This window comes from Lissotriton vulgaris, unplaced genomic scaffold, assembly GCF_964263255.1.
Source record: "Lissotriton vulgaris unplaced genomic scaffold, aLisVul1.2 SCAFFOLD_776, whole genome shotgun sequence".
Lineage (NCBI taxonomy): Eukaryota > Metazoa > Chordata > Amphibia > Caudata > Salamandridae > Lissotriton > Lissotriton vulgaris.
The window spans coordinates 589,732-733,910 of NW_028244253.1; the positions used below are offsets into that span (position 1 = coordinate 589,732).

A 144,179-nucleotide genomic window follows, 5' to 3' on the forward strand; every position below is an offset into this window, starting at 1 on the left:
TGAAGAGGGAATAACTCTAATTTCACTCATTATCATTACCTACTCGGTCTTAGTTTCCTTTCTCAATCCTCTCCACCCATGTATGTGACTTCTATTTCAACCACTATTCCATGCAGAAATGTCAGATCTCCTGAACAGTCTATCACTACAATAGACTAAAATGAGTATATATATTACCTACTGGCGGTTGGCAGTCGGTAGTTATAGTTAGGACCTAGTTTCCATAGGAAAAGCATTTTTCTTTTCACAATAACTTTGGCGCCGGTTGACGAAACTTCGTGACCTGCTCCGGTTAGCTCCTGACTTCTATGTTTCGGTGTGATTCGTCGAGCGGGAGCCGAGAAAAAAGGGTTCCCAAACGTGTTTTCCCCATGTTATTTTCCATAGGAAACTTTAGACATAGCTACAGGCCGAGCTGCTGAATGGAATTGCACCAATGTTGCAAAAAGGTAGGTCTTGGTTCAGAAAGAGCCCTTTTTGTTAAATGGTGTAAATCCGTTCAGTAGTTCCTGAGAAATTAGAAAAAGAAAAAGTTTCGATATCTGGGGCAGCGTTGGGTTCGAACCCTCCCGATCACGAGCTTCATTTTAATTTGCTGGTTAATTAGAAAAGGGTTCTGTCGGGTAACAAGACAAATAATTTACAACTGCTATTCAATACAATCAAAGAAAACAACAGACCCCTCTGAAGAACACAAAACCAGGCCCTTACACTAAATGAAAAGAAGACCTGTGCGTGATTCGTTGTACTTTGTATTTATCTGAATTAAATTCATTCAAATTGATTTTTCAAACAATAAATACAATGACTGTCAAAATAATATTTAAAGTGCAAAGTGTGACAATAGTGAATAGTGATAACGTGATAAAAAGATATGTACAGTGATGATACATTCCAATACAATCGATATATACAAATATATACAAGTGTTTTATTTTCTGAAGGCCATATGCTGATATGATTTTCCAGAATCCTACTTATTTCTTTCAGTTTGATAGAATACTAGAATTGCTGGGCCTGTGAAGAATGTCGACGTTTCGAACCTTCGACGCCCATGTTTAGGGTCGCGGCGGGTCTTTCTCAAGACGGATGTGCAAGGTACGACAGTCCTAGGGTCCAGGTCGGTCTGAATCGCCTGAATAGGGAGGGCACAGAGGCCTCAAATCCGGATCTGTGAACGGATCGCGCTGCTAGTCTGAGGCACGGCTACTCATCAGACGGCTGCAGGCAGTCAGCTTACCGCCGGTCCACAGCAATGGAGCTCCTTTCCTGGGACTGTCATGAGTGATGTCACTGACCATGTCATGAGTGATGTAATATGTGACGTCATCAGCAGTGCATTGCGGGCACGTGAATTATAGTTAGCTGAACTAACTATAAAGGGGGAATTTCAATGGTTTTGTATGAGTGAAATGTCCAGCTAACTATAACATTTGTTAAACCTATGGTTTTTTCAGTGAATTTCTAAGGTTTTTTAAATGCTAATTCCCAACTATAACGTGGCTGAAAGCTATGGTTTTTTCAGTGAATTTCAAAGGTTTTGTAAATGATAATTTTTAAATGTATTAATTGTTATTTTTTTTACTGATTTACTACATTGTTTTAAACTATTTATTTTTAGATATTTAATTTTTTTAATTACATTACATATTTTTAATATAAATTGAAAACAAATGTTTTTAAAAATATTGAACTTGCAATATTTTTTATTTTATCTTTTTTTAACCCCTTCCATGCTGGTGACGAACCCCAGCCGTCATGCACTACGGTGCTCGTGTGCTGATGACGGCTGGGGTTCGTCATGGCCCGCCCGTGTTCGGCCGGCGGCCGCACACGGGAAAAAAAGCGGCCGCATCGAAGGGGTTAAATGTATATGTATTTTATATAGCAGGCAATGAAATCCTATGGAAGGAAATTCAAGTTACTGTAAGTATGGTTAGAATTACTTTTCAGGCTCAGTAGTGGTCTGAAAGATGCAGCACTGAGGTCTCTCCTGATAACAGGTGAGTAAATCGAAATTCGTAGTTCGACTGATTTTAGAGGAATTTTTTAAAGTTCCAAAAATCCACACTTAGAAGAATTTCCATGTGAAACCAGTCAATGTTAGCCTATGGAAGGAAATTCAAGTTACTGTAAGTATGGTTAGAATTTCTTTTCAGGATCAGTAGTGGGCTGAAAGATGCAGCACTGAGGACTCTCCTGATAACAGGTGAGTAAATCAGAATTCATAGTTGGCTGATTTTAGAGGAATTTTTTTAAGTTCCTAAACTCCACACTTAGGAAGAATTTCCAAGTGAAACCAGACAATGGATTCCTATGGAAGGAAATTCAAGTTACTGTAAATACGGTTAGAATTACTTTTCAGGATCAGTAGTGGGCTGAAAGATGCAGCACTGAGGTCTCTCCTGATAACAGGTGAGTAAATTGGAATTCGTAGTTCCGCTGATTTTAGAGGAATTTTTTTAAGTCCAAAACTCCATACTTAGAAGAATTTCCCAGTGAAACCAATCAATGTTAGCCTATGGAAGGAAATTCAAGTTACTGTAAGTATGGTTAGAATTACTTTTCAGGATCAGTAGTGGGCTGAAAGATGCAGCACTGAGGACTCTCCTGATAACAGGTGAGTAAATCAGAATTCATAGTTGGCTGATTTTAGAGGAATTTTTTTAAGTTCCTAAACTCCACACTTAGGAAGAATTTCCAAGTGAAACCAGACAATGGATTCCTATGGAAGGAAATTCAAGTTACTGTAAATACGGTTAGAATTACTTTTCAGGATCAGTAGTGGGCTGAAAGATGCAGCACTGAGGTCTCTCCTGATAACAGGTGAGTAAATCGGAATTCGTAGTTCGGCTGATTTTAGAGGGATTTTTTAAAGTTCCAAAACTCCACACTTAGAAGAATTTCCAATTGAAACCAGTCAATGTTAGCATTTCCAAGTGAAACCAGTCAATGTTAGCCTATGGAAGGAAATTCAAGTTACTGTACGTATGGTTAGAATTACTTTTCAGGATCAGTAGTGGGCTGAAAGATGCAGCACTGAGGTCTCTCCTGATAACAGGTGAGTAAATTGGAATTCGTAGTTCGGCTAATTTTAGAGGAATTTTTTAAAGTTCCAAAACTCCACACTTTGAAGAATTTCCAAGTAAAACCCCTCAATGTTACCCTTTGGAAGGAAATTCACTTAGCAGGTAAGTACTGTTATCATTACTTTTTCTTACTCAGTGGTGGATCCTGGATCCAGCACTGGTGCATCTCCTGTAAACAGTTGAAAGACTGTGTTCAAGTCATACTGGCGATATTTACGGAATATTTTCAGTTTGTGAAAATAGACTGAAACTTTTCTGGTGACAGTGGATTCCTATGGAAGGAAATACAAGTTACTGGTAAGTATGGTTAGAATTACTTTTCAGGGTCAGTGCTGGGCTAAAAGATGCTATGCACCAGGCGGCTGCGTTGCAGAGAGGTGTAAAAAGGGGTGGGGCCTTATTACACCCCTCTGCAACGCAGTCCCCTGGTGCATACTGGAGGTTCCTGGTGGGCTGTATATAATTTTTTCATAGAGCAAACATGACCCTTGCGGGTATCAGAGCGCTTTACAAGAGCGCCGAGCAATAATCACAGTAATATCGTATTCAAAAAAAATACTGGATAAAGTAGTACCCTTATAGGAAGGGTATGCTTGACAATGTTCAGAGAGCAGAGTGTATATAAACCAATAAAAACAAAAATATCATAGTCAAGAAAACTGCAGAATCATGCAGTGTCAAGAAAAGGGAGGGTAGTTTCAGGGCTAAGAAGTCGAAAGCACAAAGTAGTCGGTATGCAGTATTCATGAGGAAAATTGAGGAATCAGGATGGCTATCTTAGGATCTAGGGAGGAAAATTGTTCATAAGGAGTACTTTGACTTCTTTCTTGAAGGATACAGTTGAGGGATTTATTCTGATTTCAGGGGGCAAGGTGTTGCAAATTCTCTGAGCCATCCAGAGAACCAGAGAAGATCGGTTGAAAGGTTTTGTGTATATATATATATATATCCATCAATCGCAGGTAAGCCCCAAAGGATTCAACCACCAGAAGACAAATCGTTCCAACTTTTTATTCGAAGACTTGCAAACAGGCTTTTAAACAGGATACCAGCACAGAGTCATAAAGTGCCATACGCGTTCCAGGAATCCCAAATGTTCCTTTAATCAGTGGCAAGCACGGCAGCATAGAGCAAAGTTCATCGTGCACCTCATATATCACTCACACCTGCTCCAGTGGGCGTGGCTTATTACAAAGCCTTCTGGTGTTTGTAGTGCGTCAAAGTTTTTCCCGAGTGGGCTATGCTCTGTTGCTTCGTGTAAATAAAGTTCAGATAAATGTCCAAGTGGGTTTGAGCTTAATCCGGTGAAAACTCCTGCCCCGCTTTGGAGAATTCAAATGGGAACACCAGCTGGCACCGACCCTGCATCGGTGCCAGATACTTCTCTCCGTTTGCTGCAGCACCCAATGGCGCCACAAGGACCTGCAGAGGCAGTGGGTTGAAATCCATGGCTGGGCAACAGCCGTATATATCCATCAATCGCAGGTAAGCCCCAAAGGATTCAACCACCAGAAGACAAATCGTTCCAACTTTTTATTCGAAGACTTGCAAGCAGGCTTTTAAACAGGATACCAGCACAGAGTCATAAAATGCCATACGCGTTTCAGGAATACCAAATGTTCCTTTCATCAGTGGCAAGCACGGCAGCATAGAGCAAAGTTCATCGCGCACCTTATATATCACTCACACCTGCTCCGGTGGGCGTGGCTTATATGTATGTATATATATATGAATGCTCCAAAAGCACCAAACAACGAGTCACTCAAGCAGCGGGTGCTGTTTTTCGCGGTGGTGCCCCACGATATTCAACGATTGCTCAGCATTCCCAAAGTAATCCCAGCCGGGTTTGGAAAATAATACAGCACTCTCGGGGTTCCTGTTTCTCAGCAACAAGGATTTATTTGTCCAAACAAACGCGTTTCGGGAGAAACTCCCTTCGTCAGTGTTTACATGAAAACGCGCAAAGCGGCAACATTATATCGCATCTTTGTGGGTGACAGACATAAACATAGGACTACCGTAGGTATTTTTACCAGCGCCATCTTGTAGTATGTTATTGTGTCACATATACCAGTGTGGATGTTAAAATACAACCGCCTTCATAACCATACAGTGGTCGGGCTACCATTTGCCGTGATGAAAAATAGTCACATTTGTGTGGTGAGCATGGACATGGTGCATCTGGTACTCCACAATTTTATATGTAGGATAATACCTTCAATTTAGGCACAAAAAAATTGTGCGTTTCAACGTTAAGACCAAACGGTCCTTTCGTCGTAATCTTGCCGTGGATCGGCGATTGCAGCCAATTAGGTTGCTTTTAGTTTCCAGAAAATACATCATATCCTTTAACCTCCACATAATCACACTGTTAAGGCTAGCTCCAAACACCCATCCAGACAATTTCAAATCCTCTTATCCAATGTATTAGTACTCTATTCTATTCCCGATTCAGTTAAACAAAATTCAATTTAGCAAAAACCAAAAACCAAAAACACAAAGGTCATGCAAGTACAGTTTTAAGGAGACAGACAAGGTTCAGCCCAGGTGAGATGATAATTCTTCCCCCATGTTCAGCCCTCCCGGGGCCTTGGTCTCTAAGTCTATAATATATCGGGATTCTAATCTCCTGAGCATCTGTAACTTGTTGCCCCCTCGTGGATTTTCGGATATGCAGTCCACACAGAAAAACCTCAACAGATCCCTGTTGATGTTGTGCTTTATGGCAAAATGCCGAGCAACCGGATAAGAGAAATCTCTGTTTGCGATCGCTCGCATATGCTCAAGCACTCTTAGTTTCACCGGATTGATTGTGCTGCCAATATATCTCATTTGGCAAGGACATATCAAACAGTAAATCGCATAGTCTGTGTGGCATGACATAAATTTGTTTATCCTCTTTCCTCCCTTGCAGCCTCTCACCTCGAATGATAATGTTCGTTTGCTGGATGCGCAGGCCTTACACTTCCCACAGGGGAAGAAGCCCTTTGCATCATTCAATGTTCCCTGACTCTTGCGTGTAGGGTTTAAATGGCTCTGGACCATATAATCACGCAAGCTTCTGGCCTTCCTGAAGGTAATTAATGGAACAATTGGCATATCTGGGCCTACAATATGGTCAGTCTTTAGAATATGCCAATATTTTTTCATTATAGATCTCAATCTCGATGAGTTGGCCGAATAGGGGGTAATCATGCGAAATTGACCATTGGTGTTTTGGCGTGGCTTTCTCTCAAAGAGAGAATGTCTCGGAAGTTTTCTCACTCTTTTGAGGGCATTATTCAGGAGGTTACGTTTGTATCCTCTCTCGGAGAATCTGTCCATACTTTCCCTAGCTGCCTGTTCAAAATCTTTCTCCAAAGTACAGTTGCGTCTTAACCTGAGTAGTTCTCCGTATATATATATGGGGGCCTGTTTCTCTCCCAGTTATGCCTGTCTCCATATGGGCTACTGGGAGAGACAGGTCCTCTTTGGCGAACACTCCGACGTTGCTAGGCGGTCTATTACACGATGGTATCGTTATATAGACGATGTGTTCCTGGTCTGGAAGGGCACTCGTCTAGAAGCTGAGCAATTTGTTGATATGTTAAACTGTAATGATTACAACTTGAAGTTTACCTCAACAATCAGTAGAGACCAGGTACATTTTCTAGACATGACAGTCTCACCAGGAGGAGACAAACTTGAAACCAGGTTGTACCGAAAGCCAACGGCTGGAAATACAATACTCCATGCCAGCAGTCATCACCCTGCTCACCTTATACGTAGTATCCCGTATGGCGAGATGCTGCGCATTAGACGATTGAGCAGTACTGAAGCTCAATGCCATCTAGCTCAGCAAGCCAGTAGGTCTAGATTTTTGGCAAGAGGGTACAAGGCTGCAGTGGTTGATAAGGCTATAACTAAGGCAAATGCCCTGTCACGCAGTGAAGCCTTGCAACGCAAAGTCACGAATGCGCCTACTACTTCCCAGGATCAAAAAGTAAGATTGATCTGGGCTTACAATAGACAGCATGGAGCACTTGGCAAAATCATCTCTAAGCATTGGGGTTTGATTAAATGTGATCCCGTTATAGGTGACAAAATTCCAACCACGCCTTCTATCACCTATAGGAGAGCATACTCTATGCAAAATGCCTTAGTTAAATCTAGCCCAGAAGTTTCTATACGTAAGAATTGGCTAGACAAGAGTAAGGGCTTCAGGAAGTGCTCTTCCTGCAAGGCATGCCAGCATGGGCTAAATAAAACTGAATATACTGTACCATTCACCCCCAGTGCGCGCAAGATCAAAAAACAACTGACTTGCAAGAGTGAATATGTGGTTTATGTGCTGGAGTGTCCGTGTGCCCTGCGGTATGTAGGGAGTACCAAGCTGCAGGTGCACAAGAGGATACTCCAGCACATAAGGGCCATTAACACCAACGATCCGGCTTACCCGGTGGCCCGCCACTTTAAAGAGCACCACAACAATGATAGCTCCCTTCTACGATACTATGCTGTAGACTGTGTGGGCCCTCTTAGAAGAGGAGGTGACAGGGATGGTGCCCTTAGGAAATTGGAGACCAGGTACATACTGGAAATGGATAGCCGAGCCCCGGGAGGATTAAATTCCACAGAAGATTTTTACACTTGTCTCTGAATTACCAACATAAGTGTAACCTGAGGTTCTGCCCTATCCAACAGTTAGTGGTTAGTTGATCATTTTCTTCATTGACCAGTACATGTCTAGTTCTGCGGATGGTTTCAGTGTGCAGTGCAGCCTAGGCTTAGGCTGCATAAGGATGTATCATATGCGTAGCACAACATCGATTAAGATAAACCATGATTGAATAGAAAACAAGAAGATTCATAGATAAAAAACTTTATAAAAACCTAAAAAAAATGCACATGATAAATTCTTTCTTCACTTTTCACTCTTATGTTTATTACTGGTTTGGTGTTGTTTAATCTATGGTCACCTGTCTTAGCATGGAGGCATGAGAGGTGAGGCTGCGATGTTCTCCAAACCTAGCGGTGGGTTAACATCTCCTCTCCTCCCAACCCTCCAGCTTAACATAGACACATAATAGGCTAGTGCGTACAATACAATTAGGATGCTGCGATCTCGGTGGAAAGGCTTAATATGCATTTATGCAGCCATGTTTCAAGTTCACCTGAGGTCTCATCCTGTGTAAATAGTATATGTCTGGTGTATATATATTTATTTGGAATATGCTTGTACATTCATGTTCTTATACTTATATTCATATATGAATAATTTATTTTTCTACACCTGATTTTAACATGATATAGTAAATCAAGTATATTGCGATTATTTATAGCGATGACAAATTGTTTACAAGACACTATTTGCACTTTAACAACGTGTTGCACCTTGCCTAGTTTGCACTGCAAATTGATTTTTCATATGGATTATCCAGTGATTTTTTAAGTGTTTTGCTCACAATGACAATATGGCATTTGCACTTTATTTACTGTTATTTGCACATTGAGATATAGGCTGAATTCAGGGATTATCCCGTGATGAGCTTTGCATATAAATGTTGTCTATGTCTATGATACTCATCATTTTACATGTGACCATGTTCCACCAATGATTTTACACTAAAACCAGCATTAGCACTTTAAAAGTTGCCTCCTCCCTAGCATGCGTCATGTGATCAAGGCCTCTGTGAAGGCCGAAACGTCATGCTGAGGTGTGCCGTCTCCCCGACGAAATAAAGTACACTGCTCACCTGCACTTGGGTCTCCTCTCTTCTTCTGCGCTGCGGTATCCAGGATTGGGCTCCAGGCGAGAGTAAGCAGGGATTGTCATATATATATATATTTTCTGATGCGATTGGTAACCCATTGAGAGTCGCACACGAAGTGGGATGAAAGGTTACCAGCCTTTATTTAAAGGTATAGACCAGTTCAATCAGCCAGTGGTTAAAAACAGCCTTGTTACAGCCTGATGCATTTCGAATCAATCTTCTTCAGAGGCTTTGTGCAAGGTGCGTGCTCCAGCGAACCTTCTCCTCCATTCATATGCATCTTGACACGCCCACAATGGGGACGCTCGAATGAGTCTGTGTGAGGCATTGTGGGAGTCGAAGTGTTAGTTTTCTGTTACCATATTGCGGCGCACTTTGTTTTCTGTTTGTTATGAGCTCAGAATGAGCCCCAGCACCTGAACGGGTCCTCATCCTCATCCCAAATCCACGTCGAGGGTTAGTGACTTCTCCCTCGTAGCCCCCTTCGATTAAGAGGTGGTGCGGTGCGATGCCTTGCACGATCTACAACATCTAAAGCCAAGTATGTCAGTGGGTTTAATGGTACTCGTCACTGAATTTATATATTTATATATTTATATATATATATATATATCCTCAGCTATATATTACCCATAGTAAGGACCTAGTTACTATAGGAAATTCCGAACATTCTATTGGGAATAACTTTGGCGCCGATTGAGGGATCTGCCTGTAATTTCCTTTAAATTTGCCTCGCTGAGCTCCGCTCCTTCCCAGAAAGTTTCGGGGGGATTCGTCAAGTGGGGGCCAAGAAAAAAGGGAGGTCCCAAAACGTGTTTTCCCCATGTTCATTTTCATAGGGACATTCTGACAGGCTACAGCTCGAATGGCTGAACGGAATTACACCAGATTTGGCAAAATGGTAGGGACTGGTATGCAGCAGTGCCTTTTGTATGTTTGGTGAAAATCCCTCCAGTAGTTCTTGAGAAAATTGAATTTGAAATGTTTCAAATGGCATTTTCTTTGGGACCTTTAGACACGGCTACAGCCCGAACGGCTGAATGGAATTGCACCAAACTTGGCAAAATGGTAGGGACAGGTATGCAGTAATGCCTTTTCTTTATTTGGTGAAAATCCCTCCAGTAGTTGTTGAGAAAATTGAATTTAGCAATTGATATATCTATAAGCGCTCAACATTCTATTTGGAATAACTTTGGCGCCGATTGAGGAATCTGCGTGCAATTTTCCAGAATTTTGGCCAGCTCCGCTCCGCTCCTTCCCTGAAAGTTTCGGGGGGATTCGTCAAGCGGGGGTCGAAAGGGGGGTCCCAAAACGTCTCGAACGGCTGAATGAAATTACACCAAACTTGGCAAAATGGTAGGGCCTGGTATTCACATGTGCCTTTGCTATGTTTGGTGAAAATCCCTCCAGTAGTTCTTGAGAAAATTTTATCTGAAATTTTTCAAATGGCATTTTCTATGGGACCTTTAGACACGGCTACAGCCCGAACAACTGAACGGAATTACACCAAACTTGGCAAAATGGTAGGGACAGGTATGCAGTCGTGCCTGTTCTATATTTGGTGAAAATCCCTCCAGTAGTTGTTGAGAAAATTGAATTTGAGCAAATTATATATCTATATGCGCTCACCGTACGTGCACCGTACGCGTACCGTACGTGCACCGTACGCGTACGGTACGCGTACCATACGCAGACGTGCGCGTACCCTTACGTGCGCGAGCGAGCTTTTGAATGGCTGGCAGTCGACTGTCAACATTCCAAACTGTCCAAATCAGGAAGCGTTGGCCACATCTTGTTTTTCAGGTGAACTGAGGCACAAGAGAGCCCAAAACAAGAGTGGAAAACACGAAAAGGGGGCAGGGTAGAGACCCCCCAACCCTCTAGCCCTTCTCAGGGGGTCCCAGAAGGACCCCCAAGGGCAAAAAATAAAAAATAAATCGAAAAAATCGAGGGGTACGCACACCGTCACTCTTGTTTTGTGCTCTCTTGTGCCTCACTTCTCCTGAGAAACAAGATGGCTGCTCAGGTGGTCCCAGAAGGATAATAACATATATAAACGTTATCCGCTAATAGAATTAGCATTTACAAAACCTTTGAAAATTATTGAAAAAAAATATAGGTTTCACAGCTGATATAGTTAGGAATTAGCATTTAAAAAACCTTGCAAATTCATTGAAAAAACCATAGGTTTTCCGGCCTTATATAGTTAGGAATTAGCATTTAAAAAATCTTATAAATTCACTTAAAAACAATAGGTTTCAGGCCTTATATAGTATTATAGTTAGGAATTGGGACCTCGGTATTCAGGGCACCGCCCATGCCTGGCTGACATCCTTCCTTGAGTCACGGGTCCAGAGGGTGCAATTGGCTAACCTGGTATCGGAGGCAGCAGGCATCACATGCGGAGTCCCTCAGGGCTCGGCATTATCACCTTTATTGTTCAATGCCTACCTGCAACCCCTCATCTCAACATTAAATCAGATGGACTGCAGTATATACAATTATGCCGATGACACGCAGATTATTATTCAAATTGACAATTGCCCAAGGGCATACCAGAGAATGCAGAATATCCTAAAATTCACTTTGAACTGGATGACGACTAACTCATTAAAAATAAATCCCGATAAAACCGAGGTGTTGGCGATCACAACGGCATCCAGCCCCTGGAACGATCTCCTCTGGCCGACCGAATTAGGGCCATCCCCAATACCAGCTGAAGCAGTGAAAAGCCTGGGCCTGATCATTGATGCCAACCTCACCATGTCTTCCGCAGGTCTCAGCCGTAGTTGGTACATGTGTTGGGATAATGAGACAACTACGCAAACTATCGCCTATCCTGACGGTAGACACGCTCAGAAGAGCAGTATCAGCACTGATTCTGGCACGTCTGGATTATAGCAACGTTTTGTATGACAGTATTCCTCAAAAGTTGCTGAGCAGACTTCAGATAGTCATGAACGACGCCGCCAGACTGATCTTCAACAAACCTAGAAGGACTCAGGCTACCCCCCTCCTCCATAAACTCCATTGGCTGCCGGTGAAACAGCGGGCCAAATTCAAGGGCCTATGCATTACGCACAAAGCCCTGTACGGACAAGCTCCAAAATATATCAAGAAACATTTAGTTCCATACGCCCCAAGCAGGAATTTACGATCAGCAGATGCTGCTCTGCTGACTTGTCCGCGTTTTAAACTTTCCTCTTTTGAAGGACGCACTTTCTCTCATACAATTCCCAGTGCATGGAACAAACTGCCAGAGAGCCTGCGCAAAGAAACAAATCTCCTACCTTTTAGAAAAAAGCTAAAAACGGTGCTGTTTCAGGAGGCTTGGGGTAATGTCTACTCTCTCCCCTCTAGCATTGTGCTCACTCTCTGCCAAGCCCTTAGAGACCCCTGGGTGATATAGCGCTCTACAAATCCAATATACAATACAATACAATTAGCATTTAAAAAACCTTGCAAATTCACTTTAAAAACCATAGGTTTCAGGCCTTATATAGTTAGGAATTAGCATTTTAAAAAGCTTGCAAATTCACTTAAAAAACCATAGGTTTCAGGCCTTATATAGTTAGGAATTAGCATTTAAAAAAACATTGCCCTGCCATCATATATATATATACATATACACACACAGCATATATATGTATATATATTCACTTAAAAAACCATAGGTTTCAGTCCTTATATAGTTAGGAATTAGCATTTAAAAAACCATTGAAATTGATCCTATATAGTTAGTTGTACTAACTGTATTTCGCGCACCCCCAATCCACTGCTGATGATGTCACATATTACATCATTCATGACATGGTCAGTGACATCACTGATGACATCACTGATGACATCTCAAATTACATCACTGATCACATCACTGATTATATCATTCATGTGATAATACGATGCACCTCCTCACACTCTAATCTAACCTTTGATACACCCAGTGTTAAATACAGACTACCATTCTTGAAACCATTGACACACCAATACCAGTTACGACATACGCACTCACTGATTCCTAGGTCTACACACACATTCACTCATTCACCCATAGAATCACTCATACATACAGTCACTCATCAATACAACACTATCATATGCACTCATACACCTGTATAGACACTCACACACTGCCACTCATCCATGGAGTTACCCACACACTTAGTCAGTCATGCAAAGAATCAATCACACTTCCATTTCCTCAACTATACAGTTATACACACAACACCTTACTTATTCAAACATATACTAACACATACTTACTCTCTTATACAATCACTGATACAAGTACACAATGATCCATACAGCCACTCGCACATTCACTGGCTCTCATGTATAGTCATTTATATATGCCAACTCTCACATGCACTGTGTTTTACATATATACTTACTTGGACATGTAGCACTGAGATATCCATTCACTCACCAACACACCTATGCACACAGTCAACCGCCCATATAGCTGTTTCCACATGCACTCTTGAACTCATACACCTAGTGAATCAACTGCTCACACATCTATGCACAGAGTCACACACCTCCCAGCCACCCACACACACTCAGTATCCCATTCAAATACTTGGGCAACCAATCAATAACCCATATAGCCACTCATATAGCTACTGATCTACACATGCAGCAGCTTACACAACAACAGACATACTGATGCACACATTCAGACAGTTTAGTCACTAACCCATGCATTTAGTAAGACACATTTAATCACTCACTCATACAGTCAGTCATGCACCTACTAAATCCTTCATCCAGACACTTATACATCCACTCATTCTTCAATATGTAAAACATATTTAAACTTTACAGAAACACACAGTCACTGGATGATGTCATCAGTGATGTCAAATGAGATGTCATCAGTGATGTCACTGACCATGTTATGAATGATGTAATATGTGACATCATCAGCAGTGGATTGCAGGTGAACGAAATATAGTTAGTACAACTAACTATATAGGATCAATTTCAATGGTTTTTTAAATGCTAATTCCTAACTATATAAGGACTGAAACCTATGGTTTTTTAAGTGAATATATATACATATATATGCTGTGTGTGTATATGTATATATATATATATATATGATGGCAGGGCAAGCTTCACTGAATAAAAACTAAATTGCTCACTGCAACCTTGGGTCGGATATATATATATATATATATATATATATATATATATATATATATATATATATATATATATATCTCTCGCTCGCTGGGGATGTACTGCCGAACTTTGTGCCTGACCTGGACATTGCTTCCGAGCATAGTTCAGTGCAGAGGCTCGCGAGCAAAGGCAGAGGCTGGAAAGCTCGCTTGTGCATCAGAGCACTTCATCTCTTGAACCATTTCTGCAATTACCGGTTCACAACTCAGGGCTTGTGCAGGGAAGTATGTGACAAGAAAAGTTTAAACTCTTTAGAAATGCTTCCTTACATTGCATCATTTTTACAAACGTTAGCCAAGAAGTGCTGCGAATTCCCAATGTTCAAAACGTTTTTATAGGTTTTGTTGGCAGAAGAAACCAAACCTCTCTTTTTAAAAACTGATTCTGGTAAATGTCTCCTTTCCGGGTGGAAGTGATTTGTAAGACTTTTAACAAATGCAACTGCGTCCGTGTAATCAGCTTACTTTAAAGGAGATCCCCAAAACCTTAGGGCATTCTGAAGAATCTTATTTGTAAGACAGAGCTCACAAGTGCTTTAAAATGCAGCATGGTGCTCTTATGCTGTTAACTCATTGTGGGGTAAACTTTCAAACGTTCAAACATCCCCTACATTTTTTTCTCTAAAATGTATTTCTTTTGGTCAGTTTTAGAGCCCAAGATGTTTTTAAACACTATACTCTTTAATTTTCTGGAAACAAGAATCTGCCCTAAAACTAACCCCAGTAGCCTAAAATGAAGGAGTAATGTCTCCTTTTAGGAAAGGTTCTTAGCAATGTCAACTTTTTTTCTCTCTTTAAAAAAAATATATATTTTTTCACTGTCAATATTTCACTTACCCATTTCATGGTTACGTTACAAGGACGATCCTTTAGGAGTGTCCACAGATTATCCAATGCGTGTAAAAAATATATGTTTTCACGCAGATATAAGTTTCAGGTCGGTGGGAAAATGGAGCCAGCCTAAAGCATGTGTTCTTTAGTATTCTGTATTAAAGTAAAAACTACAAAATGAACATCCAAAAGAGTATACACCATAAGCAATTCTACATCCGGAGAAAAATCATGCTAACATATTTAAATCTCTTCGTCATTATATGATATTTACATATCCAGTGTTCTATTTGTTAAATGCTTCATATTGTGGGAGCCTCTGGAGCAAAAATCAATAGACACAAAAAACCACTTCCAAGATGAAATAAGTGATAGCTGCAAATCTCTATACAGAGATTTATTATTCATCAAATACATCATCTGGGGCCAACTGGATGCTGTGGACGCCGTTTGTAACTGGTCAACTGGAATTTTCACCAGAGTGTGTGCATGTAATCCGGTGTCTGTCCTCAATCATAAGAAATCATGTAAAAAATGTGGGGTACTCAAGAAAAGAAAGACCTCTCAGGTATTACTCGCAGTGTCACATCCCTGGCAGAGCATTGCTGTTATAATGTGAGCTTGAACCTGCAAGGACCTAGAAGCTGTGTTTCAGCCCCTCAGTCTCAGAAGGAAAGAGGTGGAGTCGAAAATGCTGTCAAGTTTGAAGGTTTTTTTCCCCAGATGTTTGCATGGGCTGTGCTTGGGGAAACCCCGGGATATGTACAGCTATGTCTCTAATCAAATACAAGTCTAATAATAACTGCACTTTATTTGCGCGGTCATGCTCAAAGGGGGTCTGCGCATGAGGAGTGAGAGAGACCTGAGGAAGGCCTACAGAGCAAAGGAGGTGAGTTTCGCAGATCTGGGTGTTTTCTTTTTAATGGGGGAGAGAAAGAGACCTGATGAAGGCCCACAAAGCAAAGCAGGTGAGTTTCGCAGATCTGGGTTTTATTTTTTTACGGGGGGGGGGGGTTACAAAGAGACCTGACAAAAGCCTACAGATCATATAGAAAGGGAGTTTCATAGATCTGGGTGTTTTCTGTTCATTTGAGAAACATGGAGCTGCCTGGAGTGGTCTATTCACCAGGTTACCCGCCCTTTAAACCTGCTTTATATGAAACCATGTCCTGTCAGGACCATATTTTCAGACTTGGCACCAAGACATGTACCAGTGGCGACGCCTGAGCCTAGTGGGACACCATACATCCAGGTGGGGACATATCCTCTGGTGGAATTACCCAGGCTTCTGAGGACAAAGCCTAATATATATGGGCATTTTTAGGTATCTGTGGGAATTTAGAAGCCGTGATTTGTGACCAAGGGTACCACCCAGAGCCTCGTGCCGGCAGGAGCCTCAAGATAGTGGAGTCCCTGGTGGTTAACAGCTCATGTGAGGCAAGATTACGTCTGCATTCATGCTTGTGCTTCCTCTGCACAATGGTGGAGGGCAAAGAAAGGAATGGGCTAGAGGTTCAGTCAATCAGTCAATCAAAGGACCCTCCCCCTGATATCCCTGCTATGTACATTGTCACATTCCTAGAACTGAAAGAGCCAGAAATCTAGTATCTGAGCTCTGGGAAAGGAAAAATGCCTGGATTGCGAAAAAAATTAGGTAACTCGAGAATAAAAACAAGCCATCTGCCAATGTTCGCGTTGGGTTTCATTTGTAACTGGCTTCTTGAGAAGTATATTCTGCTGCAGCTTTTTAAGCAATCTACACTTTTTGGCAGTTTCATACATTTCTCTGTGTTTGAAATGTATGCCGTTTGAGGGTTATAAAGGGCTGAATAGTGAACAGGTGCGCTGCTGCAGAGATATGCGTTTGCTTTTAAGACATTGCACTGTCTCAAGTAGATTTACATATTTCTGAAATTCTACGGGTTAGTGCATGCGCTGCAGGCAGCACAACAAGGAAAGAGGGAAGGGCAACCACTGTCACTTAAACATATGTGAGATGGCGGTATTTGAATTTGTCAGCGGCATTGCCCTTACCATGTAAATGGATTTGTGGTTCTGGTATTTGAATTTGTCAGCGGCATTGCCCTTACCATGTAAATAGATTTGCAATGGCGGTATTTGAATTTGTCAGCGGCATTGCTCTTACCATGTAAATGGATTTGCGATGGCGGTATTTGAATTTGTCAGTGGCATTGCTTTACCATGTATATGGATTTGTGGTTCCGGTATTTGAATTTGTCAGCGGCATTGCCCTTACCATGTAAATAGATTTGTGGTTCCGGTATTTGAATTTGTCAGCGGCATTGCCCTTACCATGTAAATAGATTTGTGGTTCTGGTATTTGAATTTGTCAGCGGCATTGCCCTTACCATGTAAATAGATTTGCAATGGCGGTATTTGAATTTGTCAGCGGCATTGCTCTTACCATGTAAATGGATTTGCGATGGCGGTATTTGAATTTGTCAGTGGCATTGCTTTACCATGTAAATGGATTTGTGGTTCCGGTATTTGAATTTGTCAGCGGCATTGCCCTTACCATGTAAATAGATTTGTGGTTCCGGTATTTGAATTTGTCAGCGGCATTGCCCTTACCATGTAAATAGATTTGCGATGGCTGTATTTGAATTTGTCAGCGGCATTGCCCTTACGATGTAAATAGATTTGTGGTTCCGGTATTTGAATTTGTCAGCGGCATTGCCCTTACCATGTAAATAGATTTGTGGTTCCGGTATTTGAATTTGTCAGTGGCATTGCCCTTACCATGTAAATAGATTTGCGATGGCGGTATTTGAATTTGTCAGCGGCATTGCCCTTACCATGGAAATAGATTTGTGGTTCCGGTATTTGAATTTGTCAGCAGCATTGCCCTTACCATGTAAATAGATTTGCGATGGCTGTATTTGAATTTGTCAGCGGCATTGCTCTTACCATGTAAATGGATTTGTGGTTCCGGTATTTGAATTTGTCAGCGGCATTGCCCTTACCATGTAAATAGATTTGTGGTTCCGGTATTTGAATTTGTCAGCGGCATTGCCCTTACCATGCAAATAGATTTACAATGGCGGTATTTGAATTTATCAGTGGCATTGCCCTTACCATGTAAAGAAATTTGTGGTTCCGGTATTTGAATTTGTCAGCGGCATTGCCATTACCATATAAATAGATTAGTGATGGGAGTATTTGAATTTGTCAGCGGCATTGACCTTACCATGAAAATAGATATGTGATGGCGGTACTTGAATTTGTCAGCGGCATGGACCTTACCATGTAAACACATTTTTGATGACGGTATTTGAATTTGTCAGCGGCATTGGTCTTACCATGTAAACAAATTTTTGTCAGTAGCATTTGATTTTGTCATTGGTTTTACCACATCATTTAAACAAATTTATGTCAGTCTTAAAAGCTGTCAGTAGTATTTTTATTTGTTACATTTTTTGTTAATTTCAATATCATAGGCAACAATGGAACTTATGTTGCAATATGGTGTTAACATCAAGTATTGTGCAATTTGCTGCTAACAAATTCACATTCTAAAGGCACACATTTATTTATCTGATATGTCTTAGAGCGTTGACAAAATCAAATACCATTGACGCAAATCTCTGTATGATACGGTCCCTTTGTTTTTTTTTTATAAAACCGAATCCGAGTAGGTCACAAGCGTTGTGTTTCTATGCTCCTAACTGTGGAAATAAGAGGGTGGCGCACCCCCTACACTATATTCTGTTCTGTTATTGTTGCTCATTGTTAGTTTCCTTTGTGTTAACTGAGTACGACCCTGAATATTTAAATGATCCACTTGCTATTTATTTTCCATTATTTTGCACTGAAAAAACATTCACTCATATTGATAGAGTGAATTGATAATTTAATATCTTAACTTACCAATTGCAATGACTTATGCTGAGCAAACATTTTAAGTCTGACCTACATTTAAGGTTCTGCGGTTGCTTGCCAGAAAAATGGAGACTCCAATGAGGAGATGACATTTCACCTTAGTCAAAGTCAATTTTATTTGTTGATCATTAGCAAGACATTGATAGGTTAAATCCTGGTTCATCTAATGCTGAAGTATATAATCTTGCTTCTTTTAAATAGTTCCTGTAGTGGGCAATTTGTCAAAGTAAATATTTTTTTTATAATCAAGTATGCCTTTATTCAAATGGTGCAGAGCTGGTTGTGTTCCCAAAAGGCTAATGTCATTGTCTCCCAGAAAATAATTGTTAGTGTCTGAACCTGCAAAGTTCATTTTGCTTACATCCAAATCGATACCTTTGCAGAAATAGGGGGTTTTTGTGATTTTTAAGTTTGAGGTTACATACTGCTCTGCTGGTAGCAGAGGCTGCTGGTAACTTGCAGAAGTAGTGTGGTAGGCATACATGCATGCACTCACTTCTGCCCATCCACAAGCACATACACTCACACACATTCATTCAAAAGCACAAATGCGCACACATACTCACACCCGTCTGTTCACAAGTGGACATATGTGCATATACTCATGCCCTTCCATTCAGAAGCACATGTGCACACGCATTGCCACCCATTCACAAGCACATACACCCGCACACTTGCACTCACCCATTCACAGAACACATGCGCAAATACACATGCATTCATATATACACACATGCACCCTAACATTCAATAAGGCACTTACTGGGATGCGGCGGTGATGACAGAACCAGCAGGTGGTGGGAAGCAGAAACACGACAGACCATGAGCAGCTGGAGGCTTTGGGATGAAAAATAGGAAAAAGAAAATCCTGCCACCTCTTTTCATTGGTTAACCTTGTCAAGGGTTAGCCAATGAGAGGAACATCTCTCCTAAGTCGTCACAAAGTGAGATGGGGTCTATGAGACTTGCTGATTACACCCTGCTCAGTGACGAGTTAGGGAAGTGTGATGTGAGGTGTCACTGAGTTCGTCAGGACTTAAAAAACCTGAAGCGCCCCAGGGCTGACTCTATCAGTGACGTTCCCCCTCGTCATGCGGGGGAGTATCCTTTCAGGACTTTGCTGGGCTGATGATGTCACTGCCCTTGGGGCTGTGAGATTTTCAACCTGGCAAAACTTGGCTCAGGTTGGCAGGCGTCGGCGCATTAGCACATGTAAAACACCGGGCTGCCTTACCCTGGCATGGTATCTGTCAAACTGACAAGGGGATCGGGTGGAAAGACTTAGCCCTGACGTTCGCAATGACGGATCACCTCTGGCTTGTGAGATGATTTGGTCTCCACCACACAGCTTTTCTTTTACATATTAAAACATTGAAACATTGGTATAGGCCTGCTGCTGACAACATTGCAATGTGTTAATATGTTATACTCTACTAAGGCTGTTTGCACACTACCAAAATTCTGCCCTCTGATTAGCTCCTAAGTGGTCAAGATCCACCCAGGAGATTCATAGCTAGATCTGACTACAGTTCTTATTTAATCATAACCCACATGTTGCTGTGAAAATCACACATCTCTAATCAAGAACTAGAGTGTTGACTTGTAGTTATATTTCAAACTGCCCCATGTAACCAAGGAATCTGGTTAATGCAATAGCAACAGGTTCCTAGGAATTCATTAATTGGTTACTTCAAATCTCCAATAGAAACAGTCCATTGAGCATTGATCCAATAGGTGTATACATATTTATCCATAACTTGAATGAAAAACTGGGTAACCATGCTAGTAAAAAGACATATTGACTTAATTATAAATCAAGTGACATACATTTCACACCACAAAGTAAAGAGTGTAGATGGTGCAGTGCTCTGAGACAGGAGGAAACTAAAAACTGGGTAAAGAAGAGAAATTTCAAAAGCTTTTTTCAAATGACATTACACCCAAGAGGTATAAGGCAATATAAATCTTGAAATTCCCTTGTTTCCTAAATTGGATCTACAGTCTTTCTATTGAGTATATGTATGGGTCTCGTCGGACGGGAGATATCCATCTGACCGTGTCATCTGTAGCAGCATAGGAATTCATGAAGAGTCAAACATCCATAGTCTTTTGAATGATCACAAATGAGTGCTCTGTCTTTTGGCAAATCCTCTACGCCGTGGCCCACATGTGTCTAAAACTAGATGCGTACTAGTCCAACCCGTGTCTCTTGTAAAGCCGTTCCTGTAGGATTCTTCAGATTAGGACTAAACATTTGCATAAAAACGGTTATCATTTGAGCTGCTAGGAAGAAAAGAGTCCCAAAAGACATTCTTTATGTTTGCTTGGGGTTGCCTTTTACATTTAAAATGCTCCCAATCTATGGAAATGTTTTAAACGGTGTAAACCTTGACATATTTTATTGTGCTTTAAAATTGCTTCTGACAGCCCCCGCGTACGAAGAGCTAGATGGGGCGGCAGGGCCTTCTCCACTCTAGCCCCTAAATGGTGGAATGATCTTCCCCTGGACCTGAGATCCCTTCCGTCTTTACAGAACTTCCGCACTGCCCTAAAAACTCTCCTCTTTCGGCAAGCCTATATGTAAGGACGTCTGTTTCAACTTTTGATCATATTGTTAGGCGCCTTGATTATAAATTTTCTTCATCATCATCATCATCATCATCTTTAAAAATATTTGCTTCATTGTTTAGATAAGCACGAATGGAATGTGATTGCAATGTTAAGAAAGGGATTAGTTATACTTTATTTTATAAGATAGTTTGTTCTTTTACTGGTTTAAACATTCTACAAATTGGAAAATGATAGCATACTACAGGTATTTGTAATGCTTTAAAATTTGAGCCAACTTTAGTATTTAACAACTAGAAAAAGCTTAATATTGATTCTTTATGTATGCATAATATACATAGTAAGCACAGTAGGGTGAAACACAAACCCGTATCACCTCAGAAGCTAAAATACAATTTATTACAAAGAACATTTCAACATGTACAGGATCCCATAAAATACCAACAGAAAGGAAGGGGGACTATTCTTTTGGCTTACAAACTAATAGAATTATTTTTTGTATGCATTGTAGCTGGATTTCTACACTCCAATTTTTTGGTTGTGGTTGAGCAATCCAGCAAATTGTATTGCTGCATGATTGAAGATCCCTATTTCACCAAACTCTTTACATATTTTAAAATAAGTTGTCATTGATTAACATTGAATGTAGCTGTCTTCAAATCATAAATAGATGTTTACATAGATAATAATTTTATTTATTTTTATAATTTCCTTACACTTTACTCATAATAAAATTATTTTAAACAAGTTCACCTTCATGCAGAGAGGTGCAAAAGAAAGGTACTATAAAGAAAATAGGAGAAGTAAAAAAAAAAAAAAATGGCCAAATAGAAACCAGTTTGAGAACGAAAGTATTAATTTCTGACCCTCTTTATATGTAAATGGATGCCTGACTAAAACCCCCCTTCCTTGTCTACTAGAATGCTTCTATTGAAAATTTAGGGATGAGGTATTATGTGGCAGAGAGGAAGTATAGTCTGAGGAAACAGAAGTGGAAAAGGTTTGGTGGGGATAGGTAGTAAGCTCTCTCATTAACTATTTTTAATCCTTTAAAAATATATTATGCCATAAATGTCTATAAACCCATGCTTTCCTTCACATTAAAAAAACATTGGTTTCATATCTGCATCAACAATAAATCAGTAAATTAAGTTATTATTCCATCTCATTTAATGCAGCCTTTGCCTTATGGAATGCTTTAAAATTCATTAGCTCGGATTCCAGCTTTAGGGTGTTCAAGTGTGCCATAATAATAAAAATAATAACGATGATGATAATAACATTAATGCATTTAAAAAAAAGCCAATTTTACTATTAGGTCAACATATCTGCAGTTGAGGGGGCAGAAGCAGTTTGTGATTTACAAGGTAAGTGAGGTTGAACATTTCCTAGATGCCTGCCACAAAACCTTTTAGAAGCATCTGCCCCTTTTTATATGGTTAAGCCTAGGGAATTGGGATTCAAATGTGGCCAGCAGAAAGTTTGATGGTGTCACATGGTGGGCCTTACTAACCCAGTTTATGATAACACAATTAACTTGCATCTTGGTTCACACAAGGTAGGCTAACTAAAAGGTTACCCCTGTGTTTGGAGATATTTTCAGACTTTCTTGGATATCCCAAAGTTTTCCTTTAGGCGAGTAGTTCTGTGACACTCATACATTTATTTGATTGCTCAAATGCGTAAATATATCTGCATACAAAATTGAAACCGGTGTACACATTTCCATGCAGAAAGTTGGCAAAGAAGTGCATTTGCCTTTTCCCCACGTGAATAATGTTTTTAAAAACAGAGAAATTCCTTGTCTTGCACCCTCATTAATATAGAGGGGGGTTCTTCAACGTTTCTACCCATGAAATTCAGCCTAGAAATATACTTTGAGTATTAGAACAGGCAAACTCATGAGGACTAAGTAGACGAAAACCAGTCTAGGCCTGCTTGTGTTTCTGTTTGGAGGGAGCCTTGCCTGGGAGTTTGGGCTGGTCTGGTCCTATTGTAGAAGGAGCAAGACAGATTTGCATATGACTGGTCTCTGTATTGAATAGTGGGTGAAAAATGATCATCTGGCTGCAGCCCAAGTGAGCAGTGGCTGAGATGAAGTTGTGCATTCCTTCCATCACGGTTGTTTGTTCAGTAGATGTTGTAAGGGTGGTGCGTATGCCCCGACGTAGGTTCCATGCTCAGGGTGTCACAGGACTCAAACTGTATCTCAAGATAAGACTTAAGTAGATCAAAACTGGTCTGTGGTGACTTGTGTTCCCATGTGGAGGGGACCTGGCCTGGCTTTCGGGCTGGATTATTTATATTGCCCCTTTTGCGATAAGTGTGAAGAGTCTTACGCTCATGTTCTCTTTGTGTGCCCATCATACACAGCTCCGCACAAAGCGGGGTTGGCTCCATTATGCAGATTGCTGTCTACCAGAATATGTAGCAGTGCAAGGAGGGTATTGCGAAATGATACTCTCCCATGTATTGCAACAGCTGTAGACGAGTATTTGAGCTGGATTTGGGCTATAAGATCAAAATCTCTTTAAACCAATTGATTAATCGATGTCTGGCATTTATGTCTGCAGCTTATCCTTTTTAATCATTGTGTATACTTAATTACCTATTGTAATTTTAATTAGGACATTCCAATGTTTTATCTAATGCTTTATTCTAGATGTTTAATACGATTTTTAATGAAGTGTAAGATTGATGTGTATTTATTAATCTTTTTATTGTATTTTAAAATTATTTGCACTGAAACTTTTTGTAACAAAAATTAGTTTTATTAGATGTATTTTGCTTTTATGGCATTTATTTGTCGAATAAAGCTTTTTGGATTGGATTGGAGTAGGATTAGACTGATTTGTATATGGCTGGTCTCTGTTTAGTGTAGCCTAGTGGGTGAAAACCTATTGTATGTAAGGCAGCCCTGAGTGATCACCATTGGTTGATGGGCAAACAGGTGCTTACAACTGCAGGAAACCCAGATTTGTAATTGTACCGAGCCATGGGAGATTGCAAGTTATACCACGTCTGCTTGAATTCTACAAATATCTGGAAAAACATCTCCATTTCATATGTTCACATTTGAACCAAGACGATAAAACCTCTTCAAATCAGGGAGGCATTAACTGCATGTCTAATAAACAAACATTAAATGCATAGTCGGATTCTAAGGGGTATTTCGCAGTACTCCAGGTGCAGGTTTGTGAGAACCCCAGATCAGTGCCAACTGGTTTCAGCGTGCGGCTCTGAAACTCAACAGTGGACCCAGTATATTTGTACAGCACATCTGTGAGACACAGCTGGAGTCTTAACTTAGGCTGTATACAGTTTTGAGGTTTCAGTGTGAACCGCTTCCTATTGGAGACCTACACTAAAAGGGCAATTTTCTTTCCTGAGCAGGACACAATGTTGATCAGTGAAACAAAATCAGGTCTCTGGAGAGTACTATGGCTACATTAATTAAATTCTAACTTCCCTCAAGTAGTAGTGCCTATGACCTCCCTAGCGACATCACAGATGACATAGATGCCATCAATGACATTGTGGATTGCACCACTCATGACATAATGTAGATTTCTTGAAACTATAGTTTCCTCTTCCCTGAGAATGTCTATCTTTTCCAAATATTCCCTAAAGGCCACATTGTAATCTTCAATATCCTCTAAGCCCACATCATTTAGTAGACACATGTGCAAAGCAGAAATAGTAACTAGGTGTAAATATATTATCTAAAGTTATATTATGGTATGGTATCTTATGTTATGTAATCTTATGTTAGGGCATGTTATATGCTGTGTTACCAGACCTTTTGCTGATTGCTTGCTACCTGCAACAGAATGGGTCCTCCTCGGTGAGTAGTAGACACGCCAAAATTCATAACCTTTTGCAGGGGTACTTCAAAATGTTACAACTTTGGGTGCTATATCTGAAATGAGTGCACCAAGTACTGCTGCTAACATACGTGCTACTCTATAAACTATTACTATGCCTTATCATATTGACATTACTACTACTTGTATTACTAAAACTAGTAAAACTACTAGTACTAACATGACTACAACTCCTATTTCTATTGTTGCTGACACTATAAGTACTTACAGTGCTACGAGAAACTCTGAAAACACTACCACTATTACTACTACTATGACACATCCTTCTACTACTTCTACAACTGATCATATTAGTAGTGCCGCTATTACTGATACCATTAAGTACTTCCCGAGACCTGCTAAAAGTACTACTATTAACACTATTACCACATATACTTTCTCTAGTGCTACAAGAACTGGTAATATTTTTGGAAGTCTAGCACAAGTCCATCTTTTTCAGAGTGGAAGAATAAGATAAAGAGAATAGTTAAGGAGGAATTTTGGTATCATACACCAATTATTATAACACTAACTTATTACAAAATGTGAGGTCGCTCAGTCTATGGTGATAACCCTCAAGAAGATTATGGTTTACAGAATCTTTAAAACATTTCCTGGTTTATGCTAAAATTATCAATTTTTGCTATTGCAGTGTGAGAGCACAGCCACTCTAGCCATTACAGTCTCCTTATTTAAATGAACTTGTGGAATGGTTATTTTAATCTGGTATGAGAGTGACACAAAAAGAATATGATTGTTTTCTAAATTTTTGAATATTTAGAAACGTATTGACTACATGAAAAATTTGGAAACATGGGTCCTGAGTAAATGTCTTTCTTTAAATAAAGCTCAAGCCATAGCCTCAGTATATATGTAAAGGGCTAAGATCTATGTAATTATGTACGAGTTGGAAGTTCTGTTTTATTTACATTTGTCTGAAACAGTGCTTAATTTGTTAAAAAGTAAGCACCAGGGCTCTTTTCACGAGGCCACTGCAGCTTGCACCACACATTGAACTGCCAATGATAGTAACAACACAACTACTAACCATCACTCTCCTACAAGTGTGGCAATTCGGCCTATTTCAGGCCCCAAGCCATAAGAATGGCTTGGGTGGCAGGTAATATTCATTTTAATGTATATTCAATCAATATTTTACTTGTTATGGTCATCTCTAATTTAGCCAAACAGTGCCACCTTGTGGCAGACTATCACAAAGCTCAGGTTTTGACAATTCAGTGCGGGTGTCGAGTACTGGAAACCACCGGCTCAAATTCAGCACTGGTCTGAAATATGTGATAATTCAACATTTAAGTATTTTGGTAAAAAGAAGTATCCTAAACAATAAAACAAATAAAAAAACAGCTGATAGTATTAATAGAGCTACTACAACTGATGCCACTACTAGTTTTTGTACAGCTGCCATGGCTTCACCTGGTGCTGTAAAAACTGCTGACACCATTAATAATATTATTAATGCCACTACTACTGATTCCATTACTACTAGTTATAATAAAACTACAGCTACTTTGCAACAGGAGACACCCCAGTTTCCCCATCTTTCATTGTGTTGTCTTATTTTAATTAATTATTGTTCGCAAAATGTATGGAAAGTGTACTTGTATAAAACTTTTACTTTATGTATAGCTTAGTGTATGAAATAAAGCCAACGTAAAAAGAGGTCAATTTCTTTGTACTTGAAGGGAGTTTACTAACGTCTGGTTTACTGGGTGTTTTAGACAGTAGGTAAGTGAGTGGATAGGTAAGTAGAAGCACGAGACGGCCACAAACGGACTTAGGATGAATAAGTGAAGGAATTGCCCAAATAAATTCCACCTTACTCCCAAATGTCCTTTCATTTATCCAGAATGTTAAGTATACACAAATGATTTCCCATCATATGTGAAAAAGTGTCCTCTTATGCCACGTATTTGGTGTCATTTGGGCAATGCTCATTTGGGATGTCATGTGTGAGATCACGAGTAGCACCCAGTGGTGGCTCCTCCGCTAAGGCGGAGGCGCGTCGCCCCACTGCTTTGCAGCAGTGAAAGAAAGGAAAAATAAAATGATAATAAGTCGAGGTTATTATCATTTGATTTCTTCCTGCTGTCGGCAGCATTGCGGGCGGGGCGAGGCTGCTCCGATGACAGAGGAGCAGGGAAGGAGGGGTTTGCCCACTCCAAGTGCACACTTTGCTTGTTCTCCATGTTTTCCATAAAGGCTGCATTACAGCCTCCATGGAGAATATGCCTAAGCCCCCAGCCCGTGTCTGAGCGCCAAACCATGTCGCTCAGACCAATCACAAGCCTGCATTGCAGCCTTGTTATTGGCTATGGGGAAGACCGGCCAGAATTGAAGATGGCGGGACGACTGCCGAGAGGCACGACAAGGGGGAGTTATTTTTTTATTTTTTCACTCCCACTTAGCCCCGCTCCGTCACCCCCGATCCGTTCCAGCCGCTCCTGGTAGCACATGGCAGAAAAGCTAAGGTTTCATTGGCATTTTAATTAGCAAATTTCAGGTTTTTTTAAAGCTTTGGTTCATAACCTTAAGACATCTTCAACCAAGATTTTATTTCACTGTTTTATACTGCTGAATAGATGTGTTTAATAGACCCTTTCTCCGCCTTGACTTAGGGTTTTTCAGTCAATGTCATGAGTTTCTGATGATATCCCTTGGTGATGCCTCATTAATATGTCTACTGCCCTAGGTGGCGGGGCTTGTGGAGTTTATGTGAGTGGTATGTACAACACATAACTAGCAACTATCTTCTATGTGATCCACACAAATGACAATATATATTTAGTTAAGGTTATTTTATAGTGCTTCTGTATTTGCAGGCTGTCAGAGTGCTTTACTTGTTATATCTGAGCAGTCGCAGGTGCACAAATGATGCCAGTAAAATTATTAATTCGAACAATATTATAATATGAAACAATATTTAATTTTAATATAATACATATTAATATTATAATGCTATTAAAAATATAATGACAGTAGCATTATTGTTCATCCACACAAACCTTATTAGGTGCATTAAACATAGGCTACGGTCTTCACGCTTTGCATGGCATGCGCTGTGCAGTTTCCCTCTTTTGCATGTGGTCTGTATGCAGTACACACAGGGCAGAGCCTGCGTCCATGCCCAGTATATACTGTGCATGCCAGTTCAAGCCTTATGTCAGTATAGACTTGAATCCTAAGGTTTAGCCTAATATGCTTGTGCCACCTCATCAATCTCATATATAGCCTCATATTCCCTGTACCGTATCATTAATCACATATATAGCCTAATGTTCCGCGGGCCACCTCATCAATCAGATATATAGCCTCATAAGGCCAGTGCCACCTCATCCATCACTTATCTAGCCTCATGTGCCCCGTGCGGCCTCATCAATCACATATATAGCCTCATATGGCCTGTGCCGCCTCATCAATCACATATGTAGCCTCAAATGCCCGCTGCCGCCTCATCAATCACATATATAGCCTTATATGGCCGGTGCCACCTAATCAATCACATTTGTATCCTCATATGGCTGGTGCAGCCACATCAATCACACATTTACCCTCATATGGCCGGTGCCACTTCATGAATCACATATATAGCCTCATTTAGCCCATTCCACCTCGTCAATCACATGCAATAGCTTCATATGGCCCGTGCCACCATATCCATCACATACATGGCCTCAAATTCCTCGTGCAGCCTCATCAATCACATATATAGCCTCATATTCCCCGTACCGTATAATTAATCACATATATAGCCTAATGTTCCGCGGGCCACCTCATCAATCAGATATATAGCCTCATAAGGCCAGTGCCACCTCATCCATCACATATCTAGCCTCATGTGTCCCATGTTGCCTCATCAATCACATATATAGCCTCATATGGCCCGTGCCACCATATCCATCACATACATGGCCTCAAATTCCTCGTGCAGCCTCATCAATCACATATATAGCATCATATGGCCGGTGCCGTCTCATCAATCACATATATATAGCCTCATATGGCTCTGTGCGACCTTATTCATCACAATTCTAGCCTCATTTACTCTGTGTTGCCTCTTCAATAACATATATATTACCTCATATGGCCATGCCGCCTCGTCCATCACATATATAGTCTCATATGCACCGTACCACTTCATCTATCACATATATAGCTTTATATGGCCCGTGCAGCCTCATCAATTATCCTCATATGCCCCGTGCTTCCTCATAAGCATAGGTAGAGCTTCATATCCCCAGGTACAGGCTCATACGCTCAGGGCAGCTTTTTTTGGGAATCTAAGGATAATGTGCCCAGAGCAGCCTCATTACCTACAGGTGTATAGACTCATATGCTGAGATTTAACCCTATTCGTCTATGTAGCTTCACAACTCATAGATATAGTTTCATATGACCAGTTATAGCCCATGTAACAATGCTTTGTCTTCTGTGCGCTGGTGTTTCTTCACATGACCAAGTACAGCCCTGTATGCTCAGCTTTAACCCTTTGATGCTCAGCTCTAGCATATGATTAATTAAAACCTAATATGCTTTACATTCACATAGAGCCCTATCTGCTGTCAGGCACAGCCTAGACCTGCAGATATAGACTCACATGTGCAGGCATTAAACGATTTGCCAGGTGCAGCCTCCTTTTTTTACACAGAAACTATTCTTTTGGAGAAGACCATTTCTATTTTAGGACAGTGTTTACTGTACATTAAAAAGGAAGAAACAAAACCCATGCTTTAAGATAATGAAAGAGTCTCAAACTCAAACATGTATGTTGGTAATGCAAATACAGGTGCACCCGCATGTCTGCACTCATGTTAACACTCACGCAAGCCCAAGAATCCCGCTGATAGCGTTTCTTCTGGTAAAAGCAATATGATCTGAGTGCAAGTCCTGGTATGGACAGGGCTGGCAGTAAAAAGAAGTGCTAGGGAAAGCCAGTGTCTACAAAGAGCATTTAGCCCCGCCTCTCCCTTTGCACAATTCACAAGAAGCCTATAGCTGCTCATTACCATAGGCACGAAAGGGTAGTGACTGGTTTTGGGACTTACCCTAAGGAAGTCCCAGAGCAGCAAATAGTGTGTGCATCTGCGGGTGTGTGTCCTGGACAGGCCAAAATTGCAAGGGGCATGTTTTTTGTTTTTTTTTACCATACCCTGCTTCAGTGGCAGCTGGCATCAACAGGGAGAAGGGGCGAGTGTGCAAGCTCAAATAAAATTAAAAACTATAAAAATAAACGGGAGTGCATATAGAAATATCAAATATATTAAAAGTAAATTTACCTTACGACAGGACCTCCTGCTCCGGACCTCTCACGACTGCAGGGTGGCCACCAGGAAACTCCCTTGACCAATCCTGGTGCTGCTCTCATGCTGTTAGAGCAGCGCCCTGATTGGAGGCATGTTTAAAACAAACGTGGGGAGACCCAATATACCCTTGGAGGCTTGGGCAAAAGCAATATTATCTAGTGAAGTTGCCTACAAGGGATTTTGTTTAAATAGAACAGTTCCTATTTTCAAAAGTTCAAAGATTCAATATCAATAAATTCTCTGGAACAATGTGTAATAATCACAGGTATTGGGCACTGGATGCATAGATGATTAAATCAAGAAACAACAAACACAGGGATATTGTAGTAATTGCATGTTTCTTTAAATAGAATCCTTCCTATGTATTGTAGAATGTTTTGTTATGAATGTTCATTCCTATGTGTGCAATGAAAATACTGTTGGGATTCATTCTTTGGATGAACCCGCTTCCAGCTGCATCTATCTTTTCTTTCTCAAGAACAAATTCTACTCAACTCAATATTTGGATTCTTCTTCTTTACTTCACTTTGATACTACAATTTTGGCGACTGAGGATGGTTTTGAAACAAGAAGAACCGAATTTTTAACAAAGACCCAATGACTGCCTTTTGTTAAATTTAACTTTTCATTGCATGCAAAATTTCTCATCTGCTTGTAAGTACTCTACTTCATGTTTTCCCTTATGCCCGCTTACCAGGAGTAATTTTCATCTAACCTTAAGCGTTATTGATATTTCGGCAAGGGTGTGAAAGCGCAGAAAGCGTGGAAAGAAAGCATGAGTAAAGACATGAGAATCGCATAAAAAAAATTCCGCTTGTTTAGCGATGTTTTGGGATTTTCTGTGATAAACATTTGGTTTACCTTCAAAAGCCATCTCTTAACGGATTCATACCGACAGCGTCCTGTTGAACGTAGTCGCGAGGAAGCCCTCCATACCGACAGCGTCCTGTCGAACGTAGTTGCGAGGAAGCCCTCCATCGAACTTCTCTTCACAATCTTGTGTGTGGACGTCAGCATCATCACGCATCACGCATCACACAGCGTGATAGCGTCATCACGTCAGGACGGCCATTTTGGATTTCTTAGTTTCGGGTTTCCTTGACAACCAGTCGCGTTGGAGAAACTCCGAACACTTTTCGAAACAGGCAGCAATTGGACGTAATTATAGCGGTATTTCTTTGGAAGTTTTCTGGAAGTTCTTATTTTTCTGCAAGCATAAGACTGTTGGTAGTCCAAAGTATTGCTGGAGGACACATTCACGAAGCAGTTATTTCTCGAAGTGGTTATTTTCAGTTATATTTCATTAACCCATTGTTTCTTTTGTACTTATTATTTAAAGTTGTCCACGATGACAACAGAATCTGATGCATCACAGAGTACCACACTTGTAAATGCTTCTAAGATGCATTTAACTTCTAATCTACAAATTAACTCTCCAAAGGAATTTTTATCTGTTCCTGGTGAACCTGTAGTTGCTTAGTTAGATTGGAAATCTTATTTCTTGAATTATATAGCAAATTTAGAGGATGTTAATGGGGCATTCTCTCCTGAAAGAAAGAAAAGAATGCTTTTGTATTCCCTAGGGCCTGAAGGTTTGCGTATTTTTGAGGAAATGCACAATCATCATAGAGCAGAAGGAGATGTTGATGTTTTTAAGACTGCTTTATTAGATTTGGATGATCATTTTTCTCCTTCAGTTTGCATTGCTGTAACCAGACACGCTTTCTTCCACAGGAAACAAGGCAAAAACGAATCTGTAGAAGAGTTTGTTTCAGCCTTAAAGAAACTAGCCAGGAAGTGCGAATTTGCCCAATTGCACGATGATTTAATCCGTGATCAAGTTGTTATGTACACTAAAAACAAAACTTTACAGGATAAGTTATGGGTTGAAGGGGACAAATGTCTCAAAGATATTATCACTCTGGTTAAGAAAGCAGAATTGTCTGACCGTTGTGCCAAGGCTACTTTATCTCATGACAGCAAGGGTCCAGAAGAAATTGTGGGGAAAGTAGTTGAAAAGAAATTGGGTTTTAAAAATGTGAAAAATGAAAAATATGTGAAAGGGAAAAATGACTTTCGTGATAAAGATCAGAGAAAAATTGATGGTAGTGAACAAAAAAAATTCAGTAATGTTATTTGCTATAGATGTGGTAGTTATTCCCATTCTGCTACTTTTGAGAAGTGTCCTGCTAAACAAGCTAAATGTTTGGAGTGTGGTCTAATAGGGTATTTTTCAAGAGTGTGTAAAAGAAGAGGCAAGAAGGGAGTACAAAAGAAAGTCACATATGTTCAGTGTGAGGAGGTTACTTCTGATTCTGAATCTGATAATAGCGATGTTCAGGTAAATATGATTCAAAAGAAAAAAATTGTTCTGAACATCAAAGGGGATCTGTCTTCTAAACCTTTGTGTCTCATTTCTATGGGTGGCATCACAATTCAAGTGGCTGCTGATTCAGGTTCCCCATTTACAATCATTAATCAGAAAATGTGGAGAAACCATTTTGTAGACAAAATAGGTGAATGGTTGGAACCTAATGATATATCTGCTGAGAGCTACACTGGAAATGATATCAGTTTTTTAGGTTTCAGAACACTCATTTTTCGATTTAAAGAAAGGCAGGCCACTGGGAAAGTATATGTTGCCAGTGATGGTCCACCAGTTCTTGGGTGGAAGGATCAAAAGATGTTAGATATCATTCTCAACCCGAATAGTAAAGAGCAAGTCTTGGTCTCCTGTGAGAGTGTGGACACTAAGAAATGGGTCCTAGAAGAATTTCCAGAGGTGTTTGAGAGTCGTATGGGGAAATTGAAAGGTTTCACCCATAGGATTCTTTTGAAGGAAGGCGCAATTCCCAAGATTCATAAAGCTAGGAACATTCCATTTATCATCAGGGATGAGGTTAAACAAGAATTAGACAAAATGTTGGCTAATAATGTCATTGAGCCTATTGAGGCTGCTGAATGGGTTTCGCCTTTGGTCGTAGCCCGCAAGTCCAATGGCCGAGCCCGTTTGTGTGTGGATTTGAGGCATCTCAATAATAACATCATTGTGGACCAATTTCCCTTACCTAGAATTGATGAAATGCTTTCTTTAACACGAGATGCGAAGTGGTTTTCCACTTTGGATCTTTCTTCCGCTTACCACCAGGTTGTGTTAGATAAGCAAAGCAGACATTTGACATCTTTTTGCACTCCTTTTGGGTGTTACAGATTCATTCGAATGCCATTTGGATTGGCATCAGCCGCTGCAGTATTTCAGAGACTAATGACAAACCTATTCAATCACATACCTGAAGTGGTAGTATTTCAAGATGATATTCTCATCATGGGGAAAAGTAAATCTCATCATGACATTTGTTTGAGGGAGGTTCTATCTATCCTCAGGACAAATGGTTTCATTGCTGAAGGCAACAAGTGTAAATTTTCTGGAAAACATGTCACATATCTAGGGCATGAAATTGATGGTTCAGGTATTAAGCCAAAAAGTTCATTGGTTGAAGCTATTCTGAAGGCTACGTCTCCCAAATCAAAGGATGAATTGAGGTCCTTTTTAGGTTTAGCGGAGTTTTATGCTAAATTTGTGAACAATTTTTCACAGAAAACATACAACATGCGTACCTTGATGAAAAATAAAGTTCCTTTTTGTTGGACTGATGACTGTCAGAAGTCATTTGACGTTATAAAGGAATCAGTTGCACGAGCCCCTGCATTACAGGGATTTGATCCAAAAGCAGAATCCATCATAACTACTGACGCTAGTGGCACAGGTTTGGGGGGTGTTTTGTCACAGGTGAATAGGGATGGCAAAGAAGTGGTAGTCGCTTTTGCTTCTCGTGCATTGTCCCCTGCGGAAGTGAAGTACTCCGTCATAGAGAGAGAAACACTGTCTTGTGTGTGGGCTATGGAGTATTTTAGGAAGTTCATTTGGGGGAAGAAGTTTCTTTTAAGGTCAGATCACAAACCATTGACGAAACTGTTGACTACTGAAGGTCTTTCTAGAGCTTCAGCCAGAATTGCAAGGATGTCGATGAGAATCCAGGATTTTGTGTATGAGGTGCAGTACGTGCCTGGAGCCAAGAATGTCATAGCGGATTTTCTCAGTAGGCATTCTTTGCCTCTTAAAGAGATAGCACCAGACCCTTGGAATGATTGGTGTGTTGCTGCTGTGTTTGACAGCACTCCTACGCTTTCGAAGAGCACATGGCAGGAGGAACACCAAAAAGATGTTGTCTTGCAATCTGTCTCTGATAAACGTATTCAGGGATGGGGTAAATTGAACAAACTGGATCAAAAGTTAAGACCTTTCTGTGAGGTTAGGGACGAATTAAGTCAGGATGGGGAGTTTCTTTGCAGATCTGAGAAGATCATACCTCCTATGGGTATGAGAGACAGGATACTTGAATTAGGACATGAAGGTCATCCAGGAATCACTAGAACAAAGAGAGGTATTAAAACTAAGCATGGGCGAATTTTGCGAATCTCGCGTTCGCGAATTTTGTGGATTTGCGAACTCGCAATCCGCAAAATCCGCAAATTCTCGCGAATTTGCGGATTTTTTTTTTTGTGTTCGCGCGGGTTTCTGCCAGTTCGCAAGGGTTTTGTACAATTTCGCAAAACGCGAACTTACCTGTCGGGTCGCAAGTTTCGCGAACTTATTGTTTCTACGTGTCCAGCCTGTTTGGGACACTCTTCTTCATCACTGCCACTCTCTGTCACCACTGCCACTCTCTGACTACTCATGCCACCCTCTGGCCCACCCATGCCACCCTCAGTTTCATCACAGCACCCTCTGGTTGTCCAGTCAGTGTACATTATTGTGGCAACGCAAGCACACCTTCCCTGCCTCAAGTGACCTGAATTAATTTGGGGCTGATTAATGTGTCACAGAATATTTTTTTAGCTGGCACCTGCTTCCTTAGTGCTTCCTGATTAGTGATCTTTTGCACTTGCTAAGTGCTTTCATTGTTGCAAAATTAGTTACAACACCTGCCCTGCCCCAACTGACATTAATGAATTAGGGGCTGATTAATGGATTTGAACTTCCAGCCTGGCTCCTGCTTGTCTCCCTTAGCTGTAATTCAGGACCTTTGTGGCATATGTGTAACTATTCTGAGGTTCAGAGCAGGGTCACATAATAGTTGCAACTGGCAACTGAACTCTGGAGGGGCCCCTCAGGAAGCACTACAGGAAATGGCTACTAATGATGAGCCTGAACTTTTGAACCTGGTAAGTAGTTTCAGTTTTGCTAAAATCGTATTTCTGCAATTTAGCGCTTATTCCCGGGGCGCGAAGTTGTACTGGGAAGCCGCGAACTCACGCGAACAGTGCGAGCAAAATCTGCTGCTCGCGGATTTGCGGATTTTGCGGGAGATTCGCGAATCTCGCGGATTGCGAATTTACCGAAAATCCGCAAAATCCGCGAGCGAAACGGATTTTCCGCCCATGCTTAATTAAAACGTTATATTGGTGGCCTGGAATTGATGTGAGCATAGAGCGATTTGTCCGCAATTGCATTCAATGTGAGATTTCTGACAAGGCACAGAAAACGTTAAATCCACCTTTGTCATCTTTGGAATGTCCCACTTTACCTTGGCAGAGTGTAGCATTGGACATCATGGGAACTGTTGTTTGGCAAGATAATGCAATCAGGTATATTTTAGTTTTAGTTGATTTGTTTTCAAGATGGCTCGAGGTGGAAGTTGTTTCTAGGGTAGACACTCAAAGTGTTATAAAATTTTTGGAAATGTGTTTTCTGAGAGAAGGTTTTCCTGCATGTATTCTGATGGACAATGGTGTTCAATTTAAATCAGACTTAATGAAAAGTTTTTAACCAGGACTGGAATTGAGCAAAAGTTTACCGCACTTTACCATCCTAGAGGTAACTCTGTAGTTGAAAGGGCAAACAGGATGCTTAAAGGTGTTTTACAATTGGCAAAAAAGAGTAATAAGTATTGGGATGATGAATTATTTAGATTAATCTGGTCCCATAGAGTTACAGTTCATGACACCGTTGGTGAAAGTCCTTTTTGTCTAATGAGAGGGAGATTTCCGCATTCAAAAATCAATCCAGGATGGATTGGTAGGAGTAAAAGAGTGGATTGAGATGCTGACAAGGTTCAACAATCTATTTTGAGGTCACAGGACAGGAACAACAATTATTATGACAGGAAACATGGCACTAAGGAGGTTAAAATCAATGTTGGGCAACTGGTACGTGTTAAGTCTGCAAGGAAGGTTGGGAAATTACACTCAAAATTTTCTGAACCCAAAACTGTTGTAAGAGTCATGAGGAATACAGTTCAATTGGATGATGGCACAATTCATCATATGAGTCGTATTGCTTTGGCTGGCAAATCTAGTTTAGAAGGGAATATCTGTGGGGATTTGGAAAGACATTATTGGTGGTTGGATGTTTTTTCTCAATTTGAAAGGGAGGATGGTGTTGTGAGTGAAGATTCAGGAATCCAGCGTTCACAGGCTCCTGAAGTCCAGGGTTCACAGACTCCTGACATTCAGGTTTCACAGATTCCTGCACAGGTTCCTGATTCTTTAGAATCTCCAAGTGAAACACCACCACAGTCTAGTCCTCAACCTTTTGGTCAACTTACCAGTGTACCTTCTTTTGACAGTTCTAATCCACAAGGTAGTGTTACTTTGGAGGGAAGGCCTTTGCCTGTCAAATGTACCAGAACTGGGAGAGAGATTGTAGCTCCCAAGAAATTTGATGATTTTGTTTGCTCTTGATTTATTTGTTTTTTTTTGTGTTCAATCTTTACTTTTGTTTTTTTATTTTTAGGAGGGGGATGTGTAGTAATTGTATGTTTCTTTAAATAGAATCCTTCCTATGTATTGTAGAATGTTTTGTTATGAATGTACATTCCTATGTGTGCAATGAAAATACTGTTGGGATTCATTCTTTGGATGAACCCGCTTCCAGCTGCATCTATCTTTTCTTGCTCAAGAATAAATTCTACTCAACTCAATATTTGGATTCTTCTTCTTTACTTCACTTTGATACTACAGATATCTTTAGAAAAGTGTATTATGTTTGTATTTTTCAAAAATTAGTAGGGTACATTCAACACGTTGAAAACAAATACATGCAGATGAAAAAGGTACAACTTAATTTATCCTCAGTTTCATAAGTAAAAATCCTCTCCTAGCATAATCATAGAAATGACCAGTATTTTCACTGAATAACCTAGTCACTTGATGTGTATTAATACACGAGGAGTCCGCATTATCCAACTCCTCGTGTATTAATATTTTACATTAAATCCCACACTGGGATCAGTGTGGGTTTAATGTGCTGAGAAGTTTGATATCAAACTTGCCTGTCTGTTTTCAGTGTAGCCATTTTAGTGCTGTGGAGTTCGTAATGACACCCTCCCAGCACCATATACTCTTAATGCGCCCTGATCCTGCTAGATCTATCTGCGGCATTCGACACGGTCAATCCTGACCTACTCCTGTCGCAGATCTCTGACCTAGGGATCCAGGGCAAGGCGCTAGCATGGCTCACGTCTTTTCTGAATGGCCGCTCCCAGAGAGCACAGCTGACTGACGCTGTGTCCAGACCAGGCACACTTCGCTGCGGGGTCCCACAGGGGTCGGCACTGTCACCCCTCCTGTTCAATGCCTATCTCCAACCCTTGATAGCTGCATTGAATCAGATGGAGTGCCATATTTGTAACTATACCGACGATACCCAAATTATCATTCAGATTGATAATTCTCCAACTGCCCATGCAAGAGTTCAGAACATCCTTAAATTTACAGTCAACTGGATGACGGCCAACTCCCTCAAAGTCAACCCAGAGAAGACAGAGGTGCTGGCCATCACCACGGATGCCAACCCTTGGAGCAATCTCTTTTGGCCACAAGAGCTAGGCAAATACCCAGAGCCAGCTTTGGCTGTAAAAAGCCTGGGTATTAAAATCGATGCCAAGCTGTCCATGACTCAACAGGTGTCGGCAATAGTGGGCACATGCATAGGCTTGCTGAGACAGCTACGTAAACTGGCCCCCTTCTCACTTTTGACACTCTTAGACTAGTCGTATCAGCCTTAATTATATCAAGATTAGATTATGGCAACTCCCTCTACCTTGGCCTCCCGGGAACGCTACTGGCAAGATTACAGATAGTAATGAACATGAACAATGCTGCCAGACTGATCTTTAGAATGCCCAGACAAACGCATGCCACACCGCTCCTACGCCAGTTACATTTTCTCCCAATCAGGCAGAGGACAAAGTTCAAAGGCCTCTGCATCGCACATAAAGTCATCTATGGCCAAGTTCAGAGATATATTAAAGACAGTCTAGCCAAATACAACCCAAGTAGAAAGCTACGGTCATCGGAGGTCCGTCTGCTGGTCTGCCTCCGCTCTTGCCTGTCCTCCATTGGAGGAAGAGCGTTTTCCACTTGCATCCCTCACATCTGGAACAAGTTGCCTGAGAATGTACGAAAGGAACACTCTCTGCTCCCATTCAGGAAAAAGCTCAAGACAATACTCTTTCAGGAGGCATGGGGCACACAGTAATTTACTCCACTCCCACCCGGGTTTAGGCAGCACCCTCTGACATCGCTTAGAGACCGTATGGTGATAACGCGCTGTACAAATAAAAATTACAGATTACAAATGAATGGGCATCACTGCACTTACAGTGCCCAGCAATGGCCCCGGGTACTGTAGGGGCACAGGGCTCATGCACCTGTGCCCAACCCACTGGCATAGGGCAACCATCTGGAGGGTTGACTGATGTATGCCAGGGCAGTGAGTTTGTGGGCATGGTACACAGGGATGTGTGCCATGTCAACTCTCTGTTTAGTTCTGCACTAGGACACTCAGTCTGCAAAGGCAGTGTGCGTGTCAGGGTGCAGGGCCCCTAAGGGTGGCACAATAAGTGCTACAGCCCTTAGGGGTATTCTCTGGTCAAAATACCCTGGGTACCTAGGGTACCATTTACCAGGGGCTCACATGTGCCCAGAGATGCCATTTGGGTTTCAGCTTCAATACAGTTTTTAGGGAAGGAACACAGGCCCTGGGCACCTGATTGGCACTCTCAGTCAAAGCACATCAGCAATTCAGCAAAATGTGGGGACATACCATGCAAGAAAGATGGCACTTTCTCACACTATACACCTGAGATATTTCTAAGCCTTCCTAAACATTAAAAGATTGGTTACCAGATACATAGTTTGGCTCTGCTTCCTTGCTTACTCTGTTGCTTCTTTCACAAGTGCTCATCCTTGACTAACCTGATGTTTTTGTTGTTATTTTGCACATATTTTTGCCTCCTCTTCTTGAGGAAAACCTTTAGTAGTCCGCTATGGGATAATCGTTGGCAATTGTGCTTATATGTTTCATGTTCTGTCCTGCTCAGTGTCTCTGAGTTTTGGGAACTGTACTAATATTCACTGATATCTGTCAAAAATAAAGAAAATTGGTGGTCCCCACCCCCCTCACCCCTCCCTCCGGTTTTTACCACAATCGTTGATGGCTGAGAAATCCCTGACCTCTGAGCCATTGTTCTGCACCAACTGATTCCTCCCTTGCTCTGAACTGGTACTTGGGTTTTTAACCATTAGAGCCTTCAAACTCAGCACAGCAGTTCAAGTTTAAACTCCACTGAAGAGCTTTAATTTAAGCATAAAACAAAATGTAAAGAGTTTGCCACAATGAAAATGTAGCTGTACTAACTGCTTAAATTAAAGGAGGTTTACTCATTAAAAATTGATCAGTGCAAGCTAATGTAGAAAATGTAAGGGCTACATCTAACCCAGTCCTAAGAGATCTGATTGAATTCACACACTTGTGATAAGTTCAGTGCTACGTTAACTGAGTGCTGCCACAACTTGTGCTGAAACCATGGTAGCCGGGCTTGTTTCTTAGGTGGGCAAGTCACCCAATAAATGTCCAACCTAAATGAGGTTGGCGTGGTGACAATATCTTTAATATTATTCCACTCTGAGTGGGCAAGGAGGAATCAAATGAGGTCTGTAGTATATTGTTGTGTTTTCTAAATGAGTGCAATTACTCGTTATACCCAAAGAGAGTATTACAACTATGGTCACTGTGGTCATTTGAGTTAAAGTAGTAAGCAGCACTGCCACTCTATAAGCATATGATCTGCATTTCCCATCATCCAGCAGTTACAGACATTATTCTCCAGCTATTCTTGTCTCATGAGAGTCACGCAGTCTTGAGAAAGGAATTAGTCATCTGCTGTAAACCACCACTACTAAGTCATGATTGTAACTACTTAGGGGCACATGCATCAATATTGCATTTTGCGATTCCTTAATTGCGAAAAATAAGGAATCGCAATTAAGGAATTGCAAAATGCAATGCATCAAGAAATTGCTAAAAAAAATAGCGATTTCTTAATATTCCTTAATTGCGACTAAACTGATCGAAGTGTACAAACCAACACGTGCGCTTAGATCCACAGGGGGCGGCCTACTGAAGATTCCAAGAATTAAGAAGGCCCGCATGGGAGGCAGGTCCTTCAGATGCCTAGCGGCTACTAACTGGAATAAACTGCCAGCGGACTTGCGCCTGGAACCAGAGGAGGCTAGCTTCCGAGCGAAACTAAAAACATTTCTTTATACTAAATAACGGCCCGCGCAGTTTTCTTGTGTCCCCTGCTTTCTGCCTCTCCCACTTTCAGCGCGTGGACACGCCGGTGTGCGTAATCGCAGCGCTCTACAAATGTCCCAATAATAATAATAATAATAATAATAAATTGCGAATCGCAATTAAGGAATACCTCCCCATTCATTCCTATGGGCCTAGAGGCCCATTGGAATGAATGGGAAGACATTCTCAATTTGCGATTCGCAATTAGCGAATCGCAAATTGAGAATGCGATTTCAAGGGTGCAGGGGTGTCCAAGGGACACCCTGTTGCACCCCTGAAATCAATCTGTGCACATATGGGCATGTGTGTGCACAACATGAAACTTTGAAAAATGCACAAAAGTGCATTTTTCAAAGTTTTCGCAAATTACCATGAGGTTCAACCTCATGGTAATTTGCTCCCCCTCATTGCAAAATCGCAATTTTTTAAAGTTTCATGCATTGCATTTAAGGAATCGCAAAATGTGATTCCTTAAATGCAATTGCAATTTGAGAATTCGCAAATATTTGCGAATTCTCAAATTGCGAGGGCCTTCACCCTTCATGCATTCCAAAAGCAGATTTTGCGATCGCAAACGGCCGATTTTTGCGATTCGCGCCGTTTGCGATCGCAAAATCCTTTGACGCATGTGCCTGTTGGTCTTTTGAAACGTTAGAAGGCTTCCATACAGTGCATTAATAAAATTGCCTCACTCTAATTCACACTAGTACTGCTTGGGAGCATCACCCCTCTCACCTCTACCTTCCACACAAGAACCACAATGGTTTGGACAGCGTTGTGGACCAGTTTGCACACCAAGAGGGAGGAGTTGCTGGACTGCATTATTGATGATAAGACCAGTGGGTATCTGGAATGTTGTCCTGCCCTTTTGTTTAAACATTTTTAGCACATTGGATCTCAATGACATTATGGAAGTAAACAGATACCATTGTTTGGCTTGGTCTCCTATATTTGTCTGGTACAACTATGAAATAAACTTACTTTATTAATTAAACAGGAACATTATGTATTGCAAATTTACATACAGGCTTCATATTTGATTGAGAGGATAGAGGGAGAAGGGGAAACACCCCAAGTCTTTGTGCCAGGGGTTGAGGGGTTTTTCTAGAGTTCCATTAAACATCAGGCTGGAGATAGTTTTAATTCCTCTGTCTTAGAAACTTATAAAAAGGTTTCTTTTTACAACCCTCACAGATAAAGAACCAATCTGAACTATGATCCATTTATCGTTACTTTTGCCAATTCTATTTCACTTTAGGCTTCATTACCTGTATTATTACAATTGTCAATTCATGATACATACTCTAATATTCACCCCCAGATCAATATCTACCAAGTCACTTTTGTACTTTGTCTTATGAGAAACAATGCTCAATTCAGGTCTCACCATCTTCGGTGGTTATCATACTTCTTATTGTATATACAATATTATCCAAACTAGTTTGAAATGTTTTATTTTTTACTAACACATTTACTGAGTGCTCCAGTACATTTCCTTTAATTAGATATGCAATTTTATCTGTAATTGAAGTCAAGTTTACTGGAAAGTTATTTCCAGGATCACTCATTTCTCCCATTTTTAAAATAAATCCCCATTTGCCCTTTTACTGCGATTTGGCACTTCGCCTTCCATTTTCCCAAAAAACCTCTGCTATTGGATTTAATAACATCCAACCCATTTGCCAAAAAACCCTAGTCTGGGTTAGCCTTAGCTTGCAACTTCAGGGTTGCACCTCTGGATTGCAAATATTGGAGGCTCGGGTCTCACTCTGCAGAGGTATCACTCAAGTAACACAGAATTATGGGTAGTGAGTTGAAACAATTCTTCTGACTGTTTGCACACAGAAGGTAGACTTTTATTCGCAAAATGACATCTTGACAGGAGTCTTGAATTGAATTTGATATCTGATATCCCAAAAACTATTATGAATGTGGTCAACAGAATGTTAAAACAAAATAATTATTTTCCTTTCTACTGCAGTCCTTGTATTGCTCTAGGACTTATCTGAGATTCTTTCAGTATCATGAGATAGTTTCTTTATTGTGAGATAGGCTGGATATCCTTGGTTCATATAATGAAGATTTATGCGTTCTCGCTTAAAGTAGGCCCCTGGCTACTCTTAGTTAATGTTTTTCTGATTCTGTTGGTTGTCGATTTAGGCCCAGGAAAGCTTTGAAGTTTTATAGGAAATATTACTGCATAACTGAAAACTACAAAGAAGACAGAGGAATGGCTTGTGGGAGATGTCACAATCGCCCGCATTGGAAAGAGTAACATTCCATGCTTGAGACTGACCTCCCATGTTTGTTGGTACACCTCTGGAACATCTCGAGGCTTAGTTACAAGCCCCTTGCACCACTTTTTGGGACGCACCTCTGGCGCAACCTTCTGCCCCATATTTACAAGGACCCGTAAAGCCACCCTGCGTGGCTTTCCTGTCCTTGTAAATATGGCCCCTTGTCAATCAACACTTTGTGTGAAGGGGGCGTGAAAGGGGCGTTACCACGCAATACCCATGTATTCTGCTGCATTTCCAGATTTATGAGATTTCGTAAACCTGGAAATGCGTCCGAATGCTGCGCCACACCAGGGGTGGTTTAGCGAGGTGCAACAAGGAGAAATGTTTACATTTTTCATTGTTTTTTCCTCTTTCGAAGGGTGCTGCATTCTGCATTCTGCAGCACACATAGGAAGAGGAAATCACCTCTACATTATATTTCACATACAGAGCAGGTATCCGCCCATCTTATGTATTATAGCCTTGTAATACAGCAGATTGGACATCCGTGACATTTATGATGTTATGTTAGAGAAATTTGTAAGCACAACGGTTACCCTAGGGTGTCCTGGCGCTAGCTACAGTCCTCCCAGTGATACATAACTTGCAAGATAGATGTATTACATGATGTTATATCCCGACTGCCAAACTCGAACTAAGGCCCTTGAGCTCAAATTCTTTAAATTATATGGTGTTGACTTTTCCACGTAAATTCTCTAATCCTCCATTGGGTGTTTCTATAATCCATGTAACTTTCCTACTAAAATTGATCCAGATGTTTGTACTATCTTGGTGATGCCTATGCCTGATTTTAGAATTACTGTTCGCCAACTGCCGTAGAGTAGGGTGACCAACCGTTCGTAAGTGTCACGGACCGTCCGTTATTTTAGTATGATGTCACAAGGCGTCCGTAATTTGAGGTCCCCAAATTACGGACGCCTTACAGACATCATACTAAAATCGAAATGGGAAATTTCAGTAAGATATGCTGTTTCCCTACGAGAGGCCACCTATCTTTCAAACTGTAGAGGCTGCCTGCAGCGGCCCCTCCTGGACCTCGCGCAGACTGTGTAGTGGCGCATTGTCATTCTGAGAGTGCAGCTGATTAGCACTTATAGAATGACAATGGCCCCAATTGTAGGGACAGCATGTGCCTAATAATTTGCAGGTGAAGATGGCTGACGACAAGGGTTCTACAGAAAACGCTGAAAGATCTGGCTTTTCTGAAAGATAAGTTGGAAGGATCGCAGCGTTGGGTGGAGGAGGAGGTGCAAGCTGGCGTGACCCAGGAAGGCTCATTGCTAAGTTCTCCATTTCTAAAGGACATCCTTGCGGGGTATGAGGTGGCCTAGCTCCGAGCCTCAGCTGTCCCACGTTTTGCAATTTGTGCCTGGTGCTATGCAGCTGAGAACTATACGGGCGGCCAGACGAGCAAAACACCCCAGATATTGCAGCTCTCATGCTGCTAACCTTAAACAATTTGCAAAATGAAATATGTGCACACCTTCTTAATGAGAGAATTGTATGCTGTTTCATTGTTGACTCGGAAAGGTGTTTGACAACTCAGCCGGTCTGCTCACACACTACAAATTAGGAGACTTAGGGGGTCATTAGGATGACGGGCGGACTTAGTCCGCCGCCATCCTTTCGGATTACAGGACCGCTCGCCATAAGGGCGGGGGTCCCGTGGGGGGTATTAGGATGCGCCCGCCACAGTGGCGGGTGCAACCTGCATTTTTAACATTGTGGCGGGCGGTGCTCTCAGCACCGCCCACAACAATGCTAAAAATGCATGTAATACATTTGCATACACAAAGCGGCTGGCACCGCGTGGTGCCTGCCGCATTCTGCATGCAAATGCAGGGGGGTACCACAGGTACCCCCCATGTGCACCCACCACCTCGCCTTCACCATGGGGGCCCGCAGGGGGCCCCCAAATTGAAGACCGCCTACTTTTCTGTGGCGGCATTGCCACCACGGAAAGGCATCTCCCAAAGCCCATATGAATATGGATGGCGGTGTCTGATAGACACTGCCACCATATTAAACCTTTTCCGCCCGCGGAAAAGCGGCGGCCGGTGTTTCCATCTGCCGCAGTCCCCCCCCCGCCATAGTAATATGGCGGGGGTAAATGGGTGGCGGGCGGATCGCCACCAACCGCATGGCGGTGGCGATCCGCCCGACATCCTAACGGGCCCCTTAGTTTGGGGGTCTATACTAGAACTAAGGAGCCTTTTCATTTCCTTTTCTGACCTGAAGACTCTTAAGATATAGTTGTACTATTTTAATAGTTGATGTATAAATAAAAAGTTGTCTTTATTTCTGTAGAAATCTCTCATAATGGAAAGTGTACATTACTTCAGCTGGTTTCCAAAGGTCAAGTTGTTGATGATGCTTTTTCTTAAATTCTAAAGTATCTCTGAATTACAAAGCAGATGAATGTGGGTCTGCTTCAGCCAGGTTTGTACTCTGCTTCTCAATGCTACGAGGTCTCTGCTGCAGTGGTTTCATTTGGGAACATAACTTCTGTTGCCTAGTTTCTTGAGAATATGGTTCTGTAAGAGGCTGAAAATAAGATACCTTCCTGCTCTATATTCGGCAAGTGGTTTGGCGCCTTTACTTTATTGTGGTACAAAAGGGGGTGGTGATGGAGGGAGCATCTGAATCAATCAAACACTCACACCCAGTCAAAAGATCTGGGTTTAATCCATCACCGTTCTTTAGCCCACTCTGCCACCCCAGTTCAGACATGGCTATATGCAAATCAGTCTGACCCTGTACCTCATGGGAACAGTCCAGCCCGAACTGCCAAGCCATGTCTTCCCTGGACCGGAAACAAGCTTCCGAGGACCGGTTTCTGGCATTCCAGCCGTCTTCAGCCCAGCTTGTTTGAATCCAGTGGCAAAGTGAGCAAGGGACTCACGTCTGAGCATTCCCTGCCACACTTATGGCGGCCAAAAGCGGTACAAAAGGGGGTGGTGATGGAGGGAGCATCTGAATCAATCAAACACTCACACCCAGTCAAAAGATCTGGATTTAATCCATCACTGTTCTTTAGCCCACTCTGCCACCCCAGTTCAGACATGGCTATATGCCAATCAGTCTGACCCTGTGCCTCATGGGAACAGTCCAGCCCAAACTGCCAAGCCATGTCTTCCCTGGACCGGAAGCAAGCTTCCGAGGACCGGTTTCTGGCATTCCAGCAGTCTTCAGCCCGGCTTGCTTGAATCCAGTGGCAAAGTGAGCAAGGGACTCACGTCTGAGCATACCCTGCCACACTTATGGCGGCCAAAAGCGGTACAAAAGGGAGTGGTGATGGAGGGAGCATCTGAATCAATCAAACACTCACACCCAGTCAAAAGATCTGGGTTTAATCCATCACCTTTCTTTAGCCCACTCTGCCACCCCAGTTCAGACATGGCTATATGCCAATCAGTCTGACCCTGTGCCTCATGGGAACTTTGCCACTGGATTCAAGCAAGCCGGGCTGAAGACGACTGAAATGCCAGAAACCAGTCTTCAGAAGCTTGTTTCCGGTCCAGGGAAGACATGGCTTGGCAGTTCGGGCTGGACTGTTCCCATGAGGCACAGGGTCAGACTGATTTGCATATACCCATGTCTGAACTGGGGTGGCAGAGTGGGCTAAAGAACGGTGATGGATTAAACCCAGATCTTTTGACTGGGTGTGAGTGTTTGATTGATTCAGATGTTCCGTCCATCACCACCCCCTTTTGTACCGTTTACTTTATTGTAGTATTGAAGTTTTGGGTTGAATTTCAAGGTCTTCAGTTTTAAGTCTTTAAGATTTAGGACGGACTTTATTAAGTTTGGCCCAGAATTATCACAACTATCTGCATGCTTACCAAACAAAGTGTATTGTTCCACAGGTCTGAATTTGCTGTAAAATGTGCTGTTACTTTCTTGATCTGCTTAATAAATTATGTAGAGAACTTGCTAGTGACAGCATGTGGTGTGCCTTCTCTTGCATCGGATTAAGGCAAGGCATTCCGCTTTTGTCTTGGCATCATGCTGGAGAAAATAAAATAACTAACAGCGTTTTCACTGTACAGTTAAAAGTCAGATTTCAACATAGAAATAATTAAATAATATTTAATGTTTATTGTTACATTAGCACAAATCTTGATAGCAGAAAGGGCCTAATGTCGCTTTGCAAAGCTGCGCGCATTCTGAAAAACTGTGGAGTCCACGATTGTCTCAACCTTATATAAACTTATTTTTACTTGTATTTATTTTGGTTGTATATGTACTTACTTACATAATATTGTGCCACCTCCTCTGATATGTCTGTAAAACGTATGTTTTCCCCCAAATTTTTGTCCTGAATTGTGACCTTCTGTCCTGAATTTTTGTCCTGAATTTTGACCCTTTGTCCTGAATTTGCACCCATGCCAGTTGGTCACCCTAGCGTAGAGTGGTTAATGTTTGTGCATTTGATTGCAAGGTACATCTTTCAATACATTTTGTTATGGAAAAAAAAGGAGATTGCGGCCACTCTGGCTTTACATGCCCCCCCCCCCCCCCCCCCCCCCCTGCCCACTTTTAAATCTGTCAGGCGTCTGCTCTGCTGACATTCGCTCACCCGTGACTGCAGAACGGGTGTTTCCAACACATTTAACCACGTTGCTGTTTTTGGTACTGTTCAGTTTAGATGTGAGCCCTGAACGTTGTGAGAAAACCCCTAACCTGTGAGGGGGCAATGCCAGGTCTTTTCCAGTAAGGGATGGGTTTCCTGGAGGGTGAGGTGACGAACAAAACCACCTTTTTGGCCTTTTACTGATTCCATGTTCTGCCCATTACGGCTGAACGGCAGTTTCTTCTCAGCACTCGAGTGGAACCGAGCGGTACTGGTAGGCGCCATTTTTTGCCAATGTCCTCTTAAGGCGTTTTTTTTCTCATCCTTTCAGCCTCCGTGTTTGGTTCGAACAGTCAGTTCCCAGAACATTTCAAATCGCCGTCCTCGCTAAAGCATATCCTCCGCCTCGGGAGGTCATATTTGCAAAGTCATGGTTTGCTTCAGGTTTCATTTCAAATTAAAATCTGTTTCTTTCAGTGGGCATAGGTTCCTGTGTTTCCAGAACAACAGATCAGTGGGGCCCCCAGGGGCCACGAGGCCTAATGCAATAAAGGAAATGGGTCCCTGAACCCGGTGGTGGTAGTTCCAAAAATATCCATAATCAGGGTGCAGCGGGTCCCCTAGATAGAGCCCTTGGGGGCGGGGCCAAGGCACCTGCTGCACCATTGATGGCCACGCCCAGGGAATAGATCATCCATGGAATTGCCAAATCACAAAACAGGGCGGGAAAAAAAGTCTTGAATTGCTTACAGGGCACGTAGCAGAGGCTATAAATGTTAACTTGTTTCTTATACATAGCTTCAAAGAGCCGTTTTAACTTTACCCACTTTTATGGTGCTCGATTTACCAATGTCAGAAGGATGAAAGGCTGAGTTGGCCCTGCAAGAACTCAAATCCATAAACTACTGGTTAAAACAGATGGCAGTGCCAAGCGTTTAATTCACTCTGACATTTTGCTAGCTATGATCCTGATTATAAACCGGGCCAGTAAATACGGTGGCAGGGTATGAAGCGGTAATACCATTACAGAAAACTGTTTCCAGCACATTCAGGTCTGGGGTTCAGGGCCGGCTCTAGGCATGTGCAAGCTGTGCACCTGCACAGGGCCACCAAACCCCAGGGGCCACCACGCCAATATATATCCTTAATATATTGATCCTCTGAGGATGGATACATATTTGCGTGGTGGCCCCTGGCAGGGATTTGGCGGCCTCTGGCTCTGTTCCACTTCTAAACTCCCTGACCCCCTCCCCTCTTTACTGGCCTGCGCGCTCCGCCCCGCCCGGACCCCCTCATCCGGGCCCCCTACCTACGCTTCCTGCCCAGGGCCACCATGAGCCTAGAGCCGGCCCTGTGGGGTTGGCAGGAAGCTGGCGATGACATCTCTGAACATTTCTGGAAGATGCAGTGGTATAACTGGGTCATATTCCGATATTACCTTTTCACCTCCCTGTAATAACAAATATGATCCATAATGGAGCGGGATGAAAACAACATCTGGAAAACCAATTACCTGAGCCACACTGGAGAAGTGGGGCTCACTGGTTAGAGGAGGCAGACCCGGACACTGAGATCAGACCCGGGACCAGGGTTCAATTCCCGACGCGGCAGGCTCTTGAGCCCAAAATGTCTACGGACTCAGTAATTCTCGCTTCGGTGCCTACTCGAATCACAGGTTCACACTCTGCAACTCTGGGCAATAGCTTGCTTAATCTCCACTACGGCCCCCCGCGGCGGGATGCCTGGCTTTCACCTTGGGGCTATCTCACAGGGAAAAACCAGGACGGGTTCCCAATGCAAAGCGCTTTGAGACCTGGCGGTGATATTGCGCTATATAAAAAACCTATCCATCCATCCATTGCTGCTGCACACATTTACTTGTAGGAGAAACAGGAGTGTGACCCATAAACCAATCGGGATTAGGGTTCAAAGGTATAAAGATAATACAATATCCCAAAAGGAATGATTCAAAAGACAATTTATGTTGCATGCACAAGGCATTACACAGGTCAGAAAAAGGAGACACTTATTCAGATGATTTAAAGTCAAAGTTAATTTCAGTATTTTTGATATTCAAACAGGGAAGGGGAAATACATGTTAGAACAGTTCTGTACAGCACAAAGTTAGATGATTCAAATGACAACCGATAGGACTTGGTGCTCAATATGTACAAGTGATATGTGGCAACGCAAGTGTGAGAGTGAACAGCGATAAACGGCGCAAGGTGAGCAAAGTGAAGTATTTACAGTGAGTAGCTCAACATGTGACACAGAGTCAGTGACTTTTTTACAATTCGCGATTTCAATGGAGCCACAACAAAAAGATGCGCCTATGATTGCGCTGTGGAGTCACATTTACTGGCAGGCTGGTAATCAGTTCCCAGCTGTGATATACCCAGGGTGGACAAGAATATCTTTCTTGTAGCCCAACGTGCTCATGGATTGGCTAATGGATGTTCTCCTTCTAATGACAGAAAACATGGCTTATTAACTTGGATCACAAAGCCTTACAAATCAGACCACTCATTCGTTTCGACCCACCATGGACGTTGCCTTACATGACCCTGGGTGTTCCTAGAGCTTGGTTGCCCTGCTTGTGAAGCAACTTCTTAATCTTCAACCGCCAGTCCAAGAAGTTGGACTCCAGTGACAGGACCAGCCCAACAGTCGGTGCTCTCTATTTTGCAAGAAGATTGTTGTGGGACTTTTACACAGCCAGGAAGTGTATTTTCATATTTAGGGGTACATTTACTAAGATTTTGCGATGTCTTTACGTCACAAAAGTAAAGAAAACCAATTAATTTTTACAAATTTACTTTCCAGCTCAAAACTTGTTTTGCACTGGACAATCACTTGAAAATAATGCAAAGCAACGCATATCGAGAGTAAAAACTGGTGGGATATCTGTTACATTGCTAGTGTGTACCACATTCTACATAAACCAAAAGGAAATTGAGGGCATCTCCTTTTTCCAGAACAGGGCAATGAGTTGTTTGGCTGTTCCAGACATTTGGTGCGCTAAATTCGAGACAGCGCACGCCATACCTTCCAGTGACGTTAGTTGTAACCCCAAGACCAGGGCCTTCTTAACAGTATTACACCCTGAGCAGATCAGTGCACTGGGCCCTGAAAACACAACCGCTCACAGGAATAAAAATGTTTAACAGAAAATTAGTGTTAAATTCTGGTGTGTGCATGGGGCCCCTAAGCTTGTGGGCCCCCGGGCAACTGCCCAGCTTGCCCATATGCAGGGCTTTAAGCGGGCCGGGTCTCACCGGTGTTGAGCACTAGAAGTTTTTAAAGGGGTCCTCAAAACAGGTCTCTATCGGGCTCTGCTTTGTGTCCTGGCACAGGCGGTCCCTTTTTTCCGGACTCCAGCGACAGCGGGGACATCGATGTGCTCACACTGCTCACTTCTCAGTAGTGGACATGTTACTGCATGACTTCATGTCATGTGAGTATTGTAGGGTAAGGGAAATCCTTTAAAGAGAGTCATTTTCTCTCTGGATTTCCCTTCTCTGTTTGAAACTCAGGAGGAGCAACATTGTCGTGGTGTCACCAGGGCTTTAAGTGGAAGCTTTTGCAATATTATATACTAGCCATAGTTGCTGCTCATTTATCTTATGCAACTAAAAACCATTGACAAAGCCAATAGACCTGACTTCTTGTAGGTATGTTGTTACTTGCTGTATCATATACCTGGATGCATTGACAGAAACAGCAAAATACCAGTCAGGCAGCACATTATACTTAGCACAGATTGTTAGCTTATGTGTTTTTAAGCCACACCCTTAATTACATTGGCCACACCCCTTTGAGAGACCACCCAGATTTTCCCTTCCCCAAAATACACCAGTGATCCCTTTTATGTATGATCTGGGGCTAAAACGCGTTGAGCACAGGGCAGTATGGATGACATTGTCATACTGGATTAGGATATGGACTATTGATGAACTTCGTATTTATAGGCAGGCACTGGGTGAATTACTTGTACTAGATACTGATGGAGCAAGGTAAAGAACAAAATTTTGTTCAAACTTGTGAAGTCAATCTCTCGTAACAAAGTAATCTGATTAATAAACTTGTGGTGAAATTATTAATCAATTTAGTTTAAAAGTACATTCATCATTATATGTGGGATAACTAATGTGCTTCATGTTGCAAACGCAAAGAAAATAATAAACTAACCTTGTCTATTGTCTTTGTCAGTATTAAATGCGGCAGTTAAATTAATGGCATGTGCTTATTTTATGTGCTTATGTTATGTCTTTTCGTGATAAAAGCTCATGGAGTTCCTGCCATTTGAAAAGGAGAAGTAAATATAATGCTGCCTACATGTGCTTTGCTAGGTAACATAATTAACAGGATTAATTAGTAAAGGGGGAGGGTAACAGAGTGGTTTCAATTCTCTAATTAATTGATGTTTTGTGTTTGTTTAATAATACTTTCCAAAGTGAGGCCTAAAAGTTGGTTCAGAAAACATGGCTGACAGAGAGGCAGACGCGAAACCTTGTCCAGAGTAAATTCTCCACACATGCGCAGCTGTGAAGATTTTTGCTGCATTCTTATTGTGAATTGAAAACAGTCGCGTTGAACGTGTTCACGGAAAGATGACCCAAGGACAGTAACTGGTTATGTCTGCCAAGGTTAGGAAGTTAGCTCGAGCCTCGAGAAGAAAAGTAACATTCTTGAGGAAGTAGAGTGAAACGTGGAAATAAAAGACAATAGGGCTTATATGAAGCCTGGACGGTCAAGAGTCGGATGATTTAATAATTTTATTGTGGTCTGACACAGGACAGCCAATGAAAAGCTTGAATTCACTGAAAAGAATGTAAAATGTAGAAAGTTTAGCTAGAGAGAAAGGTATAAAGTGTGACACTATGAGCAAGGAAAGAACTCTTACTTTCCGATTCCTGAGTGTCGTGTTATGCTGATGGACCTTTGGCGCATGTAAGGACAGCAGACTTTAATTGATTTTTCCCTTTAGGTGAAGTGAGAAATAGTCAGGGAAATAGACTTAGGGAATGGAAACAGTTATTTTATTAATATTTCATGTATCTAAGCTTGCTTTAAAATGTCAGTTTTTAATTTATTTCCTTATTAAAATGCTGCTTTTTTAATTGCTTATGAAATACAGATTCTAAAACGTTAAATGCTTTTCCTTTATGAAAAATAAAGCTAATAAAATAAGATTTGAAGAAGACAAGCTGGTCTTGTTTATTCATGGTCTAGTTTCCATCAGTTGATCCAATCGCCATAAGTGATTTGATTTTAGGTAATGAATGATTTTTAAACCATGGTAATGATAATAAACTGCAGTTGTATATATTATGTAAACATTAGGTGAATAGTTTATTAATCAAATCACCTGATTCAGTTGCTCAAAAATTGTCTCATTAGTGTTATGGGCCTGTATATGTGTTTAATGATTAATGGTGAGTATTGAGGTGATAGGTAGCGTTTTTGAGACAGTTTTTCAATCAGAGCGCTGGATCAATACCCATGTCCCTTTCCCCTGGTTGGCCAACATTCATAAATGGCTTTTGGAGTTGGGCCTGAGTAGATTCTGGGTACATCCTAATATGTTGACTGCAAAATCAAAAAGGGAAATTAAAAATACCTTCTGGAATTTTATTACGCACAAAGTCACTTTAAATGGTGGATCTGGTTCAATTACAACTCAATTTTTGATGTTTAAGATAACTCCCTGTTTTGAATAATTTCTAGATGAAATTGATCCCCAACTTGCGAAGATATTATATCTGAAATTCATTGAAATGTTGCGTATCCTAAAAACGGATTATTCGAAGCTCTTTGTATTTGGCGTCAGTAGATTTCTATTGGCTATTAATTTTATGAGAATGAGGAAAGGGCTGAAGTTTTAACTGTTCAATTGCATTGATGGCACTAAAGCACTTTACTATTTGAATTGTGTACTGTGTGATGGCCTGGACGAAAATGCTCTTTGTACTTTGCACTTTTTTTTAAATATATTTCTTTTTATTGAGAAAACAAGCAAGGCATATACAAAACATAGGAAAGCAAAGGCTTTACAGGAGTATAGAATCATATCTTCAAATGTTACAATAAACAACATAGTGAGGGGGGGAGAGGACACAGAGTAACATCAAAAGTAATCAATGAATATAAGTGGTCAGGGGGAAAGTGGAACATCAAGGACCGCGGTAACTGGTGGTACACATATATCCCCTCTATATCTATTCCAAGGGCCCCAAATCTTGCTCCATTTCCGGGGGCGCCCCCGAGCCAAGTACACTGTTTTCTCTCGGAACATACACCAATCCATGCTTTTTACCCACACGTCAAGCGTAGGAGGCTTCTGGGACCCCCACAACTGTGCAATGTTCCGTTTGGCAATCATGGCCCCTAGAGACACCCACTGGGTTTGCGCCACATTATGATCAGTAGGCTCCCAGACATTCAGTAAACAGCGTCTGGCCTCTGGTAAGAGAGCTACACCCGTGACCTCCTGCATTACCGCATGTACTCTGCTCCAATAGTACGACACTTCCCGACATTCCCAGATGATATGGAGGAACGTCCCCAGTTGAACACAACCCCTCCGACACAGACCTTTCTCAGATAGCCCCATCCGAACCAAACGGGGACCCGTGACGTATACTCTATGCAATATTTTTAGCTGAACCAATCTCAATCACGCTCGAATCGCGACCTCCTTCTGAGAGCAGATCGGTGACTGCCAAAATCTCATCATCAAGCACAAGGCCGTCACGGGTCCACTGATTCCGCAGCTGCAACAAAAGGTCCGCTCTATGATTAATCAATTTCTTTTACACTAGGGATATAGTGCTATCAGGCATATGACCATCCAAGATACGATCTTCTAATGGGGTAGATTCCGGAATCTCTTCCCCTTCCAGGAAAACGGAAGTCAGTGCATGTCTAATCTGAGCATAACAAAAGTATTCCGTCCCTCCCAATTCATACGCGGTCTGCAAGGCCTCAAATGATTTCACCTGTCCCTTCACCCATATGTCACCGACCTTGGAGATACCAATTAGATCCCACTTGTCGAACCCTTTAGTGTTCCACAGTTTGCCGAACTGGTCTGAGCCGAAAAGTGGGGTAGCCAGAGTTAAACGGTCCTTCCACCCTAATGAACTGGTAGCATCACGCTAGACCCGCACAGCAGTCCTGGTCGGTCCCGTCAAAGCCTTCATCACTGACTTGGAATACAGGGCTCTATAATAATTGCCACCATGTAATAACCACCTATCCATGGCGAAACCAGGATTCAACACAGGGCCATACATACCGTGGTTAATGGCTGCCAACTGCGACGCCCAATAATATCTCTTAATATCAGGGAGGGCGATGCCCCCATCGTACCATGGGAGCGTTAATTTAGCTAGTGCAATATGCGGTCTGCCTTCCCATAATAACTTCCTCTGCAAATCCTCCACCAAACGAAAGTACCTAGCCGGAACAATATCCAGCGTGTTCTGAAGGGCATACAGAAACCGAGGGAGCGACATAATTTTAAAAAGAGCCGCCCGCCCAAGCATAGAAAATGGGAGTTTTCACCAGCCCTCAACATCTCGCCTTAATTGAGTCAAGGGAGGGAGAAGGTTCCTCTCGTATCGAATCATAGGGTCAATGGAAATATAAATTCCAAGGTATTTGAATCCCTCTTGTGCTGTTTGGATAGGACAGTTACGGGGCAAGATCGGTATCTCGCCGCTGAGAGCGTAAACATAGGATTTCGCCCAATTAATGACCAACCAGAGTTTCTTCCGAAGGAGGCCAGAACATCGCAGAGTACCATTAATGATTTCTTGGGGGAGGTCAGATACAGTAGTATGTCGTCCGCATATAAAGAAATATGATCCTCAAATTGCGGCGACCAATAAATGCCCCTCATCGAGGGCTCCCAGGCGATCCACGCCGCGAGAGGCTCGAGAGCTAACGCAAATAAAAGAGGAGATAATGGGCAACCCTGACGAGTACCTCGTCCGAGACAAAACGGCTCCGATACGCGACCATTAACTGCGATCTGGGTAAGAGGGTCTGCATAAAGAAGGCGCACCCAGCTAATGAGGTCCGAACCGAAACCGAATTTAGTTATGACCGCCCACAGAAACGGCCATTCAACAGTATCAAACGCCATTGTGACGTCCAAAGACGCCAAAATGCCCGGCTCACGTAGCGTTGAGGCCCTCACAAGGACCCCATGAAGACGCCTAAGGTTAAGTGCCGTATTTCTGTGTGAAATAAAGCCAGACTGGTCTGGGTGAACCAGATCGCTAATAACCTTTATCAGCCTATTAGCCAACAACTTAGCTAGAATCTTAGGTTCAGAATTCAACAGTGAGATCGGCCGATACGAGGTGCATCTATTCTTCGTTTTTCCCTCCTTATGGATTACGACTATCAAAGCCAGTCTCTGATCACGGGGTAGAAGACCACGATCCCGGGACTCCAGGAACATGTCTCTTAAGTACGGAGCAATCCTATCCGGTCGAAGCTTATATAGCTCAATCGGCAGACCATCGGGACCCATCGCTTTACCTGAATTCAGGGAGCGCATTGCCAATGCTACTTCGTCAGCGGAGATCTTACTATCCAGGAGGTCCCGGTCCTCCACTGACAGACGCGGGAGCGCTATGTCTCACAACAACAAGCATGAATCTTCCTCTGGTCTATCCGACACGGAAGAGTAAACAGAGCGAAAATGTTCGGTGAAGCATGCCACTATTTCTTGCGGATCGGTGACCAGAGCTCCGTCTTCCATCTCAATTTCGGGTACCACACGACTAGCTCTGTCTTTCCTATCCAACCATGCAATCAATTTGCCAGCTTTATCCCCAACATCATAAATGCGCCCCTGTTATTCCCAACTAAGAGCCTTCGCACCATCCGTTACCAACGTTCTATAATCCGACTGCTTTAAATGCAGGACATGCAAACTGAAGGGGGTAACCTCTTGCTCCAATTCCAATTCCAAAGCAGCTATCTCCGTTTCCATTCTAACCACATCCTCTTCCTTCTGTTTTTTGACACCAACTATTAAAGAGAGAGCTTGACCTCTAATCACTGTCTTAAAAGCCTCCCACAACGATACAGAGGAAGAGACCGAGCCCTCATTCTCTTGAAAATAATGGTCCAATGCCTTACTTAGTGAACTGCGGGTCTTGGGATTCCGGAGATACCAAGGGTTGATGGGAGCTACCCTGCCCCCAGAGCCCGATGCCAGTTCAAAACGAAACCAAAGTGGGGAGTGATCAGAAATACCCCGAGCCATATTTTTGACCTCAGCAATATAGGACGCCTGTGCAGCTGGCACCAACACATAATCTATCCTGGAGAGATTCTACCATGGGCACCAGAATGAAAAGTGTATTGTCGTTGAGTAGCGTGTAGCAACCTCCAGCCATCCACTAGGCCCATTGTGTCAATGAAGTCCGGCAACCAACCCCGAGCCCCCTTGAGAGCCCGAGGCGGGTGCCTGTCTAATTCTCCAGATACCACTGCATTAAAGTCACCCCCCAGAATCAGGAACCCTCCAGGAAGATCTAATAGAACCCGTCCCAGATCAGCAAAAGTCGTAGACTGCAGGCCAGGAGGAACATAAACAGACACAAGGGAAAGCACGCAGCCCTCCCACCTTCCAGAAACCGCAACATAGCGGCCCCACTCATCAAGGACCGAGGATTCTACTGCAAATGGAAAAGAGTTCTTGAGGAGAATTCCAACCCCCCGGGACCCAGATGAGAACCCCGCATGAGCCACCAAACGGTATCCCTTTCTATTCATGGCGTGACACATATTACCCACTAAATGGGTTTCTTGAAGCAAAACAGCATCCGGAGAGTGTCGCTTCAAAAGCTGCAACACCACTCTGCGTTTGATCTTGTCCCCCAGCCCATTCACATTCCAACTCATCAACCTCAACCCCCTACCCCCATCACAAAACAGAAGGAAAATCCATCCCCCCTCCAAGTCCTTCACATCAATAAAATTGTCTTGCAATATAGTGCCTTGCTGAAAAACGAAACTGAGAAACAACACCCCCCCACCTCCCCTTCCCAAACTACCCGTTACAATACCCCCCACCCTGCACCCCTGCTTACCACCATAAAGCCACCCCAACTCGCAGAGTGCCTGTTGCCCCCACATCTACAAAAAGACAAGCTGTGGAGGAGAGAGACCCTCCGGTAACCCAACAACCCCCCCATTCTGTCTGCATGAAACTACACCCTGGTTCAGAACCCACATAATCGGAGTTACCCTAGCAACCCCAGAGACAGGACATTCGATATTCATTCCTGAGCCATATGTTCGCCTTCAGCCCCACCAGATTGTTCCCCCAAATCTTGCTTGGCCGGTAAAGTGTCCAACCAGTCGGCCACCACTTCGGGCTTATCGAAGAAGTAAGTCCTTTCATTGTGTTCAATCCTCAGCTTGGCCGGAAAAAGCATAGCATATTTGAGGCCCATGTCACGCAGTCTCCTCTTCACCCCCAGAAAACGGAGTCTTTGTTTTTGGACCGCCTGTGTGAAGTCCGCATAAAAGCTGATAGATGAGTTCTCGAACTGTATGGGGCCCACTCGCTCGAGATGTCTGGAGGATAGCGTCCCTATCTCGAAATTAAAAATCTGCGCTATAATAGGCCTCGGCGAGGCGCCCACTTTCGGTCTTCCACCAGGAACTCTGTGTGCTCTTTCCACAGTAAAGAACTAACTCAGTACCTTGGGCTTTAGATGGTTGATGATTAGGTCTTCAATGAAAAGATCGGCCGCTTGATCCTCCTCCTTTTCCGGAACACCGATTATACGGACATTGTTCCTTCGGGCCCTCCCTTCAAAGTCCTCAAGGCGACGGACAACAGAGTCGTTTGAGGCCCTCAAATTCCAAACCTCTGTCTGCAATTCGTTGACGTTGTCAGTTAGACTCGATGTCTTAATATCTAATGATTTGACCTTCTCGTTTGTCTTTGTGAGATCCGTGCGAAACAGATTGACATCAATAGCTACCGTGTCCAACTTATGCGCCAGGGTCTCCATCTGCTTACCAAGGGACGACCTGATACCGTCAATGGCGGCCATACCGTCCTGCAGCATCAATTCAGTCGCCGGAGCCGAGGAATCCTTCGCCTCCTCCTGCGACTTACCAAGTCCGCTGGGCGACCCCTTAACCTGGGCATACCGGTCCATGACATTGGACTGGGTATATCCACCCCTCCTGGTGGTTTTCAACTTCTGCTTGTCCCCTTCTGATTTGCTCGCCATTTCAGAGCAATCACGAGTCGGTGTCCAAGCCAGGAGAGCAAGTTTCCGATCCGGCAGGCAATAGATAGGGACTTTATTCCGGGATATGCTCCCAACGTCTCTTATTTGCCCAGCTGTAAAAGACGGAGATTGTAAAAAGGCCTCCGAGTGATGCACTCAAATCAGCCCAAGCAAAGGGGAGGAATGGAGTGTCCCCAAGCCCAAAGGGCGATACGTCGTATATTGTCCAGGACGCTCAGACACTGCACAGGGGCGAGAGCCGCAGCAACAATGAGGCGTCTTCCGAATCAAAGAATGGTCCAAGTGCCAAAATCGAAAGTGAAAGTGAGGTTGGACCGGCCGCCCTCGTTGAGCCTTGCCAATGTTGTTCAATAACAAACCCCGGGCACCATGCCACTCAAGCGCCGGGCCTCCAGGAGATATGGGCCGCAAACTTCACCACATCACAACTCCGGCCTCCGGGGTCCGATCGGGACGCAGTTTTCAGCTTTCAGGTTTCCTGTGGTTCATTTACCCAGAGATGTCGACAGCTGACATGATCAGTGACAGGATATATGCGGGAGGGTACGAGGGTCTCGGGAGCCCCTTGCTCATGCGGCCATCTTGGATACGTGCGAAGCTCCTCCTCTACTTTGCACCTTTTTGAATTTCTTACATATTAGCGTCAAATTCAAATAATAGAAAACCCATGTATTGTATTTTAACTTACCAGAGGATTCATGTATTACCCATGTTTTATGAAACTAAAGTAATGTTTTATTGTTCTTTTATGATTCTATGAATCGAAGAAAGATGTTTTTGACTGACCATTCCACTTAAAGCCCTGCCCATACTGTTAAGACGACACTGCCCAAGACCAGAAGGCTCAGCCAGGGTGAGATAGCCTAGAGTCCATTTCACATGCCCCAGAATCTATTCCCAAAAGCTTTGAATGACCAAACCACCAAATGTGTAAAACGTCACCAGTTAACTGATCACAGCAACAGCATAAGGTGGAAGTTGTATGGCATATTTTGCTCAGTCTTACCGCGGTAAGGTACAGTTAGTGCATCACTTTATACGCAGATTCTCCCTGTTAATAAAAGTACCAAAAGGTACAATTGTTTCTGTTTGCACTAGCTGTATATGAATATTCCCATTTTAGATGGTTTGGGGCCTAGTCACAAAGACATGCAAGAGTGTGTAAAGAGTACTGCAGGAGGCCACTACTTTGGTGTAACACAAAATGGCCGACCCCCTGCAGAATGTGATGAGGGCCCCTGAGTCTCCCATAACTCACAGATATTCATTGGTCTTGGGCTCAATGGGGGCCACCTGAAGGGTGAGGGTCCCTTAAAGGGTTGGGGGCCACCTGTGCTGCAGGGGCCTCAGAGGTCTAAGTTACACCCTGGCATTAGTCTAAAATGCCTTTGTAACTAGGCCAAATCAGCTGACAATGCTCTGTTCAAGATCTACTGTAGATATTTATAATTCCAGATGTATCCTAGCACTCTTCTGAATAACTGTTACCCTGTTTTCCTTGGATACGTCATTATTAATACTTTAAAAAAAAATGTGTAAATCTGTTATCCGTTTTTTATGACAAATGTGCTGAGACATAGCGTGGCAAGGGCCTAATTGACTGACAAATTAAAAGAAACACTTTTGTATGATGTATGACCAGCATCCTAGGCTAATTGTTTTTATAACATTTATTTTAAATATATGTAAATTATTTTAAGTAATCTGAGCAAACGATAAAGATTTTGAGTATTTTCTTACATATATATTCAATGTTAAAAAGATTCTTACATCCACAGAGAGCAGCAGAATGCATACAGGGACGGGGCACTGTCTTAATTATATGCTCAGGGATTATATATGAACTCTCACGGGGACTATTCGGTTTACAATGAATCTGTTAACTATAAGCACTGAGCAATGGAGTTGATATGTTGTTTTCATTGTCTATGTTTATTCCTGTGAAAAATTTCAATAAAAAGAATTTCAACAAAAAAAAAGATTCTTACATAATTTTGGGTGGAACAATTAGGCTTCTGTAATGTTTGGAGACCGCAGGTATGCGGTCTAGTTGTCACGCACGTAGCAGTGCATTAGCGCGACCGTGACACGTTGCGGCCGCGCAGGCTATAAATAAAAGAGGGCGTGGTCACGGAACTAGTCCGGACCACGCGGAGAGTGAAAGCGTGTACCGAGTCTTGTATTGGGCGCAGCGACAGGGGCGCTGTGCAGCATACCGAAGGACTCAACAATGGCGACGAGGGCCTTATGAGCCCGCGTGGTGCACTGAAGCACTCCCTGCCCCGCCCCCCTCAGCTGATTAACGATGATCCTGGCCCGGCCGGGCCCCCACTGGCGGTACAACGTGGTTTGAGGTACCCCAGATCACGCGCCTGACAGCGAGCGCCAGCTATAGCAGATGCCAGCAGGTCAGAGGTGAGGTCTGCCCCCTCCACAGCCCCGGCCCAGGCAGAGAATCCAGGCACTACAGACCTGCGTCCTCCCCGCGCTCCCAGTGGTACTGAGGGACGGCATATGTGCAATCCTGAACATTGTCCTGTAGAGGCCCCGCTGGGGACGGCCCAGTACAAAGCCCCCTGCAGAGGCGTCCTGGCGGCCCAGACAGTGTGGTGTATCGACCCTGCGGCTACTCGCCCGGTGTGCCCGAGGCAGTGAGAGGTAGCACCCCCCCCCACCATGGCGTCCATTCCGCCCATTGAACCTTCTCCGTCGACGGCGCGCCAGCAGCCCTGGCCCCAAGATGGAAGGACTGGGTTGAAAGGCTACAATTCTACTTCGAAGGTGCAGGTACGGCGAGGGAGAGACGCAGGGCGCTCCTCCTACATCTTGGTGGGAAGGATATTTATCGGATCTACAAGACCCTGACGGAAGCTACTCCTCACACATATGTCACGCTCCTTAACGCGTTCAACGCCCATTTTGAGCCGATGCAAAGTAAGGACTACGAGCGGTTCATATTCCGGCAAGCGCGACAGGAAGCGGAAGAATCCCTCGACGCTTTCCACGGCCGCCTGAAGGAGCTCGCAAGCACGTGCGAATTCCGCGACGAGCAAGAAGAAATTCACGGACAAATCATCCAAGGCTGTTACTCCTCGGACCTGAGGGTGAAAATCCTCCAAGAGGATGGCAAACCACTAGTGGAGATCCTAAAGCTGGGCCGCTCTAAAGAATTATCCCAGGCAAGGGCGTCTCACATGGAAGCAGCACTCCACAGACCGATTAAAACGGAACAGGTGCATGTAGCGGAACACGTCAATGTGGTGCGGCCCAAACAACGCCCAGCAGGAAGAGGAAGGCCGCTAGAACGCTGCAAAGACTGTGGATACTGCGGTGGTGCGCGCACAGAGCACAAGACTGCCCAGCCCGAGGAAGAAAGTGCGGATCATGCGGGTGCATGACTCACTTCGCATCTGTATGCAAGTCGTCCAGGCCCAAACCCGAAGCTGCTCACGCCATACGGGAAGACCCCGAGAGCGAGGACATGGATGACGATGCACACAGCTACCCGGTACACTATGTGTTTGCCATAGGACAGCCGCTGAGGAAAAAACGGCGACTCCCGAAGTGCAGAATAACAATACAGAACCAAGAGGTGAGAGCAACCATCGACACAGGTGCATCCATCGAACTTATAGCGGCAAATGTTTATGCACAACTGCGAGACAAACCGAGTCTGAAACCAGCGAAGATCAGAGTTTTCGCTTACAGCCAAAAGACACCCATACCGCTAATCGGGTGCTTCCTGACGGAAATACAACATCAGGACAAGAGAACACCATCTACCATCTACGTCACCAAAGAAAGTAGTGAAATGTTACTCAGCGGCCAAACAGCCGAAGAACTTCATCTGATATCTTTCGCAATGGCAGTACTGGAGGAAGAACTCGAAACGGTCATTGAAGAATTCGAAGACGTCTTCAAAGGCATCGGATGTCTCCGTGGAAAGGAAGTATCCTTACACATCGACCGGTCCATTCAGCCGGTGGCCCTGCGTCATCGACGGATAGCATTCCATCTAAGAAAGAAGGTGGAACAGGAGCTAGAAAACCTCGAAAAGCAGGGAATAATCGAGAAGGTCAGTGGACCCACCCCCTGGGTATCGCCAATCGTGGTGGCGCGAAAACCCAAGCAGCCAGGGCAAGTGCGCATCTGCGTCGACATGCGCCTGCCCAACGCCGCAGTCAAAAGAGAAAGACATCTGATGCCCACGATAGACGACATCCTGGGAGAGTTAAACGGAGCAAAGTGGTTTTCCAAAGTGGACCTGAGGTCAGGATATCACCAACTGCCCCTGCAACCGGACTCCAGATATATCAGCACCTTCTCCACTCACGTCAGACTCCGGCGCTATCGTAGGCTCAACTTTGGGATATCAAGTGCAGCGGAAGTATTCCAAAATACAATTCGAGAGGTACTGAGCGGAATAACAGGAGTCCTAAATGTCAGCGACGACCTACTGATATACGCCGACACCGCGGAAGAACACCACCGGAGGCTCAGGAGCGTACTGCAAAGGATCAGAGACTCAGGCCTTACGCTACACAGAGAGAAGTGTCAATTCCTACAGAACACCATCAGCTTCTTCGGATACACTTTTTCCGACAAGGGAGTAGCGCCAGTCCCTGAGAAAGTGAGAGATGTGCAAGCAGCCCCCGCCCCGACCAACACGTCAGAAGTGCGGAGTTTTCTCGGAATGGTGAATTACTGCAGGCGGTTCATCCCTGACCTCTCCAACCTCACAAGACCACTAAGGGAACTTACGAAATCCACCACCCCATGGCACTGGGGAAAAGAGCAAGAGCTGGTGTTCCAGAACACCAAACCTGCCCTGTCCGCCAACACCACTCTGTCGTACTTCGACCCCACCAAAACAACCAACATCGCTGTTGACGCCAGCCCGTATGGACTAGGGGCGGTACTGACACAGAGCCAAAATGGAGAGGACTGGGTGCCTATAACCTATGCGAGCCGCTCCCTAACGGAGACCGAACAGCGCTATTCTCAAATTGAAAAGGAGGCCATCGCAATCCACTGGGCGTGCAGGCACTTCCATGTGAACGTCTATGGACATCCCTTCACTGTATCCACTGATCATAAGCCTCTACTTCCTCTCTTCCGTGGATCAGTCTCCAAGCCTCCCCCAAGGATCGAAAAGTGGATCTTACAGCTCCAAGAGTATGACTACAAGCTGGAATTCAAGCCTGGCGCAAACAACCCGGCCGACTACCTCTCCCGACATCCCCGAGCGGCAACCACGCAGGAACGGGAAGATGCGGAAGAAACGGAGGAGTATGTAAGAATCATCCTGGAACAATCACAACCCCTACCTATGGGCATCGACCTGATCGTAGAAGCGTCCAGCTGGCAATAGAGGCGTCACGAAACAGCGACTGGAAGTCACTCCAGAATTCCCTGGGTCAGAGAACCCCCGAGGCAAAGAGGGCCTTAGAAGCGATCCTCAGAGTGAAGGATGAACTGTCGGTGGATGCTCAAGGGTGCCTTCTCCGCGGACCCCGAATTGTAATGCCTGCAAGTCTAACACAACAGGCCGTCGAGCTGGCTCATCGCGGCCACCAAGGGATTGTGAAAACAAAAAGCAGGCTCAGAGCGAAGGTTTGGTTCCCGGAGATGGACGACAAGGTCGAACAGCTGGTCAAAGGATGCCACTGGTGCCAAGCGGCAGGTCCACCCGAGCCTCCGGCCCCGGTAATCACTGAGGATGACCCGACGAGGCCACGGGAACGAGTAAGCGCTGACTTCGGACATCTTCCGGACGGCCGCTACATGCTCGTCGTCATCAACGATTTGACAAGATACCCCGAAGTAGAAATAATAGCATCTTTGACCGCCAAGGAAGTGACTGCCAAACTGGAAAAAATAATCGCCACCCATGGCATTTTTGAACAAATGAAGACGGATAACGGACCACCGTTCCAAAGCCAAGAGATTGCTGATTACCTCCAGGAATGGGGGATTCAACACAGGAAGATCACCCCCAGATGGCCCCAAGCCAATGGAGAGGTGGAGCGGTTCATGAGGACCCTCAACAAAGTCATCAGGATCGCTCAGGCAGAAGGGACACCAGTCGAGAGGGCCCTGTACACGTTCCTGAGGGAATACAGGTTAACGCCCCATCGCACAACTACTACCGCCCCGGGACCATCTGCAATGGGCAGAATTGTCCGAGACACCATTCCTCATCACCGCACCTGGACCCCAAAGGAGGCAGACCCCCAGCAAAACCTGCGCAACAGAAGACGCTCGAATGAGTATGCCAGCTTCAGGCGCCGGAGCAAGGAATCGCCCATAGAGGAGAGAGACTGGGTCTATGTGAGGGACCGGTTCCCCGAGAGCAAGTTCAGACTCCCGTTTGAGCCCCGTCCGTGGACTGTCACTCGCCGATCTGACACGATGGTAACTGCCCAGCGCGACGGCGAGAGCGTCACCCGAAATGTATCCTTTTTCAAGCGAGCATTCAACCAGTCTGGAGATCAACCGGATCAAGACCAGGACAGAGCCATCTCAAGCCCCACGACATCCAGCACCACTTCCCCAGTGAGTGCGCACGGGAGCCCCAAAGAAAGAGCAGCGGCAAACCCTCCGGATTACGGGAGGTTAGTTGCCGGTAGCTGTCAATCCTCCGGCAACGGGCTGTCACCAAACCAAGCCCGACAAGACACTCCTCGGAGAGTTCTGTTCCGAGGAGAAGCTGCAGGCTATGGGCTGAGAAGAAACCCCGCGCCCTCTTCGCAGCTGGCAGACTTTGCTGTGGGTTGAGACTGTGGTTCCTGCTCATCGAACTGGTAACAGGCCTGCCGGCCATTTTGATTTGTCACATGCCCTGGTTAGCCAAGCGACTTTGAGACAGACTCTTGTTTGTGGTTTACCTTTTTCTCTTTTGATTCAATAAAGGTTGAAAGGAGTGTAATGTTTGGAGACCGCAGGTATGCGGTCTAGTTGTCACGCACGTAGCAGTGCGTTAGAGCGACCGTGACACGTCACGGCCGCGCAGGCTATAAATAAAAGAGGGCGTAGTCACGGAACTAGTCCGGACCACGCGGAGAGTGAAAGCGTGTCCCGAGTCTTGTATTGGACGCAGCGACAGGGGCGCTGCGCAGCATACCGAAGGACTCAACAGCTTCCATCGTTTTCTGTAAATTTACTTCGAGAATAAAGTAATTGAAAATATTTTTTCCTGGTAATAGAACATCTGAATTCCAATTGGAACTCAAATTTGTTACACATTTTTATCACATTTGGGATATTTGAAGAGCCATCCTTATAAGTGTCATTACAAAGATCTTATATTATGAAAAGGAATAAGAAATTATATATTTGTGATGTCTGCTTTTCTAATCATTAAGCTTCGATGCTTATCGCTCAACCTCGACCGTCATGGTTTATGTTTAAAAAAAAACGCAGACATCCTGAAAATGCACTGGTGCCACCTAGTGCGAATAAATAGTATTGCAGTGCAAAACACAGGGATGCTCTCTTCAGTACCAGTTTTGTTTGGGTACTAAGGGTTATATGTACAGGGGAATTGAGAGAATTGGAATGTCACTTTTTAAGGCATGCAACAAAAAAAACAAGAATTTGAAATGCATAGGTCTCACATTTTGAGAGTTCTAGCTATGACGTAGTAAATAACAATGCGTTTTACCTTGCATTTTTCCCCAGAACTGGCAATGCCAGTAGGTTTGGCTCTCATGTAACGAACATTTGTGCATACAACACATGCAAACAGCATTTTTTGAATGCCTGTGTTACTTGCTTTGGCACAAGGGTAGACCTGTTGGGTTTGCCAATACTTGTTCGAGTCTGTCTGAGGGATAGGTGATCTAGGGTTGGGAGCAGTGGTGGCGACCGGTGGATGGGGTTCTATAGGTCAGCATCGAGGACAGGGAAGAGGGAGCCTCGAGTGAGGCGTTAGTGTGATGGTACTGAGTATGTGTTTGGGCTTGCGCTTCATCTTAAGTGCATGTGTGCAGTACCTGGCCTCAGTGCACATATACCATGAATGAAAGCACATAGAGATTCAGTGCCACAGATTACTTTGATAATGCGAGTGCGTTAACATGGTCACTCCGAAACAAAGAACACCACAGATCTAACTGCAGTGTTAAAAATGTATTTTACTGTCCCTATGATAACCTGCAAAAGCATCCCCCAAAACAGTCTGCTGGGACTGGAGTGCACAGCAAGGCCTCTGCCCTACAGCGCTCTGGACACTAGCAGAGGTGATGAATTAATAAAAAGAACTGCCTCAGCCTAGTGTGTGAGGTCAAGTTGCTGCTGCACTCCAGAGCGCCAAATTTGAGAGCATTGGTATGGAGTAGGCCTCTGCAGTATGCGTGGTGAAACAGCCTGTGGTTAGCAGCTGGCTCACTTCAGCCTAGTTCTGACAAAAGGAACAGAGGAGAACTGTAAGAGATAGAGCGAGAGAGAACCATTAGCGAGCCCGCTGCCTCTGGCCTTTCAGTTGTGTACGGCTCATGCTATATAACACTGAAGTGTGAGGTGTTGAAGGCACTGCGGGTTGCTTGCAGTGCCTGTTGAACACCCCTCAGAAGTCCCAAACAAGGTGATCAATAAGTGAGTGAGGTAGTTTCTCATGTCTGTCTCCAAATACAATTATGTAATCACATTGAGAACTTCAACTTCTACCTCTTTGACAGTCACCAATCAGGCTTCCGAAATGGACACAGCACAGAATCTGCACTCACGCATATTATGGATGATATACTAATCATGCTTGATCGAAATGAGTCATGCCTTCTGATACTTCTCGATCTATCGTCCGCCTTCGATACGGTCAAGCATGACAAGCTCCTAGACCTATTGGAAAGAAGGATGGGCCTCTCGGGCATTGTGCTACAGTGGTTCTCCTCCTTCTTGAATAACAGATCTCAAAGATTCAAAATGAAGAATTCACTCTCGCAACCCTCCATGGTCACTCTTTGTGTGCCCCAGGGATCTCTCACCCATTCTCTTCAATTTGTTAATGGAGCCCCTGGCGAATGCCCTGAAGTCTGCGAATATTCTATATCACCTATATGCGGATGACACTCAGCTATACCTTAAAATCACCTCGCCAGATGACTTCATTGTTCTTAATACTACGCTTCTGAACACACAAAGCTGGCTCACCAACAACCATCTGATGTTGAATACCAAAAAAACAGAATTCATTCTCATCTCACCACCAAACTACACTCCAAAGATAGACCTCTGGTTAAAACACCTAACCTCCTTTGACTGTGTCCCCCACATCATAGACTCGGCGAAATCCCTAGGTGTCACCATTGACAAGCATTTGAATATGCAGTCGCACATCTCTACGGCCACCAAGGGAGCTAATCACAAAATGAGTATACTAAGGAGCTTAAACCCTTCCTCCCTCAGACTGACTTAAAAGTTGCTGTACAAGCTCTTGTACTTCCTAGATTAGACTATGGAAGCACCACCCTCTCTGGTCTCCCTAAATACAGGCTTGCACGGCTGAGAGCAGCTCTGAATGCTGCTGCCAGACTGGTATCAGGAACCAAAAGAAACAGCCACATCTCACCAACCTTGAAAGCACTGAACTGGTTCCAGTATGATGCAAGAATACACCTTAAAGTGGCGTGCATGAGACACAAAGCAATTCACAACAATACACCCAGCGACTTGGCACTTAAGTTGGAAAAATCTGGAGGCTGCAGACAACTACGAAGTGCGAGCACTCTACTTCTGAAACCCCAATCCTTCCAGAAGAAGAGAACAGGCTGTAGAGCTTTCTCAGGGATTGCTCCAAAGATTTGGAACTCTCTACCACCCCTAGTGCGTGGAATCACCTCCCTTACTGTATTCAAAAAGGAAGTACAAAATCTACTAATGAACAAATTCATATCCTAAATTTAAGTATGGGATGTATGTGACTGTATGTCTTTTCATCACATCCCTCACAATTGTTGCTGATTAATATTTTCGATGGATGTCGATCTGTTTAGCTAACTCACTTTTATATATCTACCTTTAATCGTTCTAGGTATTTGATTGGCTGACTTCATAATGTCTAATGCATGTTGTTCTACAGATGCTATTGCTGGTCTTTTACCTCTTATATGTATATACTTTTCATTTATATCTCTATTATGACAAATTGACATTATGTTTTTGTTGATTACCTCTACCACTGTTATTCTTCTATTGTAAAGCGCTCTGATACCCTTGTGGGTCACGTTCGCGCTATATAAGACTTTATAAAAAAATAAAAATACAGGCTTTCGGTGTAAAGTCCATGATCGGCGGAATGCAATAATTTTAACAAGACCTCGAGCTGAGCCAGCGAATTAGCGTGCATACATACCCCTTCGGGTTGCGGGCAGTGCCTGTTGAACACGCCTCATTAGTCCCAGACAAGGTGATCAATAAGTTAGCGAGATAGTTTCTCATAACTGTCTCCAAAGCATATAAAAATACAGGCTTTCGGTGTAAAGTCCACGACAGGTGGAAAGCAATAATTTTAACAAGACCTCAAGCTGAGTTAATGAATTAACGTGCATACATACGAAAGGGTGCTTTAATTCCTTGAATTATGGCATGCAAGCGTATAAAAACACGGGCTATCAGTGTAAAGTCCCGACAGGCGGAAAACAATAATTTTTAACAAGACCTCGAGCTAAGCCAGCGAATTAACATGCATACATACAAAAGGGTGCTTTAATTCCTTGAATTATGGCATGCCCCTAAACCACTGGTATAAGAGGACTTCACCACTCACCGTCTGATGATACGAACTGTCCCACAGCCGAGGAGCCACCCCCAGTCTCCACGACGGGGGGAGGGAGGGAAAGCGAAAGCACATGACCCGTAACCGTACGCGTGCACATCTCCTGTCCATACGTGTACACATCTCCTGTCCCCCTTCGGAAGAAAGATCAACACCAATAGATCTCGCCAAACGAGCAGTTAGGCAAGACTTAAAAATGCCCCAGTACAGGTACATATAAGAACGGTTTAGGTTCAACGTAAATGCTTATCACCAGCTACATAAAAGCATGTACGGTTTGGGTACAAAAACAGGTGCCCCATTACTAGAAAGTATAATTTGCACAATAATAATAAGTAATGTCTGTGTGTAACCCAGTACAAGTAAAGGCAAGTATGGTTTGGGCGAAATGCAAGTGCCCATCAACAACATTGTTAAGTAAGTACGGTTTGAGTTGAAGAATCCCTGCCCCATCAACAAGAACTGTAAGAATTGATTGGGATGCACTAACTATGCCCCAGCTCAGGTAAAAAAAATGACACATACAAGCAAAAATCCTCAAGTTGACGCGCTCAATTAAACATGAAACAATGTTGTTTCTTTCACGAATATTCCTTTAATCCAAAAATCTTTATCACTTCAACCAATTACTTCATTGGTCATTCAATGTTCATATGTATATTGCTTTACATACATGATGTCATCGTTATATCGACATTCACAAATTCATCATCACCCAATGCATTTCGGGTCGTAATCCTTGACCCTTCGTCAGGGGTCTGTAAATAAGGGATAAGACAGGACCAACGTTAGGAGCTACCACAACTCTCAAAGTAAAATCAATGAGAGAAAAACAGTATGCGTACTAAAATTCTCTACAGAATCCAACAAAATCAAAGGAATCGTCAACAAACATTGGCACCTCATCCAATCTGAACCAGACCTCGAAGATCTTTACAGTGACAATGTGACATTTGCGTTTCAGAGATCGAAAAATTTGAAAGAATTATTGAAAACACGCAAAGAGGTCAACTCCAATTGGAGGGGAATGTTGAAGTGCATGAATTGCGTTCATTGCAACAATGTAATGCCAGGGAAAACTTTCACCCATCCTTCTAAAGGTTATCCCATTGAATTGAAACACACAAGCACTTGCGATACCAACAACTGCATCTATGCCATTAAATGCCCATGTGGGAAAGTTTACGTCGGCCAAACCGAACGTAAACTGAAGATTCGCATTACTGAACACAAAAGTAATATCCGTCAAGCCAATTTGAAATCATCCTTAGCTAATCACTGGAATCAAGCCAGACATCAAATTTCTCAATTAAAATTCACGGTTCTGGAAATTCTCCCACAACGCCCTGACGTGGATCCATTAAAACAACGACTACGTTCAGAATTTCACTGGATCAAAAAACTTAACTCGACACATCCTTTTGGGATGAATGATCGTGTGGAACATTCATGTTTCTTATAATATTCACCAGCATTGCTGTTTTTGACCTACTAAGTCCGTTTTGTAAATATCCTGTTACATTTGTGCATATCGATACTGTTTTCAGTCTGTTTATATCAACCGATGTTTTTGTTTACAGTAACTTTCAGCTTCCTCATTCGAAGCCTACACACTCTGATCACATGACTAGGTGTTTTCCTTTGGGCATTGTGTCCTTGTCTCCCATCGGTTTTTTCTTTTCGGTGCAGTCATTGGTTAACCTTTCCGATCACATGATTTTGTTTAAAAACGCTCACCGCGTATCGCGTCACTTACCGAGACACATCGCGTTCACTGAGGTGACGGCGTCTGCCGCTTTCTCGTAAGTTTTGTACGATTGTGAATTACGGGTGTTGGTGTTGAATGTATGCACAGAGGAACTTTAGATGTAAAGAGCACGTGGTGGTTCATCCTTCCATTCATTTATAGTTCACGCTTGCACGGTGAAACCACTGTTGATAGTTGAACTTTTCACGACTTCACTGTTTCACTATTATTTTTTAACGCTCTGGTTTCCGTTCTCGGCTAACTTTCTTTAATATTAGAGAGTTGTGGTAGCTCCTAACGTTGGTCCTGTCTTATCCCTTATTTACAGACCCCTGACGAAGGGTCAAGGATTACGACCCGAAATGCATTGGGTGATGATGAATTTGTGAATGTCGATATAACGATGACATCATGTATGTAAAGCAATATACATATGAACATTGAATGACCAATGAAGTAATTGGTTGAAGTGATAAAGATTTTTGGATTAAAGGAATATTCGTGAAAGAAACAACATTGTTTCATGTTTAATTGAGCGCGTCAACTTGAGGATCGTTGATTCTATCCCCATCATCTTTGGAACATTACAAGGCACGGCCAGACTCCGTGTGACGTTTACGCGCCATCACTACCTAAAGAATTTGTTCTGTTATAATTGAAACAACCGAGTGCATAGGGATTACACTATTTCACATACAAGCAAAAACCAATACCCCCATAACAAGTAAAAGAAAGTATCATTTGCACCAGGTGCAACACTCACATCCTATACGGTATGCATCCAAGAATAGTGCTTGAAAATATGTAAACTTGGCATTAACAACACATGCAGGCAGCAATTCAGCAAAGTAAAATAAATATTTGAACTTGGCATTTCAACACACATCAAGTCAGCATAGCATAAATAATTAGGCATCGACTCATGAATAACACTCATAAACATGCTAACAAGGCATCAAAAACGATCTCAAAATGTCATAGATGTATACCCAGCAATAACAAGAAATGCTGACAGTCAGACCCTTTTGGGAGAAAATCATGAAAAGCCATCAAAAATATGCCAAAATACTACTTCACACAATCTCCAGATGGCACAGCACCATATCCAGCAATAGCAATGAAAGTTCTCGCTGAGCACTACACACAATATCTAAAACAAAATGGTATTCAAAATAATCACAATATCCAAGCTGTGCGCATCTGCATGAGAACCCTGTGCGCTTGTCAGGTTTAGCAGTTGCACTCCTCTAGCGATGTATTTATTTTACCGCTCCTCCTAGATTGCTCATGCACAGCTGTACAAAGTGTGCTGTGTTCAGATGACACACAAATACCCGGTTACTCACTGATAATCTTCATTACTCCGAGTCCTGGTCTTCCCATTCCTTTCCTTAACAGTGAGCAGCTTGTCTGATCCACAGAAACCCTATACCTAGCAGAGCTTTAACACTTCTGCCAATATGGCGCTACCTAGTTGGTGAGCATGAAGGGGAAAGCGGGGGAAGCGTCCAGCGGCTGCATTGTTGGTTACCAGGGATATGACGCTGAACAGACAACCTTTGACGGCCTTCCGTTCTTCTCGTTCCAGCTCCACAGGAAGAGAATGGAGAGAAGAGGGCAAGCTCAGCTTTTCAGAAGTTGCCGCTCTCACATAAGCGCATATTACTTGTCCCGTGCTGATCACGGTTCACACAGGTGCTTGCGTTGCAACATTCGACATGTGGCGCTGGGCATCATTTAAAACTTGTAGCGCCATGGCATCATTTAAAGCTTGTAACGCAATGGCATCATAGCGCTAGCGCTAAGGAGATATGAGTCAAACAGCAGTAAATTGATTACCAAGATTAATCAGCGCTGCAGATGCTGCCTAACCACTAATAGCCACAAGAATGGCAGTGCTTTTAAAGATATCCCAACAGCCTGTAGAAAATGGCAGAAACAGGAATAAAACGCCTACTACAGTATAAATGACTACAGGCTGCCAGAAGGACTGTCCTTCTGCTGCTTTGTTTGTCAACCGGCATGTGCTGGATAAAATTAATGAAGAGCAGGTTGAATGCCCAAGACTGCAGGCTGTCAGTGGTTGAAGACACCAGTGGGGCCTTAGGGCATTTCAATACCTTCAGGTTTCAATTTTCTTTTTAAAGTATAAGGATTGTTAGTTTCTTGTAATGGTTCAGTTGTCCTTCAGTTACAATATGTTCTCCTCTCCTGTTCCTGTAGAAGCGCTAAAGTCTTCACGCTGGTCCTTTCTCCACTTGTCGCCATTGTGGTAAATGAAGATGCAGAGTAGCTAGTAGTAAGGTGATAACAATATCAGGTTTATTCATGAGAAAAGAGTCTCAGCTTACAGGTCAAGATGGTGGTATGGAAGCCCCACCAGGAGCAGCATCCTAGCTGCTCAGCCCAAGAGCTCCAACTCATATGCACTCAACCAGGCACATATCAGCATTCAAATTACATCATAGTCCCTCTGGCCGAGCAGCAAGGGACAAAACACTAATAGGAGAATGCATGGCATAGATGCAGGTACATGGTGATAGCTTACGCACAACCTTGCTTGCTTTGAATCCTTTCAGCGTATTTACTACTTACTTGGGTGCTCCAGGGGTGATGTTACCGTCCTATTAGACACGTCAAAATTTCACTTAAGCCAATTGTGCTTCCAATAACGCTTTGTTGCATCCCCCTATGGGAACTCTCCTTAGCCTCCGTTGAGGTTATAAAATAATCACTTCAGATTTGGTTATTTTTCTGCTTGATTTCTTTTATTGAAATTATTTTCATTTCAATTCTCCTTCTTTTGCATTATTATTCATTGCATTATTCATGAAACTCCAATGCATTTCGAGCTTACCCGCTCTTCATCAGGGAGTAGTTCTATAATAGAATCATTACACACTATTTATATACACTGTCAATAACGTTATTTACTCATTGCTTTGTGCATACATTCAATTGTATTATATTTGATTAGTAAATTTAGTGAATAGACAACAGCCCATGTGTTCAGATTTGTGTGCCGGCTTAGTGATGTGCTTTGTGTACACGTGATAAATGCGACGCGTGTATGTTAATTAACCCATATTATGAACTCGAAAGTTATACTCACAAGTTCATTGCCTTCTTTTCTTGTACTTGCTGTAAAAATTAACCGGAAAGATAAACATTAAACTCAAGTTTGCTGAAAACAGAATATGATGCTCAATTCTGCTCGCGTTCGTTTATGAATAAAGTTTCTACCGCGATCTTATACCCGCGCTTGTACGCGCTTGAAGACACTTACGTAAACATCAGTTTTCATTATTGTTGTCAAATCTGGCAACATCTCGGTATAGCTACGGTTACTCTTTTGTGTACGCTGTGTTTCACTTGCGGTTAAACTTCATTACTCGACGCCTAGAGTCGTGTGATTAAAAAGAAGAAGGACTAATGAGTATGTGTTACACGGCGGCCATTTTAGGTGTGAATTATCGCTCTAGTATTACCACAGCCTCAGTTCAGCCAGTTAGAACATTAGTTCACTCTATATGTGTACAAAGCTTATGATCATTATGTAATAGAAACATTATATGGCACCTGGGGGACATTGTAAATCACTGTATAGTCATGGGTGACTGAAAATCAATGTTACAACACAATTCTTTTTCTAACTATACAGTTCCTCTGAACAGACCAATTCTATAATTATTTATAGGTAACATGCATATTCTATGCGTTCGTTGAGACCATTCGGGCTGCACGATTGCATTTTCATCATCCAGTAATTTTCTCTTCTTAGAAGTTAATTGTTGTTATCTCTTCCTTCAACCTTCTCGTTCACCTCTAGTATGAGGAATCTTAACTGAGATATGTTATGTTTTGCCTCCATGAAGTGGGTTGCAAACGTCGACTTGGTGTTTTTAGTTCTAATGTTAGACTTATGTTCGTTGATTCTTGTCCTAAATTTTCTTTCAGTTTTTCCCACACATACCTTGCCACATGGGCACTTTAACAGATAAATTACATTTTCTGTGTTACATGTAGCTGTCACGTAGAGCTTGATTGCATGCCCTTTCATTGGGTGGTTTATTTTAATTCCTCGTATGATACCATTGTAGTTATTGCAGTTCATGCAAGGTATTGTGCCCCTCGGGTTTATTATTGTTCTAGGCTTCTGTTTAAGTATTTCGCCTAGGTTTCTATTTCTGGTATATGCAAAAATCGGTGTCTGTACAAACGAATTCTGGAAATCAGGTTCTGTGGTTAACATAGACCAGTGTTTAATGATGATCTTTTTGAACATTTTACTCACTGTTGAAAATTTCGAAACTCTCACCGTTCTGGTGTTCTACGATTTTTGTCTGGTCTTTAACAGTTCATTCCGTGTTTTTGATTCACATCTTTTTTTTGCGTTCTCTAAGATTGTTGGGGGGTACCCTCTTTGTTTAAATCTTTCATCCATTTCAGTGATTCTCTGTTTAGATTTATTTCATCGGATTTGATACGATCCTTTTCACTCTCATCATCTGCGATGTCGGTAAGTGAGTTTTCAATGATAATAGGTTACAACTACTGTAATGCAACATATTATTTCTATCTGTTTTTTCCGATAGATATCTGTTTCTAATCCATTCTCGGTTCTAGTGACTGATACATCCAAGAAGGTTATGTGGGTCTCCGATATTTCACTGGTGAATGTATTCATCCATCTATCAAATTCCATCTTGACAGGGCTGTTTCTACTTCTTCGCGGGTCCCTTTCCACAACATAAATATCTCATCGATATATCTAAAGTAAGCTTTTATGTGTGTTTTCCATTGGGGTTTGACCATATGTGTTCCTCTTCAAATCTCTACATTACTAGATTAGCGTACGCTGGCGCTGTACAATTGCCCATGGATGTTCCCGTGAGCTGGAGGTACCATTCATTTTGCCACTGAAAATAAATTTGATACAGAGTGAAATGTATTAGTTCCATAAGGAAGACTTGCATTGGTATTTTGAGTTAAGATTGCGGTAGAAACTTTATTCATAAACGAACTTGAACATAATTGAGCATCATATTCTGTTTTCAGCAAACGTGAGTTTAATGTTTATCTTTCTGGTTAATTTTTACAGCAAGTACAAGAAAAGAAGGCAATGAACTTGTGAGTATAACGTTCGAGTTCGTAATATGGGTTAATTAACATACACGCACCGCGTTTATCAAGTGTACACAAAGCACATCACTAATCCGGCACACAAATCTGACCACATGGGCTGTCGTTTATTCACTAAATTCACTAATCAAATATAATACAATTGAATGTATGCACAAAGCAATGAGTAAATACATTTATTGACAGTGTATACAAATAGTGTGTAATGATTCTATTATAGAACTTCTCCCTGATGAAGAGCGACTAAGCTCGAAATGCATTGGAGTTTCATGAATAATGCAATGAATAATAATGCAAAAGAAGGAGAATTGAAATGAAAATGATTTCAATAAAAGAAATCAAGCAGAAAAATAACCAAATCTGAAGTGATTATTTTATAACCTCAACGGAGGCTAAGGAGAGTGCCCATAGGGGGATGCAACCAAGCGTTATTGGAAGCACAATTGGCATAGATGAAGATACCACACTTGTCCCATCTGTTACGTTTGAAAAGAGAACAATATTTCCTCAATTATTACAACCGGAAGACAGTAAAAATATTGTGAAATCTGTTCACACCATGTTTTGTCCCAATATAAGTTTTGTTTTGCTCCATTCTATGTTACAGACGAAACGAAAATGGTGCAAATGAATGTGCCCTCTTTCTTTTTTACTGCGCGGCATGTGCTATGGTACTCTGACTTTGCATCTTTAGATTTCTGGTCTGGCAGGGTGCTGCTGAGTTTGTTCACTATATCCTTGTATGCGATGCAGCAGAATTTGAAGATGATGGCGCTCTGGAGGTGCAATAAGTGCTGGTTCATCAAGGCAGGAATGATGTGTTCATATTTTGTCAAGCCTTTGACGAGTTGGGCATATGTATGTATTGCAGCTTTCAGTGGCCCCAGTGAAGATTCTAGGACAGTGGTTCTTAACCTGTGGTCCGGGGACTAAGGCTAAGTCTACTCAGGGTGTCCGCGAATGTTTTGAAAATCTAATTATATTAACAGTTATTAACAGATATATGAATAAAGAAGCAACATTGAAAATCAAAAGTTTTAAAGCATTCTGTAAAGGGGAAGACATTTGAAATTGTAGGCTAAACATTACTTTAGTATACTCATATTTGTAAATTAAATCAAATATTTAAGAAAGAATCTGTGAATTTGTTTGATGAATGTTGTGTCGATAATTTTTGTGTACTGTTTTGCGGTTCAAGTCATTGAAAATGCTAAGGCCGGGGTCCCTGGCTTCTAGCAATGACTCAGTGGGGATTCCTGGATTCCAATATTCATTCACTGGAGGTCCCAAGTTACAGTAATAATTAAGTAGAGGGTTCCACAGAAGTTAAAAGGTTAAGAACCACTGATCTAGGACACTGGCAAATACCTAATCTAGAAAGGAGAGGACCAAGGCTTGTCTGGTGGTTCTGAAGTCTATTCCTGGCAGGTAGTGTTGTATTATACATAATAATTTAACCTGATACCTGGTTCTCTGGATTTTTTTTCTAATGCGTATTAAAGGAGACATCTCTGTCATTGTTTGATCTGAGTAATATCCAGTCAATTTTATCTGGATTCCCAAAAATCTTGAATCACATTTTGGGAGAATGAAAACATAAGTAGTTGATCTAGGATTACAAATCCATGGAGTACTGTGCAATCCTATTTTTCAGTTTATTGACTAATTGCACCATTCAATCATTTCTGCAGATCTCAGCCAATTAAATACCTAATTTTGTGACCATGAGGAGCTGCTCAGAACAGGAGTACTCAGACGACCTTGTGAACAAGTGCATGCCTTGCAAGCTGAGGTGCCACAAGTCTGCATTCAGGAAATGCTCCACTTTCTGCGGTGAGTGTTGCAAAGGGCCTCAACCTATATTTTCCAAAAACGTTTTATTGCAGGTTTTTTAGTTAAAGGAAACAGTGCATACACCATGTCATCATCTTAAGGTTGCCAAGGTAATAAAGAGTGGAAGCATACCAACAACACATGTGATTTGTCATACCTTCCAATGTATCACCTAAGACATTAACCGCCCCAACAACTTTTAGACATTAAACAAATTATATCCCAACAAATGTTCCCCCCACCATTAACCTATCACCGAGTAATAACAAACATTACTGCATTTACGGCACAGAGGCTTGGAGAGCGAGGAGTACTGACTTCCCCGGGCAATCTGGAAAATTCATCTATGATCCTGTTGGGGGTGATCGATTCCCTCTGGATTTAACTATCCCTCTGCATAACCCGAACAGTGGCTGGATATGACTACTATTACTATACCGCAAACACGATGTGGACTACCCAGTCCTGTGAGGTGTGATTAGGACCATCAACCTACAGGCACCCTTAGTAGGTTGCTTTTCACCCTTCCCTTTATCCTGAAGAAGACCGGTATGCTAAGAATGTAAATTTCCCTGTATGCACTAATTCGGGTCGAAACGTCGACACTCGACCACTGGAGGGCTTGTACCCTATCCAAAAGATGATATTTCTCTGTAGTAGTGTTTTGTAAAGTACCAAAAACAACCACAGAAATGACCATTTAAGGTCAGGCCATGCTGAACTGGTGTTGTTATGTCTTAGAACCAGTGCCTATCTGAATTATTGCAATTTCTATGTTTTGAACTGTGTTCACTCTGTGTAACCACCCCCTATTCATCTTTATCACACATGAGCACTACTTCTTACCTCCCCCTTGAAGCAACCTCTCTTTAACTAATAAATAATATAATAATGTTGTTTAAATATTTTTTTATATGTTTCTGTGAATAAAACAGATAATCTTTTGACTTGAAAAACCCTTGGGTGCCAATTTTCCTTTTCTTTCATTTGAAGGTGCTATTTTGAGAACTTTTGGTGCATTTAGTACCTAGTGCTGATTTTATTTATGCCCTAAATAATGTTAAGAATCATTTAAATTCTTTGGACTAAAATCGCACAACAAGTAGGTCTAGGACCATTGTTTTTCTATAATACTTGATACCCAGTTCCGTGGACATAATTGGTTACCCTATTAGTTTATAATGGCTCGTAAAATTAGGGTCCGCAGCCTGTTCATGCTGTTCACTTCATGTTCTGCTGTGAAATTTGTGACTGCCAGGCTAGTGTTGATTCCCCCATCTGCTGAAGGCTGTTTTTTAATTCTTGAATTTTTTGCGGAATATTTATACAGCTCAAAGTTGACTTGAAGGTGTCAGAGCGAATTACATGAGCACCAGTTGCATTACAGACTGACACATTAATTTTTGTTTGGCAAGAGAAGATTACGTGATTTGCCCAGAATCACAGGATGTTGAGTGTCCCTGCTGAGGCTCGAACCCAGTTCTCCAGCTTTGAGGTCGATGGCTCTAGCTGTTAGGGCACATCCTCTTTGAGTGTTGCGTGATTTGGCTGACTGGGTCATGAGTAGGGCAGAAGCCTGGCCTGGAGTAGGACACGCACACAGGCAGGGGTCCTACTTCCTGCTACCTCTCTGGGAAACAAACTGACAAAGGGAGGCACTGCCGTTGGATCTTCCATGAGAGGTGAGACATAAACTCAGTTCTTCTTTCCCCTTGAACTTTGTTAGTTGAGACCCTCACTGTTAAAGTGGCACTGCCAAACACTTGGGTCCTCATTTACAAAATTGTGATGCATGGCAGCCCAGCTAGCCTTCGTGCTTCATTGCTGTGCGTCAAAATATAAGATCAGGAATGTGCTGTAGCTACAAGATACGCTGAAGAAGAATGATCCTTCTAGAAGGAGCCTTTCAAGAGTGTAGCCAACTTGGGCTTCAGCTAGCTCACACCCTCAAGAAGATGAGATTCATGAATATGGTAGTAGGAACATTCTAGAATCCCATCGCCTGTTACCTGCAGATATATTTATGTCAATTTATGACTGTGGCTCATTGCAGCAGAGAAAGCCTGAACTTTATACAGGCTGGCTCCTTGAAAGGTGGGCAATGTTTCTGAGCCCCAGCAGCAGCAGAGAGAGTCATACTTTACACTATTGGGCCGATTACGATTCGGTAAAATCCCTTACAAATAGCTGTACGGAGCATATTTCCCGTATGAATCGTACTCTTAAACGTCCCCGTAAGTACGATGAAGTACGATTCGGACCCAAAGCAGATCTCCGTACGAATCGTACAAAAGACCATACGACTTAAAAATACGTACAAATTACATTCGGAACATGCAGTACGTGACGTCCGTACGGATCTAAGCAGCATTTTCCGACCTAGCAAGTACGATTAGTCTCGTCAACACTGCGTATGACTTTTTTTCTACAGGAGCTCAAAACGTCCGGAAAAGCAGATTTCGACTCGAACCACTTACAAAACGGACCCCCCCCCGGTATGGTGTGTACACCCCATGATTGCAGGGATACGGTGCGTAGGGGTACGGTGCATAGGGGTACGATGCGTAGGGGTACGGTGTGTACACCCAATGATTGCAGGGGTGCGGTGCGTAGGGGTACGGTGCATAGGGGTATGGTGCGTAGGGGTACGGTGTGTACACCCCATGATTGCAGGGGTATGGTGCGAACACCCCATGATTGCATAGGTACGTGCGTATGTGATTGTGTGGCTCTCCGTACGAATTGCTCATACGCAACGTTTTCCGTACGAATCGCATTCTCATTCCCCGGTCCGGATCGTACTTGTCGGGTCGTACAGCATGTTTACGATTCATACAGTTCACTTTGAGGATCCGTATCGTACGGATTTTCCCTTGCTTTTCGTACGGTTCGTAACGATTCGGTCGTATATTTTTCTTACGAATCGTACTACGCATTTTGGATGGAATACTATGATTCGTACGGATAGGGCTACGGATTCGATTAGTCGTACGGATTAGTTTACCGAATCGGAATCGGCCCCTATATGTATATGCCCACTATAGGCTCAGAGTTCAGCAGAAGACAAGGCCGTTTGTAGAAATATTCAGCATACGCCAAAGCTTTTACTTTTAGGATTAGGGTGTAATAAATCACTTAAAATGTGAAATATATTTTACAGTGCTCAATGTGTTTCATCAAGATGGCTTTTAGTAATGTGCATTTTACTGGGCTATGTGAAACTGTAGAGTATGAGTTAGCAAGTGCCAAGTAAAATACAAAGGGACATATATACAAGCCCCTATCATCACAGGAACATCACTTTTAATGATGTTCCTGTGGCGATAAACCCTTTGCCGTATTTACAAGGCGGCATTGAGCCACTTAACGTGGCTTAACTCCGCCTTGTGAATAAGGCACCCTTTCACACTATAGATAGCGTGAAAGGGGTAGGCAATGGGTGTTGCGATGGGCGTTCCGCTGCAACACCCATTGATTTTGACACTGCCCCCTATTTATAAGAATGGCGTAAATAGGAGGCAGCGCCAAAATGAAGACCAGGGAAAATCTGGTCTTAACATGGCAAAACATGGAGAAATTCTTTATTTCTCCTCATTTCTGCTGTTTCAATGTGTGCAGCACTGTGCAGCACACATGTAAACAGCAGAACCCAATGATTGATTGTTTATGTGCAGGAAGGTGTCCTTTCCTGCAAAAACACATTCATTTAAAAAAATGACGATTTGCAACTTCTATGTGTGCTGTGAAATGTAGCACACATAGACGTTACAAATTGCCATTTTGGAATGTTAATGTGCAAGAAGGGACACCTTCCTGCCCGTAAACAATCATTCCCTCAACACAGGCACCGGTGCAAGGGTGTATGCTTTGGCAGGTTCATTTAGCATTTAAGGAAAATGCAGGGATGTGCTGTATCTTTGTAAATATGGCAAATTCCTACATTTTTGGAATGGCGGAGAGTAGCATTAGCATTTTGGGCTTAACGCCAAGCTCCAGCCATTCCCTTGTAAATATGCCCAAGAGTGTTACTTATTTAATGACTGGGTTTCACTAGAAAGTACAATCGGCCCTCATGTGGCCTTAGTGAGACATCCAAATTATGGGAAGACCATAATATACTTTTCAAATTAGTGCTGAAATGTACAATTAAATCTGGAGTTGCCACTTATTTTCTAAAACTTCCTTTAGCAGGAACCCCAAAATCCTACTTTCTTTTATGTAATATCATCTATATTTCATAAGCATGTGGTAGTAGAGCTCAGCTGAATAACCGCATTTGTTACCGTAATGTGACGGTTGAAATCCATGAGCAGCGAAATCCTTGTATGGATGCTCAATTGGGAAAAGTGGGCATTTCGCACTCTTGCCATCTGGGATTTCATGGACAAATTAAAGTCCATTAAAAAAACATTTGGTTTACGAAAACTTTGGAGGGATCCAGCGGTGATCCCATTATTTCCAGCCGAGAGGTCGTTATCCAACAGGAGGGATCAGACATGCAGGCCAATGAGTAACATTTAAGTCTATGCTGGGATTACGTTTGAGGAAATAGCTGGACATCCGTAACTGGACTGTAGATTACCTGTCTGCCAGGCTTCATTGAAATGATAGTCAGGTGTCACCAGTGTATTCTTGCCATTGTATTCCCCACAACGTCCTCTGTTGGACTCTCATACAAAGGTGATTAAATTGACCAGTTTTTCAGGGCCATAGTGCATTTATGTATACAATTTCCCACTAAACTAGAAAAACCTTGACTCGCTTTGTTGTAATTGACTGCAAAGGGGTTTTGGGCCCTGGGGTTTGCCCCATGTATTCTTTCCTGGATTAGAACTTTGGGGCATATTACCAACAACTAGCGATAATTATCGCTATGTTGGCTTAGCGGCAATATTTTTATCGCCGAGCTGCGGCGATTTTTATCGCTTAGGAACCTTGCTATTATCAAGGTTTATCTCCTAAGCGATAAAAATCGGCCGAAATGCATGAATATCGCTGAAAAGTCAGCGATATTCATGCATTACCGAGCTAATGCTCTTAGCCATGTTATCCACCTATCATTGGATAACATGACTAAGAACTGCTCAGGGGCAGGTGTTAGCTTTTGGAGATAATTGCGCTTAGCGCAAGTATCTCCAAAAGTTGGTAATAGGAGATAGCGATGTTAGCGACTGTTTCCAGTCGCTAACATCTTGGCATGCTCACTTTGCATGTCATTAGTGATAAATTTCACTGACATGCAAAGCGGGGCCCAAGATGGTCGCTATCTCCTACTAGCTGTCGCTAACTGGTGTTAGCGACAGCTAGGTAATAGGGAGATAATTTTATCTCCGCTTTCTTGGCTTTTAAAGCCAAAAAAGCGGAGATAAACCCCTTTGATAATATGCCCCCTAGTATGGTGGGCCTGTTGCAACTGTCTGTACTAATAGGTGTTCGTTCCCCCACCCCTTTTACTTATTCCGAGTTAACAATTGACCCGCTTACCTGTTTTGTAGAGAGAGAGACATGGACATTAGGCCATCAGAAGGGGAGATGTTACTAGCCACATGGTCCTGTATGTGGACAATGCACTGTTCATAGTAACCCAACATGAACTTGCAAGTTGAACTGCATTACTTGCACACGCCAATTGTACACACCAGCAAGGATGTTAATGATATACATGTAAATTGTGTTTTGGATCCATTGCCATCTTTCAATCGTGGGTAAGATTAACATCCATTACAACGCGGGCTTTACAACACAATGCCTTACAATGCGGCCAATACAGCGCAAGTTCCATTACACCGCATGCTATTACAACGCATGCCATTACAACGCATATCCCTCACTGACCAGCACCTTCCCTGAGGTAAGCACCTGGCGGTGTTAGAATAGTAATTTACGTTGCAATGATAATGCGTTGTAATGGCTTGCGTTGTAGTGGAAGTTGCGTTGTAAAAGTATGCATCGTAATAGTTTGCGTGGTAACGTCATACACCCATAAGATAAATGTCTTCAAGATTGTAAGACAGCCCAAAGTATTGTGTGATTTTACTAGTACCACTAGTTCTACCCTAAGAGCATAGCTAGAGTATTGGGAGTTATATCCAGGCTGGCAAGACATCTTGGGTTAAATAGCAAGTGTTTCAAGGGAATTATGACTTTAGTGGGCTAGCCGTCCCCAATGTGCTACACTAACACTGGGCCAAAATACCTGAAACGTATACCAGGCTGATCCAGATTACAATGCCTATCTTTATCAAAGAGATAGAAAAGAAGACAGTTAGAACTGCAAGTGGCTCAATTTGGGAAGATTTTGAGAAAAGATTCCCAATAAAAAGTTCATATTGCATATAATGTTCTTGAAAGAGTTATCATATTTACCCTGATGCAAGAGGTGGGGCACTCCAATGCTCAAAGGACTGTGAGCCAGTGCTTAATTTGTCAAAAATTAAGTACCAGGGTTCTCGTCAGGAGGCCACTGCAGCTTGCCTCACATATTGCCCCTGCCAGCGCTGCCAATGATGGTAACAACACAACTACTAACATCACACTCCTACATGTGTGACAATTCGAATATTTCAAGCCCCCAAAGAAACAGCAATGGATTGTGTGGCCGTCAACAGTAATTTTTAATGTATATTGAATTAATAATTAACTGTTGTTGTGGTCATCTCTATAGTAGCCAGACAGCACTGGCTGTCACCTTGTGACAAGTTGTCACAAGTGCCGGTGCTGACAATTCAGTGCTGGTCCCGACTTCAGGAAACCACCGGCTCAAATGAAGCACTGCCGTGAGCTTGTGTCAGTGAGTTAGTTTTGTGATAATGAGATATTTAACCCCTTGGCCGCGGTGGTAATTCCGCCGCGGCGCTGGGGGAGGGGGGGCCGCGCGGCGCTGCCATGCTCGTGACGGAACCACTCCGTCACGAGCCACGGGCGCGCTGTGCTTGTGACGGAGTGGTTCCGTCACGGCCCCGCCTGCTCAATAGAACGCGCCGCGCAGGCGCGGAATTGATGCTGCGCAGGCGCGGCGGCCGGGCTGTGACGGAACCATTCCGTCACCAGCATAGCGCGTCCGTGGCTGGTGATGGAGTGGTTCCGTCACCAGCAAGCAAGGAGTTAAAGCATCTGTTTTAATAGAAAAATACATGTTAGGTACATCAAACTGAGATTCTTCTTAAGAAATGGTTTTAATAGCGCATTGCTCTATATCTTCAATGCCATGTCCGAATCTAAGGGAACGGTTCTATGCCTGTATAGCATGGTTAGGGATGTTACTCCCATTATGGGTTCTTTAGCCCTGGACAGATGGGATTTGGATTTAGGGTTTCCTCTGTCTGACACTTAGTGGGGAGGATGCAGCTTTTTTTCATCAAAAGAGTGTCTTGTGATGTCTTGCACAGATTAATTAAGTTCAGAATCCGGCACTGGGCATATATATAACTCTCGTGAAAGTATGTAAATTTGATCAATTTCTGTCCAATGGCTGCCCGTATAATGGAGCTTTGGTTGAGTGTTCAAGAAATGCTGAACCAATTTTAATTGTTTTCTGCTGCACTGTGTGCTATGGCCGATCCCTAGGGCTGGCAAGAGGGACTTTGCATGAAAATGTCTGTAAATTACAGTAGTGTTAGCCTGGCCCTGGACTGCTTTGTTATGGATAAGCTGAACACTCTCTTGGACACTGTATGGGACAGGGACTTGGAAAAGGAATATATTAGTAATGGAAGACCATACAAAATCCAATGCAACTATTGACGGACATAAGGATGTTAACATATAAGAAATAATTAGTGGCATAGATAACTTGTTCCCTTCAAGACCAAGGACTCGCTGGCTGATCATACATAAGAAGCTTAGCTGGGGGTGAGTGACATAAGTATGTAATCTCTAGCAAATCCTATATGCTTAAAGACTGTGTTGCATAAATGGTAAATGGCTTTGTCACTTGCCCAGCTCAGCGTGAGTGGCACAGTGCACAGTGGCACTGTGAGTGGCACAGTGCTATTCCTTTTTTTTAGTTCAAGTATTTTATTAGAAGATTATTGTGCATATAGTACAGTACCAGTACAGTGAGGGTAAAATATGTAAGTTCCAGACGCCGTTGGGGTTACAATAGGTGTGACATCAATAGTTAATGGTCGGTTGAGCCGCTGTTCCGCGATCAAATGCTTGGCATGACCGGTTACACTTAATGTTGTATTACCCTCAAGAAGAGGAAATGAAAGTGGGAAGACAAAGGGGATAGGGGGAAGTGTGCAGAGAGAAAGAGGGGGGGTGGGGCGCGAGTACGTGTGTTGGCAGTTGTGTGCCAAGCCTTCAGAGCCTGCGGGGGCTTCTGTGTGCTATCTAGGGGGGTTTGTGTGGTTCCAGGATCTTGTCTAGAGAGGCCCACATTACCCCTCTTGCCTTGTGAGTGGGCGAAACATTTGTTGTCATGTTGTCCGCCCCCCTGAGGAAGGTCACCCAGTTGATCCATACTTTGAAGGACGCCTTCCCTGTGTCTTTCCAGTTTGTTAGTATTGTTTTGACCGCTGCTGTAATTGGATCCATGGATTCGAGTTCAGGTGTCATGAATGCAGTAGTTATCCCCACAAAGTTTGGCTGTATGTTGTGTCCCACTACCTTGTTGATGAGGTCCCACACTTTACCCCAGAATGACCTAACCTTGGCGCAGTGATAGATCAGGTGTGCAAGATCGCCTTTTTCTTTACCACAGTTCCAGCATATGTCATTCTCTCGGACTCCAACCGCCGCTAGGTGGACCGGAGTCCAGTACGCTTTATGGAGTAGCCAGTATTTGGTTTGCGCTAGTTGAGGGGATACTTTGTTCTTGGAAGCTGAGGCCCACAGGTGGTGCTTTTCTTTCTCGCTGAGGTTCCTGTTGTAAAGTGTTTCCCAGAACTCTTTGGCATTTAGGTTCGATGATGAGGGGCTCAGGAGTTTATATAGGTGTGATGTCTGATGGCCTATCTTGTTTAGGTTCCCCATGTATTGTATGATGGATGGGACTCCCTTACCAAGGTTTGCTTCCTATGCCTAAAAACTCTGCTACAAAAACAGACATTTGAGGTGAACAGCTCTCGAGTGTTGCTGGTGTTGGAGAGGGATCCAAATGAAAGAGCTCTGTCTAAAACTTGGCAACTACCCAGGGTTTCCTGTTTCCTTTTTTGCATAATTCATTTGGCATTCTAAGCCTGAAAGTATATTTCTTTGATTTTGGAAAAAGTGATCAGGCACTAGGGGTGTGCAAAATGTGTGTAATTTGTGTTCACGTAATTATGCGAACGTCGGGGACGATTACAAGTCATAAATGCAAATATGTAATTTAGTGCTGTATTTTAGCACAAAAATGCATCATTGACATAAGGTATCACTATCAGGTCTAAAAAATAGTGCGAAAATCACGCGACCTGCCACTCTTATTCTGGTTGTTGTAGATGTTCCCGCAGTAAAATGTTTTTACGTACTTGATGTAATGGCATAATTTCAGGAAGCTCCTGTAACAAGTATAAAGCAAAATTCACAAAAGTATGCGAAGCACACTGAGGTGTAGCTAGACTTACTGCTATACGAGGCGGCCCTAAATTTGCTGCCCAGGTGCAGGTAAGAGTGTGTGGGGGGGCAGCCAATGGCCGACTTGTTTCGGGGGGAATGGTGGTAGTTGACAGACAGGACTCCCAGTCCTGCCGCCCCCAAAAACTGTGCCCCGCCAGCTACCCCACTGGAATTACACTGGTGCCATCTAAATTTTGCCAGGACCTGTATGGCATATCCCCGATCATATAGGGCTTGACATCCCCAAAGCTATGTGAACTCGTTGGGGATACTTAGGTGCAAAAATAGTATATAGTATAATGTACAAGTGCCCTTTCATGGATTTGCTTTCTCATAAAATGTATACTATCATGGCATAATCCTAAGTGTGAGTGAATCTCACAGTTGTGTGTTGTGGTTGTTCCAGGACTGTGATGTGTGCAAAACAGAGTGACCATCCCACAAACTGACAATTTATTAGTAACCACACACCTTTTGCAGGCAGTTCCCCTCCTTGAAAACAGTCAGATTTACTTGTGTCAAAAGTAGTAGAAAATTCCATACAGTTGTATTTAAATTCTATTGAGTATTGACTAATGTTACTGCTGCAATCCATTTGTGATGCACTGTCTCACACAACTTTAGATACAAAAATATGGGAAAGTCCTCTAAACCACTTTTAAATAATCTTTCAATATTATCCAGTTTTGACCAGGATTGCTGATCTACACACCTATTTTCCAAACAATTGCTCTCGAAAAGGCTCCCTGTAAAGTTGCCTTAAAATATAACAAGCTGTGAACAGCAGCATTTGTCATATATTTTATCCAAAACTCCTCAGGGTGTGCGAAAAAGAGAACATAAAAATATTTAAAACATACAAATTGAAGTGCATTTTGTTCTTTCAAATTCTTTGTAATTGCAGTGGTTTAATAAAAAAATATATATATTAGAGCCCACATTGCCAAACCTTCCCTTCATGTTGGCAATGCTCGGGGCCACGCCCTCCAAAACAAATACTCCTGGCTACTGTCCTTGGAATCCCTGTTTGTAACTAATGTGTGCTGTTATTTTCAGCCATCTGATCGCAATCCACAGATTCTTTAATGTTTTCTTATTCTGTTTATTAAGTTTTATCACATTTACCTGGTGTTCCTCCTGGTAAACAGCGGTAACAACGCATGCGAAACAACGCATGGTGTTACAACACGGTCATTACAACGACTGCGTTGTTAGTTCGCATACCGTTACAACACAAGACGGAACTTCGATTTGTGTTGTAAGGGGCAGAAGGTGTTGGATTTAAAATCCAACACTTTCCCTACTGTCCGCACCGACTGGAGTTGGAATAGTAAATTATACTATTCCAACAGCCAGAGCTCCTTACAATGCAAGTCGTAGTTCCGACTTGCATTGTAACGGTATGCGAACTAACAACGCGATCGTTGTAACGACCGCGTTGTAACGCCATGCGTTGTAAACGCATGCGAAATAAGATGGCATATTCGTTCCTCCTACTGCTGTATCCAATAGGTATCTGCTTTTGGGTGGTGTGAATGTATTGCTTGTTGTCATTTTTGGGGTCTATGTTTTAGAGTTCTCTTTGGTGTTGCTATTCACTGGTGGCATTATTTTTGATTCCTTTATGATTCCTCGGTGATCTGCCATAGGTAATTACTTGTTTAATTATCTTACAGCTTACTTGGGGACGGTTTCCTCATGTGTCAGGGCCTGGTTCTGGGGAACTAAGCATTTTTATTGTATATGATCTTTCTAGTAACCTAATACACTTAATAACTTTCCCCACATAGGGTTCAGTGTCCCTTCTGAAGCCCATGACTTCAGGCTGCAGCTGTGAGCAAAGGCCTTCTGATGACTTCCTCCCATTCTTAAGCAGTCCTCTGGTTATCAGTACAGCTCAAGAACTACAGTAACAGGGGTGGGAGCACACCGCTTCACCTCCCACCAAGGTTCGCCCCTGGCATTGTGGTAAATGCAGTTTCAGTTACTTGCTTGCTTCAAGAGTGTTCGAGTGTTTCCCCACTGAGTGGTACTGTGACCTGAGAGGAACTTGGCAGCATTTCCGGCAACCCCAGATGATTTTCCTTTGCTCTCTAATACTGCTGCTCTCTACTGAAGATGGGCTCAACCCAGGAAACACGTGTCTAGAGATATACAGCAATGTCTGTACCAACTTTGGTGAGAAAATCCAGCTAATTTTGAAGTAAGTTTGAACTGTGTACTGCATTTACCAGGATGCAAAGGGGCAAACTGTGCGGGGATTGTGAGGCAGTGTGCCCCCTACCCCCTTTCAGCTTAAGAATTACCCCTGGGGACTAGCCCAGTGTTATTTTGACTCTTAAATAAATAGACACCGAATGGCTATATCACACTATTGTAACAAACAGGGCAGCCATAACCCACCCTCTCAAGGATAAAATACCCCATTAAATGCACCGGATGTACCTCCAGTGGACCCAAAGCCCCCTCCACACTCCTAGTTTTTCCAATTTCACAACTTTAAGACTTGGCCCACATATAAACCAGCCCTTCCCACACTGCCCACACATCCACATCACCTTGTTCAAGCGCATAGAGCGCTACTCTCTTTAAAGTGGGTGTCGGTGAACACTGATCTTTTAAACATCCCAGCACCCCCATGCACTAACAGCCAAGGCCATACACTCACAACCTAACATATGCAAAGGCTGGACCTACTGAGACATCCACAGCCGCCCTCTTCCCAAATAACAGAGGTGCACATGCCCACATGAAGGTAAGATCACTAACCTTGGCTCATACTGCCAGAGGAGTGAGTAACAACCACCCTCACACACTACCATCACCATTTCTGAAGGAACACCTCACAGAAGTGACTCTGGCAATAAGAGTGAGAGAGGATGCTGCAGCATTTTCAAATGACCTGGCGGGAGGTCAGCATAAGAACGGGCAATTATGTGTTTCTTATAGTTTGAGGTGTTGCTCAAGCTTGGTGGTCCGTCCACTGTAGGACAGCATCTGCCCTCACCAGCAGCCCACGGCGCTGGCAGTCCAAAGACCGCGTATTACGAGTTGACCAGGGAACCGGCAGTGTGGATGCGGGGATCTTGCAGTGGTGTCGAGTATTTTTCACAAATGCATCGATTCCTGAGGGTGCATTTCGACTGCAGATGTGTCGGATGCACACATATGCATGATATATGTGTGCATATACCCATTAGTGGGGTTCAGCCCTTATGCGGGCAGTCGTGGTAAAGGGTAAATGGTTTGAAATGGACTTACCTGAAGATTGCTGCAAACAGGGTCATAATCTTTGGGGTGAAAATCCTGCTATGAAGGGGGACCTGTAGAAAGGGATCCATATTGGAATCTGCCTGGAAGAAGAAGAACAGGGTGAGTACGCACCCGAAATCCTTAGTCACCGCCACCTTGAAGCAGGCGGTCAAACCGCCATGGTCCACTAGTGGAACAAGCACCTCATAATACAGACGGCGGTGCAACTCCCCTGAACCGGCGTATGCCTTCCCCAGATTGCGAACCCATCAGTCGGCGGCTCATCGCAAAGTCGATTTGCCCATCTCGTTATACGCCGGTCGGACCACCGAGTTCACCATGCTCGGACCACCACCCCCAATATGGCGGTCCATGGGACTGCCAAACTCGTAATAAGACTCTAATAAAACCCTAAGAGTAATTAGTCAAGAGAGCAACTGCATTGTATAAACTATTGTTTTCTCTTGCATCATGCAGATCAGTGTTTACATGTGTCTATCTCCAAAGGTATTTAAAAAATAAAAATAAAGTGCTCCTTCAACCTAGGTTTTTCCAATTCCCAATGAATGGGTATCTTGCCACATGGGGGTCAAGTAAGAAACTGTGTGTGTATATGTCATACACACCACTATCTCCTCTCCCTGCACAGCAAGGTATCCTACACAATTCCCTTTTTAGGTCGAAGCACATGGGTGGCTCCTCCGTTATGGCAGAGGACCGTTGCCCCACTGAAAAATACATTTATAACAAAACCAGTTTTTACATTTTTTTTAAATCTTACTGAACCAATTGCCAGCCTTAGAGCGGGGCCATCCTGATGGAGCGGCACTCAGATGCAACGAGGAGGAGTGGTGGGAACTGTAAGTGAGCATGTCGGTTTGACTAGCCGACATAGGAGGTGTTTATTCTGTAATTAGTGTTTTACTGAGCCTACTTCTCTCGTGCTCAGTGGATGTCTGAGTTTACCATTGGTGCCAGCGATTTTCACATTTTTAATCCAATTTTTGCTGTTTAACTCACCCTCTTTCCCCTATTCCATCCGGTTAGGTATCATAAGCAGTAGTGCCCCGGCTTTAAGCCAGGTGTGATGTGTTCAAGAAACCAATGCGTAGTCCCTGCATCTCATGGCGGTGGGACAGTCATCTGCCGTTCACCTTGTCTGTGAGTGCTACCATTATGAAGCCCCTTCAAATCTGCCTGGTCTGCCTGCAGTGTATGGGTTCTCCTAATCTGCAGGAGAAGTCCTTCCTGATGGTTGGGCAACAAGGCACACTCCCCAGTGACAAACCCCTCCTGTGTAGAGATTATCATCAACATCACCAAGCAAGTAGTGTCAGGAATTGCAGTAGTAGTGGTGGAGGCATGGGGTCATAGGACCAGTTTTCCCCAGTAACAGACTTTCGATTTTAGGCAGTGGCGGCTCCTAGAGGGAGTGCTGCAGGGTGGTGGGACGGAGAGGGGAAGGGTGGGGGGAAGTAAACTCCGGTATACGTAGGGTGACCAACTGTTATGGGTGCAAATTCAGGACGGTGACTATAAAAATTCAGGACAAAGGGTCAAATTTCAGGACACAAATTCAGGACAGTAGGTCAAAATTCAGGACAATTGGATACGTTTTAAAGACACATCAGAGGTCGCGCAATAATATGTAAGTAAGCCCAGCCATTTCCAAACATATTCAACCATTTGCAAACCTATCCATCATGTATCCGTCCATCTATCATTTCACTCATCCATCCCTTCATTCATCCTTTCACTCATCCATCATCCATCCATCCACCCTTTCACCCTATCCATCTGTACACTCATCCATCCTCTCTTCTACCCATCCATCCATTCATTCACTCATCCATCCATCCAGCCATTTACCCTTTCACCCATCCAGCCATCCTTTCACTTACTATCCATCCACCCAGTCACTCATCCTTCCAACCATCCATCCTTTCAGTCATCCATCCATCCTCCCTTTCTCTCTCCATCAACCCTTTCACTTAGCAATCCTTCCTTCCATCCATCCACCCACCTAGTCATCCACTCATGAATCCATCCATTAACCCTATCACGCATCCATCCTTTCTCTCATCCATTTATCCTTTCACTCCTTCACTCATCTATTCATCCTTTTGTCCATCTACCCTTCCTTTCACTCACTCATCCGTCCTTGCATCCACCCTTTCGCTCATCTGTCCATCCATTCACCCTTGCACTTATCAGTTCATCAATCATCTATCATTTCACTCATCCATCCACTCACTCACTCATCAGCCACCTTTTTACTCATCCAACCTTTCACTCATCCATCCACCCTTTTACCCATCCATCCACCCTTTTACCCATCCAGCTACCCTTCCACCCATACATCCAGCTATTTCGTTTTCTCTCTTCCATCCTTCCACTCACTCATCAATCCATCCATCCATCCATCCATCCCCTCCCATTATCCATCTATTCAATCTTTCATTCATCCATTCACCCTTTCACTAATTCGTCCAGCCATCCCTTCACTTACTCACTCGCCCACCTTTTCATATTAATTTTGAGCTGAGCCTTTCTGAGAAGAGGCCCATCAAGAACTTCACCCTCGCTGCAGGAGCCTTTCCAGGAGTGAGACAGAAGCCACCCAGGGCAGAGACAGGATCCACCATAGGAGGGGGACAAGAACCACCATAGGAGGGGGACAAGAGCCACCACAGGGGGGACAGGAGCCATCACAGGCGAGGGGGCGGGGGGGATAGGAGCCATCACATGGGGGGCACAGGAGCCATCACTGGGGGGGGAGCGATCACAGGAGGGGGAACAGGATCCACCAGGGTGGGCGCAGGGGTGGGCATGCAGTATTCTAGTATCATCCTGGTCTGTTTGAGGGTGGGGTAGGGCTCCTCACCCCCTCCTGGACAAGACAACGAGAAGACAGGCTCCCTGTCCAAAATGTTAGTTTTGCCAGCCCACCAGTCCCCCACTGTGATGTACAGTACGTAAAGGAGATATTCCAAGAGAACTGATTTAACTGATTGTTCTCCATACTTTGTTAATCAGTGTGGGTGTGATTGTGCCATTTCTTTACTTTATTACATTATAGGCTGCATGTTTGAAGACCCGCTCTGTGAAGAGAACCAGTGCTGCAATCGGGGCCGGTTCTACGATGTTTGGGGCCCTGGCAGAAAGGGAATGTGTGAGGCGGCGGCCCCTCTAAATGGCAGAGACGCATTCAGGGCTGTTTGCATCTGAATCGATGCCCCTGCTCCTGAAGCCACAGCCCCTCCCTCTGTCACCTTCGAGCACCTCTTAACAGCTTATCAAGGGCTGGAGGTGTGAGGCCATCCCGCTGTGCCTCCCCAATGCTGCTGGGCATCTGAGGAGCTTTGGTGCAGCATCGCAGTGAAGAAAAGAGGTGGGTGCAAGCTGTGCCGGCTTTAGGGTGGAGCAACCGGTGCCCTGTTAAAATGACGGACAAATGGCGTCCGTTAAAGATTCCTTCACGGACAACGGACAGACGGCCGAAATTACGGACTGTCCGTGAAATTTACGGACGGTTGGTCACCCTAGGTATACGGCCGAACGGAGTTAAGTAAATAAATCAATCAATCAAAGAATTACATTGCGCGAAATCCATCTCCATTTGGCATTGCAGCGCGCGCAATGCAATTCGGTTTATTTATGTATTTACTTAACTCCGTTCAGCCGTATACCGGTGTCTACTAACCCCCACCCTGCCCCTATCCTGCCCACCGCCCCACAGCACTCCCTCGAGGAGCCGCCACTGATTTTAGACAGATCCTGTTAACACCTAGAGAAGGGCTGTGTGGTGCCTGGAAGCTTAGAGCTTCGTAGTGAGAACGTTACAGCTTGGCGGGGTTGTTGATGGGCCTCTTCGGCAGATGAAGGCTCATAAATAATGTGGACGGTTGAGAGAGTGAGTGAGAGGTTAGATGGACAGACGGATGTGTGAGTGAAGGGACGGGTCAGTGACTGAAAGGGTGGATGGATAGATGCTTAGATGAATGAGTAAAAGGATTGATGTAAGGGTGGATTAGTGAAAAGAAGGATGGATGAGTGAAAGGGTGAATGGATGGATGGATGGATGATGAGAGTGGATGGATGAGAGTGAAACTTTGGATGAGTGAACGGGTGGGTGGATGGAATGAAAGGCAGGATGGATGGAAGGAATGAAAGGATGGATGAGTGAAAGGATGAATGGATGGGTGAGGGAAAGGATGAATGGATGGATAAGTGAAAGGATGAATAGAAGGATGGGTGAGTGAAAGAATGGATGGATGAATGAAAGAGAGGGTAGATGCTTTGGATGTACGAAAGGATGGATGGATCAGTGAAAGGGTGGATGGATGGATGATTGAAAGGGTGGATAGATGGGTGAGTGAGTGAAAGGATAGATCGATGAATGAAAGGGAAAATGGATGACGGATGAGTGAATGGATAGGACAAAGGGTGGCTAGATGAGGGAAAGGATGGATAGCTGAGTAAAAGGCTGGATAGACTGCTGATTGAAATGGTGGGTGGGTGGATGGATAAATGAGTGAGTGAAAGTGAGGATTGATGGAGTGAAAGAGTGAACGAAAGGATGGGTGATTGAAAGGATGGATGGATGAAAGGGTGATGGATAAGTGAAAAGATGGATGACTGAGTGAAAGGATGGGTGGATGGATGGATGATGGATAGGTTTGAATGGATATGTTTGAATATGGACTGATGGATGACAGAATGTAAAAAAAAATATTCATATGGTGGATATTAACATGTAGGTGGAAGAATGATGGGATGGATGAGAATTAGTTGGCTGACTAGCTGTCGGTTTTTGTGGGTAGAAGTACCCAACTATGTTAATATTTCTCTTATTGTAATACTAGGATTAAGAATATGAAAATTGGAATCCATCTAAAATAATAATTCACAAGAAAATTGGATGGTCTGTTCACTAATCTTTGGCACAAGCGGTCAGGATTTCAACTAAGGATGCCACTTTTGTTCCCACAATGAAAGTGATTAAAACAAAGCTCGACATACCACCAAGCATGCGTCTGATCACTTTAGGTTTTGTGCAGGAAGGAGTCCCTTCAAGTGCAAAAACTATGGTATAAGGTATTTTCCTCTTTTCAAGTGTACTGTACAATGCAGCACACATGCAAAGGAAAAAAAAACACTTCCCCTTGTTTTTTTACGGCTGCCTCAGGGAGGTGCAGGAATTGGCACAGATCCCGGTCTACTATTCTTTGTAGATGGGGATTTGCGTTAAAACCCATGGGGGTCGCATTGGAATACCATGCACCACCTATGGAAATGCCCCTTTACCCAAATTAACAAAAGTCAGCCCTTTGTGATGCATTGTGTTATTTTGGGTTACCGTTGGAAAGGATGTAGCCTTACGTCTAGAGCGGTTGACCACGAAGCTGGGGAACCGGGTTCGAGTCACGGTAACGACGTTCAACTTCCTGTGATTCTGGGCAAATCACGTAATCTCCCCCGTGATTCTGGGCAAATCACGTAATCTCCCCCGTGATTCTGGGCAAATCACGTAATCTCCCCGTACCTAAAAAAATGAATGTGTCCTCATGTAACGAACTGGTGCTCATGTAAAGCGCTCTGATACCCGATGCCGCGGGTCTAGTTTGCTCTATATAAAACTGTAAAAAATATTTTTTTTTAAATGTAAATCACTATTGCCGTTGTATTATAAATCACACCAGTAGGCTTTTTATCAGGTCTACATAAGAAATAAATAATGCAAACCTGACACAACGACCTATATATTTTCAGTGGGTTAGCAAGTGTGCAATTGGACCTAATGCAATGCCACCCATGCCTTGGGTAGGTAGTCAAGGCAGCCTTAACCACATGCAGTGAGCCCACCACAAGCTTGAGTTTAGGGGGCCCTGTGCTGCACTATTGATAGCCAAGTCCATGAGTATTCTGCACCCACAAGAATCCTGTTAGTGTTTGAGAGGGGACAGATTTTCACTGGTTGCTTTATAATAACTCCTGCATTATGTTTGTCTGTTTTTTTTCAGAATCCATGAAATGCAGCAAGCAAGCAGGCTTCTACTATGACAAGCTTCTGTCGAGCTGCGTCAGCTGCTCAGATGTGTGTGGGCAGCATCCCACGCAGTGTGCATCATTCTGCCAAAGTAAGTTCCTGGCTGTAGGCGCTACGGATTCATGTTCCAAAACCCTCAGGGGCGACATGTTGCCGCAATGTCTTAACCTATCGCGGGGTAATGAGCAGTTTAATGACTGGATGAACTGGGATACCTTGTATTGTAGTGACATTGGTATAGCCCATACAGTAGCATAATGTAAAATGATGGGGCCCACCTGCAGAATGTGATGAGGCCCACAAGTCTCCCATATCTGACAGATATCCATTGGGCATGGGGGCCCATGGAGGCCTGAGGTCCCCCCCTGGGCAGCAGGGGCCTGTGTTACACCCCTGAGTCTGTACTGCCCCTGAGGATGTACGAAGGCACTTTGCGGACAGGTTGCAAGCTACTCCATGGAATGATTGCAAAAATAGATTTTGTCATATACATATGAAATTACAATTTGTCCTGTTGTTTATATATCACAGTTGAGCAGTCTGCCATGTAATTTACATGTGATACAGAAAAGTGATTCTCAAGCCAAACTGCGATATTAGGACATGAAATAGTCGTAGAAATACATAAAAAGCATGGTGCAGTGATGATACGTTTCAGCATTTAGAGGCCTTCAACAGGCCGAGGCCTTTGTGGAAAACCAAGATGGCTTGCTTGTGTCTTCAGTCTTGATTGTTCTTGCCAAAATTAGTGTGGTTTCTATACTTTTATTCAGGGGTGTGTCAGGTTCTCTTCAGGGGTCGATTCGTTCCTACCAACCCTCACCCAGTCCATGGCAAGTAAGGGCAGCAGGAATCCATATGGTACCTCACCTCGTTTTGCAGGGGACATTAGTTATTTCTTGTAGTGCAATTGATGATAAATATGCACCCAAAGCACATAGAGCAACTAAGAATTGGACACAAGTGAGGTTGGAGGACCCCAAATAAAAATAAACAAAAGTCGAAAGATTACTCTCTTCCCCCTAATAAAAAAGAAATACGATTTTTATGTATTAACCTAGGTAATTTTTAGCATCACTGTTTGAACTTCGACATTTTAACATGGTGATAATATATGTGATTTTGGGTGAATGTCTCCCCATGGCATAAAAGGCTCATCTGTAAACTGGAAAAACTATTGAGTGGTATTCCCATAAATAATACACCCAAGTTTAACCTGAATACAATGAAGAATAAAAACTCTGCAAAGCCCTTTGAAATGTTAAGTCTGAACATGAAGGCATAGATGTACTATGGGTTGCATGAGCGCTTGCTTCAATCGCCACAGGAACGCCACTTTTTTGTGAGGTTCCTGTGGCAATAGGGGCTTCGCCTTGTAAATAAGGCCCTTTCACGCTACACTTAGCATAAAAGGGGTGGGAAATGGGTCTCGCATTGGGCGTTCAACTGCAACACCCATTGATTTTGACGCTGCCGCCTATTTACAAGGCTGGCGTAAATAGGAGGCAGCGCCAAATTAAAACCACGCGGTGTGAGCGAGTAGGAAATCTGGCACTTAATGTCATGTAGAGTCTCATGTCTAAGGGCAGTCTGTATTTCTTTTAATTTTATTTTGAGATTTTGTCAGGCATTACTTATGGTTTTTGACCTCATTGCGCGAAGTTAAAAGACAAAGGAGGAAATCAGTATAGCTATTCATTTGGCTGGAGTGCAGAGCCCATTGGCTTTTGCTGGCATCAGATGGCTTCTGCTGGTTCAAGAATTATTCTGCTGGCTGAAAATGGCTTCTGCTGGCTGAAAAGGACTGCTTATATTGGCTCAAAGTGGCTTCTAATGGCATAAGATGGCTTGAGCTGGCTTAAAGTGGCTTCTGATGGCTTGAGCCTTCCTCCTTCTGTGTAATTGATTGATGTAAAAGCCTTAGAATGGGGAAGCCCAACGTCTTTGCATTGCTCATGGTGTGAGTATATGGGTGGGCCATACTTAGTTTTTTTTTTTTTTTTTTTTATTACACAAACTCTTTATTTAGGGAAAGGGGGAACATTTCAATTCTTTCATATTGAGTACACTGATGAGAACCGATAGCAAAAATGCATTTTACAAAAAAAAGGCAAATTCGTTATCTAGAAACACAGCATACAGTGCTTGTGGTGTGCATCTTCGGCTGTAGACTTGAATAGCACAAGACCTATAAAATTAGAACATTACAAATGCTTTATTCTTAACTGATTTCTGGAGTCAATTCAATGTTAGGATACACATGTCATGCACTTCAGGGAATGGGGATTTTCCCTCTGATAAGAAGCTGTCAGCGGCACTATACAAGTCGTCCAGCCTTGAGAATACTATCAACAGCAGCTAGACTGGTGGAAGCAGAGACTTGAAGGGACACCACAGCAGAGCAGGGCGTGAGGGTACGAGCAACTTGAGGACAGTCCATGACACTGACTTTGGTGCTCTGCGCCTCTGTGAAGGAGTAACCTCTGTTGTAACTGCACAGCTTGCAAGACAGTGGCCAACTATACTTTTAAGAGGAATGAACCTAAGTAAAGGTAATAAAAAAACACTATAATCAAAGCGATTTTAGTAGTCACTGAAGATCTTCTCTAGGTCCTCCAGTTCAGCCGAGGGTGTAGCGCTGCTCGCGGGGTTGGAGCTGGAAACAGAGCTGGTAGATTTCTGGCTGCTTTGCTTTTTCTGCGAGCTTTCAAGAGGCGCGGGCTCCTTCTTCACATCTCTACCCCCGGTGAGAAGCCTCTGGCTCTCCGCAAAGTATTGATTCGGGTGATTCAATGAAAACCCACAGTCATCAATATTGTGTATTAGCTCAAAGTACTTCTGGCAGGCAAGTTGGTAATGCATACCCTTAACCAGCTCCAAAATCTGAGTTACCCCTGCTGATGGGATCTTGTAGGACTGCAGCTTCTGCTTCAGCAGTTCCGGATCGCTGTGGCGGAACGGGCAGCCATGAAAGTCTCCCTGGCCTGGGGCGTTGGTGAGAATAATTTTCATACAGCTGTATGGTGTATAATCTGTCCTCTTGCCTTCCTTTCCGTAGTTGTGGCGAATAGAGTAGGAATAGGTTTTATCAAACTTTTCAGCATCAACTTTCCCTTTAATGAATTCCAATTTCCAAAACTGCATACTTAGGTTTTTGAGCATCAGGATGAGCATAAGTAGTCTGAACTGGGGACAAAGTGGGAAAAAACAGATTTTTTACTGTTTTTGCAAGCCTGATATAGAAGTGGTTTTTCAGGCCTCGTCTGAATTTATGTTACCCCCTTCTCTAGATTTGGATGGATCTCCCAGAGAGTGGATCCCTGTTCAAAAAGAGATCTACTACATGATCTTTAATATCTGATTGGTAGTGTGGAGCATAGATTTTGGTTTGCCGACCATTGATGCCTGGATGGGTGGCATGTGTAGGACATGTGGGTGGGTGACTTTTTGGGAGCACTACGTGGACCCTGGTGCAGTAATGCTGACTAGTTGTGACCAATGCCCGGTCAAGTGTGATTTTATGATTGAGAAAGATAGCTCCTGAGACATACTGCTATTAACCAGATTCAGACTTGGTATCGTGAGGTGGCACCTCAGCTTCCCCCTTGGCGATGCGATCCCTGTAGAGTCTTAGTTTGCCCATGCGATGAGTTATCTCCCCAGAGCTTGCTCCATTTTACCTTCTTTTCTCACTTCTATACAGCTTTTACTAAAAGGCTTTTAATCCCTATACTAAGGACAAGAGGTATTGGAAGATGTGGTGTTGCTGTGGTGTATTTACACAGCTATGGTATTTGAACCTTGAGCATCTGAATGGTGTTTGTTCAATCTGATAGATGTACAATTTTGATCTGGTTCATGAATTGTTCTGAATTAGTTCCCCCTGCGTTGCTTGGTGTATGGAATCTTATTGTAATCTATTTTGTTTTTAAATAAGTTGATCATTTTATACATTTATTTTTTTTATTAATATATATTTTCTGATGCACTTTGAAAATTAAATGATTTGAGGTCTATTTTGTCATTTATGTGTTGCGCTTTTATAGTTAATTTTGTAGCCGGCATAAAGGTTTTAATTAGATAGAGAGGAGATAGCTACAAGAAAATGGGAAATGGGGTTTACAGCACAATTGCACCTACCCTATGTAATGCCTTGTTGGTTGCGTGGTGACACGGATCGGAGATTCCTTTCCCTAAATCCCCTAAAACAAGAAACTTGTTCTAGCAAACAGTTTTTTAACAATTGATCCAGCACACCCGTGAATATTTAAAAAATCCGTTACACTAAAGAGTATTCAACACAAATTCAAAATTGTTCATTGAATTGAGTAGCAGAGTCCTTAGGTGTTTTTTTTAAGTTTAAGTCTTTATTCATTTCTTCAATCCAGTAGCCAACGCGTTTCGTCCTCCACGGACTTCTTCAGGGCAGTAGGAGTGAGCTCCTCTTAATTTTTAATCAGTTGACTTTAATTTCCTCCAGAGCACGCTCCAGGTTAAAACAAATTTGTTCGTTTATTTTATAAGAAGACACTCCAATTGCATTAGTTTTTGTATAGTAGGGGTCAGATAGCCCAGAAGTAACAATTTGAAAATAATGTATCAGGCCGGCTCCATCGCGTGGCGTCTTCTCGTGTGGTGGGAGATAGTGCTCCTTGTAGGCGGTAATAGATTGTGGAATGTGTTTTCAACTATTGTATTCATTAGCTAGAGGGATGAAGGAAAACTAATACTGGTTACATTTTCCCTAATAGTGACAAGGAAGACTTCCTCATTAGTATAGTGGTCAGTATTACCTCTTGTCAATAGTGACCAGGAATGCAATTCTACTATGCTTTTAATTACTTGAAGTCACAGTAAACTGTTAAGGGTGTTCATGGAAACACAAAAACTCCTAACATCTAAATATACTCTCTGAAGAGTAATCATTTGCACAACATGCCTGTAAGCTAATGGCAGGATGTTCCCTTCCACTTTACTACCTCTTCCTACCAGCCTCTCTTAAATGCTAGGACACCCACATTTTCTCTTACCCCATTAACATCTGTATGAATAGCCTCTATATTATATCTAGTCATGGTCACAATCACAATAATGACATTGCCATGAGTCTTAATGCATTGATACCTAACAACTGCAGATCTATCACTGGGTTTCCTCTGTTCAGTTGGCTCCTTCAAGATGTAGTGACCATGCAGCCCAAGGCAAATCTTGCTTCCTGCTCACCGGAGTGGAGGTTTTGCCTGGAGCATGGGACTCGGACAGCACTGAATGATCTAGTGGAAAACAAATTCTCCAGTACTGACAAGTGAAGTGAAGTGAAAGTGATTTATAACGTGCAATCTCAAGCCCAAGGTTGTCTTGGTGCTGTAGAAACGGTTATAGGAACAGAGCTAAAGGTTCTTCCCGCTACTTTGATATCTCCTAGTCCTAGGTGAAGAGCCACGTTTTCAAGGCCTTTCTAAAGGCAAGTGGTGAAGAAGCAGCTTTTGGTTCCAATGGTCGGTTGTTCCAAAGCACAGCAGTGGTCCTGAAGAAGCTCTTCCCACCCCAGCTTGTCATCCTAAAAAGGGGGGCTACCAGGTTCATAGCTGAACCTAAGCGAAGCGTCCTCCCTTGGGTGTACCATTTGAGTTTATCCTTGAACCGGGCTGGCCCCAGTCCCTGTAATGATTTGTAGGCCAGGCAAAGAGCCTTGAATAAAACACTTTGTTTGACTGGGAGCCAGTGAAGTTTCCTGATGGCTCCTTTAGCTGATGCGTATTTAGGAATATTTAAGAGAAATCGTGCAGAGGCATTCTGCAGAATCAGAATTTTATTCAAAGAGCATAGGGCAAGATTGAGTTATAGACTATTACAGAAATCAATCCTCGAGAGTACCAAAGCGATGATTACTGTCTTCAAGAGTTCTGATGGCAAACATTTTTCAATCTTTTTTACAAGCCTCAAGGAACAGAATGAGGCAGATGTGATTTTATTCACTTGGTCTTTAGGCTCATCTCTTTATCTAGCAAGAAATCCATATTTTTTACTTTATTTACTGGTTCGGGGAGGAGGCCTAGCTCAGGAGGCCACCATTCTGTCGTCCAGAATGAGGGGTTATTGCTAAAGATGCTGATTTCAGTTTTAGCTGCATTTAGTTTAGGAAAATTGCTGTCCATCCAATTGCTGACATTACTCATGCAGGTTCAAAATGCAGAGCCTGAGTTGTTCTCAAGTTTCGCTAGTGACACCACAATTTGAGTGTCATCTGCATATGATGTTAATGAGAAGCAAAATGTTTTGATGAGTGAAGCCAGTAGCGTGACATAAAGATTGAACAGTGTCGGGCTCAGTGCAGAGCCCTGAGGGACTCCGCAGAGAGAAAGGCCTGGACGTAAATTTGCCCAACGCCACGCTTTGTTGTCTGTTGCCTAAAAAGGATTGAAGGAGACCTAGTGCTGTATCTGCTGACCTCAAACTCCACATGCGTTCAACCAGGAGCTCATGGCTGACCGTATCAAATGCCGCAGAGAGGTCCAGCAAAATCAGAGCCGCAGTCCCCGCTAACCAGCTTTCACAAATATCTTCGGTGAAAACCACCAAGGGCAACATGTGATGCCTGTGTAATGGGCGATTGTTAGAAGAAAGTGATATTTTGCTTATCGAGAGTGTGTGGTATGTCTTGATGGACGGTGCTGTTGTGAGATTAGTAATATCCAACTAAAGGATGGATCAGTGTTGTGTTAGATATGTGTGTAGTGTCCTGTCGAACATGTACTGTTGGATGTTTTGTGTTTGGCATCTTATTACAGATGCATATTATTGTAAGCTTGGTGGTGCCCGGCTACTTGGAATTGCCATTTGGTCATTCTACAATGTGCAAAATACCATGCCCCCCGATTTTTCTCTTTTGTGAAATGAGCTAATGATTCTGGGATGTTCTGCTCAGAATGAAAGATAAAATGTAGAATCTGAGTCACAGCACCTGATTCACACATTTTATCTTTTTCTTTCCAGTTTTCCCTATGCAAATTTCAACAGACTCCTCCTGGCAACATGTACGCCAGGGAAAATCTAAGATGTGTTGTAAATCCACACATCTTAGAATACCAGGATCAAGGTAAAACTGTGCTTGGTCCTGGTATTGCCCTGGCATTCAGATGAGGCCCTGAATGTGCTTTGTGTACTTGGTTGAGTGCATGTGCAGCGATCTGTCTAATGTGTCCTGTTGATTAGTTCATTGTACCATTGCCCAGCTTTAGTTTCATTTTCTTAAACAAAAAGCTATCCAATCCAAATCTGGAGGGTCTGGATTTCTAGACTAGACTAACATTGTTTAAATAAACTTTACCTTCTTCAAACTATAAAATTATCTCTTTTGTGATGTTACCTTGCAGCTTCCTTCAGTGAACTTTCAGAACACAGGCAAAACCTGAGCCAAGACCAGACAGTTTTAATCTACACATTGCTAGGGCTTTCCTTTTTTATAACCATCGGCTCCCTCCTTTTGATCCTGAGATGCTTTGCCAAGAACGAGGCCGACCAGTGTCTATGCAAACCGTCCATTGCGGAGGCCAACGAGGACGGGTCATCGAAAGGTAGGCGTGGAACTCAGTTTCTGTGGGTATGGGAGATGGCACAAGACAGATGCTTAGAAGAAGTGGAGGACCAACCTAGGTCCATTGATCCAAGAAACCCTTTGGAGGTCACAAACCAGATATAAGAGGATGTTTAAAAAAAATATATGTTTATCAAGTTTTTTCACCAAATCTCAACAAACCAATATGACAGCCAGCAGGCGTAACTCAGAGACAAGACAGCAGTGAAGATTCAGTTAGTAGCAGTCTTAGCATCATCAGACTCAGCAGAGGGAAGGCACCATCCTATGAAGTGTGGTCGGGTAGAGAGTTCAGCTGTAAGCCCTGACGGCTCCTTGAGGGAGTGCTGTGGGGCGGGGAGTTGGAGGGGCAGGGTGGGGGGTAGTAAACTCCGGCATACGGCTGAACGGAGCTAAGTAAATAAATAAATAAATAAATACATAAAACGAATTACATTGCGCAAGCTGCATCGCCATTTGGTGTCTCGCCTCACGACCCCGCAGCACTCCCTCGAGGAGCCTCCACTTGCTGAAAGCCAGTGAGCAGGGTGTTCTTTGAGATACCTTGTTGCAAAATGTTTAGTTTGTCTTCCATTTCAGATAAGAACAATCTTTTACAAGTATGTTCTGTCTTGCCCCAAAGGAACAGTGTGGCTCATCTGCCAGGCCACTTTGCCCTCTGAACAAAACAACCAACCACAGGTGTGTTTTATTTGACACAAATGTTTCCAAAAATATTGGCTAAGAAGCCATGATTTAGGAAGCATTCTGCATATGGGGTTACAGTATGGTCCATTTCTTTCCTATTTACTGCAATTCATGGGAGCATTATTCGTACTCAGCAGATGGGACAACAGAAGCACTGCATTTCCAGCTCATACTAAACAAAATAGCACAGTGGAGCGTTCTTGTGCCTCATAAGAAATCAGAACTATCTCTTAACTTCACACCATACTATGAGCCTCAATTACGAGGTGTCCTTTCATGAACAAGGTCTCCCTTCCTGAACAAAAAAAATCATTCCGGCAACACAGGTACCCTTGCAACAAGACAAAAGGTTGTCTGCATTGGTGCACGTCTGCTGTTTGTGTGCCGGCGTAGGGGAGAAGGACAGGAATGCGCCGTATCTTGTAGATACCAAAAAACACAAAAGTGCCTACACCCAACCAGTTTACACAAAATGATTCTTAGTGAATGGGGCAAACAAAGTTTTTTAAGGTTGACCCGGTATTTTTATTTATACCTGTCTATTTAGTAAATTTTTAACACTTTTTTTCAAATTTCGCAACAAAGGAAAAACTGTACATTCATTTCATTTCAATTACAATACACAACTATTTACAACCACATATTTACAATTATCATACATTCCACAAAAGATACATTATACAAACAACAAAACATTGAAAGCTTTTTTTAGTTGAGTCAATCTATATCCATAAAGAAAGAAAAGACAAAGTCACAAAGAAGGAACACAATCCTAAAGTAAAAATGACTTGACAGCCAGCCGTGGCTGGTCTAGACTCTTAATGATATTGCTCGCTCCCTCAAGTGTGCCGACGCGTTTCTAGTCCAGGGAAACCAGTTCCTGGACTGTCATCAGGGCTTTGTCAGTTTTCTGTATGGAATGAAGAGAAACATTAAAGATTTATTTGTTGACTGCGACTTACTCCTATGGCTTATAGTGCACTGCAGGATATTGATTAAGTACCTGTCAATAACTGATGGCCTCACTCGATAGTCAAAATGGGTTCCAGTTGGGCCTGTGTTATTATGATAGAGACTGCTAATAAGCGTCAGGGCATTTTCTCATTGTCTGCAATAGGAAACAATTTTTTTTCATGCATATTGGCGCCAATTCATAAAGAAAAGAAGATTCATGTTTGCGCAGAGCTGAAAATTGGTATTCTATTTGTACCTCTATTCAACGAGTCGAGGTATCGCTTGTAGCCACTAATCCGCTTTTGTTAAAAAAACTGCTCGAAGGATCTGGCAGAGGGAATTCGGGTATTTGTTAAAAACATGTTGTTGCTTAAATACATGAATGTATTATGCTTATGACGAAGCAGGCCAAGCCACATACCTTTTGTCACGTATTGCGGGGCAGATACTCAATTTTACTGGTGTGAATCACAAACTGTCAATTGACATTCTCGGCGGCATCCAGATACATTCTGAAGCGGGAGGAAAAACCGATAATATTGAAATCGACTTGTAATTCAAACTTGTAACACAATGACTAGCTAGCTAATCTAGCGTGGCACAACATACCTGATTGTATGCTGACGCTTCCCCCCGGTCAGTGGGCTAATACACTCTCCTGTATTCGCTCGATCCTATGAACGAAAAAGTGCTCATTAAGCTAATTCGGGCATACGATTTTCAATAAAGTTAGGCAATGGCAGCGGCATGAAAGGAAAATAAATGTTAACGATACCTAATGCTGCCGCGTGCGTTCCAATCGCTCTATCCTTCTACTCAGCAGAGGCGGTGGCCATTTTGAAACACCTTGCCTACTTCATCTTTTTTATCTAGCAAAGAATTATGAAACACGTAGTTTAGAATTGCTGAAGAAACTGTTTTAAACGTTTGTTTTATACAGATAATGGCTAATGGAATTATTAAAGTGACAAGCAACTAAATTATGGCGATACCTTGTACTGCCGTATACGTTCCAAACACTCTATCCTTCTACTCAGCAGGGGTGGCGGCCATTTTGAAACACCTTGCTTACTTCATCTTTTTAGTCTAGTAAGGGATTATGGGACACGTAGTTTGGATGAAGAGACTGGTTTAAACGTTTGTTTTATACAGATAGTGGTTAATGGAAATATTAAAGCGACAAGAAAGGAGGAACTCTATCTCAAGCCAAGAGCAATCCTGCATTTCACAGACACACGTTCTAAAAGAATTTACAAAAGAAAAAGACAATCAATGTGCTATCTAGTTACAGTCTTGATAGCTCAGTCAGGCTATTTAATCCTGTCAACGTGCTGTTAAACTTAAGAATTAGATATGCCTCCTTTTGTAGTAGCACCCTGTCTACATCAGCAGGCGTTTTTCCTGATTCAGGGTGAATAAGATAGACCATTTAAAATCATTCTCACTATGGCCTTTCTCCACAAAGTGCTCAACCATTGGTGCTGTCATGACTTTCTTTTTGATGCAAGATCTGTGTTGACTGATTCTCAAATTGACCTGTTGATTTGTTTTGCCTATGTAGCTTTTCTTATGTGGACATACTACCATGTACACTACGTTTTTTGTCCTGCAATTTGTAAAAGCCAGGTGTTTCCACTTGACTCCAAGGTTCTGGAATTCATTCCCTTCGATTGTATTTGGACAGGCCACACAATTCCCACATTTTTGATGGCCCTCCACAGGTCTCATTTTGAACTTGTTTCAAACCTTCAGACAAATACATCTCGCGGGGCCAGATGACCACCGCCCGCCCTTATCAGCTTGTTTTATCACTACCGATGAGTCTTCCTTAAGTGCCTGTATCGCCAATCGTTGTTTCTGGATGATATTCTGTTTAACATATTTCTTGGTTTTTTCAAGTTTATTAATAGATGACAAAATAACTTGTTCAAAAGCATACACTTGTTTTGGAATATTTTGGCTGGGAACAAATGATGATTTGGCAAAATATTCCAAAACTTAAAAAAACATGACATGGTATCGATTACTACCAGAGGACCCAGTTAAACAGATCCAAGGCTTAATTTTAGACATCTTAAAAGTAGGAAAAGATTAGGGTTTTCTGGGTGCAAAAGAACATGATTTCCTAATGAAAAAGTTCCCCAGAACCTCCATCCTTTACCTATTACCAAAGATTCATAAGAGTTTACATGAACCACCGGATGACCAATAGTCTCGGGTTGTGATTCTTGCCTTGAGCCTATATCAAAATACGTTGACTTCTTTCTGAAGCCGTTTCTCAGGGAAGTCAAGTCGTATTTAAGAGATACCACAGATTTCTTGACAAAGGTAGAAGGTACCCCCTTTGACCAAGACACACAAATAATGGTCACAATGGACATGACGTCCCTCCATACGCAGATCCCTCAGGATGAAGCGTTAGAGGTCATGGAACTGAACCTTGAAAGTAGAGACAAACCGCATAGGGTTCCCACCTCATTCATTTTGAAATTGGCCAAAATAGCTCTAAAAAAGAATTCCTTTATGTTTAATGATCAATTCTACATGCAAGTGAAGGGGACTGCCATGGGATGTCCTTATGCACCAGAGATGGCAGTCCTCTTCATGGCACAATATGAGAGGAAATACATTGAAACCAATAATCCATTCAAAGACCACATAAACCAATGGTTGCGCTATATAGATGGCATCTGGCTCCTGTGGCAGGGGAGCCAGGTGGTTGTATTGGCGTTCCATGATTGGCTGAATGCCAGACATGCTGACATTAAATTTTCCATTGAACACAGCACAACCCGAATGACATTCCTTGATGTGGAATTAACGTGTGATGATGGACACCTCAAAGCATCCTTATACAAAAAAGATACAGACAAGAACACCTTTTTACACCATAGGAGTGCCCATCCGAGGAATTTAAAAACAAATCTTCCTTATGGCCAGCTCCTAAGAATAAGGAGAAATTGCACAGAGGTGTGTGACTATGATGAACATGACCAAACTTTCTGTAGTGAAATGATACAGAGAGGATATCCTAAGAAACTTTTGAAACATTCTTTCAAAAGGGCGAGATTCACACCACGTGAATGCCTACTCGAAGTCAAACAGAATAAAGAGCTAGACAGACTGGTCTGTGTGACCACGTATGGACCAGACACACACAAAATGAGGCAGGCTATACTAGAGAACTGGCATCTTCTCGAAGGGTTGGAATGTGCATTTCCGCGACCTATCTTCGCCTATAAAAAAACCAAAGTATAGGCCAACAGATTGTTAGGGCCGATATCACTGCACCAAAAACAAAGAATGACTTGCTTTCCCAATGGAAGATGAAACCTGTGGAGGGCCATCACAAATGTGGGAATTGTGTGGCCTGTCCAAATACAATCGAAGGGAATGAATTCCAGAACCTTGGAGTCAAGTGGAAACACCTGGCTTTTACAAATTGCAGGACAAAAAACGTAGTGTACATGGTAGTATGTCCACATAAGAAAAGCTACATAGGCAAAACAAATCAACAGGTCAATTTGAGAATCAGTCAACACAGATCTTGCATCAAAAAGAAAGTCATAACAGCACCAATGGTTGAGCACTTTGTGGAGAAAGGCCATAGTGAGAATGATTTTAAATGGTCTATCTTATTCACCCTGAATCAGGAAAAACGCCTGCTGATGTAGACATGGTGCTACTACAAAAGGAGGCATATCTTATTCTTAAATTTAACAGCACGTTGACAGGATTAAATAGCCTGACTGAGCTATCAAGACTGTAAATAGATAGCTTACTTTAGGATTGTGCTCCTTCTTTTTGACTTTGTCTTTTCTTTCTTTATGGATATAGAGTGACTCAACTAAAAAAAGCTTTCAATGTTTTGTTGTTTGTATGATGTATCTTTTGTGGAATGTATGATAATTGTAATTATGTGGTTGTAAATAGTCTTGTATTGTAATTGAAATGCAATGAATGTACAGTTTTTCCTTTTTTGCGAAATTTGAAAAAAAGAGTTAAACATTTACTAAATAGAGAGGTATAAATAAAAATACTGGGTCAACCTTAAAAAATTTTGTTTGCCCCATTCACTAAGAATAATTTTGTGTGAACTGGTTGGATGTAGGCACTCTTGTGTTTTTTGATATAATAGGGTCCTGCCTACCCTGCACCCTACATGGACCTAACTCCTTAGCTTCACAAAGTATCTTGTAGATACGGTGCATTTCTGACCATTTCTTTTGACGCACGGCAGCACTGCAGGAAACCTGCTGTGCTACTGTGCGTCAAATGTTTGTAAATGAGGCCCTATACGTGTAATCATTGTAACTCGCATACCATAAGGAATGGCAGCCATCATAAAACCTTTAAGGTAACCTTCCAGTACACAACCTATGCTAGACATCATACACACCTTAGCTCCATGGTACAAAGGTGTGTGACACTAGAAACCCTTCTGATGCACATGCACTGACGAAGACAGCAGCGGTGCCATATCTTAGTAGATAAGGCTCAACTCAGGTTGCAAAAATAGACTTCCATTGGATGTAAACTTTCCACTATTAATTCCAATGGTGCAATATTTTTTGTAAATGATATTTATGTCGGACGAAATTCTGGCTACAATATGCAGTCAAGAGGAAGAATGTAATGTTCAGTGGATGAAGAAGTCCAATTATCTCCTCAATGAAAAGAGTGGATTCACAATCAAATCCATGGCCTTCTTTTGCTATGTTTACACTTTAAAAGGCCCATGACTGAGAAAATTACATGAAATCTATGTCTACTTCTTAATGTCAGGCATTAAAAATCCTTCTAATCGTCATCATTGAACCTAAAATATTTTTCTCATTCTTCTAGATGAATTCATTACAGCCAAAGGGGCATATGCACAAGAAAATGCCAGAGCATGGCGTTAGTGCAAATTTGACAACGCCGCGCTCTGACAATTTCAAAAGACAGGGATGCGCTGTGTTTCCCCTAGCGCTGGTGCTAAAAAACCTGCTTAGCGCCAGCACAGGCACCCTGCCGCTATGTAGCAAGTGTGTCTGTACTGCAGGGATGATTGTTCATGTGCAGAAAAGGACACCTTCCTACACATAAACAATCAATAATGGGGATTTGCTCTTCCTATGTGTGCTGCAAAATGCTATCCCAAGACCAGGTATTACTTGGCCTTAGTTTATGGCGCTGCCCCAGCCATGTAAATCTGGAACAGTGTCAAAAAGCAATGGGTGTTATGAGGTTTCTCTCATTGGTGGCAGGGTCCTACCTACGATAAGGCTACCATCCACATGTCCCTCTGGGAAGCTATGGGATCATTTGGCTGTACTACTGATGGCACCCTCTCTCAGGACAACTGGACTAGGGAGCAGTTCTTGATCCCCAGCTCTTCATACGTATCCCCTTCACTTTGGGAATAATACTTTGCTGTTTGGGGGCTGGGAGAGTAGATTGCATTGTTCTTTCTTTAATCTTTTCTATGTACGGGGGAGGGATTGCTGTTCTTTTGCATGACCCAGCCTGTGTTCCTTGTGGCTTGATTCTCTTCTACGATTTTGAGGAACAGCTCAATATGCGATGTTGTGTTGCCGCTATCCTTGTCGGGACATGTGTCCCCACTTTGCTTGACCTTTTGCTTCTTTTTGCTTTACTTTCAATAAAAAGACTTTAAAATAAAAAAGCAATGGGTGTTGCGGTAGAATGCCCACAGCAACACCCATTGCAGGCTCCTTTGCTGTAGAGGACTGCAGCGGAAAGGGACATATTTACAAGGTGGCATTAAGCCACGTTAAGTGCAGTGCTTAATTGTGCCGGTGCTTTCCGGTGTTAAGCACCGGCACTTATTTCACAAGGCAGGGTCTATAGAATTGAAAGCCATGGGTATGCTCCAGAGGAGTGTTGCAGGTGCTGACTTTTTAATGGTGGAATTTATTTCTTGCTTGAGCCAGTGAATTACCTCTACAGAAAACTCCTGATATAGTCTGATTTGGTTGACGTCACATAACTTCAAATGGTGAAATAAGCTGCACGCTATCCCTCGCTCATTAGCGAGAGGTGTAATTTGCAACCAGTGCCTAATTTGAGCTGTGGTTTCCGGTGCTCGAAGCAGCACTTAATTTTAAAACCAGGCCGTGTTACAGCAGCCACAAGGTGGCGCTGTCTGGCTAATTTGGAGATGCAAGTAACTAGTCATTCAATAAACATTGAAATGACTATTACCTGCCTCCCAAGCCATTCTTATAGCTTTGGGGGCTTGAAATAGTCTGAATAGTCACACTTGTGAGAGTTTAATGGCTAGTACTTGTGTTGTTTCTATCGTTGGCACCATTGCAGGGGCTACGTCGGTTGCAAGCTGCAGTGGTCTCCTAACGAGAGCCCGGCACTTAATATTTTACAAATTAAGCACTGAAAAGTGACTTAGCACAACCTTGTAAATATGGGGATTGCGGCTATGCCACCAGAGCGTCAGAAAAGGTGACATTCCAGTGGCTATAGGGGCTTGTAAATATGCCGCAAATTCTCTTCAGCAATTGCCTAAATGGTAAACTCTCTGGGCTTCTCTCTAGTTGCCACTTCTTGCACATAAATAGCATATCTCAATCTATTACCTTCCACCTTCACTCTGTGGAGAAGTTCAAACACATTTTAAGACATATCCAAATGTAACCTGCAGTCCATGCTTGAATCATTTGATGTTTGGGCTTAGCTTTACTCATTTTGTCAGCACCGTACGAGCTATCATGGCCGTTTATAGCCAGCACCGTACGAGCTATCATGGCCGTTTAGAGTGTTTTAATCATGCTTGCACTAGTGAACGAATAAGTTCAAAATATTGTCCAAATTGAGGGAAGAGCACTATTTCAGATGCTGTGAACCTTTTATGAATTAGCACTTCACACTTTGGATTGGACAGTTATTTTCTCCATCTTACTGCTACGGTCTTTTAGTCAGTAGTTAATTTGTAAAAAAAAAAGTGCTGGGACTCTCCTCAGGAGGCAGCTTGCACCAGCCTGTTTCTCTTGTTAGCGAGACCTAAAACAGAACCAACTGCTAACCATGAAAGTGGGGAAATGATGTTGCTTAATGGCCAGAGTTGCCGACTACGAAGCTGGGGAATCAGGTTCGAGGCATTGGTTTAACATCCTGTGATTCTGGGCAAATCACTTAGGGGCACATGCATCATTGCTTTTTGCGGTCGCAAAGGGACTCATCCCAAATGCAAAAATCGCTATTTAAGTAATACCAAAATTTGCCGTTACTTAAATTGCGACGATTGCATTTAAGGAATCGCAAATTGCGATTCTGTAAATGCAATGCAACAACAAAATAAAATGTGCGATTTCGCTATTAAGAAATGCAAATTACCATCAAATTAAAATTGATGGTAATTTGCGAAAACGTTGAAAAATGCACCAAAGTGCATTTTTCAAAGTTCTAAGTTGCACACACACATGCCCTTGGGGCATGTGTGTGTGCAACGTGTTTTTGGTTGCTTTTTCAGGGGTGCATCAGGGTGTTCTTTTGCCCCCCCCAATTGTGAATGCGATTCTCATTGATTCCCATGGGCCTAGGGCCCAAAGGAATCAATAGGAAGCCATTGCTTAATTACGCCTCGCAATTTGTGAGTCGCAATTAAGGAATCACATTTGTTTGAGAATCCTTCATGCATTGCATTTTGTGATTTCTATATAGCGAATCGGTAACATTTGCTAATTAGAAATCACAAAATGCGAATTGATGCATGTGCCGCTTAATCTTCCCATGTGTCCTTAATTGGTGTTCATGAGAAGCACCAGAGTTGATGGTTAAGTGGTGGTGCAGAGCACCGGAAACCACAGGCTCAAATTAAGCACTGCTTTTAGTCAAAACCGTCTCCATCGACAGCAGGTTCTTTAATATGGTCTATAACCGGGGTCTCCAACCGGTCGATCGCGAGCTACCGGTAGCTCGCGGAGACCCCGGGAGTAGCTCGCCTAGCCCTTCGCTCTGATTGGAGCAAATCCGTGGATGGGGCGGGCGAAGGGGATGATGCGACGCGATGACGCTCCTCTCTATTGTCTACTCAAAACGCGCTGGCATCGCACTTGCTGCCATTGTTCGACGGGTGCCAGCACGGAGCAGTAGGAGACGTGACTTCTCCCCCTCAAGCAGCCAGGAGACGAGCCTTCCACTGCAGGTAAGCAGCGTTATTCCGCTGATCCTTCCGTCGCTCCAATCCACCCTCTCTTTGCTCCCAGCAGCAGCATGCCATGACCCCAGCCGCCCCCGCAGATGCCACCAGGACACCGAAAACTGCTCTGACTCACTCGCGCTTTCCCGGTCCTGCAGAAAGAGGTGACTCTCCCTACCCTCTCCTCAACCACACCCGAGGGCCCCCCCCTCCGCCCGGCGGAGAAGCAGCTGAACTCTGAAGAACACGCGGATGAAAGTCACCTTTTATTTTTCTGCACCAAGCCCAAATAAAGTCCTGCTGGTGAAGATGCAAAGGGCAGAAAACAGCAGTCTGTCTGACACCTCGTGGCACCGTGAGAACCCCACATTTCCCAAACACAGTCTTCTGACTCGGAGGTCACACCCTGGAACCCTAGCATCAGTGCCGTGAAGTGCACTATGTTCTTTCATTTCCAAGAGGCTTTTTGTATGCACCTTGCAGCTGCTCCTAATTCACATTTACTCCCGGTTTACTGTTTCAGCACTGTAAATGACCCCCAAAAACAACTTCCATAGGCAGTGCTAGGCTAGTTACCTGGCGTTCCAGTCACTGCGTCCATAACTGATGACACAGCAGGCCCTCTGGGCCCTGAATGGTGCTCTTTCATATGTTACACATCGACACCAATCAGAATGGGAGCTATTTTTGCCTCTTGTTTAACAGCTGTACTTATTCCAAACAGTCACCTTTTACAAGTGTAAATCAGTTGAAACGCCACCATAGTCAGAGTGCAGAGTCAGTGCAGATTCAGAGTGAAGAGTGCAGAGTCAGTGCAGATTCAGAGTGAAGAGTGCAGAGTCAGTGCAGATTCAGAGTGAAGAGTGCAGAGTCAGTGCAGATTCAGAGTGAAGAGTGCAGAGTCAGTGCAGATTCAGAGTGAAGAGTGCAGAGTCAGAGTGCAGAGTCAGAGTGCAGAGTGCAGAGTCAGTGCAGAGTCAGTGCAGAGTGCAGATTCAGAGTGCAGAGTGCAGATTCAGAGTGCAGATTCAGAGTGCAGAGTGCAGATTCAGAGTGCAGAGTGCAGATTCAGAGTGCAGATGCAGAGTGCAGATTCAGAGTGCAGATTCAGAGTGCAGAGTGCAGATTCAGAGTGCAGAGTGCAGATTCAGAGTGCAGATGCAGAGTGCAGATTCAGAGTGCAGATTCAGAGTGCAGAGTGCAGATTCAGAGTGCAGATTCAGAGTGCAGATTCAGAGGGCAGATTCAGAGGGCAGATTCAGAGTGCAGATTCAGAGTGCAGATTCAGAGTGCAGATTCAGAGGGCAGATTCAGAGGGCAGATTCAGAGGGCAGATTCAGAGGGCAGATTCAGAGTGCAGATTTAGAGGGCAGATTCAGAGGGCAGATTCAGAGGGCAGATTCAGAGGGCAGATTCAGAGTGCAGATTCAGAGGGCAGATTCAGAGGGCAGATTCAGAGGGCAGATTCAGAGTGCAGATTCAGAGTGCAGAGTGCAGATTCAGAGTGCAGAGTGCAGATTCAGAGTGCATATTGAGAGTGCAGAGTGCAGATTCAGAGTGCATATTAAGAGTGCAGAGTGCAGATTCAGAGTGCAGATTCAGAGTGCAGATTCAGAGTGCAGAGTGCAGATTCAGAGTGCAGATTCAGAGTGCAGATTCAGAGTGCAGATTCAGAGTGCAGAGTGCAGATTCAGAGTGCAGATGCAGAGTGCAGATTCAGAGTGCAGATTCAGAGTGCAGATTCAGAGTGCAGATTCAGAGTGCAGATTCAGAGTGCAGATTCAGAGTGCAGATTCAGAGGGCAGATTCAGAGGGCAGATTCAGAGGGCAGATTCAGAGTGCAGAGGGCAGATTCAGAGTGCAGAGTGCAGATTCAGAGTGCATATTCAGAGTGCAGAGTGCAGATTCAGAGTGCAGATTCAGAGTGCAGATTCAGAGTGCAGAGTGCAGATTCAGAGTGCAGATTCAGAGGGCAGATTCAGAGGGCAGATTCAGAGGGCAGATTCAGAGGGCAGATTCAGAGGGCAGATTCAGAGTGCAGATTCAGAGTGCATATTAAGAGTGCAGATTCAGAGTGCAGATTCAGAGTGCAGATTCTCTCGGAAAAATGCGCGAGTTGATTCGGGTTCAGTAGCTCACGACGATTTTCACTGGCCAGAAGTAGCTCTGACTACACAAAAGGTTGGAGATCCCTGGTCTATAATATTTGTAATTATGTACATTGTAAATATTTTAACTAATCAAGCAATAAAGAATACTTACTTACTTACATTGAATAATCAGCTTACAAAGCTAAGCACCTAAACATAGCAACATACCTCGCCACCCACTTCGCCTTTCTGGCAGACTTCTCCACCTCAGTATTATGAACTGTCCAGTGGCGGCTCCTCCGCCATGGCAGAGGATCGTCGCCCCATTGCTTTCTCGCATTGCGAGAAGCATAAACATTAAATGGTATTAACTTTTAGTTATTACCCTTTTATGTTTTATTTGCCGGCGGCCTGGTAGGCGGGGCTGCTCTGCTTACGGAGCAGCGGGGGAGTGGTTTGCCCACTCCTGAGAGCCTTATGACTGTTTGGTTGGCCCTCTCGACCCGCCCACACCAGTCATGTGTACTCCCCTGTTCTCAATGCAGGCTGCATTGCAGCCTGCATGGAGAACATGCCCACCCCTCTAGTCCCTGGCTGAGCGAAGTGTCACGGCGCTCAGACCAATCACAACTCTAGATTGGAGCGTTGTGATTGGCTTAGGGGTGGGAGTCTGGCTGCCTGCTTCCTGTTCCGACCTAGAGTCGTACACAGGCGAGCAGGAGAGAAGATGCGCAACCCGGAGGCGGCAGAAAGGTACGTTTTATTTATTTATTTATTTATTTATTTATGTAGCCTGCAGCTGACTCCCCCAACCCCCACCCACAAGCCGTGCCGGCCGCCCCTGGAACTGTCTCCATCTGGAAACAAAAAGATTTAAAATCTTGCAAGTTTAAAATGAGTCACTCAAAAGAGTGGAGACAAACTTATGGAACCCACTACCTGTCAATCTGCAATCTCAACTCAATTGCTTCTCTTTCAGAGAACATCTATTTCACAGTCACCGCCGCTGACTCTTAAGATGATGTTGCTATAAACTGATTCTGATGTATATGTTTCCATGGTTACCTAGTAATATGATTCAATAATCTGCTACTAATTGCATCTGCTTCATGTTCCCTGTAAAATGGCGAATACCTTCTTGGAGCAGTAGAACAATGTAAAAAGTTCAATAGTCCCCAGTTCTAATGGGAAGAGTGATGCAGCACCCACCAGGCAGCAGAGAACTCCTGTCTAGGCCTTTGGTGGTACAATAAATAACATCTGGGTCATCCTTCAGGGTTTAACCTGGCTTGCATATGTGACCTTTATGGTATAACTTGTAACCTGTGTGCCTTGCATCAGCTTCTGTACTATTTGGAAGTTACTTATTATTTTTACATTTATGGTATGATTTTGAACTCCTTTCTTGCGAATGTTACAGGTTAATGTTTTGTGGTGTTACTTCTTGGAAGAAATTATGGTCAAATGTAATATGATGTCGCTCCCCTTGATGACGTTCAGAGGAATTTTGAATTTGAATTTAAAAGTATTTATTAAGCGCACGATTACCAGGCGGTTTCTTGGCGCTGGGGGAGTAGACCCTGGGGAGCAGAAAGAGTGGGAGCTAGGGTGAAAAAGCCTGTGAGAAAAGATGAGTTTTGAGCACCCTTCGGAACTCAGGATATGTCACTGTTGACCTGATGGCTAGAGGAAGGGAATTCCAGAAGGCGGGAACCAGGACAGAGAACTTCGTACCCCTGGATTTGATCTTCCTAAACCGGGGGACCGAAAGGAGAGATAAGGAAGAAGAGCGCAATTGTCTACTGGGAATGTAGGCCTTGATTTTAGAGTTGATGAAAGCTGGGGCAGTTCCGGCAAGGGCCAGAAGGTCATGCATCCCATCTAGTAAATGAAAGCTGGGGCAGTTCCGGCAAGGGCCAGAAGGTCATGCATCCCATCTTAAAAAGGGCGCGTTCTCTAATGGGAAGCCAATGAAGGGCTCTAAGTAGCGGGCTGACATGATGTGACTTGGGAAGAGGAACGGCATGTGACACCAATGTTGTGTGGGATCTATATCTTGAGGACCTATTTCATGTGTATATTTATTCACATATGTTGATGTGGTCAACAGAAAATACTTACCTTGGTGTAGCACTTACCTGCCAAAGCTTCGAGTAGCACTTTTGATGGCCTAAACTTCGTGAAGGTCCGGCATTCGACAGATAGCAGCTCAGTTGTCCGAGTCATGGGGTCGGTGAGGCTTGAGAACCTGTCCTACCCTTTTACTACAATAAATTTATGGTTACTCTTCATCTCGCCTCCGAGCCATGTTCTCAGTCAACTTCTGCTACCTATATGCTTTATTACATCCATTGACCCTTTAGACAAACCCCTGGCTACTATGAAGGATTTCCAGCCTCTATGACTTTGGTTACCATTAAATTCCAGTTTTTTGACCAACTTTGAGAAAATAACATCTTCAGAGTAATTCTCAGTGTCGGGCCACCTCTATAATAAAAAACAAGAAGAACAATTTGAGGCAAAGAGCTACAGATGCACGCTGCCTTAGGTGCACTTAGGGCAACTGCAGTCACAAAACAATCATACATTGAAGTGTGACTCACCTTTAGGAAGGGACACCCTTGGCACGCCCCTTCCTAATAGCGATTCGCAAACCCTATTGTGCGAGTCGGTAATAGGTTACAGACTTGCAGAATAGAGTTTGTACATTGCACAGACCTATTTTGCAGTTGCAAACAGGCCGATTTCCCGTTTGCGATCGCAAAAAACGGTTGTACATCTGGCCCCAAATCCTAAAATCAGCTATGGAAAGTAAACTGATGGCTACTCAATGCTTGTGTACATGAAACAGCCCTCACTGGGGGTCAGTTTATGAAAAAATAGTTCTCCCTTTCTGAGACAGACCGACAAATAGCTATCTTTAGTCCATCCTCAAAAGTTGCATATTTACACTACAATAGACATTAACCCTGAAATACCAAATTCTATTGGCATTATCTCGAATGCTGTACTACTATGTCATATTTTTATATCAATTCATTGTTGTTCATGCTGTCTTTGTGATGCTAAGAAGCTGAAGGCTGGTGGCATTCAGCACATAATATATATACCGACACCTGTATGGTAATTTGGTGTGAATGACCGGTTGCACTTTTCTCTTATCGCAGACCGCCTTGTAAATACCGAGACCACCGGACGAGGATCCAGCGAAAGTTCTGATGGTGGCACGCCGGATCCTATTGAGACATGCGTATTCTGCTACCCTGATTCAATGCCAACCATCGAGGAGGGTGGAAGAAACCAGGGCATGACTCATCCACACAGAGCAGTTGCTTTACCCTCCCATCGAGCCAGTGGTGGGTACCCGGGGACCGTGCCTATTGACATTAACTATGAGGAAAGGCCTTTCACCATAATCTGCTCACCATCACAAGAGAAGACATCAATGACCTAAACCAAAGTTCACTTCTAAAGTTGGAGAGTGACCTTCTCAGCTCACACTTGATTCCTCTTTGGTGTATTACAAACATATATCAGACCTTAACTTTTAAAATAGTGTTTTGTCCATTTAGCCCATTTCTTTTAGAGCGTCACACCCTCGTCTTGCACTAGGTGAGGGCTGGAGAAAGCCATAAATCCGAGGTAAATTGCAATGTACATAGCCTTAGGTCTATGTCACATGTATTATGTGCATTATTATGTCTGAGTTTCTTCTAATCTGGACCCCAACAATATTACAAACTAGTGCCCCATCAAAGATTACCTTTTCTGGATAAGATCATTGAAAAAGCAGTCAGCACCTACTTCCATTTCATGAAAAAAAAATCAAGATCACCCTCCATCTGGGCCGCAATACAGCACAGTGATAGACCCCTTCCAACAGGTTGCCAATAAACTCCTGATCATAAGACCATCCCATGTCTTCTCACAGTGTTGGACCTCTTGGCAGACTTTAACTACGCCTGGGCGGAATTTTATCTCCGCCCAAGTAATCGAAGTAAGTTCGTACTACTTTCGCATGAAATCACCAAAAAGAACATGATTACGAGTAATTGCTTAATTGTGAGTAATTTAGCATAAAAATCCCTCCGCTGTAGCAGCGGAGCAACGCACTTGGCAAGCTCCAATGGCTTCTGGCTGCTTCCATTTCCATTTCTGTTGCATTTAGCGCTATTTTCTTAGCACACAATGCTTCCTTTTGTGCATTTTGTATGTGAGAACATAGTGCTAAATTCTGGATTACACCCGTTAGCATAATTCTGCTGTAATTTTGCATAACTACGTCACAGCAAATAACTTTATACCCCCCTACCTTTAACATCATCAACCATCAATCCCCATTGAACACAGAATTTAGTAGAACAGGCTTCAAGGCACAGTATGCTCTGTAAAAAAAAAGCACAGATCCCAGTTTGTTCAGATGAGCATTTCCAGATCCAATCTTATTCAAACCCAAATGTTCAAGACATACTTGAATCCCGGCCTTCTGAAGACTGAGTTAATGCTCAAGGAAAGCAATGACCAACAGAAACAAATTCAGGTCAGGTTTTAGTGATGGCTTCATCCCATTAGTATTTTAAATCAACCACACATCAACTTCAAAACACATTTAAAAAAGGGAATAAACAGCTTGGCACTATTCATTCATACCATGTAATGCAAAGACTGTTCTCTCCAAAGTAAATTTCAGAATAGATGTCCCAGCACTAGTACTTTCTCCTTCATAGAGGCAACACTCTATCACACTGGTAACCTGACCCCATGAAGAGCATCCTGTGTGCCAAAGTTAAACCTATCAATGTACGCCTGTAGGACGGCAACCTAGCTCACTAGAATGGGCAATGCTCCTTCATGAGCTTTAACGCATACACTCGACTGGCGTAGAACCCCCACATGACACCCACACGGAATCGAGATCCAACATACATTAGCCCACCTATAATCTACGATCTCTTTCTCTAGTGCATCCCTCCAGGCCACCCTCAACGGATCACATGATTGCCAATGGCTGAGCACAATGCTCGCAGTTAGTGTGTTGACATGGAGTTGCAATTCCCTTACCCCCGCCTCATGCGCCCCAAAAAACCCCTTACCGATCCCTCGCTTCCTGAGTTATGCATCCCACTGTTTAGTTCAGAACTTGGATTGATATTGGGTATTACCCTCTACGGGGAACAATAGACTATTGACTGTCATACTGGTGAAGGTAACACAACCACCGACCCAACAACATCATCCACAGTGTGTCCCAACATATCTGCTGGAGACAGTAGAGACACAGCACCCCCACTAATGGATATGCTGCTTTATACCGCACATTGTCAACATCAATTGTAATGCAGAAGCACTCAAGTATAATCATTGTATGACATGTATGAATCTAAAGGCCAATAAAAAGGTGTGTCAAAAAAAATCAATGTACCCCTGTAGTTTGACAAACATCTTCAATTAACTACATTGGCTCCAGTTCCCTCCAGTGTCACCTTGAAAGGCTGTTGCGTCACCTACAAATACTTGAATAGGAATACCTGATCAAATTTGGCATGCAAGATCAAGGCCTCCAGTAGACAATGCGACACCAGCAGCCTCAACCACACCAGGTTCAATATAGGAATAAGTGGGAAGGAGAAAACATCATGTTTGGCCTTTCCTGACAGATCTCTATGATCAGGATTTCTATCTTCATCCAATTTGCAGCAAGTTCTGTCACTTCTACACTTCAAGAAGCAACTGGACTGGATCCTCGTCTTTAAGCAAACCCGCAAGTAAATCTGGGGAGATGATTGTGGCTTGCCTTCTCCAGTACCTTCACCTTGCTTCGCTGCCAGCACACCTCACTGTTTGATTCCTGTTTGATTCCACTTTGCATAACACTTCATAGGTTCATAGCTCAGTTTGTACTTTATAGATCCCCTTACTTACATACATACATATACATATACATGCATAAATATCATTTGGCAAAAGGAACATATTTTTGCAGATGAGGATTAGGGCACTTTTGCTACAGAATAAAGCCACTGAACACCACTCAGTCTGCAGGATCCAGGGAAAAACAGGTCACATCATTACCAGAGCTCATGTATGCTAGATCTGTCATATATCTGAGCATGCTTTATTCTTTGGATTATATGGTACAGCTTGGTTCAATGTAAGGATTGGACTTACTGTAAGGGTCAGAGCCTTCAAGTGCATGTGTGAGAAATTAAGACAGTTCTTCAAATGTATGTCACACCTCAAAGAACATACTTCTCCTTTCGTTACATGGAACTATAAATTACAGCACAATCCCATGAAAGAACTTACATCTGTTCTGGATAAACATCTTCAAATCTAGTATCGAGGATCACTCAATCGGGGCAAAGTAGGCCATCTAGCTGAGCTGAACCCTATTTTACCTATTCTATATCTATTTCCTAAAATAATAAACGGACGCTTCTGCGGCTTCTCATAATAAATAATATATGTCTCCTGAGGAAATATTTGCACATTTTATAGGTATATCTTTGATTGATGTTTGCAGGAAATGGCTGTCATACATCAAAGACCTGACTAATATTCTGAAAATATTCCATGACAACCCCGTCCTCCCGAGTAGATTTTAATTACTGTGGACATTTAAAAACTTAGATAACCCACGAGCAAGGCAACAAAACTATTAATCTTTTTTCCGCATAGACTTATTTTGCGTTCTTGATTTTTTATTAAATACAATTTCCAACATTTTGAACAGCTATGTTTGTCAATTTAAAGAGGCTGCAATGTGAACCTTTAGTGGTAATTTTTTTGTTCATTCTTGTGGTAACGTGGGCATGAGGGGAAGAAAGACTGATCAAACAAGACTGACAGACCTACCCAACAGATAGTATTGCGTACCAAAACATCATCATGGGTGATGGTTTGGGGTGATATTTATTTTATATTAAAATGAGGCATAGGCTATTTCAAGAAGAACAGTGACATTAAATTGACCACGGAGAGCAGCAAAATAAATATATTTTTACGCATCAATTTATTTATTGCTAATGGTGAGCTAGAATCTAAATAGAATAGAAAGAATACTTCATTAAAATATATGCCAAATGCCAAGAATCAGCTTTGCACTCATATATGACACAATATTCATACAGGGGACTTTATATATATTACTACTGATTTCATGGAAGAATACCAAAACAGAAAGGTTATTTACAAAGTAGTTGACATCTACACAATGTAGGAAAAAAATAATAATTATTAAGACAAAATGTTTTAAATCTAATGTAAATATAATATTTAATACATGATATTCGGTCAGATCTAATAAAATATTCTAAATGCTGCATTTTCGCTTTAATTCCATTCTTACTGATGGCCCAAAGATTTTAACAAGGCCAAGAGTTTAAAAAAATGACTAAGACTTGGCAATATCAGCTATGGGTCAAATACATTGCATGGTTAACATTGCTGTGACTAGATTTTATTCTTCCAGTTTATCGGCTGCGCCCACAAGATGTTCAATTACAATTCAAAAAGCAATATACCAGAAAGCATTTAATACATTCTAAAACTGTTATATAACTACTTGAATGTCTTATGTGGTAAAATGTACTTTTGCAAAACGACTTATCCATTAAGAAGTTATCATAACCTTGTTTAGAAATCCTAAACCTCAAACTTAGCTAAAGATGTGATAGAGAACCATCTAAATCAGAAGGATTTTAAAATTACTAATACAGGCTTCAATCAATAGAATGATGAACATATTTTGAATATGAGACAATGAAAGTGCCTTTGGATTAGCAGTGTTCAAGCAGTAGCTACATGCAGAGGTTCATCTACTTTCAGAATTTAATGTATCCCAACAATTAAGTCACTTATGCATGATTTTTGTTCCAAGAGTTGCACAAACTTTTTAAATCTTTATGCTTCTTTTTTGTGCTCTTCAGCTAGTCTATTTTAATCTTCATACCTACCTCAAATTTTGGTTAGTTTCTCACGTGGACAATATATTTCAGTATTACACTGATGGATGATGAAAAAAACTAAAATGATCTTCAAAATAGGTTGATGTAGTAATTTTGAACGTCCTATAGTATCTCTACAACAACAACAAATCATTACAGAAACAGAAATTTACTTTTTACAAAAATGTTTTTATCAGATCAGAATATTGTATGTATAATACTGTTGTAGTCAATGCCATATTGCAAGAACCATACATTTTCAAATTAACCCAATGCCTGGTCCTCTGTGTTGTTTGCTCCACCTGTGACTTTGGCTTTCATCTTCTGCTCCTCTGGGTGCCATTGATTAGTTTTTTTTAACTAATACGGATAATAATAGTTTAGGTCTGTAATGATAGACACCAACATGAATACAAAATGTATGGTTAATGTACATATTATGAAATTCTTCCACAATGATTTGCATTTGTAGGGTTTTATTAAAATATCAGGGCATTCCGCACATTGTTGTAACACTATTTTTCCCAAAAATAAAAAAATATGAAAGAATGTTTATATTCTTTCTGTTACTTTTACAGGCTGAAAAAATGTCAATGTATAAGACAAATGTTGTTTCAATTAGATTTTGAGCTCATGAATGATGCCTTGCACTAAATCCATACAATGCACATTCAAAGTACTTTTAGGTTTTCTAAAGGAGACCCTTATTTTCTGATAATTCTGCTAATTTAAGATGTGAAATATATAGGAACACAGTGCATTGCAATATTTCACTGTATTGTTTTGTAAATGTATGTAACCAAACTCTGCTTCCTTCCTCCATAGATAAACATTTGGCACTTTCGTGGGGTAATATTTCAGAAATTTATTGCGAAGTTAAAGCATTTAAGTATGATGAAAAAGTGGGTGGTCTCTTAAGAGGGGTGGTCAAGGAAGCATAACCATGAATCCTTTCCAAGAGTAGTGGCATGTGTAATTAAGGCTGTGGCTTAAAGCATATAAACTAAAATCCTGAGCTTCACACAGCTGAGCCACCACAGTGATATTTCAGGCCCTCTGTCATATTTCCCCACATCATTCTGAAGTCCTTCATTTGCATATTTAGCATCTCATCTATTTCCTCTTTCATGCCCTCTTTTCATTCACTTCTTCTGCACCAAATCAAATTATTTCCATCTCCTTCACTTCACCACCCCCATTCACACAATGGGCCTGATTTATAAAGGTAAACTTACACGTTGATGTAGGTTTATCCTTTTTCAGTATTCACAAAACTGCATTTTAGGAGTAAGTTTATGAGTGCTTAGAATCCGCAGTCGGGAGGAGAACTCCACACATAAAAAAATAGGCCTTTCCTATATTTTTATGTATGCATTTCTCCGCCCGACTGCAGATTGGCCCTTGTGACCATTGCTCTGAGCATTCTGCAGATAGGCCAAGTACTAGATGAACATATATTCTGTTATGTCATGTCAATTTGTATATCGCATGAATCACTCGTGGGGGTTTCCAGGCACTTGGGCAGGTTCGTAGGTCCCCTCAGTGTTCAATTGAGAAGCTAGGTCCTCAGCTTGTTGCTGGACTAAAGAAGTGAGGAGGAAGCTCTGATGTGCTAAGGGCATTCCATGTTTTGGGTGCAATGTAGGACAAAAAAGAGTGACCTCCTGCTCTGCTTTTGCAGATGCGGAAAATATTTGTGCGTGAGGCAGAGTGTAGGTGTCTGGCAGGCTGGTGAAAGTGTTTGTGCCTGTTGAGATTTTCTGCTCCTGCATTTTGTTAGGCTCTGTATGTGTGCATGAGAAGTTAAAATGGCTGGGCTTGTGAACGAGAAGCCAGTGAAGTTTCTTGAGATGCGGTGTGATGTGGGTGAGGCATGGGATGTTGAGTATGATTCTAGCGTTGGGCTCTGGATGGGTTGGAGTCTGTGTAGGAGTTGTTTGGATATTCCTGTGTAGAGTGTGTTGCCGTAGTTCAGGCTGATGATGATGAGTGCTTGCGTAATGGTCCGACTGGTGTTCTGTGGCAACTATTTGAAGATCTTTTGTAGCATTCTTAAGATGTCAAAGCAAGAGATACTGTGAGCAGTTGGCCTGGTATATGATGTCCACTAATTAAAGTGGGCACATTGCACCAGTCCAAACAACCCTTATGGTGATTTAAGAGGTCAAAGATAACCTTAGAAAACTATCTAAGTGGTAGCTGTGGGTAGCAGCCTTCAGGCTTAGTCTTGAAGGAATATTAAGCAGCTTGTTTTACCAGAATGTAACCTCAATGTATTGGTTAAATGAAAGGAGAACCACACAGTGGCTATAAAAATATGTCTTTATTATTTTAACACACCGTAAATACCTCACAGTATCTGCTACACACAGATAAACACAAAGCACAAAATACTGTAGCACAGAAACAAACGTAATTAACACTAATACACAGTGGGCTCCGGGGGGGGGGGCAAACCATATACTACAATAGTAGTATATGAACCACAATTTGAGTCAAGACAGTGTCTAGAGGTTGCAGAATCACTGGGACCCCAAGGAACCACCCATGATGAGTAAGTAGGGGCCCCACGGAGGACGGGTGCAGTGTGAGAACACGACTGTGTGCTACGTACAATTCAATGTGAGAGTCACAGTTGCAGTTTTAGTGTTTAAGGACCCTTCCCAGTGGAGTATGAATAAACCCTTTAGAACATAGAAGGTTGGAAAGCCACCCCACCCGTGGATACCGAAGTACCAGAGTTACCTATCCCAGGGAAGTCGGGTGCATAAGGACGAAGTGGCGTCAGAAACCGCTGTCGTTCTCAATGGGAGTCTTCAAAGAAATGCCACTGCTGGAAAGAAGAAAAGTGTCCAATGGAACCCACAGGTGGATTCTTGAAGAATGGAACCTGAAAGCAGAGGGGACAGAGTCTGGGTCACTCAGGAGTAACCAGGGGCTTGGTGGACCAATGCCCACCGATGTTGGGTGCCTCAGGTGTGAAGATGGAGACCTTGACTCTGCAGCCACGGGGATCAGGAGATGTAGAGGATGACCAGGAGCTGGATATGAGCTGTGCAACAAAGGATGTGGAGTGCTGAGGGGTCATGTCTGGTGGGAGCACCAACAGGCCTTGGCAGCAGCAACCCACAAAAAAGGTCATGGAAGGTCACAGTCTGGCTCAGCAAGGACCAGGAGACTCACCACAGTAAGGGGGTCAGGGCAGGTCAGGAGCAACCAGGGGAGCCCAAGAAAATCAGTGTTGTTCCTCAAATGGACCCACAAGCCGGAGGCACAGGAGTCGCGAGGGGACCTCTGGCAGTTTCACCTAATGACAGCTTGCAGGGCACAGATTGTGAGAAGGCCAAAGTCTTTTGTATGAAATATGTGCAGAGAATGGGGCTATCAATAACCCAATGCACTTAGTTGGGGAATTCCAACAATCATATGCAATTGTAAAAGTATGCGGTGCACAGGGGCTTGGGTTATGCGGTCCCCACAAAGGATACTGGCCTCAAACTCAGTGAAAGGGCAGCACAACCTCAAGGAACATATGAACCCACCTCCTGTGATGCTGGAACCTTCAGAGTCTGCAGGAGCTAAGGATCAGCAGACCAGTCAGTTGTGTTATAGTGCCTGTGAATGCAGGGGAGGGAGTCCTTCACCAAAAGGCAGATGCTTCAGTTGTCCTTGATGCTCCACAGGTCTGCACAGAGCCTGTATGGTGCACGGGCACAGACGATGCTTTGGACAGAGAGGGAGACGAAGTCGGGCCCAGTCGAAGTCCAGTGAAGTTCAGAGTGTCCAGACGGTCAAAGGTCAGTGGTTTCTTGATCAGAATCTTGCCCACGTCGAATCTAGGGTCGACAGCCAGGTAAGCCCCTTTGTACCCACGGGAGATGGTTGGACAGATTCAGGGGACCCCACCAGGGGAGGGTCAGGACAGTGGGGAGGATACTCCCCTGTCCTTTGTCCAGTTTTGCACCACAGCAGGAGCCAACGGCTCCCAGGACTGGTTTGAACTGGACTATGCACAGGTACACCAAGTGTGTCCCTCATGTAGACTTTCAGGCACTTTGGAGGTGCACCCACCCAGCCCAAATACACTAAATCCTGTCTGGGAGGTAGTCACACCTCCCTGTGACAGGATGTCTATTTTCCTGCCTTCCCCTGCTCGAGTTTGGCTCAGCAGCAGGAGGGCAGAAATTAATCTCTGGTCAGCAGCAACCATTTTGTGCTGACAAGGTCGAGAAGGCTGGTACTGGAAAGACCAATGACCCCACAAACCTTGCTTCAGAAGGGTGGAATTATACCTCCCACACCGGACACTAGTGTGGAGGTATGATTACAAGGTGTTACCAAAGACGACATGTTTTGTTGCAGCCGTTTTCGAGATAGCATTTTATGCGAGCATATAGTGCACCTCTACCTATATGTCTGGGTGTGTCACCGACAACCCGGGAGAATGGTCTCCGAAGGCTGCAGAGGGGCTCTGCTCATGCAGGGGCAACCTCTCCTGTAAAACCCAGCACCCTGCCTTCAGGATTGTCAAGGCCTGCTAGAGGGGTGACTGATAGGTTTTAAGTGTAGTGACCTATAGATATAGTAAACCTATATCTAAAGTAAGTGGGGCATGCACCATCTTACACAGGCTGCAATGGCAGGCTTGTAGTTCTATTTTGCATGGCCTCTCATGGGTGGCATAATACATGCTTCAGCCCATGGGCGGCCTCTGAGGTACCTATGCCCTGGGTACATGTGTACCATATACTAGGGACAGACAAGGGTACCCCAGTATCCAATATGGAGTGTACCCAAGTACATGCATAACATTGTTAGCAGAAAGGAGACAGACTGGTGTCCTGATTAGCAGGATCCCAGTCAGACTAGTCAAAAACAGTGTAACATCAAGCAAAAAGTGGGGGTAAGCGTAAGAAGCAGATCCTTAATTTCCTACAGGTACTCACTGCATTCACTTGTGTTGTTATGTTGAGTTTGTCGCATGGGATGATCCCTAGATTTCTTATGTGGTCTGTGGGTGGGGGGTTGGTCCTAGCTCTGAGGCCCCCAGATGGAGTCCAATGGGGAGGTCTTGTTGCCAAAGACTCGTCTTGTCAGATTTGAGCTTAAGGCAGTTGGGTTGTGTTGGACCTGGGGTCTCTAAGTCACATAGGGTAGCTTGGCACTAAGTAGGAAGGCCTAACTCAAAGGTACATGTGTTAAGTTTGCGCCACACCCTTCAGTAACATAACGTCCATCCACTCCAAAATAAGGACACTACACCAGTTTAGAAAAATACGGGTCGTTTTTATAAAACAGTACTTCTTTGTTCTTTTATCCCATCAGTCTGCTTTGTCACTATACACATCAAGTACTCCCCATCTGGTTCTTTGCATTATTTAAATGCCCAACAGTACCCTGCATACGGCAATTCAATTATTCTCCAGAAAGATAAGAAGAAAACTCAGCAACAACTGCACTGTATAGCCTTACATAAGCAGCATTAATATTGCTTCCTTAAGGAGTAAACAAAAGGCACTTTACATTTTAAAACCTCTTTGTCTCTTTAACTAGAGAATCCTAAGGATTCAGCAGACAGCTCCACCGTTTACTCTTGGATATAAGGATTTGTGCAGCTCTAGAGTTTGAATTAAAAACAAGCAGGTTAATTGTCTACTCTGAGAACCGTTCTGATTTCCTTTACAACCCCAGTGGTTTTTACCAGTTACTTAATAGGACCACCAGGCTCTGGTCAACTTACACAACCTCTCTGTACCACGCTATTCGAATTAAGCAGGTGAAAATGTCAAGTGGGTTTATGGGAAATATCACTGGTACTTCATCCACCTTGTCTCTTATTCCTTTTCCACTCGTTCCCACAGAGACAGTTTAATGGATTTCCCCAGTCCCACTGACTGCTAACCTCCAATGGTTCTTTATTTCACCTCACGCTGGTATCTTGGTTGGAAACAGATTTCCCTCACCCAGCACTGCGTGACAACAGCGAGGCCTTCCCCCCTCAGGCCCTGCAGCCGTGCGCTACACTGAACAGTCTTACCGGGTGTTTGGCAGACTCGTCCCGGTCAGGACACACAGCCTCTCTCCCTCCTCTCACCATGTTTCTGTTGCTCGGTGGTGTCTTCGGTCGAGGCGCTGTCGGCTCCGTGCAGCTGAAGGGACCGGAGCCACACCACGACTCTTTCAGCGTTGCTGTCGGCACTGCGTCCCTCCCACACCTCAGGCGTCAGAGAGGGAGGGAACGAACACAGGCCGGCCTTCTTTGCTCCCCGCCCCTTCTTCCGGGATATCGCTAGCCTGCCTCACTGGCCTCCGCGATGTGTTCACAAAGGCACTTTCGCCCTGCTGACCCCAAGCGGACCTACCCGTTGAATCTCCCTAACGGGCTTGAGGAAAGAGGGACAGTAGCCCGGTGACAGGGAAAACGGCCGCCAGCCTCAGTGAGGTAAAGTAATTTCCCCAGTCTTATGGACGCATAGGTTTTACTCGACCCCACACACCTTGAGGAAACAGTTCAGGCTGGGTCCCGAAAGGGGTGGGAGAACAGTACCAGTCTTCTTTATAATTGCGTGCTCTCCTGGTTGAATTCTCAGGCTGGTCGTCTGCAGCTCTTTCTAAGCAGCCCAGCCTCGTTTCTCTCTTGGGCACAATTCGATGTTTAGAGCTAGGTATGACCAAGTGTTGACAGGGCTTAGTCAATAGGTAAGGGGACCCACTAACACAGTAGGGCAGCCGGCCCGTGGAACGATCTAACCCCTTACAGTGCGCCTTCCTCCCTACACTACTGCTTTACTCCTCACCAGGTTCCACCCAAGCTCCTCCGGTCACTCTAAAATGGCCACTCTCACACTGGCCCTTATATAGACAGGTCTCAGGCTACTAGAACTGGCTAGAAGGTTCTAGATCATTCCTATACTATCCTATGGGCCTTTTTCCTGAAATTACAGTTATGGCAGTTAATAGCCACCATTTTGTGTATTCCATACTTTTTAGTCGGAAAAGGCACCTAGGCCTCAGGAAAGAGGACTGTGGGGGCAAAGAGCATCTAACCCCTAAGTCAACACCTCAAAAATCCAGTGAGCATCAAAAATGAAAGGTTATGAGGGGCAAAAAGGGGACAAAATAAATAACTGACAGGAGGGACCACCCAAAGGGTTGCATCAAGTCTGTTACCATAGTCATGTAGTTGAAGTTGGTGCTGGTGTTGGTTGTCTTGTCTGTCTTGGAGAGGATGAGTTGGATGTCATTGGCAGAGGAGTTGACAGTGATATCTTTTGATAAGATGATGTTGGTGAGCGGCGTCATGTATATGTTGAAAATGGTGGGACTGAGGGATCATCCCAGTATGTCTCCGCATATCAGGTTCATGGTGAAGATTGGCATCTTACTCTTTAGGTTCTTCCTGTGAGGAAGGAAGAGGCCCATTTGAATGCAGATCCTTGTATGCTAATGTCTATGGAGTCTTCTGATACGGGTGTTGTGGGAGGCAGTGTTGAATGCCGCCAAGAGGTTGAGCAGAAGAGGGGCCGCTGTTTCTCCTCAGTCCAGGATGGTTTCAATGTTGTTGGTGGCCGCAATAAATGCTGTTTCAGTGCTGTGGTTCTTTCTGAATCCTGATTGGGTGTTGTCTAGGAGCTGGTGCAGCCAGAGGTGGGTTGTAAGATGCTTGTTGATGGCCTTTTCAATCACCTTGGCTGGATAGGGCAGCAGGGAGACGGGTCGGAGGTTGTTCAGTAATTTCAGATTGGCTGTGGTCTTCTTTGAGTAGGGCGTCGATTTGAGCAAGTTTCAATTTGTCCAGGATACTGGCAGCCGTAAAGGAGGTGTTGATGATGTGGGTCAAGGTGGCGCTGATTGCTGATGTTCCTAGATTGTAGATGTGGTGGTGGTAAGAGTCCATTGGGTGGTCTGAATGATTGCCACTGTGTCATTTCTGGTAAAGGTTGTCCATTCAGTCAGTTGGCCGTCTTGGTTGGTGGTGGGTGCTTTGGCGATGAGTTTTCTGGGGTTGTGTTGTCATGCAAGGTTGCTGTAGATGTTCGCACTTTTGCTGTGGAAGAACTTAGATAGGTTGTCGCAGAGTTGTTGGGAGGTAGTGATACTGCTGACGGAGGGTGAGGTGAAGTCCTGAATGATTGAGAAAATCTCTTTGCATTAGAGCTTCCTTCGATCCTACCCAATAGTGCTTTTTTTCTTGTGTCTCTTATTTGCTGGTGAAAGCATCTGAGGTTGCTTTGTAGGTGGTTCTGCCAGTGGTGTTGTCGCTCTCCATTTCTGTTCTTTTCAATTACAGTGTTGTTTGGTGTCTTGGAGGACTTCTGTGTACTAGCTGGTTGGCCCAACCCCCTACCACTCATAGCTGAAGCATACGTAAGTATGGAAATAATGCAAGGATGCACCGTAATTACAATTTTGGGGATGATTCTTTATGTGCAGGAAGGTGTCGCTTCCTGCACATAAACAATCCATAATGACGATGTGTTAGTTCAACATCATTCTACAGCACACATAGAAGTAGCAAATCGTCATTATTTAATGTTTGTTTATGTATAGGAAGGGACACCTTCACCTTCATTTCTCCTCGTGTGCCATTTTTATGTTTGCTCTTGCATGGCAATTTTTGGCGCTGTCACAGATTTACACCTCCTTGTAAATTTGGGGCAGCATAAAAAACCAATGGGTGTTGCTGTGGAACACCCACAGCAACACCCATTCATGCCCCTTTGCTGCAGAGGACTGTGGTGAAAAAGGCATATTCACAAGGTGGCGTTAAGCCACGCTAATTGGCTTAGCGCCACCTTGTAAATATTGAAAATGGCAGCTAATTTTAGCGCCAGCACTAGGAAAAACACAGGGGTGCGCCGTACATCCCTGTGTTTTGAAAATGTTGGAGGGCGGTGCTGCCAAATTTGGCTCAGCGCCCCACTTTGACATTTTCCAGTATATGCCCAACAGTGTAATTCTGTTCAACTGTTTTTTTCTGTATCTCTGTCCTGAATTCCATGGGTGAAAACATGTTTTGGAACCTACCCATTGCTCCCACTTAATGGATCACCTCGGAACTTTTCAGGAATGAGCTGAGGTGGGTGAACTTATTTTCTGAAGGTTTCGTGAAGATCTGTACGTATAGAACGGCATAGACAAGGCAAACACATTGTCATATGATTCTCAATGCTTTTTCCGTGATTTTATATATATATATATATATATATATATATATATATATATATATATATATATATATATATATATATATATATTATCTTTCATATTTCATTATGTTTTCTTTCCAATGTGTGTGTCACCTCAAAGTGCAAGTGTTATTAAAGTTCAAAATTCGATCCTTTAACATGTACATGTGCTACATTCAAATTAGACATACATATATAAATAAATAAATATGTAAACATCAATAAAACATACTAGAAAAAATCACCATTGGTTTAGATTATTCTTAGTAGGAAAATTATCCCTTGGCATACAAATGCTTAAGGTTAAAAGAATTTAACTGCAATATTGGATGTAGCACATTCCAAAGACTCATGCAACAGAACTATTACTTAAAACATAAACAGTCCAAATTTGATTTACAAAAAAAAAATGTTTTATTTAAAAAAGGGAAGATAATTTTATATTGTACAATTTGCAATTAAAAACATGTGTTGCTCAGAAGAACACAATTCCTCACATAATTGATAATAGCCACTGTGTATCTCATAAAAACAATTGATCACAAAATGCATAAAAATCAATATTCACATAATCACATAAAATACATTAGTCAGATAAAAAACTGGTAAACACACTAATAACCCTTTTGCTTGTCTCAAAAACAACAGAAAACAGAGTGACAAAAAAGTAGACAGTTGTTCAATTTGTCATTCTATGACACATCGGGGTCGCAATGTTTTTCCAAACCAATCCTATTAGCATATATCCTTTGCTTGTATTTAGGAATTGATTACAGTCCCAAATGTTTGTGTCTGATAATGGCGTCAACGCGTTTCGATGTTTTTTTCTTATTGATCCATATTTTTCAAGACAAAAGATATGTCTCTCTTTCTAAGCACTGGTTGGTTGCATGCTGATGTAGTTCTTACACCATGTGATGGCTGTTGTTGCACTCCATTTTCAATGGTCATACTCTTCCTGTTTGCCTTTATAATTCTTTTTGTGTGGAGTTCTCTTAATTTGCTGTTGCCCCTTTATTTTAATGGGTCTAATTTTCCTTCCGGTATTCACTATTTTGTTCTGTAAAATATTTTATAATATTATCTTGATCATAAATCATTTACGAGCATTTTCCTTATCTTGATCTCAGTTCGTAAAATTTGCTTTTGCCCAGGTGTACTTATTACCAAATCTTTGTTAGAGTAGGCTCTCCTTTGCTTTGTAGTTTCAACAGTCATTAAAAAACCCCTGGAGCAATCTTCTCGATAGACCGAGTTTCCTGGAGAATGATTCTCTGGTGTAAGGCTTAAGTTCTCACGTCGTCTCCTGCCGTTCGTATCTGCCGCGTTCGGTGTGAATAGATTATTCTTAACCACAAGCTAGGAGGTAAAATCACTGTCCTCATGTCAAGGGGGGTGGTATGAAAAGCAATATTACACAAATTTCATATCACTAATCTCCCATGATTGCTTCATGTTATGATTATTCCATTTGTTGCAAGTAGTTTGGGTCTGGCATATACACCCCAAGTGGGATTTTGTGTTGCACTTCCCAACCCTGCTCAAGCATTGGGTCTCCTCGAATGACCATGAATTTTCTATTTGAAAGCTCATATCGACACTACCCCTCTTACTTTGGCAGGTGGTACTACATAAAACCAACTACCCAATGCAGTAATTCACTTTTACTAACATATCTATTCAATTACATTCAATTGACTTGAACAAAATTGTTTAAAGGTCGTCTCATCATAACATCTGCAAACGCAGAAAATACAAAAAGTACTCAATTAAACCATAAAGTGCAAAACCAGTGACTTTTATTATTGTCCAAATACTATCATATTCTCATACATTAATCTATCTACAACTGGTCTTCTATGGAACAGTGAAGATTAATTACAGTTTTCATACTTAATCATATATGGATATATAATTTTCTTTCAAATTTAGTTCATTCAGAATTTTTGTATTAAGAATGGCGATACATTTGGACTTTAACTGCCTCAGCTTTAGCTCTCTGTTACCTCCCCTCCTACTTTTGGGAAATGAATCAGTTACAAAATACGGTAATTCATCACATTTCCGTTGTGGCATTCATGCATGTGCTGGGCAACAGGATTGTTCTTATCTTCATTCTTAACAGCTCTCAAATGCTGCAGGATCCTCACATGCACCATACGAATGGTGTTCCCTACATACATCTTGGGACAGGGACCCTGCATTATGTAGACCACATAATTACTTCTGCAATTGTATGAATTGCGTATCCCAAATGGAGTTTTTAATAGCGGTGAGGGAACTTCTTTAACATTCGGGCCATGTTTGTAAGCCTTGCAACAATGGCATTTTTGAAACCCAGAATTGCCTTTTGGCCAAGTGTCCGGTTGTTGAATCTCCGGGCTACTCACTGCCAATCCCTGTCGCATGGACTTGGCCTGTCTAAACGTGAGTAGGGGCTTCTTGGGAACCAAGGGACCAATCACAGGATCACTTTAATGAGGTTCCAATGCTTGGTTAATATACCTCTCAGTTTCTGATAATGTGTGTGGTACCCTGTGTTCATCCTAAGCCCTTTCTTGTCACCTAACTTTTTTCCTGCTTCCTTCTGTGAAAAAAGTGAGCACTCACTTGACTTCCTCTTTGCTTTGCTTTTGGCTTGATCTAATACCTATTGGCTATATACTCTTGTGACAAATCTGTTCTGGAGTTTCCGCTGCGCCTCCCTCAATGTGGTCTCCTCACTGCAATTTCTCTTCATTCAAAGATGTTCAGCACATGAAATACTAAGCTTTAATTTGCTTGGATGAAAACTGTTTGAATGCAATATTGAATTTCCTGCAGTCAACTTATTGTGTGTTTTAGTATGATTTCTGCAACCAAATCGAGAAAGCATACCTCTGTGATACTTATATTGGATGTAAAATTGGGATTTAGGTTGTTGATATTCAGTTTTTCGGTGAATGTTTGAGCAGACCCTGGGGTGCCATTCCACAGAATGAAAAGATCATCAATGAAACGTGTCCAAAAGGACCACATTCTCCACCCATTCTGTGGCATATTGTGTCATGAGTACCCGCTCCTCCCTCCAGCCCCTGTGTAGGTTGGCATAACTGGGGGCAAAGCAGGTGCCCATGTCAGTGCCTCTAACCTGCCTATAAATGTTCTTCCCAAAAATGAAGACATTATTCTGGAGGCACCACTATGTCATTTCTAAGAGCATAACTGTACGTTGATGTAGATGTATTGGCCCGGGGCCTAAAAAATATGTAATGGCATTGAGACCATCCTGATAGGAGACCCTGACGTAAAGGGAAGTGACATCTAATGTCATAAAGACGAAAGTATTTATCCATGTAATATCATAAATCCTTTTTAGAAAATCTCCTGTTTCTTGGATAAAGGAGGGAAGACTCCGAACGTCTTCTTGCAAGAAGTAATCTATTCATCGGGAGTTTGTCTCAAATAGACCTCCTATGGCAGAAATTATTGGCCTCCTGGGGGGATTTTGATAGCTCTTATGAATTTCAGGGATGAAGTATAGTATCGGTGTTATTGGTGAATATACCTTCAAATAAAGATATTCCACTTGAGTAATTAGACCTGTCTCACTCCAAACAGATAGCTCTGTGAATTGTTTTTCTTTTATTTCAAGGATGTTTGATTGGGACACTTTACAATAGCAATTGGAATCCCTACATTGGTGCTTTGCCTCTGCTACATACAAATCTAGGAGCCATATGATGATATTTCCCCTTTATCCGATTGTCGGACAACTATGTATTTTTTAGTTTTAACTTTATTGACAACTTGATGAAATCTAGGCACCTTGGCACCATTCTCAGCCATAAATTTCTCGCTAGATTCAACTATTCAACTGATAATGCTTTTACATCAGAAATCACAAACCCTGAAAAAATGTCCTAAGAGTCCCTAGGTAGGAAGGGAAGAAACACTGATTCTGCTTTAAATGGAGTATGTAAACACCTGCAAATGTCAATTCCGAGGACATCTGATACCTTCCTAGTGGAGGGGAGAAATTATTTCCTTCATTTTCTCTTTCCAATTGCTCCAAATCGAACAAGAGTTCCATATTAGCTAATGCCAGATTCATCCCTGATGTTTCCCCACTTGCGGATTGACTAATTGTACTCCTATCTTTGTTAAGGAAGTATTTTTGCAATTTTTACTTTCTCCCAAATCGGAAGAAATCAATGAGAGTCTGTCCATAATTTAAATTAGTCAGAGTGCAGTATGACAAATCCATAGAGAGAATTTCTTCTTCTTCACTTGATAATTCCATACTTGAAAGATTTGCTATGGTTTGGGCATTATTCATCTCCATCATTTGCGTTGCTGTGTCTGTTTGGCTTTAGTTCCTGACCTTAGCTCCATGCCAAAGTTTTCTTCTTTGGTGCCTCCCTTAGTAGGCTTCCCTTTTCTTTGAGGTCGAGGCCTTGTATTCATTGTGTGGTCTAGTCTTAAAAAACAGAACTCATCAAAACTGTAGGGATCTCTCTAATGCTCCCCACAACGCCCGAAGCACCCACTTCCAGATCTGTTTCTACTTCCGAGCTAAACTCGGAACTTGTTTCTGTTGTTACTGGATTTGCTTGACAAGGTGCTTTGTCAGAAAGATTTTGTCTGCACAGGTTGTCAAATCTGCGCGAAAAGGTGTAGATTTGCCCCCTTTGATAGTGAATCTTATCTCTTAGAAATTTGACTATTTCCAGTCTTGCTTGCTCATACTTTTTTAATCTGCTCTCCATCTCCTTCTCACATTTCTGGATTGCTTCCTGACTGGTATGTTGACTCAATTCCTGTTGCAACACTCGTATTTCCCCCAGTATCTTGTCACAATCTTGTTTTGCGAATTTTAGGAGAATTGTCATCATTCTTTTTGTTCTCAGCCCGTTCATGGAGCATTTGAGGGCCTGGGTTTTCATCCATAGGGGCTATTAAAACATACAGCCCCCTAGTACTCTGCCCACATCTAAATATTTTTCAAGTGACTTGCACACCCACCATTATATATATATGACCTACTGATGATCAGCATTAGGTAGATATAGTTAGGACCATGTATTCAGAGGTAAAGGGTTTTTTGACTTGCCTATAACTTTGGCACTGGTTGACTAATCTTCACAAAATGTTACCCCAAAAATGCGAAGGCAATTCTAGTTGTGCATGGAAAGTTTTGGGCGATCCGTCAAGTGGGAGCCAAGAAAATGGGGGGGGGTCAAAAAAAGTGTGTTTACCATATGAATTCCCATTGACTCTTTAGACATGCCTACAGTCTGAACTACAGGATCGAATTGCATCGAATTTGGCAGAAAGCTGACTTTTGGTCCATGGATTGTGCTTTTTCTTATTTGATGTAAATCAGCTTAGTAGTTTTCTAGATATTAAAGGAAATCCAAATGTATATATCTTTGGTCACGAATCCTTCGCAAATAATGACAAGCTGGTGCAGAGATCTGCAGAGCTCTGATTGGCCTCCAACACTTCAACCAGGAAGTGTTGGTAGCCATCTTGGGACTCTGCTTCAGACAAGTCCCCCCCCCCCCCAGAAAATGCAGAAAAAAAGAAAAGGGAGCGGTGTACTAATACCCTAAACCCATAGCCTTGGTCCTCGGGGTGGAAACCCCAACAGGGCAAAAAAAAAATTAAGAAATATTTTTGCTGTGAAATTGTAAAAATGTATGAATACACAGCATAAAAAAACTAGCACAGTCTCCAGGACTTGTTTTCAAAGAAAGACCCCGAGTGGGTCAGGTCGCAAGGGTATGGGGAGCTGTATGTAAAAATGGAGGCGGCACACTGGGTCCCCTTCAAGGACTTATTTATGCCCCAGGGATTACCATCTCTCCGGCGCTCTTGTTAACCATAATCAGGGGGCCACGCAAATCCACTGGGCCCCAGGGGCCACCACTTCCCCGGGCTAAAATTGAAAAAATACCTAAAGGGGGGCCGCTTGGACCCCCCCTGGCCTCTGGTACCAAGGCTACAATTGAGGGTGTAAAAACATAGTGGGCCACGCACACTCCCTGAGCCAAGGGACCACCACGTCATCGGGACCACGTATATATTGTTTTAAACGGGAGGGGGGCCATGCAGCAGCCCTCCTGGGTCATATACAGCCCCAGGGACCACTACCTCCCAGGGTCAGCCCATGCAGATCAAATGAGGGGAGCCACGTGGCCCCCCCTTCCAGGAGCCATGGCATCATTTATGTAAATTATTAAGGTAAAGGACAAAACATACAGCAGTTGTATCAGCACTGCAGAAAACAAATTAGAGATTTGAAAAACAACCCAAATTGTACTAGGTGCTAAAGTGTGTGAGCAAAAACACAGAGGCGACGCAGGTGACAATAGGGTCAGCGTGGACGGCGCAAAGTGACTAGTGCATAGATATGTACAGTGAATAAGAACAAGGTGGTTCCAAATGATTTAGAATGGTTATTCTGGTGTTGATTTTCAGCGTGAACCACTTTGTAGGGGGCGCCTATGGTCTTGCTGAGTAGTCGACGGCGTTTCGATCCGCTTTAATCGGCCTCCCCCAGGAGCCGCCCTATCAATTATGTACCTCATCTGACTCCCCCGGTTTCCAGCCCTTCCTTCACCTCCCCTTTTCTCTTTCCCTTATACAGCACTGCTTTCACCCCCACCCAGTCCTGATGATGATCCTGATTAAAGTGGATCGAAAGGGGAAAAGTTTCACCTCATTGGTATCATTGGTATCTGTGCAAAACCTAAATCCAGCTATCAGCAACTGAAAGGTGATGCACCACAGCACTGCATCCTTTTTAGTACCTTTTGATCTGCTTGAGCTAGAAACCTTTTTCCTAATCTGCAAATTATGCAGCACTTGATAGATTATGTGACATGTGGCAGTGGGATCTTTTCCCCTTATTATTATCAGCATAACTAATAAAACATAAAAGATTTGTGCTAAAATTAATTGTGTTTATGATAAAACAAAACCCAGCTTAGAGACAGTAACCTTGAAAGTGTAGGTTTGAAAAATTGAATGCTCTTTGCAATACATCCTTTAGGGCGGGACCTGCATCATCATCACCTTTGCATGTTGAAGTAAGACCCGATAAAGGGGATTAAGAAGTCACAAATTCTTCAATATTTATTGTATAGGTGATGGAGTAGTTGGATCTGTGAAGCTCTGGATCTACCTAATCTGTAAAGGACCCAAGCGTCATCAGACCTCCCGGACTTAGTGGCGTGGGTAGGTCCTTCTGGCAGCGCACAAGGCTACGAATTCCATAACCTCTTGGAAGCCTAATAAACCAAACGTGCTGACCGCCGGGTACTGATGATGCCTGGGTCCTTTACAGATTAGGTAGATCCAGAGCTTCACAGATCCATGAACACAATGAGCACCTTCTTCTTGTGACACTCAGACTAGCCTACTGGATACTTTTATAGGTCCTCTAGTGTAGACAGATTTAATACATCATCACTCATGGTCCTGAAGAATCGTAAGTTAAATAACGCAAACGCGAGAAACATGTTGACCAGTATAAATGCACGCTGACCGGCACTGAAATAGGAATATTGCATTCTATCTAGTGCTGGTTATCACACATTTTAACTAAGACAGGAGACCCTTAGAATAAAGTTTCTCATAGGTACTCCCAGCCTTATTTTAACTCACTTTCGTGTCTACACAACCCAGGGCCCACACCCGCACTTCACAAAACAGCTATTGGATAAAAGATCTCTGATAAAGTGCCCTTCCTAGAGGTGAGCCCGTTGGGTATTGCAGCTTCGACCCGAGGAGCAGCCCAGATGATAAAGCATGACACCTGCAAGGGTGTGTGAGGCATTACATCAAACAAAATGGATGCCCAACTGCGACCTCTTCGAGACCAGTGGCACCACACCTATAGTGTGACTCATACCTTTCTCCCCTTGAGGAACATTACAGCATCCATTGTTTTGATAGGTGATGGAGTACCCAGAAGGATATGTTCATCTGTCTCTTATTCTGAATGGTATTTCTATCTCTTACTGTGTAATCTATAACAACCTGAATGGTTTCCCCTGCTTTCCCATTATCATCTAATTCAAACTTTAATTTCCCTGCACTCTAATTCCAGATGTTGTGATATGGCGGCACAATGTCTCCCTTAAGGGCTCTAGGCTCAACTCGACTAAAAAATATCAGCTACTATAATATCATGGTCCAAATATTGTGAATATAAAAATATTGTGAACCAATATATGAAGGATACATTTATAATGTTATTAGACTTTTTACTACTATATCAAAGTCTGAAATATTGTTCACTGTAATATAATTTTACTATGGTGTTTTAGTGTATTGTTTTATGTATGTGTCTTATTACATATCTTAATGTAAAATTAATTTAAAAATATTATCTATATTTTTCAGCTTGAAGGATTTATTTGGGCATTTGGTGGGTAGTCATTTGGATTATATATTAAGTTATGGTAATTAATTTATTAATTATGTTTGATCTTTAATATGTTGCATGTTTTTTAAAATGTTTAATACATTTTTAAATTATGTATACCTTTTCCAATGATGTACTATATTTTTATTTCAGGTTGTTAGATTCATTTGTAGAGAGAATGGGTAGAGATTTATATTAATTAAATGCTAATTATTATTAATTGATAAATGTTCTGAATTGTAGGGCTGGAAAGGGAATCTTGACTGGTGTCAGCGAGCTGAACATGTTGTGTATCAGAGCAGAGGGTGCCCGCGTAAATGGGAAAAGATCTGGGAGGCATGGATGGCATACCGGGGGGGACTTATTGAGGGGTATTGCTCACAAGGGTGACGGGGGTTCAGGGGTTAACCGGAAATTCCATGGATTACTAGCGAACTAAGGGTACTGCACAGGATGAATACTGTCATATAACTGTTTGGCTGACCCACTGCTATGTATATTGTTTTTATTTCTGTTAATAAAAAGATGTTTAAAAAAATAAAGTTCTGAATTGCATTGAAATGATTGGTATTATATTGTATATGAATGTATTTCATTTTGAGTTTTGGTTGTGTGGTTTATTGACCTATTGGTTGGATAGTTTTCTAAAATTATATATTAATTTATGTTAATTTATTATGAGGTTAAATTTTAAATATTTCCATCGATATTTCTGTACATGTTTTAGAGCTAATATAATTTAATTTGAAAAGCGGACTGGCACTGGGCAAAAGTGCTACATGTACAGCTGTGCAGCAATTGTATCATAGATATCCAAACATGAATATACTTCTCACACTTATTTTACAAAAATATATCATTTTTTTTTTTTATAGCCTAAAGTTTATAGTTGATATCAAAATATTTTTTAAAAGACATACATACATACAATATAATGCCTATATGTTTAGAAAGCCCATCACAAATCGTTTTCTATACAAAAACAACCACACAGAGAAATTGAGAATAAGGTGTCATCATCTTATAAAGTGCAAGAAATTACTAATCACACAATGCACTTATTATAGGTAAAACACTGGTTGCAAGACATGTTTTAGGGCTATTCATTAAATTAGAATTTTACATTTTAAATTAGGGGTCTGAGGGTTATTGGGGATTTGGCTATTTAAAAACCGAGGTTTATTGATTAATGTATTAATTATGTTAATTTTTGAAATGTCAAGTATTTATTCGTATTGTAGATTCATGTTTCATTGACACCTTTTTTATATCATTTTTAAATACCATGTATTTTGTGGGCCTGATTGTGTTTTTGTTTACATTCATTTTTTTTATTAATTTAAGTTTTATATTTATTACATTTTAAAAGGAAAAATATTTTATAAATAATTATTTTATGATATAAAGAATTTCTTTAATGTCTGTGTTTAATATGAGTGAGAATGATAAGCAACCAATGACGAAAAGTGATCTTGAAACCTTGCAGGAGGAA

The 144,179-nt window shown here is 42.8% G+C and overlaps 1 protein-coding gene and 1 pseudogene across 2 annotated transcripts; one reads left to right on the plus strand and one right to left on the minus strand.

Moving 5' to 3' along the window:
- Nucleotides 1-15,610: 15,610 nt before the first annotated feature.
- TNFRSF13B (TNF receptor superfamily member 13B) lies at nt 15,611-121,163 on the plus strand. The gene is made up of 5 exons (XM_086948769.1): nt 15,611-15,745; nt 78,669-78,810; nt 97,629-97,745; nt 105,031-105,231; nt 120,308-121,163. The coding sequence occupies exons 2-5, from the start codon at nt 78,702-78,704 to the stop codon at nt 120,592-120,594; spliced, it is 714 nt and encodes a 237-aa protein (XP_086804895.1). The 5' UTR covers nt 15,611-15,745; nt 78,669-78,701; the 3' UTR covers nt 120,595-121,163.
- LOC147668121 (DNA primase large subunit pseudogene) lies at nt 99,667-100,798 on the minus strand (annotated as a pseudogene). The gene has a single exon (XR_015304155.1). The product of XR_015304155.1 is annotated as a DNA primase large subunit pseudogene (transcript).
- Nucleotides 121,164-144,179: the final 23,016 nt, after the last annotated feature.

Coding starts and splice junctions, on each gene's coding strand:
- TNFRSF13B (XM_086948769.1), top strand. CDS start 78,702: ATGAGGAGCTGCTCAGAACAGGAGTACTCAGACGACCTTGTGAACAAG. Junction 97,746..105,030: donor GTGTGCATCATTCTGCCAAA/GTAAGTTCCTGG, acceptor GTTACCTTGCAG/CTTCCTTCAGTGAACTTTCA. Junction 105,232..120,307: donor CGAGGACGGGTCATCGAAAG/GTAGGCGTGGAA, acceptor CTCTTATCGCAG/ACCGCCTTGTAAATACCGAG.